This window comes from Opisthocomus hoazin, chromosome 7, assembly GCF_030867145.1.
Source record: "Opisthocomus hoazin isolate bOpiHoa1 chromosome 7, bOpiHoa1.hap1, whole genome shotgun sequence".
NCBI classification, from domain to species: Eukaryota; Metazoa; Chordata; class Aves; order Opisthocomiformes; family Opisthocomidae; genus Opisthocomus; species Opisthocomus hoazin.
Window position 1 is genome coordinate 71,411,284 of NC_134420.1, and position 141,572 is coordinate 71,552,855.

Consider the following 141,572-nt stretch of genomic DNA (forward strand, 5'->3'; position numbering starts at 1 on the left):
CTCTCAGATAAAGGGAAGTCCTTGGGAGGTCCTCATGGTACCTCCCTACCTCCTTCCCAGGGAATTTCCAACAGCACTAACTCTGCAAGAAGGAAACGTGTCTACACATATGGCTATGGCAGTCTTCTGTGAAGGTGCCATGAGAGAAGGATCACAGCATCCACTGCTTTTAGTCTGCATGGAAATTCATACTGCTACATAAATGACACTTCAAAATTAAAGTAACTTTGATTTAAAAGTTCCATATAGACACATACATTCTTCCACGTTTATTCCACTGTAAGGAAACTTTCCTCCTCTGATGGTAAATGGAGTTCACACATTTGGTCTATTTTTTATTTCCTGTAACTCAGTGGTGATGGAACCTGAGTCCCGAGTCATGCCACAAACTTTCAAGTTACTCTGCACCTGTGAGCTCAGAGCTGCACAGTAAAAAGGGGAAAATACTCCTCTTTCAAGTTCAAGGGAGAGAGGTCTGGGTTCTCAACTTCATTCCTGCCAGCCTACCCCAGCAAAGACCTTCCTCACAAAACCAAAGTGCAAGCCACCAGGAAGCATTCAGGAGGGGCTCCAGGCTCTGGAGTTCCCTTCACTTTGCCTTTAATAAACCAGTTTTCAGCCATGTGTCTCCTCCGTAGGTCTCCGAGACGACTGTAACGAAGAACAGTCACATTGCAACTCTCCGTGCTGCGGTTCAGCTCGACGATGAAGAACCACTGGTGCTCCGTCTTTCTGCTTGTTGCCAACGGAGAGACTGTGCACAAGAATGTAGCATCTGCATGTGGAGAGCAGACGTCCACCCCCAGAAACGCACATCAAGAAATGAATCAAATCATCTGCAAGAAGAACATATAAAAAAGGTAAAGAACATTGAAAGAGCTCGTTGTTCATTTGGACAACCTTTCCTTGATCTCAGACAAGGAGCAAAAGGAGGGAGAATCTGAGTAGGATGATGTGGAGAAGGGTGAAGCACTTGTTGAATGAGAAAAGATGGTGAAATCCCTCCGGCTTTGATGGAAATAAGGACAAAAGGTGAGAATCCTATAACATGTGTCTTCAAAGCAACCTACAAGGTAAGTAACATTCCCTTTTTCTTCCCCACCATGGAGAAGAATCTGGGACAGGCTTCACGGAGGGATTACTTTGTGGAGTTCATTAGAAATGCAGAAATTAAGTTAAACAAATGGAGCACGCCCCTGTTGCTAGAGCAATGTGGTCAAATGCCTTAGCTCAGCCTCCTCCCCTGACTTCTTGCTTGCACCTCGTTTATCTCCTCACTTTATCCTCTCTTTCTCCATTCAGAAAGCTAGAACAGGCACGCATAAAGCTCGTGCAGTGGGGACTCCTGAGTGCTAACAAAGTTCTTGGAGCTTTTAGGTTGAAAAGTGCTGCCGATGCATTCGAGCATCCGTGCGCAGTCTTTCCGCAGGATTTTAATGACTCAGGAAAACAACACACCAGCAGTGAACATTTTTAAAAGCTTCACCTACCCTTCCAGCCTGAACTTAACCTGGCCTCTATTTTAACACACTCCATTAACAGGATTCCCCAGCTGAAAGCAGACATAGGCGGTAGGGCACAAACCTATTTTTGGACATACAATGCTGAGCAATACGCAGAAGTCCCCTTGCCGCTGGAGACCGTAGGATGGAGACAAGCAGAGTGTGTAGGAGATGGGGGAATCAGGGAGGATGGAGACAAGCAGAATGTGTTGGAGGCAGGGGAATCGGGGGGGTGGAGACAAGCAGAACATGTAGGAGATGGAGGAATCAGAGAGGATGGAGACAAGCAGAACGTGTAGGAGACAGGGGAATTGGGGAGGATGGAGACAAGCAGAAGGCGTAGGAGATGGGGGAATCAGGGAGGATGGAGACAAGCAGAACATGTAGGAGATGGGGGAATCGGGAGGGATGGAGAGAAGCAGAACGTGTAGGAGATGGGGGAATTGGGGAACACACTCACTGTACCCTGGGTTTTTTTCCACAACAGACAGCAGGACTGTGAGAGGGGGAAGGAGAAGGAGAAGGAGACACACAGACATTTCGGGGTGGGGGCACACGAATGTACGTGACACTCAGCCACCTGGCTGCCTTCCTGCATTCTGACCGTCCACACACACACACACACACAGACACACAGACAGACACAGACAGACAGACACAGACAGACACAGACAGACAGACAGACACAGACACAGACACAGACACAGACACAGACACACAGACACACACAGACACACACACAGACAGACACACACACACACAGAGACAGACACAGACACAGACACACACACACACACACACAGACACACAGACACACACACACACACACACACACACACACTAGCTGCCTCGTGTAGGTGGGGTAACACCCAGCCACCCACCACAGGCCAGCGGAGGCGGTCGGGTGTTTTGGGTAATTCCCATTCAGAGGTGATACCCAGCTGTCTCCTTTTCCCCTGTTCTCCCCTTAGGAAAAAGTGTGTGTGTGTACAAAGCTTGGGTTGGGGGTACAACCAGCGCGCAGCCACATCACCCTGCCAGGCTGCAGGGTGTACATGGCTGGAGGGTGCCGAGCAGCACCCTGACCTGCCAGCTGTCCTCTGTGTGAGTACAGCAGCGGGGACGTTGTACACACGATGTGACAAAGGCGCAGGTATCAGCTCCCTCGCCCTTCGCAGTGTAACTGAGATAGGATTATCACTCGCATACCCTCTCGCCCGCCTCTTCCTCCCCGGGCATGTTGTGAAAAGGAGGGGGTGTCTCACAAATAGGGGACCCCACCCCAGTAAGCCGGGGTGTGTTTCTGGGAGTCTTTCTCTTTCCCACACACCTAACAACCCTCAGCCCATGAGAAAGGACGGGGAGGAGCTGGAGGTGATCCATCACTGCCCCTCACTCAGCCGTAGGGTGTGTGGGGCCGGGGAGTTGTCTCATGCAGGTGTAAAACCCGGGCACCTTCCCCCATCCTTTTTCCTACTACAGGCTGCCAAGTGTTGGATCACACAGATACGCATCTCAACACCCCCTCCTGTTGATTACGAGGTGGGGATGGAGGCGGCTGTTTCTCGCTCACACACACACAAACAAGCAGAACCCCAGCCCCTTTGATTTTGGGGGGCATAGCATTTGAAGGAGTGGGGTGTCTCCAGGCTGTTGACCCCCTGTTAGCCTGCGGAGTGTGTATTATTTGGGGTATGCCTGGCTCGCACACACCCCGACACAACGGAGAAATTCCTGGCTGAAGGGAGAAGGGGTGTCACACCAACAAGCAGAGGTCAAACCTGGCCACCTCTCCCTGCCAGGCTGTGAGGGTGTTGGGCTGGGGGGGACGTCTCCCACACAGCGTCACCCTCTGCACGGCTGTCGGCTGTTAGCCTGTCGGGTGTCCTTGGCTGGCGGGTCGCACGCACACGGGAGGGATCCCTGTTGCAACTCCGGTAGTCACAGGGTGTGACACCCCCAGCACGCATGGAGATGAACAGGTAACCCCCCGTTAGGTGTTGGGGGGTGCCATGAAGGGTTCGCTTTCCCCCTCACACATGAACCCCAGGACTTCGCTGCAGGGTGTTGGCTGGGGTTGCCTCTCTTACACACGTGTGTACCCCACTCGCCCTGTTGTTACCAGGTGTGTGCTGGGCCTGGCACCCACACTCACAGGGCAGATTTCAGTGAATGCCCGGCAGGCTGTAGGGACCAACACACGCACAGACTGACACCAACACTCCCGTCAGGCAGCAGGATGAGTGCCGGGGGTGTCAGGTACCCCCACAAGGCAGCCAGACGTGTGCTGGGGCTGTCAGGTACCCCCACAAGGCAGCAGGACGAGTGCTGGGGGTGTCAGGTACCCCCCCATGGCAGTGGGATGAGTGCTGGGGCTATCAGGTACCCCCCATCAGACAGCGGGATGAGTGCTGGGAGTGTCAGGTACCCCCACAAGGCAGCAGGACGATTTCTGGGGTGTCAGGTACCCCCCATCAGACAGCGGGATGAGTGCTGGGGTGTCAGGTACCCCCATAAGACAGCGGGATGAGTGCTGGGGCTATCAGGTACCCTCCCATGGCAGTGGGATGAGTGCTGGGGCTATCAGGTAGCCCCCATCAGACAGCCGGACGAGTGCTGGCCTGTCAGGTACCACCACACAAGGCAGCAGGATGAGTGCTGGGCTGTCAGGTACCCCCCTCAAGGCAGTGGGATTAGTGCTGGGGTGTCAGGTATCCCCCCAAGGCAGCAGGATAAGTGCTGGGACGTCTCTCCTCCAGACACCAATCCCCCGCGGGGCTGCAGGACATGTGTTCTCTCCCACATGCATACACGAGGGTGCAAGATGTGCTTTGCGAGCGTCTGCCACCCACGTGGGGCCACGGTTTTTGTCCTGAGGGTGCTGGCCGCACTCGGAGGGTTGTTTTAGCAGCGCCTGCCATAAGACACCAAGCCGTAGTTTGTGTTTTGGGGGTGCCAATCACTCGCACGCTGGGCTGCAGGTTGTGCTTCAGGGTGTCTCACACATGCTGGGCCTCCGGTTGTGCTTTAGTGCTCTGTCCGTGTGTCAGGGTGCCTCACCCACGCGGAGGGCAGCAGGCCGTTTGGCAGGTGTCATTCCCGTCCATGGGGCAGCAGGCTGGGCTTCAGGGGTCTCGCACACAGGGTGCAGTTCAAGGTGCTGTCGCACATGGAGCTGGGGGGGTGTCTGAGGGTGTCTCACAGGGCAGCCGGGGCCACAGGCTGTGTCTGAGGGTGTCACACACATGTGGGGCTGCAGGCTGTCTGAGAGAATCACAGAATCACAGCATGTTTGGGGTTGGCAGGGACCTCTGTGGGTCACCCAGCCCAACCCCCTGCCCAAGCAGGGTCACCCAGAGCAGGCTGCACAGCACCGCGTCCAGGCGGGGCTGGAATATCTCCAGAGAAGGAGACTCCACAGCCCCTCTGGGCAGCCTGGGCCAGGGCTCCGTCACCCTCAGAGGGAAGAAGTTCTTCCTCATCTTCAGCTGGAACTTCCTCTGCTTCAGTTTGTGCCCGTTGCCCCTTGTCCTGTCGCTGGGCACCACTGGAAAGAGTCTGGCCCCGTCCTCCTGACACCCACCCTGCAGATATTTAGAGGCATTTCTAAGGTCCCCTCTCAGCCTTCTCTTCTCCAGGCTGAACAAGCCCAGCTCCCTCAGCCTCTCCTCGTAGGGGAGATGCTCCAGTCCCCTCACCATCCTCGCAGCCCTCTGCTGGACTCTCTCCAGTAGCTCCTCATCTTTCTTGAACTGGGGAGCCCAGAACTGGACACAGCACTGCAGATGGGGCCTCACCAGGGCAGAGTAGAGGGGGAGGAGAACCTCCCTCGCCCTGCTGCCCACACTCCTCTTGATGCACCCCAGGATCTCCAGGCTGTGTCTGAGGGTCTCACTCAGGGCTGCAGGCTCTGTCTCTGGGTGTCTCACGCACACACACGCACTGACAGGGCTGCAGGCTGTCTCTGGGGGTCTCTCTCCCTCACACAACCTGACGGGGCTGCAGGCCGTGTCTCTGAGGGGATTTCACCACCCCCCCCCCCAGCGCCTGAGGGCTCCCCTCACGCCCCCCCTCCCTTCCTCCCGCAGGCCGCGTGCCACCTCCCGGCCCCGCCCCCCCGGGCTCGCGTCGCGCCGCGCGTGACGACGCGGCACCGCCCCCGCCCGGACGGAGCCGGCGGCGGCTGCGGCAGCCGCGGGCCGGGCGTGAGGGGAGCGGGGCGGCGCGGGGGCGGGCGGGCGAGGCGGCGCCGGCGGGGCCGGGCGCGCTGCGGCATGGATTACCCCGAGCCCGGCTCGCCGCGGGCCGCCTGGGACCCGCCGGGCGAAGCCAGCGGCTACGGCGGCGGCGGCTGCTCCGAGCGGGCGGCCCGCGGCGAGGAGGGAGCGGCGGAGGAGGAGGAGGAGAGCCGCGGCGTTCAGCATCCCCGAGCCCGGCCGCCCCGCCGCTCCGCGCCGCTCCTCCGCGCCGCGCTCTCCACCTCCTCCTCCGAGGGGGAGCCGGAGCCGGCGGCTGCCGCCCTGCCGCGGGAGCCCAGCCTGAGCGACGAGGCCGGCGGCGGCGGCGATTTCGACTCGGCCGAATCCGGCGCCTCGCTGCGTTACTCGACGGGCACCGGCGGGGAGGGCAGCGAGGGAGCGGGGCTGGCGAGCAGCGAGAGCGGCGGCAGCGGCTTCTCCGTGGCGGCGGAGAGGAGGCGGCCGGGCGGCGGCGGCCGGCCCCGCTATGAGGTGGTGCGGGAGCTGGGCGCCGAGGAGGTGCGCTGGTTTTACCGGGAGGACCGGAAAACCTGGAAACCCTTCATCGGGTACGATTCGCTGCGGATCGAGCTGGCCTACCGCGCCCTCGGCCCCGGCGGCCCGGCCGGGGGGCGGCAGGGAGAGGAGGAGGAGGCGGCGGTGGAGCCGGTGTGCGTGCGGAGCGGGCTCTACGAGGTGGACGTGGCCAGCGCGGAGAGCTACCCCGTCTACTGGAACCGTGAGTCCCTCCCGCGGGGGTGGGGGGGGGTCTCCCCTTCCCCTCCCGTGGGGATGGAGGTGGGGGGGGTGTCCCCTTTATTCTCCCCTGGGGATGGGGGCTGGGGGATGTCCCCTTTCCCCTCCCGCGAGGATTGGGGGGGGTCCCCTTCTCCTTCCCTAGGGATTGGGGAGGGGGGTTTCCTTTCCCCTCCCGTGGGGATGGAAGGGCAGGGGGTCTCCGCTTTCCTTTCCCCTGGGGATGGAAGGGCAGGGGGTCTCCGCTTTCCTTTCCCCTGGGGATGGAAGGGTAGGGGGTCTCCGCTTTCCTTTCCCCTGGGGATGGAAGGGTAGGGGGTCTCCCCTTTCCTTTCCCCTGGGGATGGAAGGGTAAGGGGTCTCCCCTTTCCCCTCCCCTGGGGATGGAGGGAGAGGGTGTCCCCTTCTCTTCCCCCAGGGACCGGAGAGGGGGTGTCCCCTTTCCCCTCCCGAGGGGATGGGGGGGGCGTCTCCCCTACCCCTCTCCTGGGGATTTGGGGGTGGAGGGGGTTTCCCCTACCCCTCCCCTGGGGATTAGGGGGTGGGTGTTACCTTCCCTTCCCTCGGGGAATGGGGTGGGGGGTCCCGGTGTCCTCACACTGACACACAGAGACCCCGCACCGTGTTCCACCCACCGTGGGGACACCGGGCAGCCCTTGCTTGTCCCCCTCCAGCGCCCCCCAGTAGGTAAACTGGGGGGGGTGAGCCCCTCACACCAGCTCATATGAGGGGATGGGGCACCACTTGCTGCCCATGTGCGCCTGGGGGTGAGGGGTAAAACGTTTTCTAGGGAGAGGGGACCCTTGGGTGCCCATCTCTCGCCCATACCCAAGCGGGGAAGGACTGGGAATTCCTCTTCCAAGTCTTAGGCGCGGGGAGGGTGATGCTGGGCATCCCACCCTCCCAGGCACACCAGTAAGGAAGCGGCGTGGGCATCCCGTGGGCACTGGACCCCCCAGCAACACACCTGAAGGACAAAAAGTGCTGGGGAACCCTCGCCCCACATGCAGGGTCCAGGGGGTACCGGGCACCTCTTCGCCCGCTTCCAGATGTGGGGGGAACTGGGCATCTTTCCCTCTCTCACCGCCCCGTGCGTGTGCACCTGGAGGAGCCAGGGGTCTGGGTGTTCGTGCTCTGGACAGGAGGAAGGGGGGTCTGGGCATCTTCTGGTGTGTTGACACATGCAGAAGAAATCAGGAGGGAATGTGACTGAGGACCTTCTTGCTTACGCTTCCCTGTTCCTAAGCAAAAGGGTGAGTGAGGGTGGATATTTGCCTGCAACATGCTCCCCCTCCCCTCAAGATGCCCACCCTTCCTTCAGCAAGAGCAGGGTAGAAACAGCAATTGTTGGTCCACTGCCTCCCTGCCGCACGCACGCTTCTGGTCCCTCTGCTCTAGCAAGGAATGGTGGAAGACAGGGCTGATAGCTGGCTTCTCTGCAACCCTTGTCCTCTCCGCTCGGAAAGTGGTAATATTGTGCTTTGTCTCCTCTTCCCCATCACCTGTGCACTGGGAGGGGGCTTGAAAGGGGTCTTCTCCATTCTGCTGGAGGGGGTGCAACAGGCGTCTCGGATCTGCACACAGTCCTCACCCTTCTGATGGAGGAGAATTTGCTCTACCTCCTCAACTCCAAAATGAGGTGGTGATGTACCCTTCGCCTTGTGTTGGTGTGTCCTTTGCTGGAGGAGAGGGGACCTCGGGGAACAGAGATGAAAGAAGAGCAGGCGCCTCAGCTCTTCTGCCACCTCCTTTGGAGGGAATGGCTCCCAGCATCTCGCTGGACGAGTGGGCATCTGCTCTCCTGGAGCAGACCAGCTGCCATCCCTGAGGACTTGCTTTCCAACGGCATTCCTTCAAGGAGGAGGGAAATGGTGTGGAGTAAAGTGAGAGACGCAGAGTGGCCGAGCGATAGCTGCTGTCCTGGCACGGACTTGGGCGAGTGGCAGACAGGTTTCTGTCTTCTCTGACTATCTTTGAGATTCAGATGGGAGTCGCAGAGGAACAGCAGAACTGTTTCAGATATGAAAACTAAGGCTTTTTTGCTGCTTCCCCTCTTCTTTATCAGCATCTTTACAGGAAGGAGATCCGTAAGTGACAATACCAGGTGGTACAGTTCACTTGTGGTGTGACAATCTGTCTTTCAAGTCGTATCCCCAGCAGACAGACGCTGAGCTCAAGGAGGAAACAGAGACCACGGCCCACATGTGTTTTGAGTTGGAGGAACCTGGGCACAGCTGCTTGAGCAGAAAGTGGAGGTGGTTCTCTCTGTCACAGAATCACAGAATCACAGAATAGTAGGGGTTGGAAGGGACCTCTGTGGGTCATCACCACCCTCCAGCCCCTGCTGCTTGTCCTTGATTCATCTGCCACGGGGTTACTGGAAAGAGATGATGCAGGTCATCCAGGGGATGGGGAAACTGCCGCTGTCCCGTTTGTAACTGTGCCGTAGGGAGCGAGGGGAGCGAGTGAGCAGAGCTGTCGCGTGAGGCGGGATTGCTCCCGGTAATGGGAGCATGAGGCTGTGCTCAGCAGCAGCTTAAAGGTTTAATTTCTTGACACTGTGCCTTGTCTGTTTTGGAAGCTGATTCAGTCCCCGTAAGCCTGAGGAGCAGATGTTTCAAATGACAACACACGCCGTGCGGAGATGATTTCTGATGCTTGGAAGAAGGAATCCCAGAGGTTAGCACAAAAGCGGTGCTAGGAAGGGGAGAAAGAAGCTCGTGGTCCTGAGCAGGCTAATGACGGGGATGTTTTCTACTCCTCAGAAAGCTGATTAAGGAGAGTGCTCAAGTCTTTTCTTATTAGCAAGTCTGCTCCTTCGAGACACTAAGATAAACTTTTGGCGTTTCAAGGGTCTGTCAGTGTCTTCTGGTCTAACTCCTCCTTCGCTTGCACGTTTCCTTGCCTCTTGCCTTTCTCCCATTCTTTCATCCCAACAGCTGCATCCAGACCTGAGAAGACAGCCAGGTCAGATCCCAAGGATTCAGTCTCATCGGTGCTTTTGAAGGCCTCAGCGTGGCCGTTATTCCCAAATTATTCCCGTTTGATGGCGTGCATGTAATTGTGGATCCGAAGGGTAGCTACTAGGTTGGTTCACCGTAGCGTGGGAGGGAGCTGGTGGTGGCAAACCAGATCTCGCACTAGCAAAGCCCGTGAGTAAGAGAGGAGAACCTCGCTCTCTGATCGCACGAGCGTGGAGTGTGATGAGTACAACCGACTTAAAATATGCCAAGGTGCCTGTTGAAGAGTACAGTACTGCTGTCTGGTTCTGCTGATTCACATTTTCAGTTCAGAGCAAAGGTCAAAAGCTTTTATCTTTGTTGTTCTTGCCCGTTTTGTTGTTCTTTTACGCGGGTGTGCTGTACTACGGGGAAGGCTGCTATCTCACAGCTACAATACTGAACGAGCTGACAGTTCTTCAGCTGTTGTGGCGTCTTAATGACAGGGAAATGTTGATTATAGCTTGGCATGTGCTGAAATATTCTTTCACTCCACATCTTCAGACATCACAGGATTCGTTTGCAATATCAGGCTGAGTTACAATTTGAGCAGATTAATTACTGAGAATTTTATCCTTACCTTGTGACCTTGGGGATTTATTTAATTAGTATTGTAGAACTTGCAAAGACGGTGCAAGAGGGCTAAAATTATTAGTGTAGGCTTCCAGATAAGTGTGAAACTTTGAGTTGGGCTGCTGCTTATCTTCTGTGGACATAACAACGAGTGATATTTCATACAAGGGTCTTCTGTTTGAATGTTCTTAAATTATCCAGCCCTTTTCTGGCCTCCCAGCTGAAGAGGGCTGCTTTACAACCGTTTTTCTATAGAGTTACTCAGTCTAGTTTTCAAAGTCCTGAGTAAGTCTGTTCAATCCCCATTTCTACAGTCATTTGGGGAGTCTGTGGAACATGGCCTTTTAGGGAAGGATAAAACGCTCCACTCCCACACACAGGTTTGTTAAGGGGTTTTTTGAGGGTTTTTTTAACATGTATGTTTTCATACCTAATAATCGCAGAAGTCTAGTAATTAGAATACATCTTGTATTTAAAAATAAATTTGTTCACTAGGACCATCTCTGGGTGAAGATGTAAGAGTAACTTCTGCTGTACTGGTATAGAAGATACTTTACTGACCTTAGCCTGGAAATACCTGCGAATACAGAGTGGACCACTGGGTCTTAATTTTAAAATTTGTATGCTTAGGCTGGAATTGGGCAGCTTTAAAAAACTATTTCAGCTGCCTTGAAGCTTGGACTGAAAGCAATATCCAAGACCCCATATTTTCTTTTATGAGCTCTCTGTGAGCTGCTTTGTAAACTGGAAGAAGAGGCAGGCGTGAGCGTCTTGTGAAAAGCCTCTGCAGGTTGAGCGTTTGCAAAATGAGACGTGAATGCTGGGGCAGTGTTTTCTGCCCTCAGAACTTAGAGTCGGTCAAGATTACTAAAAATCTTGGAGTGTAGTGGTTGATGCTTGGCACCGGCTGATTACAAAATGCTATTTTCTTAGCGAATTTTTTATTTTAATAATGTCCTTGTTTTGGTGTAGGGATCAGCAGTAAGTAAGCCTTTGGTACCTTGGCCACTGATGGTTCTTTGAGCTGCACTTCCAAGACTAAAAATCGACATTTCGGAGCCGTGAGGTGCTTCTGCGCTGTCTGCTTTGTGCGGGAGCGCTGGGTGCTCGTACCTTCCCTAGAGCTGGCAGCATCGATGCGCGTGGTGACAGTTTACAGACCGGCAACCCCAAACCCATCTGGAGGCCCCGCTAGACCTCTCGCCTGGCAGCTTTAATCAACGTCTGATAGTTCTTCTGAGGCTGTGTGTTTAGCTTACGGGTTTTGTCTTGTATTCTGAAACAGAAATAGTGTTGAAAGATTCATGAGGCATGATGAAAATTAAGGATTTGGAATCAAGAGTTTTTCAGTATGTTTGTGGCTTGCATGTGGATAGTTAGGGCCTGGCGGTCGGAAGATGTCGTGCTGTACGGAAAGGTAGGCCCCCCCTCCTCTCCTGATAACCAGTAGCGTTTAGCCCATAGGTGTAAGCAGACGGAAGTGACGCTGTAAACCTAAGCTATATAATACTGTGCTACCCGTCAATAAACGCCATTTGCCGTCCACCACATTGGTGTCTGCGAGCTGATGGCCCGAGCGGCCTGGGGTTGGTCGCCGTGCCGTTCCTGAACCAGGTCGCCACGCCAACAAAGGCAACAAGTGGTGCCGAAACCCGGGAAAGACTCGCCTGGAGTCGGGTGAACGGCGGCCGGAGCGGCAGGACCAGCCCGGCGGGGAGGACGCTCCCGGACCAACAAGGAGGATGGAAGCCCTTGTGAAGGTCGTATTGCAATTACATAAGCAGTGGGGAATTGATTGTAAGCCCAAAGATTTTACGCTCGCAGTTGCGAGGCTTTTGCAAATTGGGGTCATTGACCAGCCGGTGGATATTCTCCACCCTGAGGTGTGGGATAAGTGCACTAAAGCGTTAGCCGAGGAAACGATGTCCTCGGGTTGTGGGAAAAAGCTTAAGTCGTGGGGGAAAGTCGTGCAGGCCCTGCAGAAAGCTATACAAGAGCAGGAGACCTGGAAGGCGGCAAAGAACTGTTTGTTAGCTACCCCAAAATTGGGAATCGGGGCAGCTACACAGACTTCGCACCCCCCAGACGATAACGGTTCTGCTGAGCCTAAAAATCAGCAAGAGGGCGACACGTCCCCTCAACTCCCGGACCCCGATCCGCTTACGGAGGGAGAGAAACAAGCTAAATCCTTCTGGGGCGGGTTAGCTGAGGAGGCTAGGGGCGCCGCGAAAGAAACAGAGTCTAATAAAGTCTGGGCCACACCACCGCCCTATGCGCCCCAAGATGGCACCGAGCACAAAGGGGAAAGGCGGGATGAAAATTCCTTTGGTGATAACAGGGAGGAAGCGCTAAAGTTATCAAGCGCACACAAAGGGGAGGCGGAGGAGAACAGGGGGGAGAGGAGCGGTAGGAGCGACCTAGAAGGGGAAAGGGGGGCCAGCGGGGGGCAGAGAGCCAACCGGCGCGTGCATTTCAAAAGATGCGCCTGTGAGGTGGGCACCCCGCCGAGCGGAGGGCGGGGCGGGCCCGGGCGGGGGGAGGAGCGGCCCGCCCATAGGGGAGGGGGCCGGAGCTCGGCAAAAATGTACTGGAGACCGGAAGTAACCAGTCAGTCGAGTTCCGACTCCGATTCAAACACTAGCGGGGATGAGTGGCTCGTAACTAATTTAAGTTTAGAAGAGAAGAAAACAAAGATAAATAAAGTCAAGAGCCAAAATATCCCCATCCAAATTAAAGAGAAACCGCGAGGGGGAGAAATCCCTCTCACGGACTGGAGGAAAATAAAGATTACGTGCGCCGACTGGACCCCATCGGCCGCACTAGCGTTCCCGGTCCGGGTGACGGACAGGGGACAGAGGGTCCACACACCGATAAACCCTAAGGATATACAAGCGATTGTTAAGGCAATCGCAGATAAAGGCCTTAATTCTGCCATGGTCTCCGCCCTCATAGATGGTGTCTTCAGGGGAGACGATATGCTCCCGTTCGATATAAAACAAACTTGTAGATTGATCTTTGACGGGGCAGGGATGATCGTTTTTAAACAAGAATGGGAGGACAACTGTGCGAGGCAATTGGCCCAAGTAACTGGGGCAGACCATCCACTGCATGGCTCCAGCCTGCAGCGGTTAATGGGCACAGATCCCACAATGATTACTCCCCAGGCACAAGCCCAGGGCCTGCGGGCCCATGAAGTCATTACAACTACTCGTGCGGCCAGAGAAGCTATTCGCATAGCCTCTAGAGTCATTGCCAAACCATCGCCATGGTCCACAATTAAGCAAAGTGAAAGTGAGAGTTTCACAACATTTGTGGATCGTCTCCAAGCAGCGGTCGATTCATCAGCCTTGCCTGTGGAGGCAAAAGGCCCGGTCGTAGCAGAATGTTTACATCAGCAGTGTAATTCAACAACCAAAGAAATCCTGCGATCACTATCAGCGGGGTCGAGTATCGCAGACATGATTAAGCATGTCGCGAAGGAAGAGCATCTAACCCCGATCCAGGTGGCTGTTCGCACCATACTAGCCAGAGTAAAACTAATGAAAACTGTGAGTTTTTGTTCACAGGACCGGATCATCGGACACCCCCGTAACCCGTATACCCCGGTGACCAAAGAAGATGACAAGTCAGCAAACGTTCTGTCCAAGCCTGGAAGTTCCTCACTATCAGAAGTTGTGTTACAAAATAGGAGGGGAATGGATATTCTTTTCTTGCGACAGGGAGGCCTCTGCGCTGCATTAGGGGAAGAGTGCTGTTTTTATGCTGATCACACCGGAGTAGTCAGAGATACCATGGCCAAACTTAGAGAAGGTCTAGAAAAAAGAAAAAGAGACAAAGAAGCCCAACAAGGATGGTTTGAGTCGTGGTTTAACCATTCGCCATGGTTAACCACCCTGATATCCACCTTGATAGGGCCGATTGCGATGATCGTAATGACACTAATTTTTGGACCCTGTATACTGAACAAGATCGTGTCATTCGTCAAGAGTCGGCTAGAGAAAGTTAACATCATGTTCGTAGAACACCAACAACTGCTTTAAAAATGTACCTACCCAGTGTTACCCTCAATCGTCCCTAAAAGTTAACTTCTACCTGTTTACTGTGCCTTATGTTTTCTATTCAAGTTTATAGCATATACTTTTTAACACTACTGTACAATATAGAATAAGAATAAGAATAACAATAGAATTTTTAAGATTATATTTTAGCTAATTTACAAATGCATTTGTCTAAGGTACCTTATCTTTGTAATTGTAAGATTTTAATATTTACATTTTTTAAATTGTAGTTAAGGTTAAGTAAGGTTAAGTCTGGCCAGATATTAAGTTTAAGTCTTAAGGTTAAGTATTAACACTTTTATATTTTATATTAACCTATTTAGTTAAGCATAAGGAGGGGGGAAATGTGGATAGTTAGGGCCTGGCGGTCGGAAGATGTCGTGCTGTACGGAAAGGTAGGCCCCCCCTCCTCTCCTGATAACCAGTAGCGTTTAGCCCATAGGTGTAAGCAGACGGAAGTGACGCTGTAAACCTAAGCTATATAATACTGTGCTACCCGTCAATAAACGCCATTTGCCGTCCACCACATTGGTGTCTGCGAGCTGATGGCCCGAGCGGCCTGGGGTTGGTCGCCGTGCCGTTCCTGAACCAGGTCGCCACGCCAACAAAGGCAACACTTGCATGTGTTTTAGTCTGTTCTTAGCAGCAGAACGCATTTTTAGTTGCTTTACAGCATGCTCAGGACATGTGTTGGACAGGCTTTGAACTTGGTTGATGCCATTTCCTTGATGTAAAGGACTTTTTGATCAAAGGTTGAGTTCCTGAATGCTATTTTCTTGCCTTTCTCTCCAGGTATGTGATTCTTTTGCAAATAAAATACCGATAGTTTACATGGCACGGTAAAGCGTAACTTTTGCTACTCAAAATCTTTCCTGGGTTTCACTTTTTTGCTTCTGTTCTTACCATACCATCCTTCCAAAAGTGTTTTGTAGCTTCGTTCTGGCCAGCTCCCTCCTGGCCAGAAGGCCTAACGCACACAAATGAAACCGTTTTTAGATTGCAGTGCTCCATGTATTAAATCACAAGTTTCCTTTGTTCGCATGTATATTCTGTTTATGTTTGTGGTCTCTGGCACCTTTCCTTCTTTCAGTAGAGAGAACTTGCAATGTTTAGGATGCTTTTACTAGAACAGGTGGGAGATGTCAGCACTTTGCTTGGATGTGTCTTTGAGGGCGCGTTTCTTCTGTGTCCTCAGCTTTTATGCTTGATTTACAAGCATTGTTTAAGCAAAACGAATCTGTTGTCTTACTCTTGTAAATGATACCAGAACCACAGAATTGCTCTCCAGCAGATGCTGTCGGCTACAACAAAGTAGCTAAGGATGGGGCCAAGCTCTTTTCAGTGGTGCCCAGTGACAGGACAAGGGGTAATGGGCACAAACTGAGGCACAGGAAGTTCCGTCTGAACATGAGGAGGAACTTCTTCTCTCTGAGGGTGACGGAGCACTGGAACAGGCTGCCCAGGGAGGTTGTGGAGTCTCCTTCTCTGGAGATATTCAAGACCCGCCTGGACAAGGTCCTGTGCAGCCTGCTGTAGGTGACCCTGCTTCGGCGGGGGGGTTGGACTAGATGACCCACAGAGGTCCCTTCCAACCCCTACTATTCTGTGATTCTGTGATTCTGTGATGGAGTCAGCTTAGAAAGCGAGTTGCGTTTGCTCTTCGATGTAGTCCAGCAGTTTTCCTGCTGGATGTGGTCAACAAGGAAGAAGACAAAGGTGCAGGGAAAATTTGGATTATAAGTTATGGGTGACAGGCAGAAGGGTGTTAGCTCCTGTGGCTGAGAAAGCAGAAAGTGTTTGTGGGGTGAGAAGGATCGGGAGTTCTGTTCTGGCTTAATTCAAGCTTTGAATACTGATTCGACTATGCAGATATCAAACAAATAGGATGGGCTGTAACTGGGAGGTGACAGGGCTAGATTAAAAATAAATGACATGTGAATTTCTGCATGTATGTGTGCGAGGGGGAGATGCTGTCAAGGGAAAAAATGATACTGGAGGCAAAGAGAGACCTTGGGCAGAGCTTCTTTTTGCCATGAGAGGAGCACAACAAGCATCTGTAAGACTTGACACTGTCAGTTAGTAAGCAGAAGGACTAGATGGAAGGAAACTTTGCAAAAGAGCAAGAAATTAAAGCAAGAAGCATGAGCAGTTCTGTCAGTGGTGTCTGTAAGGCTGAAAAAAGTGAAGAGCAACCTGGTCTAGTGAAAGGTGTCCCTGCCTGTGGCGGGGAGGTTGGGACTGGATGAGCTTTAAGGTCGCTTCCACCCCAAACCATTCTGTGATTCTAAGATGATGTCGTGGGTTTGGGTGTTGGCCAGAGAAAAGGTCACCAGTGTGGTGTGATCTTTTTGAGTGGGTTGCAAGTAGCTGAAGCTGCACGAGAGTGAGCCTGGTGTGGAACTGAAGAGGAGAAGCTCCAGAGATAGCAGATGTTGTAAGTAGCACGGTTAGCGAGCGCTGGGCTGAAGGGAGTACGAGCTGCAAATGGGGTCCCAGGCAGTGATATTTAAGACGAAAGAAACTAAAATCCTGCTGGTTTTCAAGGGGGAAGAAACTATAGGGTAAAAAAAACTGAAGGAAAAAGTGAACTCTGGGGATGAAAGTGTAGGGGAGTCTGGAGTTGGGGTGGAGCAGACAGAAAAAGGAAGTGAGGCCAGGAGGAGAGCGCAGGAAAAAGAAATCCCTGCAGAGGAGAAGGGAGAAGGAGTTGAGAGCGAAGGTTAGCATGCCCTTGAAGATCTTCATCTTGTTCATTAGGTCTGGGGTACGCACAGGAAAACTCTGGCTCTTCTTTTTCTAAAAGACACTGCTGTATAGGAACCTACTTGCTCGAACTGTCTGTACGTGACCCTTGCAACTCGGTGCTGGCGAGAGCTCGCTAAGAAAGACCAGCTGACGAGCCAGGAGAGCACACACACTTAGAGCTGAGGGTGTGATTGTGCAACAGTCCTGTGACTTTCAGTGGGATTTGAGCATGTGCTTACATTCTGGGAGGTACGTACGTGTTTCTCACATGGCTCAGTCATTCTTTTGTGGGTTGGTTTAGCTTTCAGCTAACACAGTTTCAAAAAACGCAGGTTTCTCTGGGTGAGAAAAGAGCTGATCGGGGACTAGATCCTACAGCGTACTGACTCCGGCAGCAAGCGCTGGTGGTGGAAGCGCTTCACTTCAGTATTGAAATTTGGTAAACTATTTTAATTGATAAGGATTCAATAAAAATAAAGCTCTGAACTTAAGACTGTAGCCCTGTTTCGTGGTTCAGCAATCCGGGGGTGTTTGATGAGCAGTTCCCGCTCGTCATTGACACGGCTAGTAAGGATTTTGACTTGGACTGTTGGGTTCAGGTCTGTGTAAAGAGCAAATGTAGAGATGTGATTTAAACTACTATCTTAAACCAGAAAAATCCTTCTTGCAAAACATGATACACACTATATTTTGGGGTGATAGATAGCAATTGAAATGAGAGATGACTTTGAGGGCGTTCTTCACTTTTTGAGGGGTTCCTTCCATGTTTGACATTTGAACCAGCCCCAAAGATCAGCCTTTTGTTATTGGTTTGGATCGCTCAGTTCGTAGCATAAAGGGATTAAAAGTGGTTCAGGGAAAAACAGTTACAAGCTGTTGCTTATATGTTTTGTGGGGTCTTGGTGAAACGGAGGTGATTTCACGTTTACAGTGGAGCGAAGTGTGCGTTCCTCCCTTGGTGCAGCTAACGTTGAAGCAAACGCGGAGGCTCGCGTGTCTAGCTGCTCTGTAGATCGGAGTCTGGAAAGAAAGTCCCATCTATGTGAATCATAACATGCTCAGTCTCTGTGAAACTCAAAAGTAACTTCCGCCTGTAGTTTCAAAATTGCTTCAATAATGCAATTTAGAATTATTTGATGGACCAGCAGAATAATATCCTTTCCTGCTCGGTGAATGAAGTCTTTTTTCATCTCAGACACTGAATGAAAAATAGAAGTCTGACTCTGTATGGGTGAAGCTTTCTGAGGCCAGGATTTCACCCTTGAACTCCTCTTCAGGCTACGTTGTTACTTTTGAAAGAGCAGACCAGATTGTGCAGTGTTTGTGGTTAAACAAAGGTCACCAGGGCTGCGATTAAACGAGTGGCTCCATTTATTTCAATGTCAGTGACCTGCTCTATTCTGAAAGGATATGTCAGGGAATAGCTAGAAAGCTGTAAACATTAAGCTATTAAAACAAAAGGTCAAAAAGTCTGTTATGTTACCGACCAAACATGAAATAGTAACATTTTAGTTTTGGTCTGTTTTATTATGACATCTGTTAGTTCAGCTGGCATGCACGATCATGTCACTGACAGTAAAACACAGGAATCTGCAATCTCAGGACCCGTTTCTGTAACCGTCTATTCTTATAATAAACCTTTTTCTTTTCTCTTCACGAGACTCTACAAACCCAGCCACGAGGGAACCAAGTAAGAGGACCAGATCTTGTCCTGCAAACTGCACCCTGTCCATTTGCGTCGGCAAAAATAGAACCTGCAAATCATTATCGCTGCGGCGGCCGTAGTGGCTGTGGCTGCTGGGTGGGTGGGATGCACGCTGATGCAGAGGTCGAGCAATACCTGTCCTTACACTTCACAGTGTTTGCACTAGGGAAAAATATTCTGGTTGGTGCGGTAGTTGATATACCCAAAATAGAATTTTAGGCCTGACACAATAAGAATGGATAGGAAATTTTAAGAAATCTTCAACAGGTGATGTTACCCTGGCATACATTTATTTCAGTGGCTCGTGTCACCGTTCAGGTTCTAGTGTGTGTTAGAATTGCTAGGAGTGCTGTGCTCCGAGACCTATGATGTTCAGCGCTTTTAACGGACCTTTATGGGGGGAAGGGAAAAAAAAAAAAGACTGTTTTTGGCCAGATTTTTTTTCCCTTGGTAAATGTGTGGGCACTTCTCGTTATTATTTAAATAGCTGTCAGCTGGAGATGTCACATATGGCAGCCTCACAGGTACCTCCAGTTTGTGCAGATGTTACCCTCACGCACTGCAAATTGTTTGCAACCGCAGCAGTAAGGAAGTCTCATTTAAGGAACAGAAATTACTGTGCTGAAAAGCAGGAATCTGAAATCGCTACACTGGAAAGCGTCATCTTGAGCTGACTGCCTTTTATGAGTTTGTGCTTCTTGTCCAACCTCTTGGCTTTGGGCTTGGAGAGCTGGGAAATTGGGATGGTCAATTCAGCAAAACGCAGGCTTTAATTTAAATTTCTGAGTGTTGTATTAACCTTTTAGGTCTCATTTGTGGGTAAATTATTACAGCTGTCTTGAGACTGAGGAGTGAATACTGCCAGCAGTGCCTTGGCTTTGCCATCAAGCCATCTGAGCAGGACCTCAGCTTTGAAGCAATGAAACAGAAGTTTGCTAAATCTTGCTCTTGTAATTTTACTCTGTTTATCTTCCAGTTTGCGTGCTCGCTGGTGTTGGGATTTTCAAGGCAGACATCCTTTTGGCTGCTGGTTTAAGCTCTGTTTGTTAACCTTTAGTGATTATCTCTGCATCATTTAGTTTTGCAACAGTTTCCCGGTTCTGAACTGAGCAAGGTGGAAGAGGCTTGTATGAGCCATATCTGAGCTGTACGGTCTTGAAAGTGAGGTGTACACCCTTTCAGCCAATGTGGTGGCAGGGAACACATGAAAGTGTTCATGTAGTAGTACAAGAAGAGAAATGGAGGCAAATTCTGCTCAGTTATTACTTTTCATACCGCATTCTGATGGATTAGTTACCTTTTTCGTGCCATTTATATTGGATGTGATCACACAGTGGAAAGATCGTCACAAAAAAGGGGTAGCTGAGGTACAGACATAAGCTGCCACACATGTGTATACTATATGATGCATACATTTTTTAGTGTAACATAATCTTTGTTACGAGGATTTAGATTATTATCATAATGCAAATCGTTTGCCTTCTTATCACATCATTAATTACAGTATTTGTATTCTTTTATTCTTCGGATTTTCAAGAAAAAGAGTCCTTTTTGTGTAAAAATAAATAAATCCTTAGTTGCAGTCTAGATCTCAAACTATTTTCCTCCTGAAAGTGGTAAAATATGTATGACTAATTAGAATAAAGAGCCTTTCATCAACTCGTAATCGCTGCCATTCAGATTTATTGAGAAATTCTTGTGTAAATAAACCATGCAAATGTAGAACTGGCCAAACATATTGGTATCCTTCAGTTTGAAGCACTGCCAACTGCAGATTATATGGCATAAGACTGAAGGGAGTAAAGAAATCAAGGCAAATCCTTTCCTAGCGATCAAGATTGGAGGGACAAAGATAAACAGCAATTCATATTATAGATTTGGAATTCTGTATTGGCAAAAAAAAAAGTTAAATTACAACATGAACATCAGTGGATTTGATTTTCTTGTAAAACAAAAATGACTGAATGTAGTTAAAGTTTTCTAAAATCATCTGAGTATCCAACACACAAGTGGATTTATTGAAGGTGGAGAGGAATGAGTGAAACTGGGTGCTAAAATGGCAATATTGGTTCATCGCTTTTTAATGGTGGTTACTGTAATAGCTTGTGTCAAGTTCTCATAGAATTGTAGAATGGTTTGGTTTGGAAGGGGCCTTATAGATCATCTGGTAAATCACAGAGAAATCTTATAATAACAGCACCTGCCCAAGATGATCCAGGGGAAATGTGTTGATGAAGGTGGGCCTTTACTCTTTCCCGCAGTCCACAGATTATGCTGAAAAATCTCCTCTTGTGTTGCAGACACCTCATTTCCCCACCCAACCCCGAGTATTCAGTGTAATTAGTGCTGATGTACCTCTCTTCATAACTGAACTGCCACTTGCTTTTGGAGCTGGTGACTTGTGGCATCAGTAGATCATCGTCATCATCATCGCAGTTGGAGTTAGACTTTTATCTGGACTGAAATCCGCCAGTACACACTTGTAATGTTATAGCAATCGTTCAGTTTTGGAAACACAACTGTTAATGGGAAGTTGCTTTTTCCCACTTTACCAAGTGTCAGCTGCGATCACAAATTCAATTGTTTCGTTTCTGAAAGGCAGTGTTTGGTTTTCTTCAAACCGAGCCGTGCCTCTGATGGGAGGAAATGTCATTTACTCGCTTCCTCTACCGGGCGCTTTTCTCTTGAGGTTTCCCAGCAGCGTAGTGCTCAAACCTGCCAGCCCGCTGGGGATGTCGGAGAAGGCGAGCTTCTAGTTCAGGGTGCTGGGCTGCACGCTTCGCCTCAATCAGGTGTTAAAGTCCTAGCCTGAAAATAAAGCTCCATAATAATTTGTCTTTGGATCTGAAAGTGATTGATGTTTCCACATAAATGCCCTTTCCAGACCCAGAGCCAGATACATTAGTTTATTCCCAAACTAAACTAGCCCGTAAAGATTTCACAGTAAAACTTTTATTTCGAACATGCCAGTTTTTCCTGGCTGAGCCGTTCTGGAAAAGGCACTGCCCGTCTTATGTTTGAGAGCTGCTCTTGAGTGCTACAGTCTACTCTTGTAAAGAACCACTATGGGAAAGTTTGTCTCCGCCTGAAAATGTTTATTTTAGTGCTTTATGCTTAGAATTTTAGAAATCCGTAGGTGGAAATTCCCATGTGAAAAACTTAAAGCCCTTCAAAACCAAAAGAAGAGATGTCTTGTATTCATTTGGTGTGGAGTACAAAATAGTGTTCATATGATTATTATTTTTATAAAAAATCTTTTTATGGATTCAGTGAATGGAGCCTCCTCAGAATGCTTAGTCAAGAATTAAGGAGTCGCTTACAGATTTTCCCAGTAAGGATTAACATCTGACGTAGTCGTGTCATTGCTTCAGCAACAATGGGATCCTTTATCTACGCTCGCACATTATGTGCATTTCATTTCTTCCTGCAGACAGTGCTTGCTTTGTACGGGCAGCCTCACTGGGTCTGTGTGTATTGGCTCTGCTGAAAAACACGGATATCTGGCAGGTGTAAAACATGGGGGAATACAGCAAAGGGAAAGACAAGTGCGTGGTGAGTTGCTCCTGTGTATGGTGACAGCTAACACTGCCTGTGGTTAACTTTCATTTCATGAAGACTAAGTATTCATGTTTCACACTTCATTGATGGGATGTAGACTCCAAAGTTAGTTTAAATTTTCGTAGACAGTTGAATTTTCTATGGCATTTATAGTGACTATTAACCTCTGCAGTTTGAAGCCACTCAGACCTTTTGTTCTTCTGGTATGTTTGGGATTAATTTTCATTAAATAACCATGCCCTTTGAACACCCCAACCTCTTTATTCATCTGACGGATCATCAACATGCAAAACATTAGAAGTCAGCACGTAACATTTGGCTCCTACGTGGAATAGCTATTTTAGCAGTGCAACCAGAAATTGAATGGCAGAACTGGGTCTTGTGCTGCTTCTGTCTGTGTTTTGGTGAGGCCAGCAAGACCTGAGCCGACTGTGTAGGCAGAGTGGGGAGGCAGGAAGGTGGGAGAGTTTGAACAGGGCTGGGGGGACTGGGGAGGGGAAAACTGGGATCTGTGGGAAGCTGGGGTGGAGAGGCTGGCAGCACTCAGAGCCATTGTTTTGGGAAGTTGAGTGGTAATCTGGGCTTCTTGCGCCACATCATCTGCCTCCAGCATCTGCTTCCCTCCCCACCTCGAGCTCTCCTGCGGTTCGCCTCTCCTTGCCAATTTCTGCAGGACCAGCTGAAGGATGCCATCACCTGCAAGCATGTCCTCCTTCTCTTACAAAGATGGCGTGTTAAGGGCTTATTGTCATTTCTAGTGCTACAGAAACAGTGTTTTCCTGTAAATCTGTGTTGGGAAGGTTTCAAAATTGACTTTGGAAACATTTTGAGTGTTAGTTACCCTGTGGGGAGATGATTGCAAGGAGATTACAGTTTGTAGGTGCAGCGGTCTGAGGGATGAAGCACTCAAAATAGTTTAGAGGTCCAAGTAAGTCATGGAGGTGCTTGCAGTTCTCTGTTACATTCTCATCTGCAAGCGGTTAGTATGAAAAATGCTTCTGGTGTGTACTAGTGTCCACGGGCACAACAAGCACCAGCTGTAACGGAGGGCAGTGCAGGGACTGCTGAACCACCACCGAGCTCAGTGGGCTGGGCCCAGTCCCGCTGTGGGGCTCGGTGAGGGAGATGCTTTCGTGACCCGAGCTAACGGCTGCGCTGCCAGAGTGGTGTAGCTGGGCTAAAGCCACTGTCCCTTGGCTGGGTCCCCTCACCCAGCTGTGTTTGTACCGGTCTGGCGATAGATGGGCATCTCTGCTTTCCCTTCCTTCCCTCTGTGACTCTGACATATTCACACTCTCTGTTGGTTTTTGTTTGGTTGGTTTTTACCTAATTTCACTTCACTGTTCCACAGAAAACATTTATGCTTCTGTTCTAAGCTGTCCTTATCAGCTTTTTCCCCACCTTCCAGGTAGGAACAGATTTTCGAGTAGCAAAGCCTATTTTTCCCCACCTCCATCTCCTTTTTTGAGTCTCTCCTTTTGTGGTTGAGTTCTTCGCTGCTTTGGGGAGCTAAACTTGTGCGGTTAGTACGTACACACATGAGATGTTTGCATTCGGCTGAGTCTTTCTATACATACGCAATATACAGCAGCGCACATCGGCTTGCGCTGGAGGTCAGTGGTCCGTGCTGGTCCCATGAGGCTGGGGTCTTACAGGCTTGTGCAGTGCAGGCACACACACAGTATTTCTCCTTCTTGACTTTCCAGATGTAGGAGGAGAAATTCTGAGCTGAGCTACAATGGATATTATTGTTTCAGCTTTCTTGCAGGGGTAGATGGAAGGGGAGAATACTTGCTCCCTGCAGCCCCAGTAGTTGGTGTGGGCATCAAGCACAGTCTGACGAGGAATAGACACCAGGACACATCTTTGTAGACTTCTCTCTTCTGTCACGTGGACAGCAAATGCTGCGCACCCAGCTTCCTCATTTGGAGTGCTGAAACTGAAACTAGAATGGCAGTGACCGAAAACAGCCCTCGGCGGGAGACTGATTTTAATTAAAAAACCCTTTCCTTTTTAAAAAATCACCCTTATGCTAGCTGACGTGTAAATTGGGTTATTGTAAGTGCAATTTTCAAAGGAAACAAGGCTCTCTGCAGTAAGGGTAAGCATCAGTGGGTTTGTATCTCCTCATTCTGCATCCTCTTGATGACTTTGAACTGGTGATTGTCATCAGTCAAATTTTATATGGGAGCATGAGTCTCACAAAGTTCCTAGTTTTTCGAAAACGTAAGGCACCTGGGCAGAGAGGAGTATATCCCATTGAAGTTGGCCTGTTGCTTGAACTTGACCCTCAATGAATTTTCCAGAATCTGCATCTGCCTGTCCATCTCTCGCATCCTCACACACAGACTGAAAACTTGGCCTCGTTAGCTCAGCTGTTTGTGCATTAACACTACTTTCACTGCTCATTTCAGCCCCGTGGGAAAAGGTGGTGGTGTTTCTCGAGGTATTTGTGGTTACCTTGTTAGGGGTCCCAGCAGTGGAAGTGTAAATTTTTCATCAAAACACCAAAGAGAATTCCCTTTCCCTCTTACCTGCTGCCACTTTGTGATTCATTGCATTGAAAAAAAAAAACACAACCCTCTTATTTGGTTTTCAGAAACAGAAAGGATCCCTGTAATGCGTGGGCAGTGGTTTATTGATGGTACGTGGCAACCTCTGGAAGAGGAGGAAAGTAACCTCATAGAACAGGAGCACCTCAACCGCTTCAAAGGCCAGCAGCTGCAAGAGAGCTTTGACATGGAAGTGTCAAAACCTGTTGACGGGAAGGAGGGTAAGACTGTTTAGATCACTGTTTTTGTAGTATGTTCTCTGGACAGCTGGGGTCTGTTTTTCTGAAGTTTAAGAATGTGGTCTGTGATGGTTTTCCATCCTGCGCAGTGGGGAACGTTGTTATAGGTATCGGTTTGCTCTCCCATTTTTCAGTGCATCTTGATGTTGTAGGATTTCCTGCTGCAGCACATTTGATGAAAGCTGTGAAAATTATATTCATGGATAAATTTCTTGTTCCCATTTTGCTTTGTGTTTTATACCTTTTAATTGTGTTTGAAATCTCACTTCAAACTGTAATCTCTTGATCGGACAAGAAGAGTCAGTGTCTGAATGCAAAGTGGCTGTTAGCTCCCTGGCCAGCATCCCTAATTCTGTCCTAAGGGAGTATCAGTTTTACAGGTCACATTTCATTTTCCCTTCCAGTTCAGCCTGTGGCTTAATTGGAGTAGCTTTCAACTGTAGCAAATCTTGAGCATTCGTTCTGTTATGAAAGTCCTTATATTTTAATAACCAGGCTGAGGGCGTTCAGTTAGTGTTCTTGGGAATCTCAGACAAATGCATTTAACGTTCTTAAGAGTAGCCTTCTGAAATTACTGATCTGTTATTTAATGTACTCAGTTGAGTTGGTTGATCAGGCTAAGTATAGTAGAGCGAAAGTTCAGTATTTTTGGCTTTCACACTTCCCTTCTGTTTGTTAGTTGTCACTTGAACAATCTACAAACCAAGAGCTGCAAGTACAGAGGCCTCACAATATATTTTAGTAGGGTTTTGGTTGTGTTATTCTTTATAATACAACTTTATTTTTAAGCTCTGTAAACTACAACTTTGTACAAAATAGCTACAGAGTGTAGGAATGGCTGTGTTTTGTCCATGAACATGGAGCAGTGTGAACTACATGACCACACAAGTAAAAGCTTGTTAATAAATTGGAAGCAAGGCAGTATTCAGGGTTCTGCTGTGATTACTGTAAGCAAAAACAGAACATCGTTTGTTGACTTAGGGAGATTTTTCAACAGTGCAGAGAGTAGTTAAGTTTCTAACCCCCCTCAAGGCTAGTGAGGACTCTGTCAATATTTTTTTTTCTATTTGTACCACTTTAAAAGATCTTTTCCTCTGGCCAAGCCTTCAGTACAGTCTTCTGCTTTAATAGCTCCATCAGGTAGGTGCATAAAGTGGTGTGACCTCTGAGCCACAGCACTATGCCTGTACAACCGCCCTTCTGAAAGGCACTTTTACCTCTATTTCTGTGTGCCTGTACTGATTTATTGTTCCAGTGTGCTGGTGCAAAGCTCAGCTTTGCTAGTACAGCTGCACACCCACTGTGAATGCAGTGATGTTTGTGGTAGGGTGGTGTGTGTTTACGTGGAAAGCACATCTTTGTGGCTGTCGAGCGCTTCCAGCCTTTGGTAGTTTAACTCCTGATGGAAGGCAGGTAGGCAGGCTTCACCTGTGCTTGGATTCTCCTTAAGGAGTAAGGAAGAGAGTTGTTTTCAGAAAAAGTCTGGTCTGTGGAGCAGAAATTTTCAGATTTGAGGTAGGAGAGATTAAAGAGAGTGATGAGAAAGATACAATCCCTGATATTTATGAAAATATTGAAGATCAGACAAAAAAACTGCAAATTCAGACACCAGTGCCTTTTCTAAAACTAAAGTCTAAAAAAAAAAAAAAAAACCAAAAAAAACCCCCTGAGTTATGTATGCAGTCACTTCAAAATGGAATGTGTGTCAAGTCATCAATAACTTTCAATAGATTTTTTTTTTTGTAGTAATAGGAGACTTGCAGGAAAATGATAGCTAACAGTAAGTCTGAAAAGTGGTTTTGTCATTATAATGTGCCTCTCAATACATGTCTGATCAGCTGGCGTCCATGATTGCCATCTGCACGTGGCACTGGGAAAAGCTTTACAACTGGCATTATCGCTGGTAAAGTAAACATAATTAGGTGGAGAAGTGTTGCATTTAGATGACAAATTTCTTAAATGCTACAGGATGCAATTACAACAAATTGTAGCAACAAATTGTATGAAACGTATTTTAGTCCCATCAAGGTTTACAGGTAGCTGTTATTTAAGACTAGTGAAAGTTAGAATAGATCTATAAATATCATTGGGAAGCAAAGTGGCTATTTACAATGCTATGATAAGGCATTGTAAATGATGAAAAACCAGTCATCTCATCTAATTCCTTGGCAAAATTAAGATGATCTGCTGTAACAGTCTCTTAGTAGAATCACAGAATGGTCAGGGTTGGAAGGGAGCTTAAAGATCATCTCATTCCGACCCCCCTGCCATTAGCAGAGACATATTCCACCAGCCCAGGGTGCTCAGAGCTCCATCCAACCTGGCCTTGAGCACTGCCAGGGAGGGGGCAGCCACAGCTTCTCTGGGCAACCTGGGCCAGGGCCTCACCACCCTCATGGGGAAGAATTTCTTCCTAATCTCTAATCTAAATCTGCCCTCTTTTAGTTCAGAGCTGTTCCCCCTCGTCCTATCCTTACCCACCCTGGTGAAAAGCCCCTCTCCATCCTTCCTGTCGGCCCCTCCAGGCACTGGCAGCTGCTCCAAGGTCACCCCGGAGCCTTCTCTTCTCCAGGCTGAACAGCCCCAGCTCCCTCAGCCTGTCCTCGTAGCAGAGGTGCTCCAGCCCTCGGATCATCTCCGTGGCCTCCTCTGGCCCCGCTCCAACACATCCATGTCCTTCCTATGCTGGGGGCTCCAGAGCTGGAGGCAGGACTCCAGGTGGGGTCTCAGGAGAGTGGAGTAAAGGGGCAGAATCCCCTCCCTCGCCCTGCTGCCCACGCTGCTCTGGATGCAGCCCAGGACACGGTTGGCTTTCCGGGCTGCCAGCGCACATCGCCGGCTCGTGCTGAGCTTCTCATCCAGCAGCACCCCCAGGTCCTTCTCCTCAGGGCTGCTCTCAAGCCGCTCTCTGCCCAGCCTGTACTTGTGTTTGGGATTGCCCCAACCCACGTGCAGGACCCTGCCCTTGCCCTTGTACTGAGACATAATTACTTTCTTGTATCAACATGCCGCTTTGAATCATGAATAATGAAAAACTAGCTTGTCAACAAGCTTTCGGCTCTTGATTTGACCCCAGCCATGCTCTAAATTGTGGCAGTAGGCTGAAAAGTTATGAGCAGGTTCCACTTTGCTGCTTCTGTGCTGGGTAATTTTCTCTTACTCTGCTGGCTAACTTGGGGCAACATGATATCCTGGAACTTAGTATCCAAGACTCAATTGACAATTTATTTGCAATTTAGTCATCTTTATTTATTTTGTTGTCCTCTGAAATCTTTGCATGAAGAAAAGAGAATTGCCAGCAAGTTTACTATGTGTTTCGCGCCCTCAGCTTTTGAGCAGCCTGCTCAGTACATTGCTGGCAATGGAATCACAGAATCACGGAATCGTGGGGCTTGGCAGGGACCTCTGTGGGTCACCCAGCCCAACCCCCTGCCCAAGCAGGGTCACCCAGAGCAGGCTGCACAGCACCGCGTCCAGGCGGGGCTGGAATATCTCCAGAGAAGGAGACTCCACAACCTCCCTGGGCAGCCTGGGCCAGGGCTCCGTCACCCTCAGAGGGAAGAAGTTCTTCCTCATCTTCAGCTGGAACTTCCTCTGCTTCAGGTTGTGCCCATTGCCTCTTGTCCTGTCGCTGGGCACCACTGGAAAGAGTCTGGCCCTGTCGTCCTGACACCCATCCTTCAGATACTTATAAGCATTTCTAAGGTCCCCTCTCAGCCTTCTCTTCTTCAGGCTGAACAAGCCCAGCTCCCTCAGCCTCTCCTCGTAGGAGAGATGCTCCAGTCCCCTCCTCATCCTCGCAGCCCTCTGCTGGACTCTCTCCAGTAGCTCCTCATCTTTCTTGAGCTGGGGAGCCCAGAACTGGACACAACACTGCAGATGGGGCCTTCCTAGGGCAGAGCAGAGAGGGAGGAGAACCTCCCTTGCCCTGCTGGCCACACTCCTCATGATGCACCCCAGGATGCCATTGGCCTTCTTGGCAGCCAGGGCACACTGCTGGCTCATGGTCACCCTGTTGTCCCCCAGCACACTCAGGTCCCTCTCCACAGAGCTGCTCTCCAGCAGGTCCGCCCCAGCCTGTACTGGTGCCTGGGGTTGTTCCTCCCCAGGTGCAGGACCCTGCCCTTGCCCTTGTTGAACCTCATCAGGTTCCTCTCTGCCCAGTTGTCCAGCCTGTCCAGCTCTCACTGAATGGCAGCACAGCCTTCCAGTGTATCCACCACTCCTCCCAGTTTTGTGTCACCCTCTTTAAGCACAGGGCAAGGGATGCTGCTTCCCATCCACCTGTGGAGGGATCTCTACCAATGAGTCCATCTGTGCAAAAACTGATAGCAGGCACTGAGTACATTACCTGTCAAGGGTAGCTGCTCAGCATGCAGTGCCCATCTTTTTTCTTCATATCTTTAGTTTTGGAATACACGATGGGAGAGTACGCTTACATCTAGAAAAACGATTTCCCACTCCAGTGATTTGATATATTAATTCTGCTCCTGGATTGCAGCACATTAACAAGGAACTAACTAAGCTTCATCCAGGGCTTTTGTTGGTGATAGGATGCTGATGAATAAATGCCCCATTATTAAACTCTTAATCCAAGAAAACCTTCCTTCAGAAGTGCAGAGTGTTTCAAAACAGGGGTCTCCAACCTGTGGCCTCTAAGTAACATAATGCCCGTGCTACCTTCCAGTGTGGGAGCACATGAAGCCATAAATGCTGAAGGTAACAGAAAGCTTATGACAGTGTTTAGCTGAATAATTTCTGAAGTTCTGTTTTCCATGGGGCAGCCTGGAGACCACTGCTTCAGCACGAGGTCCCTCTGCTAAGCAAACTGCCTGTAGTGTTACTTTGATTTTCACCCTTGCAAAATGAACTGCGTTTATGGTGCCTGATGTTGCTGACACCTCGTGGCGTCTGATCCTTTTCGGTGATCTGCTGAACTGTTGGGCTCGGCGGTGGCGTGGCTTTCTCAGGTAAATTATTTATTGTGGCAGAATGCAGAAATTGGGCACTTTTGATTTCTTAGGACTGTGCAGGCAGGTTAAAGTGACCTTTAGATCTGCCATATCCAGTTGACCTGGATTTGTCTCCAAGAAGGGTAGGTACCATAGGAGTTCACAGACGTGGCTCCCAGGCACCACAGCTCTATCTGCTGCTTGTGAAAATTAGTCAGATTTCTGAGATTTCTGGAGGGATGTTTGGTTCTGAATGTGTTGGCATCCCTAATGTTTGTAAAAGGCTCTCGACCCTGACCGGCGATCTCTGAAGTCCTGGTGCAAGCAAATGCTGCCAGGGCATCACCCGCCTCCTCCGTAGCTTGGCCGCACTCTGTTTCACATCTCAGCACCCCGGAGCCTGCTTTGATCCTGGCCAAATTCCATATGCTCTTTTCAGCTTAAATAGTTCATTTTGTTGTTGATAGATACAGGAAAGGCTGTTGCTGTTCTGTCTTTTAAGACAGAGTAACCGACCCAGCGACAGGAGGAAACCCCAGTTAGGGTGAGCAAGGAGGGGTCTGGCGCGTTTCGGCTGTGCAGCGGACTGTCTGCAGCCTGGATTTGAGTTAATGCAAATCACGAATACCCACAAATGCAAAGCTGCGTATCGGCAGATTCAGGAAGGCATCTTCTGGCTTGTCATTACATAAACTAATTTTACATAATTTTTCAGAGGAAAATGAGAGTCATCACATTGTCGTTTTATAGTTGTGTTGAGAAGTAAAGCCTGGCGTTTGCCACTTGAGTCTTTGCTAAAAGCAATCGAGTCTGATGACACCTTAAACCCCTAAATGAGATGCTGCACTGCTGTAACAGTATATGTGGGCTTCCAGGTCTGATTTGTAGTTCTGCCACTCTTGATAGGTAGAGAGTGTCAGGGTTTTTTGGGACCCGCAAATTCATTTGTTTGGTACTTAGGTCCTGAAAAAAAAGTTAAAAAGCTTCTCTATTTTTTTTTTTCATCCAGGCAAACTAGGCTTTTTTTGTGTATTGCCTTTGTTTGTCCTTCTTATAGAAGATTCATTCTTCAAACTTAACATATGTAAATTAATATCAACACAAGATGTAAGGTGGCATTTTGATCTAAATTCTTAGGTTCAAAATTTTAAATGATACAAACTTCAACCCTTAAAATACGGAAATATCTGGATTGTTTATTTGATCACACAGAGAACGGTTTATAATTCTGCTTTTGTGTAGAAATACTGACCTTCCTTGTACTTCATATACCCAGTGATTACACTTAAATATATAGCCACTGTAAAATAATTCTATAAATATTTCTGAGAAACACCTAGGTTATAAAACTTGTTCTTTGAAGCAATATGTCAGCTTGAAACCATTTTCATAGAATCATAGGAGTACAAAAAGGCGATCATAATACCTTTCTAGCAGTCAATTAGCTTAAAAAGTACAGAGTAACAGAAGATTTAGAAACTGCTTTTTGTGCATGCTTAGACAGGGAGTTCAGGACCTATCTAAAGTAGCCCATCAAAGGAGCAGCGTTCTCAAGTGATTTCAGTAATAGCAAGGCAATTGTAAGATAAAACAAGAGCATGAACTCAGATCATAGCAGGTTCTTCAGGGTTCTCAGACTAGATATTTTGCTAACAGCGTTTAACTGCAATAAAGCCAGTGATGTTCAAGACCAAGAGCTTCTTGATGGAGGGTCAAAGTCACTACTTCAGTGTTGGTTTTTCTGTCTTGCTCTGCGGCCGGAGCCCTCGTACACCTCACTGTGAGTTCCCCGAGCACCAGGGAGCTGTGAGCAGGCAGTGCCCACTGCTTCAGGCGCAGGGAAGCTGTCAAGGCTGGAGGAGCCACTTGGATCCAGAGGCTCCATCTGTGGGACCCACAGATACCTGGTACACGGTGAAACTGCCGTCTCTCACCTTCTGCGTAGCGGTGATGGTGCTGAAGAGCAGAGCAGGAGCAGCAAGTGCTCAGCATACTCCCAAGGAGTAGCAGCAGGTGATACCTCCCATGGCTTTAGCTTAGCACAAGGGCTAATTCTCATTCTTCCATTCAAAACCACTGAGCAGTGGTTCAAAGGGTACATCACAAACTGGTCCCCAGTATAAATAATATCCTTGAGCAGCCTTAGGGTTTGCTATCTCTGCTTTAAGAATACTTTGTTAGCTGTTAGTATCATAAATATAGTTGAGTACCTATCATCTGTTAGTCCGTCATCTTTTTCAGGTATATTCATTTAATTGGAATGAAGTGAAGCTGAAAGCTTAATATATGTGATAGTAAGGTAGGAATAGACATAGTTCATTGTATTTTGCACAGACAGGTGATCAAAATTCAGCTGGAAATCGCCTGAGCAACCTGATTCTAACTTGAAATTGGATCCAATGTTAAAGTTGATCCTGCTCTGTGTAGAGGATTGGAGCAGACTAACCCCAGCAGTCCCTTTGACAGGAATTATTCTGTGATCAAGTCTATGATTCTGTGATAGAAGATAAGAAATGTAGAAAAAAATCCTGTGAGTCAGAATCAGAACGATTTTTTTTTTAACGCATTGATTTTGAAATTACAGAAGTTTATTTTTTTTTTCTTATGGATTTTCAGCGTGTGGTTAGATGCCACAGAACTATTAAAGTTGCATTTGGAATAGTTGATTTGTTTTGTCTTGGATATCAGATAATATTTTCTCTCTTCATGAAAGTTTTATATGGATTTTTATCACAGCTGGCTACATTAACCTTTAGATGGGAAAGTCATATTCATAGAATCAGAGCTGTGCAGATCAGAAGGGATCTCTGGAGTCCAGCCTCCCTGCCCAAAGCTGCGGAGTCAACGAGAGCAGGTTGCTCAGGATGTTTCCAGTGGGGTTTTGAATATCTCCAGCAATGGAGACTCCACAACCTTTCTGGGCAATCCATACCAGCATTCCATCACACTCACCATAAAAAAAAATTTTTTTTGTTATGCTTTACTTGAATTTCCTGTGTATATTCTTCTTGAGCGTTGTATTGCCAGAGCCAGTAAAATATTCTGCAGATTAAATTATTTTATGAAGTCCCAAGTGCAGTAGCTATGAGCCTAATTTTCCTCCACTGTAGAAAACTGATGTGCAACAGTAATACACTTCTGTATTAAGGGATCTGCGGGCAGAGCTGTTAGCCGCGGGTCTGAAGAGGTGTGATCCTGGACCAGCGTAACGGTGGCAGTCGAAGCCCTTGACGCAAGCGTGGAATGTCACTCACCTGTGCTGGCATTAGTTACTGGATCATCGAGTGTGAACTACTCCTGGTGTTAGCAAGGGGAGGAGTCATTCGGTTGCGTTTCTGCCCGCTCTCCAGCAGGCTAACTGATTTCCGCTAATTGCAGCTTAATGACTTTGTGGATTCAGAAGCCAGGCTGGAGCCTCTTGGTTTCTCATTGGGTGTAAACGCACTCTCTTGACCGTATCAGGTTTTTGCAGCAAAAGCATTTTGAAATTAAGACTGTTTGTATGAGTGAGGGCCCACAGAGCAGTAACACAGAAGATGTAGATCTGTAGGACTTCACTTTCAGCCTTGCTCAGGAACCCCTGAAGAAGAGCAGAAGGTATCCATCGTAGCCGAACCAACAGTGAATACAAATTAAAGTCTGCTTCCATAAAGACACAACACCAATACATAAGTCCCTGAAAAAGAATCTTTTGGGTTGCTGTGCAAGATTTCAATATTGAGGAGTGAAATAAGGCAACAGAAAGTCTAATAAAAGTTATGGACTTGCATAAGCACCGAGGGGAAGCTCAGCGGCGAGGCACGCGTGCGGTGGCATGTCACTGTGTAAGGCAGCTCCTGGAGGGCTGACGGGACAGGGCAGCAGTAGGGCACCTTGGTCTAGCTTTTAATCATCCTCTTATGCTCTGTGGGGAAAGTAATAGAGCTGTGCTTAAAATGGGGTTGGGTATTTTTCCCCGAAATGTTTGGTGTATGCTGAATAAGGGTTACTGTGTTCTACCCTCTACAAATAGACCAGTTGTGCTTTTGTACGTGTGAGTGCCAAGGCGCTCGGTGAGTCTGACTGCACTGTGTCCCAGCTGTCTCTTACGGATGCCTTTAGCTTCGCTGTGATGTCATAACTGGTTATGAAGGGTGAAGAAACTGAATTTGGCTAAAGTGACCTGCCACTTTTGCTATGAAACCTGTTTTTTGAGTGTATATACTTTTTCAGAAAACGTGCCAACTTTTTTTTTCTACTGAAACTGGTAATGCTAATGAAAAAAATGACACCCCTTTTAAAAATTTTACTTTGAAGCTCAGTGTTTTTACTTTTAGTTCTCTACTACCTCCCTCCCTTCTCCCTCCCTTCTTTGTTCAAATGGAGAGGATATAAGGAGAATTCAGATGCTGCATGTCTTAAGCGAAAGCGTTCCCAAGGTACAGTAATTGTAGATTTCTTTTTTTGTAGTACTCCTGGCTTAGGAACCTTTAAATTTTAGTTTGCTTATACCTGTTAAATGTGTTAGATTTATATGCTTCAATTTCTTGAGCTGTATTCATGCCATTTCCTTCAAAAGGGAAGGAAAAAGCGTTATAAATCCTAGCAGAAAAGTAGAAGTGTTGTGAATCTTAGAGAAAATTAGATGCTAACAGTGCCATGAAGTAATCCTTATTATAATTGTTTGTGACTGTGATGAAAACTGTAAACATTTGTTTTTTACACTCTTTATAAATGGTTTAGCTTTTTCAATGAACTAAAAGCAACTTTTTTAGAATCATGGCAGGCCTGGTATAATATAAATGTCAGAGAAGGAATGGAGGGTTTATACTGGATAATGTTTTGTTTGCCACTTTTTTTTTTTTTTTGGTAATGCATGCATCTTTAATTTTATATTGTAAATTATTTTTACTGCAGCTTTTGTATGAGGACTGAAATGAAATGAGACTTTGGACATACAACATAGAAAGCTGTATGGAATATATGATAAAGGCTGCTGTGTTGCAGAAAAAATCTTTGAACTTTGCAGCAGCTCACGTGCAAATTTGTTTCAGAAAGTGGGAGTAGATCTTACAGGAGCCACTAATGATTGCAGAAGGCTCAAAAGTACTTGTCACTGGGTCTTTCTCTGCCACCGTTAAAGCCAGTAGTGATTAAACTTTTACTGACTTCAGTGGAAGTAGACTTCTGAAAACTGCACCCTCTATTTAAAATGTAGATGCACGTGGTAGGTTTAGAGTTATTCTTGTGATACCATATATTCTTTTAGCTCCTGGGGATGTTGTAAAGTATGAGAGGTTATTTTGACATGCATAGATGTTTGCCTTTTGACTTCCTTTAATTATATTTTTCTATAATTGGGTCCAAATGAAAATGCCCGAAATCAAAATGTTTAAGAGTAAACTTTTTCCTCCCTCTTCTCACACGTGGAACTCAAGTCTGTTAAAGGCAAATGGGTGTAACTGCTGTCTTCAGCAATAAGAAAGGACTGCTGCCTTTTTATTTTGTGATTATAATTTTGAAATTATTTTGTATATTTGTTTCTCCAAATCATGTTCAGTTGTGGTAATGAATGTGCTTGAATTAAAAAATCAAAAGCAGGTGCTTATATAACAAATAGTAACATTGATGAATTGAGAAGTGCTGAAGTGTGATATAAAAATGACAGCAATGTGAAACAGCCCTTTTTAATTAAGAGCAATTTTTTTTTAGTGGCTTTGCATTTGTTTTTTAAATAAATAGGAAAAGGTTTTAAAATCCACAGCTGTACCTTAGGTTTACAGGCCAGAACTTCAGAATTGCTTAAGAAAGAACAATAGCGGCCAAATTATGCTCTCGGCTACCAGTATGATGTGCCAGGCTTTTGTGCAGGAACTACTGCTTGCTGATTTCAAAACAGATTAATTTAAAAATCCCAGAAAAAAAGGAGGCAGAAAAGCTTTTCAGGCAATATGTGTCCCTTCTCTAGTCTTTGGCCCTGGCTGGAACGACAGAGCCTTTGTGGAGGAGATGGAGGTCGTATCGGCTCTTCGCACTTCAAAGATGCCTTGAGATTGATTTTAACTTGAGCATAGTCAAACTCTGGTAGGAGAGAATAACCCCATGCTTTGGTCTTGGCAGGTGGATGAAAATAACAAGTGAAAAAACAGGTGCTTACCTTAGAAGGTATTTAATTTTAAACTGCTGGGCCTGTGAAATGCCAGGTTCAAGTGCCTGTCTGTCTGCGCTTCATGCTGGAGGTGTTCGGCTCTTTGAGCCCTGGAGCTGGAAGGATGCTTGCACTAGCAGTGCACGTGCAGTGTGCGCATCCCCAGCTTCTCCATGGGGTTTCCAAAATAGTGAAGGCTTTCTGCTCCTCAGTTATTCTCCAGTTATTTTGTCACAAGACAAGTTTCTGCAGTTGAATTGAGATCAAGTTCTTCAAGGCTCTAGGAATATATATTCTATGTTTAAGGTTTACCTCTTCATTTCTCATACTTAAACTTGTTAGAGGGATTTTTCCCTCTGTGTTCATCTGTTTTGGTGAAACTGAAGGTTTGTGTGATAGTAACTGTTGATTTCTTCAGCTGAAAGAAGGCCTTTCTTGATCCCTCTCACTTCTCCTATGCTTCTCTCCTTGTTTTTGCCTGCCTTGCTTGTCCTGTTGAGCGTCAGGCTGTCTTCCATCTACAGTGGGGTTGTGCCTTCCAGGTACTCATACTCTAGGTGTCTGTCTTGGTTGGTGTTCCTGAAAAATATTTCATTTCTGGCTACAAAGGAAACCAAAATTTGGTCTCACTTCCATGGGCTTGGCCTTCAATCCCAGACTAGAAGACTAAGCAGTGTGCAGAATACCTGGAGTTTTCTACAAATGGGGAAGATGCACCTACGGAGACGCCTACTAAGAAGGCTGTGCATGAGAAGTAGTTCATGTGAAAACAAAGCTGCGAGAGGTCTGGTCCAGAGGGAGATTCCTGTCCCATGGTTTTATGGGAGACCCGTCATCTTCTGTGCCTGACGTTCAGAGATGCATTAGGCACAGGCAGATCTCAGTGAAGCTTGGCAACATCCTAGCCTGATGCCCTGGAGAGAATCCACATACATAGAAAGCATGCTCCTGAAGGACCCAGAAGGCAGAGGAGTGAACGTGAAGAGCGTTTCCCTGTGCTGTACCCACTGCCTAATCTGAATTCTGCAACTTGGCCTCCTCAGCCACAGCACGACATGCCTTGGTGACTGCCTGACACTCTGTGACATCTCTTGGTATGAAAAGCTCCTGAGTTGTCAGTTTGAGCACCTCTGCAGCATGCAAGAGGTTTATAGGACAGCCACCATTTGTTCTGCAAAGAGAATGTCAATCGTGTTATCATCTTCAGGAAAACAGAACTTTCTCTTCCTCATGTTCAGTTTCAAAACAGCGATGGCAGCCCTGGTTATCCCACACCTGGAAAGCACAGTTTGCGTATTTTGATTTTTTTAGGATGCTTATTTTCAGGCTGCTATCAAATCCTCTCCAAAGACACTTTTTATGTTCCCTGCCTCACTAGTAACAGACCCTGGGACTGTCAGCAGCAGAAGCTCCTTTTGGTTGGGCCCTTGAGAGTCTTGAGAACCTCTTCATGGTCGTCGGTGCAGTGTTGGCTCCCATGAAGAGGTACCTTATTGCAGTTTTTTTTACTTAAGGAGTATCTCCTGTGCATAATGACAGAGGACCACTGTCCTTGCCTAGCTGTGCACGCACACGTGGCTTGTGGATCATTTATCCTGACTGATCTCAGCTAGGCAGCTCTTCTCTCAGATGGATTTCTGCCGTACAAATCTGCAAGGGTGTACCATTTTTCTCTCCCCAGACATTGTCATCACTGGGACAGATTGTTATGCAAGGGTAGAGAAAGCACAACCATAGTCATCAGGTGGGGTGTCACTCCTATTTTGAAGGGATATTCTTGACACCAAGAGAGCCTGGACCTCGGAGTGATAGATGTTCCCTTATTAGGGGATTTCTGTTAAATTGGTGGACATCACATCCAGAGTCTCAGGATGAGCAGACATCCCAATGTTTATGTAAGTTAAAAAAGGAGTAACAAAATCTCACCACACCTCAGTAAGTGGGTGGGTTGGTCTGCGGAATGGGTGCATTGATCCTCAGGCAGACTTTTTAAACAATGCATCCCAAAGGATTTCAAGGTGGGGCACCCAACTTAGTTTGTTATGACCCAGGTGACTCTTGTTAACTTTTAAAGGAAAGTGTCTACTCCTGGTTGGTAAGATAGATGCCCAGGAGGTGGTATCCAAACTTCTGTAAAATGCTGCACTGGAGTGCATGGTGCCTTTGAAATGTCCTGCCGGCACTGTTTTTTGATGATTGAGTCTCTCTACTGCTGGTTTGGACTTTGCTCTGGAGCGCGCACATGGACAGGCACACAAAAGCAAAGCAGCGAATGTGTTGGTAAACAAAATTTACTGAGATGGAAAATAAAATGTAAATAGGCCAATTAAAATTGCAAAATCTACTATCTTACTGGCAAATTGGTAGATCCTCTGAAGAGCGTTGTCCATATGCAGGTTCCGAATCCTGCCACTTCCCTAAAAACTCCTGATATTTTGTGGTTGAAGGAAAACTGAGAAGCAAACACTTTTTTTTTTTTTAATTTTGTGTTCTGGGTAGAAAGGAAGGGTGTATAGCCCGAGTGCTGTAAAAAATATGTCTGAGCTTGAATGCAATGTGAATGTTAGCAGCACATCTTGGAGAGGTAAGTCACTCTGTTGTCAAGAGACAAGGAAGTATGGTCCTGCTGGAGCTGACTGGTGATCTCATGTGCTGCTTGTGTTAGCAGTAGACCGAATTTTTCAGGTTCGCTGTTGAAGACATTACTAAATATGCAGAGAAATAGCGTTGGGTATTTCATTTGCAGTTCCTCAGTGCTTGCATGTATTGAAGGACACGTCAAAATCAACATATTTGTTTTTGAAGAACACTGTAAAAGTTAGGAATTTGTTCCTCCCAAGAGAAAATAATTCCTGCACGGTAGGGAAGATCTACTTCATTCTGTATATTCTTTCCAATAGAGAGTATGGACTTGATTCCAGAAAGAGTTTGAGGGTTCCTTCTCCCCAAACTGCTGTTCTTCCAGTGGCAAGAAGTGACTGAGCCACGGGCCTCTCTGTCTCTTCCTCTGCATGCTTCGGACATTGAGCACAACACTCTCTAAAGGCATCAAGCTTCCAGGCCTCCTCTGTCAGCTTCCCCAGGAACATACTCAGAGATGGATTTTACAGAATGCGGGTGGAACAGCTCTTAAAGACCTGCTAGGCAGTGCATAAAAAGTCTACATTGGTCATGGAATTGAGGATGGAGGAGATTGCAGAGACATCTGCAAGGAGGTCCCTTGCCTTTGCCACTGGACTACATGCCTGGCTCTGGGCATCACAGGCTGTGTTGCATTGCCTCCAAGTCTGAAAGAGGAAGTTTTGCTGGGAATTTCCTTTCCTGCTTCAGTTCTAAATTGAGATTTCTGCATATGGATCCATCTCTGCGCCTGCAGGGATGTTTATGAAAAAATCAGTTTGCATGTTCGTTGAGTTCCCCCTAAATTGCTTCTTGCTCTGGCCAGCTGTTATCCTAAGCTGACGAGTCTGCTCTTCAAAGTCAGACTGACTTCCTTTCCTGTCCTTCCTCTGTCAGTGTAAACCAACCATATAGTTCTAGTTATTTTTTTGTGAATCAGTTATTTACTGTAACAGAATGGGTAATACTTTTCTAATCCTCTTGTTGCTTACAGTCTGCGTTTAGTTTTTCATCAGACTCTTATCAGGTCTGTCTGCCTTGGCAAAGAAGCAAAAAGTACTACAGGAGAAAGGTCACGACATCTAGCTTAACGTGGCTGGTTTGTGCTGTAGCAGAGTCAAAATATGTTAGGTTGTTTTTAGAAGAATATAAAAAATTAATTGGAGTGGCTTCAAGTAGAGGACAGGTTAGAGCTCTGCTTGTTATGGAAAAAAAAAAAAATGAAAACAACCCCTCTGGGTGTTTTCCATGACTTTGGACTTTTTAGCAAGACCAATGACAGTTAAATAACACTTTTTTTGTCACAGGGCTGTTGCTGTTGTCAGCTCTCCAAACGTTATCTATCCCACATTAGATGAGACCTAAGCAGCAGATTTCCAAACTTAGGTGAAATCCGAATTCCTGGTAGTACAGTGGTGGTACTGCTTTGCTCAGACAAGCCCTAAGCCTTAGATGAGCAATTCTGACTGGCATTATAACGTGCCTGCTGTGCGTAATCCTGACCATCAGGCAGCGTGTCATGAGGTTGGTCCCAGAGCTCAATCAGTTCCGAATCTGGAAAACACAATAACTGCAGGAAAAAACCACCAGAGCTCTTAGTGGCTTTTGAAAGAGCTACGCTCTGTTCTGTGCCAGAAATCACTCATTCGGGGGCTTTCTCATTGAACTGCGTTTCCAGCTCGTAGATATTTCTGAAAGGATAGAAATGCAATGAAGCCTTCTAGCAATGGAGCCTTGAAAGCCTCGGTGTTACTGCCGTGTACGCTCAAAACCAGGGATCTCGCTCTACGGGCGCAGGAGAGAGAAGATAGGAGTGAAGTTGCTCTTCGGGGCAGCCACCTGCTCATCCCACCAACCTGCCGTATTTCGGGAGGCATTGCCCTGCCTTCCCCGTTGTTTTGTTTTCAGCTAAGGGAATATTTTGGAAACCTACCATCCCAAAATGAGGGCGGGAGGAGAATGGTGGGAAATGTCCTCAGAGGTGGTCTCCAAACTGCTGCTTGTCCTGGTCAGATTAATCCTAAATGTAAAAAGCTTTTCAAGGTAAGGAGTAATATGGATTTAGGTATAATGGAGCTCTAGATTTTAATCTGTGTGTAAATTACCCTTCTCTCTCTCTGTTTGAAGAGGCTTTTTTTCTTCCTCTTACCCATCTAAATTAAATGTTGTTCCTTTTTGCTGCAGCTATTCATAGTCTAAAGTTGAGTCGCAACCATGTGGACTGGCACAGTGTGGATGAAGTGTATCTTTACAGTGATGCAACAACATCTAAAATTGCAAGAACTGTTACACAAAAGTTGGGGTTTTCCAAAGGTAATATTTCTCAGAGTTTGTAAAGAATATTGTAAATGCCAGTATTTTAAGTTTGTTACTTCGATGCTAGGAGGAGATTCCAAGTTTGAAGTTCTAACGTGTGACTAGCCCACTTTGGCCACTGCAGTTTTTACGGATGAGTACATTAGTGCCTCAGGTTGTCGTATATAATTGCAACTAGATGTCAATAGGCTATGACTTGTTTTTGTTACATATTTTATTATTATTTTGGATGCAGCAGTTAGCATTACACATTAAGAATATGAAAACATCCCAGCGGCAGAGTCTAGCAGCTACAATATAAGAATTACAGTTCCCTTTGCAACCTCCATTTTATCGCAGTGTTCTTGCATACTGTGATGCATTCCTTAAATACACGATCATACCTTCCCCTCTCACCTCCTCTTGCCTTTTTTTTCCCATTCATTAAACAGACATATGAACTGAGAGGAGGGGTGAAGCTTTTAGACAGATGTTTCCAGCAGGAATCAGGGTCATTTAAGCCCGAAAGTACCGATTCTAAAGCCAGCAAGGCTGAGATGGTTGGAAGAGAGGATGGTCTCTCTTGAGCAAAAGGCAGATTATTGCCAGCCTGGAAAACTGGAACTTGTCCTTAATGTCATGGTGCTCCTGTGCGCTGCCGGATAACTACAAAAACAAGAGCGTAACACATCTGGTTTGTTCCTTGGTGTCTGAAGAGTCAGGATTGAGTCGTAGGTTTGGCTTTAATTTCTGTGCCTCTGTCCTGTAATTAATGCCCTCTTACCCCACAGGGCTCATGGGTGGATAGCTAATTAACGTTTGCCAAAAATTAATATAATGCAGTGCTTCAGTTCCAGAAGAAATTAAATATTCTGTATTCAGAACATGATTTGAATAGTGTGTAATAAATAAGAAGTAAGATCTGCCCTAAACAATTTGGGGGGAGAAATATCAAATAGAAGCCCACTTGGTAAACAAACCCTATCCTGTGTAAAAACTGCCTTTAGTGGCTTTGTAGTGTTTTTCTCCTTAAAAACAAAACGATTTGCTCTTTTCGACGGTTGAATGATGCTGCCTTCCTCTGCGTGGCCATCTGAAGGGCTTGCTGGGCTGCTGCGGGGCCGTGGTCCTCTCTGTGGGTCTGTCACTAGAGGGGGATGGAGACACGCCGCGCCCGTGGGTTTCTCAAGCCATTAGCACGCTTGTGAGAGAAAACCCAGATTTACCCTGGGTAATTGATTTTTGGTTTGGCCACTGAGCTGGAGAACGAGTGGGGAAATTTGAGGTTGGGTCAGCTTTAAATAAAACATAGGTTTTCCCCGTCAAAATGAAAAATCGTAAAGCTTTTCATCCAGCTCTCTTAACCAGGTCAGAGACAGAATGACAACACTTATCAGTTTGGGGGCCAGATCGCTTCTGTGACCCTTCCATGCTGTGGAGGTAGGGTGGAGATGTGAGGAAATTTAATGATTGAGACACGCAGAAGAAGGGTAGTGTGGTGTATGAGTGGGTGGACAATTAGGCAACTGCTTTCTAAAAAGTTGTTTCTCAAAACATCACTGAAATTAGTAATCTTCACACTGGAAATGGCCTGTTAATACATTGACTAGTACAGTTAATATCACCAAGTTGCTCAAATCTCTCAAGAATTTAAAATTGCAGATATTTAAAAATATATGCTATTCCTTTATGTATAATCTCACCTTCAAAATACTTTAATGTACTGGTCTGAGACAAGTCAGGCTTCTGTCAACGTGTAAGACCATTGCACTGCATGGAATGTAACTGATCTAGGATAATGTTTTTTCTACAGCTTCAAGTAGTGGGACAAGGCTACATAGAGGCTATGTAGAAGAAGCTACGTTAGAAGACAAGCCACCACAAACTAGTCACATTGTGTTTGTTGTGCATGGTATTGGGCAGAAAATGGACCAAGGAAGGATCATCAAAAATACAGCTATGTGAGTGCTTCGTGATATTTGCTGTACCAACTCTAGCCTGAATATAAGGCTGACGTTATAATTGACGGCAGACCTTCGGTTTCAGCTGTACCTCTGTTTCCTTCTCCCCCCCTGAGTCGTTAGCCTTTATACTGTGGGTGCACTGCTTTCTATGTTCGTTGAAGTGTGTGGGCCTGGTGAGAGCAGCTGCAAGCCAGAAGAGCAAAGATATATTCTGTTTTCATCACCAACACTTGCAACTTTCAGGGGACTGGCCTGTGAATTTCTAGCAGCTGTGGTCAGTGACTCTGCTGAACCGGGGGAGATTTTTCATTTAGTCAAAATCAGGTGGAATCCTCATTGTTCCTGCTGGTTGTCAGAGGAGTGGAAGAGGGAAGTGCGTCCTGGTAAGCGAGGGGAAGCGGGGAGCTAGCGGGGACATGGACATTCCGAACAGGACAGGGTTACTTCATACAGCTGGCAGCTGTTGCTGCGAGTCTGCTCATGGAGTTCCGTGCACAGATGCTAGCTGAAAAGTAAAACGTGACTGAAAGCTCACCGGATCTTTTCATTGAATGTCTTTTGTGAAGACCGGCTTTTGCTTTGACACTTGAGCTAACCCAGAAGGCTGCTTAAGGTGCTGGCAAATGGGAAGAGAAACTCCTGAGCTACTGAGAATGCAGGGCCTGAAAAGATTTTTGAATATTATAAGAAATTGTGAAATCGTGATGACAGCATTGCGGGGACAAGGTGGTGTTAAGGAATGCTTCATTAGGTGAAAGAAGAGGCTGAAAAAGTGTGAAGTGCAGATCTGTACTGCGCAGATGGCTTAGTATGTGTGTCCCAGATAGTTCCGCGTTCCATCAAAGCTGACAGAAATAGCGACGTACCCAGCGACTCCTGTGGAAGTGTGCGCGGAGCTGGGGTTGCTGATTTCTTGGTAAGAACTTTGTGAACCTCCCTTTACATCCAGAATGCCAATGTAGGTCGGTGCGTACGTGCCGTCGCTGCGTACGTGCCGTCGCTGCGGTGTGTACCGTCATGTCGGCAGGCTCGTGCGTTCCTTCAGCTCGTCGTTCAGTGTCCTCTGGCGTGGTGGAGCAAACCTCTTGATTTCCCTGCTGTGTCATTTGTCATCTCGAAGCAACAGCCTGCTACTCCCTACGCCCCTTATTCTGGTGCTTCACTGTGCTTTTATTCACGTTATTCAAGAGCAAGCTGTCAAAACCAAAGAGGAAAGGATCCACAGGCCTTGATAGAAAGCTGAACTCAGTCACCAAAATAAATGTAAAAACTTAAATGTTTGTAAGATGCAATCACTCTGGAAATGCAAATACCCAAAATACAAGTTTTGACAGCGACAGGAAGTAAAACTTCCACCTTGGAATCATTGCGGTTTTCTGCTTTTTCTTTCTCCCTACCCCGTTTTCCACTGAAGATACATGCAGGGGTTGTATGGGTGGATTAATTTCAGCTCAGGACACAGTGCGTAGGCGTTCATTCCATAAGAAGTCCTGCTTTAATTGGCAGCCCGTTGTGTGAGATCTTTTATCTGAAAGGGATACAAGACTTTTTGTGCTTCAGTAAATCTCGCTCGTATCCTCAAGAGATATCAGACAGTATTGCGTAGCCTTTTAACATGCTAATTATTGGCATAAATTGTGTATTCTGTAAAAATTCTCCAAATGAAAGCATCGTTTTAGATTGAAGTCTCTCTTTTTTTTTTTTTTTTTTTAAATAGCTTTAAACTTATTGGTGAGGAAGATCCCATATGTTCTAGGAAGAGATTTGAGAAGAAATGTCTGCCAGGCCAGCACAATGGCAGCTCCCACAAGCTGTCCTAGCACCTTCTCTTAGCACATTCATCCATGATATATGTGTGGTTTGTTTGGGTTTTGCGGGTTTTTTTCACATTCTTTTGCATTAGCGACACAGGGAGTCAAACGTTGCCGTTTGAAAAAGGATTTCACACTTTAAAGGAGAAGCTAAGGAGAAAAGACATCAATGTGTTTTTGCTTTTAAATGTATGTTCTTTAGTAGGAAACCTGTAGCTGCAGCCATGCGAAACCTGTGACTTAAGCCATAGGTGTGCCCATCGGTGTCACCACTCCTTTCTTCCCTCGCCGGTAGCTGGGTACCACCAGCAGACGTAGAAGGCACTGTCAGCCCTCGGAGCTCCTTAGTGCCTTGGGCTGCGTGCAGCTTTGAAGGACTTGGACACTGCTTGTGAGATACGTGTGCTGGTGTGGAAACCTTGGGATAGGTGGCGTGGGTGTCCCGTAGAACTAGAAAGTCGATTTTTTTGTTTAGATCCCAGAACATCTGGCAGGACAAGTTCCTCTGAAGAGTGCCACCAGTCCTCTCTGTGGGCTCTGGACATGGACGGGGAGAGAGCAGGGACGAGGCAAACTCCATGACACCTTGCATTTTTTTGCTGTGGTTCTTGGAGGGGCTCTGGGATCTCCAGAAGGAAATACTTGCTCAGGTGCCTTCACTTTCTGCCATCAACAAAAAACAGTCTTGTGCATTTTGTCTTTGCCAGGTACATTTATTGTTGCTTCTTGGGGGGTTCAATTGACCCCGGGATAAAACTTTTGTATGTATTTCAACCTGTGTGAGAGCAGCACTCCAGTTCATAGCACAAAACCAAAGCCTCACTTGTACAAGTGGTCCTAAAAGAAAAAAAAAAAAGTGCACAAATACAGTTTATAACCTAGACATGGAATACTGTGTAACCCAGGCTGGTGAGAGACCCTGCCAGAGCTCGTTCCATATGCTCTGTCCTCAGGTTTCAAGAAGAAATTGGTGCAGCTCATGTGATGCATCTGCATCATTAGGCAGATCCTGTTGGTTACAGAGGTGAAAACAGAACTCTGCTTCCAGGGTAATTTAAAATTATATGTGGTAATTTCATCAAGGAAGGGAGTTCAATCTAATCATTAATGCAGTTAGACGCTATGGTTGCAGGGTGTCCTGTAAGGAGGTAAATGGAAAAGATGCATTTTATGGATGCTTGAATGAACAGGTCTTTGGTAGATGTGACGTGATTTTGTTTCTTCACAGCGTAGTTAAACACATTTATTATCTAAATGTAGCACGGCAGCTGGTACAACAAGCTGCTCCCGTCAGCGCTGATATTAACTGCAGAACTTGCCTGGGAAGAGCCAGTACCTCCTCCAGGTTGGGACAGCAATTCAGCTGACCTAACGTGAACAGAGTAACATGCTGTGAGCCGCTTTGGTGGCAGAGGGATGATTATTTAAGGAATAACATAGTATATTCTCTATTTCTGTGTAAGATAAACTAAGGTATTATGGCATAATGCACGTAACTGGAGGGGTGTTTTATTTGCCATCAGGTGCAGTATTCTGGCATTACTAGGTTTCTGATAAGGAAACAGGTTAACTTTAAAAAAAAATCATGTTGGGTTATCCTTTTATTTTACTGTACACGCTTTCATATTGTTATTTGGAATATTTTCTTACTGAAACCTAATCTCCAATTTTGTTGAACTTGTACTTCTAGATTGGAGGGGGCGGGCAGGTGTCCTTATACATATTAAATAGAATTTAGGAATGTTGCTCTCCGTGTTTCCAACCTCCTTTAAAAAACTCCTGTTGTTTTACCTGACTTAGGTAAATGTCAGACCTTTAGGCTCTAAATTTCATCGGCTCCTGTGCTTGAAAATTGAATGAAATAACTGTTCTGTGTATTTCCGTAATGGCTGTAAAGTCGTGACGCTTCTTGGCTGCTCTTACCCCAAAGCTGTTATCTGTCTGCCTCTGTCTGAATCCCCCAGTTGGATTCAAAAATTGTATTTGCCTGTGCTGCTGCTCGTAGCCCAAAAATGGCTGTCTGCACAAGCAGCATCATCTTGGCGTTCCATAATCACCAATTACAATTTTATGGCACGTCCCATTAGAAAGCATTTTAATTGTGGATTATCATTACAATAATGGCTTCAGAATAGCTATTTTGGTAAATTTCCAGTGGTGTGCAAGCCCTTACAGGGTGCAGAGCCTCTCGGAGGCCGTTCAGTGCAGTAAATATGCGCTGCTGGAATCCGAAATCAAATTTCCTGTAGAATCTTTCCTATAACATTTAGCTTTTCAGATATTTGCTAATTTTGCTTGTTTTTTTATTTAAATGCTTATGTTGAATTAAATACATATTAAATGCTTGTTTTCCATTCTTCAGTGCTGGTAATAATTGAATTGTCTTTGGAAATGAAGTATCCAAATGGTAAAAACTGTCTTACAGGTTTCAACTTGTCTTGCAAGTTAAATAGAAGTTCAGCCCAAGAGGTGAAGGGTAATAGTTAGGGCATTAAATACTCTCGTAAGAACTTGTTTTCTGTACATTTATTAATTATCTAACACATGACAGCATAGTAGATGAAAGCTGTAAGAGCCTGTTTAGGACTTCGATGTCTCTTTAGATCTGTTCTTGTTCCCGTCCTCCCCCAGCCCTCATCTCTGCCTCGTGCTGCCCTTTCCCTGCCCACACCAGCACGACCTCATGGTCCTGTTGTAAGCTGGATCGCTGCAGTTGGTCCGGAAAACTGGAACCCCATCTGGAAGATGGGAGTGAGTGGCAACGAGGCAGGGGATAACAACGGGAACAGGGAATGCCTAATCTGCTTTACACCAAAGCCAGCATCTCCCCGAAGGGCAAGCTTGCTTCTGTTTGGAAAGCGGGGCTGGGGAAGGAGATGTTCACGCTTGGAGCACTTGGATCTCCTCAGCCTTGTCTCGGGGATCCCCTAATCAGCTAACCAAGGAGCTTAAGTTCCTCTGATCCTGTGGAGTCCGGTTCTTCTTGAAAAGGACAAAGTGTGAGTCATGGTCACGCTTACTTGGGTTGCACGCTGGAATTTCCATCTTGCTTCCAAAGTGAAAATGAGTCTGCATATGTCCTAGAGCAGCAGTCTTCAAGTGTCTGGTCTGAGAGCTGATGAATCCCTGAAGAACAGTGGCAGAAGATGCCTTGTGTCTTGCAGTTGCTCTTTGAAACCTGCCTGGAGTAAGACTTGTTTGCATTTCTGCGGTGCAGCTCAGCTTTTGAAACCACCCTCCCTTTCGTTTCCTCTGGCATGAGCAGATCTCAATTTTTACTACTCATGCCCGCTACTCTCACTTCGATTTACCAAATTTAGCTCACGCCACCCTGAGTTTCCTCAGTAACTCGTGGTATTATTTCCTCAAAGAGGCAGCGAGTGCTGCCCTCCATCTGAAGGCACTCTGGGGTGGTGGAAGCAGTTGGGGAGTGCTTTAGAGCATGATTTACCGGGTGTGGGACCAGAACCCGGGAATGGATCCACACGGTTTTGCAGGGAGTAGTGAGAGTTTAGCGGGTTTTATGGGATATCCCATTGCCCTGTCTCTGAAATCAAGAGTTCAGAGTAAGAAGTTGACTGGCAGCATGTTTTGTAAATTAAAAACCATTCCCTTTTTCTTGGCCATGGATCATCTGACTGAAGAGAGTCTGCAAAGATAACTTGGGAATAAAATGAGTAACATCTTCAAGCCTTCAGGCTTTTTGCTCTGTTACCAGCTATCAAGGTCATTTTATAAAACTGGTGAACTAGCTGAAGCTAACTTGTTTGTAGCTCTCCAGTTTTTAATGCAGTATTTGTGAATGCTCCACAAGAGTAAAATTAGCAGCATAACACAGCAATAATCATAAATACATTAATATATTTTTGGAATATACTTGCTTAAGCAAGGATGTATACCAGTGAAAGTATGGGTTTATTATTTTAATCAGAGAAAGGCAGCCAAGCACATTTTATTTATTTATGGTGAGTCTCAAAGTATCTATTTTCAGGCCATTACTTCTAGCATGGAAAATAGCAGTATGTCAAAATGCTTTCTCTAAGGTATGCGTTGCATCTGCACCTGAGTGATTTGTTTTCTTAGAAAAATCATAAATTTTAGTTGTTACCATGTGTTTCAGTGTATAGATTTAAGTAATTGTTGCTCTGGGGTCAATATTTCAACATCCATTTGTATTGGAAAGGAGAAGAATTCTCTGCCTGTTTAAATGAGGATTTATTACTTCAGTCGGTGTTAATTTAGCAAGTGAGTAGAGGAACTTGCCAGCTCAAAATATTTATTTTAAAAAAGTCAAAAGAAGGAAAAAAAAAACCACTTTATAGCAGAACAGATAAGCATGTGTACAGCAAGTATGTATGCTGGGGTTTTTCATGTGAGCGTAGCCGCGTGGCTTGGCAATTGCACCACAATTTTCTTTAGAATTTATAACATCAAACTATTGATCAAATCAGTGGGAGAGCTGTGTAGTGCCCTTCGCTGTAAATGAGCTCTGTTGCACTGGGAATTATTCTGCTGGTGTGCTTTAATGCCTACATGATTCTTGTGCTCGGGAGATCAGTGTGACATTGCTGCTGTAAAATAATGAAGGAGAGAATAATTGCACCTCTGACAGTGTTTGGCTGGTAGCAGTGAACTGCATTGCCTCAAAGTTTAGTGGAAAGCAGAAAAAAAAAAAAGAAAAAAAATGTTTTCGTAACCTTGTAGTTTATAATCTGCAAAACTTCAGTCAGTAGTTTGTAGTATTAATTATCTCTCCTGTAACCAAGAGGGCTGGAGTTACTCCCTGCTTTTTGGGCAGTCTGCTTTCTCTTGAATGGCCTCAAGTTGTGGACCAGGCTGCCCAGGGAAGTGGAGGAGTCCCCATGCCTGGAGGGATTCAAAGAACATGTAGGTATTGCAATTCAGGATATGATTTAGCAGGCACGGTGGTGTTGGGTTGACAGTTGGACTTGACAATCTTTGGGGTCTTTTCCAACCTTAATGATTCTGTGATTCGTCAGGTTAGCGCGCAACGCAGTGTGTCGTAGTGGAGGAGCACGCTTGAATCCTGGGCAATGCAGGTGCTCCATACTTGGTTTGACATTGGTGAGGTGGTGGTCAACAAAAACTTGTTGAAACAGAGCTTCTGTGCACTTCTACCAGAATGTGTTTTGCAAGGCATCAGGAAGATGCACGCAGGGTCGGGTTTTGGCTTCCTAACATACTCGAGTGCTTTTCAATGTTGGTCCGTAATCCCTTCCAGCAGACGTTTGGGACCATTCTGCCAGAGGCTGGACCGTGTCTGGACAACCTCAGCTGACGTGGGGGGAACCCTCCAGATCCGAATAAAATTACATTTTGCATTTCACACAATTTTGGATAAGGTGCGACGTTTAGGAGGGGAGACTCAAAGCTTGTCCCGAAAGCTCTGGAGGAATTGCTGGGCTGCAGCGGTTTTTGTGAACTACCTTTAAAAAGGAGACTTTTAGTTAAAAAACCCTCTGTGTCAGTTTGCCCATGAGTGGCCTTAGTAAAGACCCGGACCCTTTCGAAGAGGACGAAACCCAGTAGCTGTCGTGGTTGAAGGAGGAGATGTCAATAGCTCTAGTAGCTATTTTTCATAATATTTACAGCTGTTACTGATGCGTGAGTAGTGTGGATGTTTTTTTCCTGCACTATTAGGACCAGGCTATTTACTGGTTCTTTCACTTAAAGTAATTGTTGCTGTGTAGGGATCCGTGCTTTATTCATATGATGTTTCTGTGCTTTTACTGCTTTTAAACCTAGCAGGTTTAGGTTGCTGCTTGGCTGGTTTCCTGCTAAACTTACTGGTTCTGAATCCATCTTAGCTGGCCACCATCCTCCTTCATGCAGGGAAAATTAAGCTGACTTGGCAATACCAAAGAATTGTTAGCGTTTCCCAAGAAGATTCATTTAGATTTTAGGTTCCTACGTTTCCTTGTGCTGGTTATCATCTGATTTTGTTCAGACAGGTGTGTTTTTCTCTTTTGTTTTGGTTACTCAGGGCCTCCAGGAATGTTAATGTATTTACTGAATTTTTATCCTCTTGATAATCTAGAGATTCTGTGCGGCTAAAGCCGGGCTCTCAGGCAGTTGTGTCCTGAGAGGGTGCTGTGTGGGGTGCTGGTGGGAGGGCTGTTTCCTGCTTTGCAAGGCTAGGTCAGTCCGGGCCTTGAATCAAGCCCGATTTAAGCCGATCCTCTTGCTGATTTCCCCCTCCGTCATGGGAAGGACATTCTGCTTTACTTAAACCTTTGCCATCTCCTTGGGCTGGAGATTAGGAGTGCAACCAAACCAGGCTTTAAAAACAGAGATGCTGATTCGTTGCATTTCTTGGCTGTTGGGTCAGGCCGTCAGGAACCACTTTGGAAGAAAGCGTGGAAAGGATGCTCCCCTTTCCCCCTTTCTTTCTTCCTTTCCCCCTTTCTTTCTTCCTTTCCCCCTTTCTTTCTTCCTATCCCCCTTTCCCTTCCCCAGAAAGTAGGTGTCACTTATGGAGAAGTGTTTTGACAGCGTGCTTCAAAAATTTGGTAGATTGTTGATGGGCTTTTTTAGCAGCATAATGGGCTTTTCCTTTTTCTGCGAAAAACATGATAAAGAATGAATTATCTTGTAGCAGGGCCTGTTGTGACAGGACAGGGGGTGATGGTTTTTAACTAAAAGAGAGTAGATTCAGACTGGATATAAGGAAGGAATTTTTAACCATGAGGTTGGTGAAACCCTGACACAGGTTGCCCAGAGAGGTGGTCGATGCCCCATCCCTGGAAACATTCCAGGCCAGGTTGGACAGGGCTCTGAGCACCCTGACCCAGGTGAAGATGGCCCTGCTCACTGCAGGGGGGTTGGATTAGATGGGCTTTAAAGGTCCCTCCCAACCCAACCCATTCTGTGATTCTGTGCGACCTTTGTAGAAAATGTTTTTGCAAGGCATTCGCTTTCATACCCCTTCCTCAGCGAAGTGTGTTTCTCTCTTGTTGTGCAGCTGATAAGGCTGAAGTAAAAACGCAGAAGGCGTTTTGCCCAAAGCCACCATGGCATACCTCTGCAGCCCTGAGGAGCTGCAGAAATTCATCTCTGTCTGTGTTTCAGCTGCCTCCAGCTCTCCCGCACAGCCTAAAACTCGCCAGCGAGCTGCCTCTGGACGGGGCGACAGCTACACCGGGAGATGAAGAACAAATTCTGCCAATGCTTTTTCCTTTTTATCTGTATTGTCACCTCCGGTGGCAACGTCATGGAGGAGATTTGGGCAGCTCCTGTCTTCATCTTGTAGCTCCCTGCTGTGTCCTGCTGCCTGGGTCTTAAAGGGGGCTGAAACTCAAGGCAGAATTACAGAATTGCAGAATGTTCGGGGTTGGCAGGGACCTCTCTGGGTCACCCAGTCCAACCCCCTGCCCAAGCAGGGTCACCCAGAGCAGGCTGCACAGCACCACGTCCAGGCGGGTCTGGAATATCTCCAGAGAAGGAGACTCCACAGCCTCCCTGGGCAGCCTGGGCCAGGGCTCCGTCACCCTCACAGGGAAGAAGTTCTTCCTCATGTTCAGATGGAACTTCCTCTGCTTCAGTTTGTGCCCGTTGCCCCTTGTCCTGTCGCTGGGCACCACTGAAAAGAGTCTGGCCCCATCCTCCTGACACCCACCCTTGAGATATTTACAGGCATTTCTAAGGTCCCCTCTCAGCCTTCTCTTCTCCAGGCTGAACAAGCCCAGCTCCCTCAGCCTTTCCTCGTGGGAAAGATGCTCCAGTCCCCTCCTCATCCTCGTAGCCCTCCGCTGGACTCTCTCCAGTAGCTCCTCATCTTTCTTGAACTGGGGAGCCCAGCACTGGACACAGCACTGCAGATGGGGCCTCACCAGGGCAGAGTAGAGGGGAAGGAGAACCTCCCTCGCCCTGCTGCCCACACTCCTCTTGATGCACCCCAGGATCCCATTGGCCTTCTTGGCAGCCAGGGCACACTGCTGGCTCATGGTCAACTTGTGATTAACTTGCCTATAGGGGCTCTCCATCGGTGCAGACAGTGTTTTGCTCATCGAATGGTACAGCTTAAGCAATTACTTTCTCAGATGTTGGTAGTGATTTAGGCTAAACTGTCTCATTTCTATCAAAGGAGAATGTAGGAGCATTAATATATTCACGGAAAGTGTCTTAGCTAGGGGGTTAAACTTACTAAACCACACTTGGACTGGTAGAAATCCAGATGGGAGATTTATGTCATTGTGTCTGTGGTTGTTGCAATCGTTAAAAGGGGTTTGCTTTGAAAATAGGGAAAAAAAAAACCACGTTGAAACTCTGGGCTTTGCCTCAGAGATAAAAAAAACCCTCTGATGCTTGGAACTGGGAACCAGCTGCTGGAACCCCAGCACTGCTGCCCCGTGGTCACATTTAGTTTGTCATGCTCATCTTCAGAAATGCTAATGCCTTTGAGAGCCAAGATGTGTATAAAGGAAAGAAAAGAAAATATAATGCTTCCTGGGTTTGGTTGCTGAATGTTTTTAATAGAACTCATGGATATTTTACTATCTTGTATGATTTCACGCTGGTTTTCCTCTTTTACTGGTGGGTCTTTCAGACAACAGAAGTAAAGTAGCATTTTTAAAAGAATGTAACATACTGTTATTCCCCTTCTCCCCCAAACAACAGAGAGGGTCAGATATACTTTGGCTTTTAGGTATTTTAAGTTGCTTGCATCCCTTGGGAGAGGTGCATCAATGTGTTCAGATATGCTTTAAAAATGAGAAGTCTTTCCAAAAGGCAGGTAGCCTGTCCATCTGCAACTGCAAGTTGAAATGCTAATGAATGGTCCTGCTTCTCACTCGGAGAGCTCGCAAGCTTCCAATTTGATATGCAAAATTAAAATAAAATTCTGACTTTTCAAGCACCATTTTTAATGGTTTTCTCTGTGTTTTAAAAGCACTGAATCGTCTTCCTTACATACTGGGCTAACTGGTTGGTTTCAGGGGACTCATGATTTCAAGGCAGTGGTAAAATTCGTAATTTTCAGATCACATTCTAACCCAAACCCACCAGAGTTAACAGAAATATTTCCATTAAATTTAGGTGCTTTATGTTAAGCGTGTAGTGTAATACATCTGAAGTTTTTTAATCTCTGTTTTTTTAACATGTAATGTGCAAAATTTTTCATTATATGAGAATTTAAGTACTTTATAACAAAAGCATGAAGTGAGGTAACTACCTGTGTTAGGAAGCATGCATTGCCGTACTTGAACAGGAGAAATGTGAGAAATGTGGTGTTCCTGGACACATTCGCTTTATTTGATAAGAGCACTAATAGCAGTCTTTACAAGAACATGTTCTGTTTTCTTTTTTATAGGATGCGAGATACTGCAAGAAAAATAGAAGAAAAGTATTTTTCCAATCTTGCAACGCATGTTGAATTTCTCCCGGTTGAATGGAGATCAAAACTTACCCTCGATGGAGGTACGTTGATTAATTGCTGGTTCTTTTGCTGTTCCAGTAGCTGCAGTTTGCAAAATTGTCCCCAGAAGTTTCATGCCATGTTCTCTGCGCATGGCTTCTTTGGATTTCATCATTCTCCTGCATGTAACTTGAGTCTTTTTTTTTTTCCAGACACTGTGGACTCCATTACTCCAGATAAAGTACGAGGTTTAAGGGATATGCTGAACAGCAGCGCGATGGATATCATGTATTATACAAGCCCTCTTTACAGAGATGAAGTAAGTTTGGTTTTATGTGAGTTTTACTAGAGCAGGGCAGAGAGGCTGAAACAAACTGGACTTAGGAATGCAAGAGGAGTTTCCTTCGGAGAGACCCAGCATTCAGAATACTAACACTTTGCAAGTGTGTGATGGTCATCCATAGTAATCAAAATACAGAGAGGAGTAGAGAAACAGCAAAAAGTACAATCGGTCTAATTTGTATAGAGCAGAAGTGGCTGTCTAAAATGGGTCTGTAGCAGCAGCTTAGGAAAGGGAATGTTTTTTACGGTGTTTTCGTGCATCTGCATATTCAGAGCAATGGGGAGTCCACAGAGCAGACGTTCTCCTTACCTCTTGCAAAAGCTGTGGACATTTGTCATTTGATTTGTGTCAGATGGGGCGGCAGCATAGAGTCATAGAATGGTTTGGGTTGGAAGGGACCTTAAAGCTTATCTGGTTCCAACCCCCCTGCCATGAGCAGGGACATCTTCCACCAGCCCAGGTTGCTCAGAGCTCCATCCAACCTGGCCTTGAACCCTGCCAGGGAGGGGGCAGCCACAGCTTCTCTGGGCAACCTGGGCCAGGGTTTCCCCGCCCTCCTGGGGAAGAATTTCTCCCTAATATCTCATCTAAATCTGCCCTCTTTTAGTTTAGAGCCATTCCCCCTTGTCCTGTCACTGCACACCCTTGTGAAAAGCCCCTCTCCGTCCTTCCTGTCGGCCCCTCCAGGCACTGGCAGCTGCTCTAAGGTCACCCCGCAGCCTTTTCTTCTCCAGGCTGAACAGCCCCAGCTCCCTCAGCCTGTCCTCGTAGCAGAGGTGCTCCAGCCCTCGGATCATCTCCGTGGCCTCATCTGGCCCCACTCCAACACATCCCTGTCCTTCCTATGCTGGGGGCTCCAGAGCTGGACCCGGGACTCCAGGTGGGGTCTGACGAGAGCGGAGTAAAGGGGCAGAATCCCCTCCCTCGCCCTGCTGCCCACGCTTCTCGATGCAGCCCAGGATACGGTTGGATTTCTGGGCTGCCGGCGCACGTTGCCGGCTCATGTTGAGCTGTGTAAACATACCCAAGCCAGTTTTAATGTCTTTGTGCACACTTGCCTTGCAGGAAAAGCAAGACGGCCCGCAGTCACCTGTTTGTTAGGGGACTGTTGATGAACTGGAAGCTCCCATCTTGCCGTCCCGCATCTGTGTAGGCACGTATGTGTAGCTATAGAGTGACCCTGTTAATGAGAGGGGAAAAGCCTTGAGTGAGTGGTGAAGGAGCCTGTAAAATACGTACGGTGCATCACCCCAGTAGCATCCTTTCTGTGTCACGCTTACTGGAAAACCCCTGTGGGGATGTTTTAGGATTACTTTCTATAGGAATTCTAGGGGTTTTTTTTCAGTATTGGCTACATTATGTATGGAGCAATAGTAATCTTTTCGCAGCCTTGGTGCTCTGTGCATGGTTAGGCTGGGGAGGGCAGAGACTTTAAAAGCTTACCTGTGGATTTGATGCTACCTTTCATTAAAATTAGATATATTTAACTCCTTTGGACTGGCAACATAACTTTAAAACCGAAACCACCTAATAATACTACTTTTCCTGATAGAAGCAATCGTGGTGAGATCGCTATGAGCCTGTTCAGCTTCCAGCACTAGGTGTACCGAAAGCTGTACCTCTCCTGTTGCTCAGTGGTGCAGAGTTCGTCATTCAGGGCTTCTGGGTTCTCCGCTGCGTGTCAGGTTTCTCCGTCTGTCGTGGAACTGAGGCCAGCGTGAACTTCTGTGGCAAGCGGTGAAAACTTCTTTGCAGCTTTAAAATAGGGTTTTTTCAAGCTGCGTTAGGGGCTTGGCATGTCTGGGGGCATCATACGGGAAATGGATTAGCGAGTAAAGTTCAGGTAAGCCGGCCAGCAATGAAAAATTTAAATTTAAATGAAAAATTTAATTCATTGCTCAGTAGAACTGTAGTTTTGCAGGTGTATCCCCATCTCTCAAGTACAAGAATTGACGACGAGTGTGCTGTGGCTGTGCTTAGATCTGATTACAAAAGACTAAGTTGTTTTTATCACTGTGAATTAAGTGAATTTTCTGCAAAAGGCTGCAACAAGTTGATCGTTACCTCGTCATAGTCAAACTGCATTGATAAATCTTACAACTTTCTCAAAGCAAAGTTGTACAATTTGAGTTGCAACTGTTTGTCCAGAAAGGAAAGTGCTATTATGAATGAAATGTTAAAACCTCGAAGAACAGGTTTCTGAAATGTGTCTGTGGTGTCTCGGCCAAAGTGTTTGGGAAGCGGGTTTTCTGGTTGGTCGTTCAGCTACAGAATTCGTGTTCTGCCAGTGAGCTGTCAGGGACGTTACTGCTTGATTCTGCTTTTTTGGTTAGGAGCTGTGTAAAGCTCATAGTCATTTGATTTTTTTTTTTAGCATATTTTTTCACCTTTTATTTTGCCTTTACCTACAGAGAGGAGACTTGTTTGGGGTTTATTTTGTGGGGTTTTTGGTGGTTACTTATCCCAGTTCATTTTCTGTCACCGAACTTTGCAGAGTTTAAACACAGTATTACCAAGTTGAGCATTCTCCTGGAAAAAGTTGGGTTTCTTCCCGTGTTTGGTGTGGAGCCACTTTGTGGCACTTTGTTCCGAGAGCTCGTTCCAGCTCAGAGAGCAGCCTTGACTCCAGGTATTCCTGTGGTCACCCGTTGTGCAGAATTAGCATTCCCGCTCGGCACTTCCGAACGCTGCCCCGGTTCTTTGCATACCGTGGGCACTCTTGGTGCTTGCCATCCAGAAATCCGAGAAGTATCTCAAAAGGAGCTAAGTAAGCTTTGCTGTGCCCCTGTGGAATACATCGAGGAGTTCAGCCTCGAGAAGAGTGAAGTTCACCTGACAACACTCAGCAATACTTTGCTATGAATTTTCTTTCTGCTTCCAGGGATTTTCCCCACATCTAGCAGCAATGTAACTGCTTCTTTAAAGCTTTTGACCACTCTTTAAACAACACGTTAAGGGATTTGCAAGTGGGTAGCCACTGTCTTTCAGGGGGATGAAGCCTTGTCCTACCAGCTTTCAGGTGAGATAGCAGAGAGCTGTTTTGGAGGCAGCTGGATTGCTCTGCTACGCGTTACGTGGTGGGTAACCCCCTCTCTGATTTCACATATTGTTTCTTCTGCAGCCTGGTAGGAGAATATCCAAAAGGTGCCTCTGACTTCTGACGCGTAATGTGACATGAGACCGGTATTAATAATTCAGTACAGCCCTATGACCATCTCAGAGAGTCTGGGCTCAGAGTTCTCTCTGGAAGATGTTTGCAGCCAACAGATCCAGCTGTGGCATTAGCGTGTGGCTGTCAGTGAATCGTGCTGTGCAGGTCCTCAGCTATACAGCAGTCCACGATGAGTAAAACAGAATCCCTTTTTAAACATTACACAGATAAAAAGGAATAAGAAAATTGATATTTTGATGCACGCATGCCTATTTCTAAATGAACAATCATTTCATGTTTTAATTCTGACCTTGCTAGTGCCATCTATGGTAATGTAATCTTGGGCTTTAGTGTCTTCAGTGGGTGACACTGCTTCACATCTGTGTCATTGTAACTTCATACTTCTTTACTAATAAGTGGCTGTAACAGAGATTAAAGAGACTAATTGATGCATAGTAAATTTAGTATTGTCACCTTCATTATATTTGTTAAGTGCTTATTTTACAGATCTTCACTGTACTTGCAGGCTAATTGTAATTCTGTAAATTATTGATATATGTCTTGGCAGAAAATGCATGTAGTACAGGATAAATATTATTTACATCCGTCATCCCAGGATCTCTAGAGATTTAGTGCAAATACTGCAGTAGCCTCAGAAGATTAGTAGGAGATGTTTATGGATTACTTCTGCCCCAGCTGAAGAGCAGGGAAACGCAGTAGGTACTGAATGTTTCTCACCAGCTGAGGAGAGGAGACGAAGAAGCCTGGGTCTGGGACGTGGTGGCTGCAGGCTTGGTGTTGGAGGTGCGTTACGGGCTGTAGGAGGCTGGGGAAATGCAGTGTAATGCAGCCAACCTAGCACTGCTCCCCTGGGCAGACTTCACTGTCCACCTTGAAGTGGCTTGATGGTTTGCTATGATGCATGTATTAAAAAGGAGAATTAATGACTATATACTTGAAATTTGGGGCGAGTAATAACTTCTAGCAGGGCTTTCATCCCTCTCTGACGCAAGGTTTTGCAATGGAAATGTCCTTCTCTTATGCACTGCTTTCAGCAATGAAAGGCAATTGTTTCATGTGTGTTTGAAAACAAGAGGGATGTGAAGCAGGGAATTTTTGACTGAGACTATTTCAGCACTGGTTTTGCTTATTCTGTTGAACCTAATAGTCAAGGAGCTGCTTGGCTTCCATGGCTTGCTTAATTCGTTTGGTTGTCCTTGAATGAGTTCTCAACTTCATAAAGTGATCAGTTACTGGATCTGCCTGAACCTAAACTTATTCTTGAAGACAGTGGCTTCGTTAGAAATGGGTTAGACTCTGCTTTTCAACAGAAGGAGAGGTCCTGAGAGAGAGACTTGGGTCTGGGTAGATCTGCAGCTCCTTTTTCTGGAACCTCACAAAGACACGCAGCCATTCCTGTCTGTTCGCACAGCTAAGTCTCCTTCTGGCCTCTCATCTGTTGTTGTGACACTCTTCTGGCATCCATCGGCGATGCTGTCGGGCAGCGTGACAACTGTTGTGTTCTGGAGGGTCAGTAGTCTCCCCATCTCCGCGTCGTGTGCTGGCACATTCTTCTGGTTCACATGAAGCAAACACTCCGTGTCTTTGCTTTCATGGTCCTTTACAATCCATTCTTGAGCTGCAGATCTTTTCGTTGGCTGTTAAGGACCACCTTCTACCTCTGGTTGGCTCGCACACCTTTTTATTACCTGGTTGCTGAATTTCAAACGCTTTTGCACTTTCTCCTGAAGTTCTCTTGACATTTGGAGGGAGCTGCTTGCAAAACTCACCATTCCTGAGATCTCCTTAAAATTCCTTTCCCGTGAAGCCTACAAAAACAGTTGTGCTATTCAAGCCGGAGGGGTGCAGAGGTCAGGTTTCCTGCACTCCCTTTTCATATGTAGCTATCTTATTTTTCTTCTCTTGGGCTTCAAGCTGTTTGTGTGAGAAGATTGTCCAGTGGGTGAGGGTCCTGTGGAGACGGCAGAGAGAAAGGACCTCTGAAAGTTACAGCAGCGGGGTGCTCAGAGCTGAGAGCAGTCTCGGAAGAGGACAATCACCCAAGAGGAGAGCAAGTGTTCTTGTTGGCTTTGGCAGATCAAAGAGGTTGGGACTGGAGTGCTATATCCCAGTTTTGGCAGCAACCAAGTCACTGAGGATTTGAGCAAGAGCAGAGCAAGATCTGCGATACTTCCGTGCTCAGGATGCCAGCCCAGGGGTTTTGTATTCCTTATGTTCTTGGAAAAAAAGCCTCATTTACTGGATATTGAGGGGGAAATGTAACTTTCTACCCTGGAACTTGTGGTGTGCACTGAAAAGCCCTTTTGACCCCAGCAATCTGTCCGCTGAGATGGGCAGGAGGTGAAGTTCTCCCCCCTGCCTGGATCTCCGTGGTGGGGGGCCAGGAGGTGTTTGTCCATCACGCACACAGCCGACGACTTCTGCTTTGCAAGCAACAGGCGTCCTTATTTATGCTGGTGTCTCGCAAGGCTTCTTTTGCGTCAGAGGAGGAATGAACAGCTGTTTTCGATGCTGGTGCCGGGGATTTAGAGGTTTGGTTTTTTCCAGCTCGGCACAGGATGCTGTTAATGCTCTGCACAAAAGGCTTTCAGCTGAGACAGGCAGCAACTCTGGGTGTTTCGCTGCTTACATGGTTTCTTGCTCCCCATCGTGATCCAGCAGTTCAGGCTTACCCAGTACCCAAGAGGTGATTAGAGACATGATCCTTCTGCTCTTGTTACCAGCCTTGCCACAGCTCCTGCTGTCTGAGATGACAGTGGTGTGTCTCATCTGACTCAAACTCCAATCTTGTTTTTATAAAACACATGCCCTTGCCACCAGCATTCCTGAATGGGTGGAATGGGCTGTTATTTTTTGACTTTTTGAAAGCCGTATGCCAAGCAGGCACATAACTGGAAAGCAGAGAGGGGGTTTCTGGACTGATCAGGTCCAGCAACCCGTTCCTTGGTCGATAGTCTGGTTTTTGGCTTCCCCTCGGATTGCACGGCTGTGACGCTGGCTCTCCATGGATGTGTGTAAAGACCATTCCTTACTCTGCCTTTAATTTGGTTTGTGAAGGGCACAGATCGTTTAACCTCAGTTTGTCAGAATATAAAAGCTGAGGACTTCTGAGCAACTCGATCCCACGGGCTCGAGTTTCCTGCACGGAAGATTTATTGGCAAAACTTCAGCTGATAAAGGGAGCTTCAGGCATCGAATAATCAATCTTCTTTTCATGAAGCAAAAATGAAACACATTCCCAGAAGAGCTTCACAGGGGCACAGCACCGTGCCACATCTGCTCAGTTGTCCAGTGGTGTTTTTTCCTCTGTTCAGCCGGTTTTGCTGAGATCTTTGACTGCTGGAAATCAAGTCTCTCCCTCGTCCTTTCAGACCAGACTGGAACATGTAGGAAACACATCCATTTCTTCGATGCTGCTCTGTCGAACTATGTCAAAGGCTGTGTCTCGAGTGTCTGAGCTTCTGCTGGTATTGAGCAGCTCTGAAAATTTAATAGTACGTAAGGGCTCTCTCCCCAGCCTGAGGACTGTGGAGTGCTTCATCTGCCTGATTGTGACTTGCCATAAAATCTGTCTCGGAAATCTCTCAGGGTTCAGGCATTGTAAAGTCCTGCTTTATTTGTGTTTCATTTTCTCTGGGTATCTGTGAGTGTTTGCAGTGGTACAATCTCCAGGGCTTATAACGTTTTAATCCCCCACTAAACTTTTGTACCGAAAAAATTGGTCTTGAAAAGGTGCGTAGGAAGTTTTTCCCTAAAATTTAGAACAGGGAGAAAGGGCTCTCCTGGGGAAGAAAACAGGAACACTGGAAGATTTTCTGTATCTTTCTTTGAAATACTGTAGTGTCCTCAGGCTGATGCTAGACGAATGCTGGGGTAGAAAGCTCAGCTGGGAGGAAGGGATTTGATATGACTATTTTGTGAAGAAAGAGGAGGTGTTCCCTTTGTTATGGTGCTGTGATCTGTTCGGTAACAGACACATAAGCTGGCTGCATTTCGCCGGTCCTCCTGGAAGAGCTGAGGGTAACGGAGCAGAGCCGAGCAACCAGCACATCAGTGGTCAGAGCAGCGTTTATAGGAGCAGCTGCACCGGAAAAAATACATCGACTCAATCGACTGCTGCCACATTTATTCTTTTGTGAGATATTTGAGCTTGCTTAGTCTGTGGGAGAAGCCTTAGGAGATGGTAATACGGGTTGGGCAGCAGCTCGAGGAAACTCTAGGCTTTTTGTGGGGAAAGCCCTACTGAAAGCCCTGCTGGGGGGCTGCCAAAGAATAGCCCTGCTGTGGGGGCTGCAGAAAGGCTCTTTGGGGATGTCCGGTCCCACTGGTCCCCAACATAAGGTGGGAACTGGGAGGGAGGAGGCAAGAGGGGAGGTGGAAAAAGAGAAGAGGGGTCTGGTCATGCTGCATTCCACTATTCCACTTTTTTTTAATTATTATTTTTCTGGATGATTCCCACTTTCCTATTTTCAGGCAGAAACAGCAGGTGCTTCCTAAGCACGCAATAGAACCCATGGACCGGCAGGCAGTGAGGCTTGGGGTTGGCAGAAGCACCAGGGAAACCAGTGGGCAAAGGGCTCCCTTAATTGGGAAGCCGTTGGATGTAGGTGCAGTGAGAGCAGGAGAAGCTCTTGGCAAGCTCTGGGGGAGCAAAAAGGCAAGCTGTGGGTAAAAAAAAAAATATCAGCTCTTAAAAAATTGGGTTTAATGACATTGATGCTGTTTAGGAGAGAAGATTTGACAGGTAGTTACGTTTTTCATGTTGAATTCCAATGAAAAAGTCCCTGATTTTAATGAATATAAAGATGATTGGTGTTTATAGATTTTTTTCTATGGAGTGTTAGGATATATATCAGGCTTTAGCTACAAAAGAGTTCTGAAAGCACTTCATGTTATACTTGCTGGACTAAACCCCTTTTCAAACCAAGCTTTTCTTTTACAAGTTAGAATATCATATGCTTTTTAAGACTAAGAAAGCCAGTCACGATGAAATGTTATCTTAAGTTCATATACTGCTTAACCAAATAAATTTTTAGCTGGGACTTCAATATGCTTTTTCCTTTCCTTTTTTTTTTTTTTACTACATACCATAAGGTTCAGTTACTAATCTGGGTAGTGATACAGAACTGCTGGCAAGACGCAAACATCCATGAGCACTCACTGCAGCTGGAGGGCTTCTGGTATTGCCGTAGCAGCAAAGCAGACCACTCAGTTCCTGAAGGTCTGGAGGCTTTGCTGCAGCAGACCTGCTCTACGACTGAGTTAGGTCACCAGTGAGCTGGAGTTTAGAAACAATCTCCATCAGATGACCATCTGATGATGTTGAATCTCCTCCACAAACTTCCAAATATGCAGTTATTTGGAAATCCATGCGCAGTTTCTTAGTTGCTGGTCATGTTTTGGCCCAGCTGCTCAGTAACAGCTTGTTTTTAAGGAGCAGGACAGTTAAAAGCAGGGTTGGACTTGGTATCCAACGAGGACTTTCCAAGAATGTGCTGTCTTATGCCCCCAAATTGCAAGAGGACAGGACCTTTGTCTTGAATCTTTGCCAGAAGATTGCTTGCTCGCTGTGTGCCTAGGGGCTGTGGGGGAGACTGGCATAACATCCTTCTTCCTGGAAGGTATCTGCTTTTCCAGGGAAATAGGCTGTGCAGGAACAGGGTACGGGAGAGTAGGGTACAGGGCTATTGAGCAAGTTGGGCAGGACACTGGGAGCGATAGCTTCTATGCAACGAGAAACCAAGGGAAGCAGCTGAGTTGCTGTACACCTTACTTTTCCCACCAGAGGAGAAATTTGGGGACACCGAGATATATTAATACAGCTTATTTAGGATTTTTTGAACACAAGATGGCATTACTAATTTCCAAGCTAGCTTGCTTGGCGTTTTTTACACTGCCGACTCTGAAACCTGAAGCCAGCGCTCCCTCTGGAGTGTCTGCTGCGTGGCTAGGGCTCCTGGGCTCCCTGCTGAGGTCCCCGACGGCAGAACCATGTGTGTTGGCTCCCTTGGAGGGTACCTCAGCAGCCAGGCACGCAAACTGCTGGACCCTCAGCGTTCCCTCATTTCGCTGAGCTCCTGGCAGGAAGCCCAAAGCGCTTTGGTTTCAACAGATCTCTGCTATTTTGTTCTGGGGTTTAATTAAAACCTTTTTAAATGGAGAAAATGCCAGCCAGTCAAAGCTAGCCCTGATTTCTGTTTTCAGCTCCAACTCTTGCTAAAAGCTCTCCCTGTTTGTTCATGTGTGAATGTAGTGCCCAAAGTCTGTATCGAGCCAAACGCAAGAATAGGCAGCGTCACGGTCAAAAATACTTGAAAATAGCTATTATGGTGCTTATTTTTCCAAGCTGTTGCAGAGCTTTGTTAATCATTTCACAGTGCTTTAGGCATAGGGTTTGATGTGTGGATTCTCGCTCAGTAAAATGTGTATCAAACACTGACAGTCATAGTGCCATTCATATTTATATCCAGTAATGATTCAGGCACTTGAAAAATCGTGTTCAAATTACATGTTCTATAGCTTTAATATCCTGTTGCTAACAAGGGAACGATTTGCAATTTCTTGCTTGTCCTCCTCTATGCCATAGCCTGGAAGCATCGCTCGGTTACCATGCTGCGTTTCACAAGCAAAGCTGCCTCTTTTGGATTGTCTAGTTCCTAAATCTCATGGCTTTCAACATTTCTCTCTAAAAAATACTTTCTATGAATCTGCCCATTTTTATGCAGGTGTCCCCTAGTGTAGGATTCGAAGCAGGTAAGCCTCTGGGAGACTCAGTTAACATAGGGCCGATACATATTTATTGCAGTAGTACTGCAGGATTGGCCTGTGATCCTTGAGAACCACGTTGCATTCCTGGTTTTCCCCCGAAAACCCTCCTAGAAACCTATAACCAGAAAACTGTTTTTCTTAGCATTTTGTTTGTATCAGTGTTCAGATTCTGGCCTGTCACATTTGTGGTTTTTCTCCTCCCATATCTTCCTTTTGCCTGAGATGAGGCTTTTTATTCTTTCACAGTGTCATTTCATTCTGATTCCTTTGGAAGGAATTACAGTAGGTGTGGTGTGATAGGAGGTAGGACAGAAAGCTGCATCTCCTGGGCAGCGGGCAGAATAATGAAAGACTTGATGAGTTCCATATGCTTTATGAAGATCCAAAAACAATTTGAGGCTGTTTTCCCAGAACCCATTTAGGCTGTCACTGTAGGATCTGAGAATATCCATTTTAGTGGATTTATCTTCCAGTGCCCTGCAATAAGGTAGGAATGCTGTTGCTCACTTTGATAAATGGAGAAGAGAGACTATGACTTGTCTAGGGTTATGTGCCAGGCTTGTGCCAGAGAGCTGAGTTGATTTTAGATCGTGTGTGGCTGAGGCTCCTTCCAGCCTCCTTGGGTTACAAAGGGAGGTGAACCCCTGACGCAGGAGAAACCTCAGAGGATGCTATTAAGTACTTTAAGCACAGCTGTCATTTGTTTAAGGGTTTATCTCAATTTAATGCTTTGGACAGCGTAGTGTAGACGTTGTAGGATCACCACGTGTCCTGTGTGGTGGTTGCCACTGGGTCTGGAGGGAGAGGTGGACCACTGGAGCCAGTGGCAGTCAACCAAAATGTTGCCACTGACCGTAAGATTTTGCTCATTTTCCCAGCCTAAGTAAGCAGACCATCATGCTCATCCTAGATGCACACTCAAGAAGCTGGTCAGCGTAGTACGTGAGCAGGAATGATAAAATGTTGATATTAAACTTTCTTTCCTTACCTTTTTGAAACAGCTGGTCAAAGGGCTGCAGCAGGAGCTGAACCGGCTATACACGCTTTTCTGCTCCCGGAATCCGGAGTTTGAGGAGAAAGGAGGGAAAGTCTCGATCGTGTCCCACTCGCTGGGCTGCGTCATCACCTACGACATCATGACTGGCTGGAATCCGGTCAGGCTTTACGAACAATTGCTGCAGAAGGAGGAGGAAGAGCTTGAAGACCGTTGGATGAGCTACGAGGAGCAACGTTTACTTGAAGAACTTTACATAACTAAGCAACGGTAATGCATCCACTTCTGATTGCTGAAGGAGAAAACCACATCCCTAGGTGATGCCCGTTGAGCGTTTCCAGAACCCACCATGGCTGTTATCTTTTGTGGCTGATGGTCTTCTGCTGGTGATGAAAGGCAGTGGTCAATGCTAAGCACAGGACTGAGCAGGCACAGGGAGCTGGCACTGCTAAACGGAGCTCCGAATCCACATCCTACAGGCTGTACCAGCACCAAGCAACTAGCTGCTGCTCACTGACCAGATGCACTGGGAGCAGATCATAGCCAGGGAGAAAGGGGAAGGCCATTACCCCTCCAGATACTTGAGGAGAAACACAACAAAGTAGCTTGCAGGTGGGCAGTGAGCTGTAATGCTGAGCAGAACCTGAGCACTTAAATTCCTAAGTTTCTAGAGGAAATCGAGAAGCTTTCTCCTAGGCTCAGCTTGGAAATTGAACTCTCCCAGCTGCGTACAGATGTTGTAATTGCTGTGATTAGGTTTATGGGGTTACTGCTCCGCTGCGGATCATTTACCAGATTCTTCCTGCTGCCATCTAGAAATGTTCACGCTGTCGGGAGTGTGAAGCAGCACTGCCTGCTGTGACTAACAGGGTCTGGGTTCCAGCACCTTGCAAATGTTGGTAGGGAGCCTTAGTCTTAGCAGACCTTTCAGATCATCGTGATGTCTCCGCAGCGTTAAGGTGACTTCCCTGTTCTAACCTGGTTTTCGAGGTGCTGTGGGACACCTGTAAATGGAAAATCTAATAACAGTAGCCTGAGCTTTAATCTTTCCAGTGGTAGGTGAGGATAAATGATGATTGCAGTTCTTTTTTGTTCCTTCTTGAAACCTCTTAGTGTTGGCGGTACTTTGGAAACTTTAATATAGTACCAGATCTCCTGCAGTGCTTGAAATCAGTATGTGTGTAATTAGAGATTGGTACGGGACATCTCTGTCAGCTGCAAGGCTGGATGAAGTGCAATCTTTCTGAGAGAAGGGAAGTAAGAAGCCTAATGAAGTTGTGCTGTGATAAGATCACCCTTCAGACGTATCACTAGATCAGGGAAAAATTACCATTTTCACACTCACACTTCAGCTCCTTAGGCATCCTCTGAAGTACTTCGGGTTACCTCCACAGTAATCCAAGTATCATTTGGCAGTGGCACTTCTGTATAGCTGGAGTGGCTCTCCATTTCATGAGCCCTCTTAGTGCAATTCAGTCTGAAATAACAGATAAATATACCACTGACATCCTATAACTTCTGGACTCCTAGTGCTTCAGGGATGGCAAACACGTAGTGGATTTCTGGAAATGCTCATGCCCGAGTAGGGTGTGTCGTAGCATGTGTAAGTGTTCCACATTATACAATAACATACATACAGCGTGTGAGGTTGTGCCTTGGAACCCTTTAACAACAGGTCACAAGAGTCAAGAATTCTGCATGCCTTCTTATTTTAAGGCTGAATCATGCTCATTAAAGCATCCAGAATTTTTTTAATGTACTGCTCTTTGGGAATTTTCAGCTCCAGACTGGCTTCTTTCTAACCAGGATGGCAGAGGTTAAGCTTAATGTATTTGTTACCATAATGCTTGTATGGAAATTGAGGAGATGGTGTTTTCCTGCTCTGAAGAGGGCATAAGGCTCTAGCGCTGGGGCTGGACGGTTTTACCAGTCTGTATGAGGTGCTTTATATTGTACCTGCGTTTTAAATTCAGGCTGACTAGAAGAACAGGTGAGCAACCTTTTTAATGATAGTTGAAAGGGTGGGACACTGTCCTCCAGATATTCCACCATAATATAGAACTCCATAATGCTTCAGCCATGGAATTTCCTGTGGCTTTGATTTTGTTGAAAAAACCAAACCGGGTGATTTGGTTGCTAAAACACCAAAGCAGTGGGATGTGAGTCACCTAGTCCTGAGGAAGGAGGGTGGGCAGATGCTTGGGGTGATGAACTCAAGGAAGATGTCATGTCTTGATGGATTCCTTCTGTGAGAGGAACAGAATTTCACATACATTGATTCTTAGTCAGTTGGACTGCCTCTGAGAAATACTGACGCCATCACTCTCTCTTCCCAGCAGACAAAACTGTTGGACCCCACAGGAATGCCTGTTTGGATCAGAGAGGTTAAGGCTGCGTTTTTTATTGGATCTCAGAAAGATCTCTATTTTCTAGGTTGAGAGAGATAGAAGAGAGGTTACATGGGTTAAAGGCATCCACCGTATCAAAACCACCTGTCTTAAAATTTAAGGTATGTATGTTCGAGAGGTTTTTACTAAGCGTTCTATTTGCTGTAAAAATACACCTGCAACATGAGTTATTCTGCTTACTTTTTTTTTCGCCATGGCCCTAGACATGAAGTTGGTAGAATAATATTGATGTATTGGTTGTAGTGTGTGTACGTCTGTATAAACTTGTTACTGTATTCATATATTGCTGTTTATTACAAATATATATGCTTATCTGTAAATATGTAGCCCGTATATAGATTTTTAATATATTACACACACACACAAGCAACTATGTGGGAAGGTAAAAGCCGTTTGACGAATTACATTAACGATGCATCTTAAACAATTTCCTTTCTACTTTGCTGACTAATCCATTTTTCTTGGGGACTGCTTCTAGCATGTCACATCTCTGAGCAAATTGGTTTGAATTTCCTCCAGCAGTGGATTTTCCTTCCACGTTACACTAGTTTGACAGTTTGCACAAGTTACTTTTAGTCTCGTTAAACAGATTGCTTGCTAATCAGCTGTATATGTTGCTACAATTTCATATCATTGGGAAAAGGCATTTTCTAGCTTCTTGGTGGGATGTGCAACACTTTCTTGTTGCTCAACTATATCCTGAGATATTAAACCATAAAAATATGACATGATAGATGAGAAGAAAATAGATTATTGTTTCTTAACTTGCCATTTTTCTTTCCTTCTGAGTTCAGAGGAAGTCCTAGAAGCCAAGGTCAATCCTGGGCCATAAAAAAGAGGAAACTAACCATAAATCAATTTATCATAGCCTTCTCCTTTTCATCACTGCTTAAAAGCGTGTATCATACTATTATCTCTACCATCAAGGAAGCTGGAGGCAGGCTGATACTCCTCCAGCTCTGTGAAAGATTATTCTTCACTGAGTTGTGTTTAAACTGAAGACTTTTTGAACAGATGCTTTTTAGAGGGTGCAGGGAAGGAGGGGAAAAGAAAGGGGAAAGAAGAGAGGACTGGATCAAGCCAAGTTACTGCTAGGCAATTTTCCACTGCAGTACGTCCTTTTTCTTACCCTCACTAAAAGGAAGATGTTTTGTTTCTGTGAAGCTTTACAGTAGTGACTTCCTTGCTTGAAACCGTGCTTGAGACAGAGCTCCAGAAAGAGAGTGGCTTTCCATGAGTGTGATGGCAAAGTGCTTTTGCAAGAGAGGATTTCAGCAAGATGTCACTGAAAGATGATTGCTCATCAGCAAGCCAGACCACCTTACTGAGGGTGACCAGCTTGTTGAAAGAGAGCTAACTGCTTTGTAGGTACCAACTACCAGCACTTTGGGTCTTTGTGGCAGACCAGAGCTCTGGTTCAATGATGAGTTGCGGTTAACTACAAGTGCTTGATCCACAAATTGCTTTGGTTTGTGCGATGCAGGAGAGTGGAGTCTTTGGCCACTGATCTCCTTAGGCTGTATCACACGACGATACAGGCACATACAGCTGTAATGAAAAAGGCTAGTCATGTCAATGTGTTGCCTATCTTGCATACTGAAACAAATTAAGCTTCCCAAGATGAGAGAAAGTCATTAGTCCTACATTAAGCACAGTTAAGCTTGCTTGATGTTGAGCAAGCACAAAGATAGCTTTTGGCAAGATAAGTGCAAGAATAAATACAGCAGCCAACTTGGCTGGTATTTAATATTAGGGGATATGATCTGTGTTTAACTGACCCTTTGGGGAGGACAAAAAACCTTGAAGGTGTGGAGAGTCTTGTACTCCAATAATATCTTGGATGAGCCACCAGAATGAAAACTTGAGGGTGAGGTATCTTTATGTCTTTCGCTCCTCTGCTTCTCCTCAGATGACACAATTGAATAAAAACTGCTAAATAATTAGGACCTGCATGGGTTAAAAGCAAAGCCAACACCCCACTATAAATGTAAAGCAGAGAAGTGCATCCTTCTCCCTGCCAGCTACGTAAGAGGAATCGGAGTTAAAGGCTAAAAGGGGCTGAAGAACTTGAAAGCACGGGGAGTGGTGCAATACCTACCTCTTTATGTGGTGCGTGAAAATAACTGTGTTGTAGGAGGATTTTCAGCCATAGTACAGAAGAGAGGGGCAGGACGTACCTCAGTTGCTCCCTAGTATCGAGATGGAAATTCACTTAAATCTGGACTTCTCCATGTGGTGGCACAGAGTGCTTCAGGGTTCCTTAGCACTTCTCATTCACCCAGGGTTACATCCTCTGAAAGAAGCTCCAGCTTGTACTTGACCTTGTGGTTTCTATGTGGCATCATCCGACAGCGATGTCAATGTTGATAACAACTATCTCAAATTATTGCTAAGATACTAGTGATTTACCACATGTACAAGAAATATGAGAGCGTAACGGGATGCTGACATGCAGCCTTATCTGAGAGGAGGAAGCCTTTCAACTGAATGCAGAAATGTGCTGCAGTGGTTCAACACACAACTCCCCAGTTCAATTCCCCATGTAATACTGGTGTAAGTCTCCGTTCCCTTTGTCTGCTAAGGCTGCAGAACGCTCCTGGGGGCAGGAACGGGTAGAGGCTGCTGCAGAGGTCTGTAATTCCTCGCTCTGGGAGGATATTTGGGATCCTCTGGGCTGAAGGACAGCACAGAAACATAAATTGGAATCGTCTTCTGTGGCTTCTGTTGGAACATCACCACTAAACACATTCATTTGTCCCCCATGTTCACCTATGCACAAAAGAGCTGCCCTGCCTCACTTCTGTTGGGTCATTCAGCTTTTTTTGTTTTTTGATTCTGAAAATACTGCTGTCTTCAGTTGAGTGGATGACTATTTGGCTCAGCTTCTGCTTTAAATACAAATAAATTCATTAAGTCTTCTGTTTATGAATCATACCCAGGAGAAAAGTGCTACCCTGAAAGGTCACGTTCTTAAATGTGTCTTCTCTGTCGTAAACATTCACAGGAATATATGTGGAGTGCCCCACTCCTGCTTCTAGGAGAAATACCAAAATTAATAAGTGTTTTCTGGAAAGATTTTAGTCCTCTATTCCCAGCAGGTTTCATGGCATGGCTGTCTTCTCTTCAGCCACTTTGCAACAGCTCTGAGAGTCTAATGGCTCCAGTTTAAAGGATTTTCTTTTCGGAAGGCTTACTTCTGATTTTTAGTGTTCACCACTTTGGTGTTGGTCTGGTGCCACCCGTTAAGGTACCCACTAATTGGTACTGTGTCTTTGTAAGCATTTCCAAAGCTGGAAGACCATGTTGAAAGACTTGTAAGAAAATACATAGCAAAGAACAGTGCCCTCCAAGAAGAAAGCATCTGTCTGTGGACACTGTTAATCCTGTGTTTATCAATAGAGACAACGGAAAAAAAGCCATGCACCGTGTGACCACTGAAACTATTTACCTCTGAAGAGTTTTGCCTAGTCTGTAGTGGCCTAAGGTGAATTCCTGAAAACATCTTTTAAGCATCTGCTAGCAAGTGTAAGCTGGCCGTCACTTTCTGATTCCTTTCTGAAGCAGAAAGACTGTAATCGTGTACTCCAGGCGCTCGACACAGGAATATCAGATGGACAGGGTTAAAGGTTACTTATTCGGTTTGAAGGCTTGCGCTGTGAATATGTTTCTGTTGTATTTGAAGATGAGAAAGCTTTTTGTCCAAACTGCAAAAATGTAGGGCTCTCTGTAAAGCCTGATTATAAGAAAGCAGAGCAGCTTTGCGCTAGGCTAGAGTGACAACACAGACGACAGAGCCGTGCTTTGCAGCGTAGGACATTGAATAGCTTTGCTGAAGAACCAGATTTTTTTTTTTTCCATGGAATTGAGACTTGCACATGTCTTTGAAGGGAAGATTTGGGGTACCAGTGCCAAGTCAGAGGAGGAGGAATGTTTTGTGCAGTGCTGGAATCTGATAGATGAAACGGACCATTATTTCTCCACCCTCGCTCCATGCGCTGACATATAGCGAAGGCACATGGGAATCCAAGCGTCCTCCACACGCACTTAGCAAGAATGCAGCAATTTCTCTTGCTGGTTAGGTAGCAGCACACTAGGAGTTGCTCACTTGTAGTGCCCTGCAAACCAAGCAGTACCATTGGGAAAGTTGCAGTGAAGGTCTGATAAGGGTAAAATCAATTTTTTGTGGAAGAAAATAAGGGTTAAAAAGTAATTTTGGCGTATGAAAATATTTTTGACTACAGACTTTTACATTTGATGTTTCTAGGAGATGATGTCTGAGTATTGGTAATGGGATACGAAGCCATTCACCTCTAGGTCACTGTTGAATCCCGGCCCAGGTCGGTAGTGACCAAAAGTGGTTGCCACTGATGCGTGTCCAGTGACCTTTGTCAGACGGGTTAGCAGTTGCAGTTGAGGCTTACTCAACTGCGTCTCGGTGTCAGAGGCAGTCCTTTCAGAGCAAAGTCACGGTGGTTTTGGACGGCGTGAGAGCAGCCTGCAGAGTCGCTCAGCGTGCTGGACCTGTCCTGGGGAGTGGGTCCTAATGTGTGACGTGGTGGCACTTTTGGCAAGCACTGTTTTGTTCCCTTAACACTAGGTGGTTTGGAGAGGCTGTACATAACGCCAGCCTGTTGTCTTCAATACTCAGCGTAGCTTGCCTTTCTACCTCATCAGTGGGCTTGTGTAGTAAAACGAGTCATGAAGTACGTGGTTAGGGTAGGATTAGGGAGCTGTGATAAGCTTTGGGAAGTTTTCTGAGAAATCGGACTTCAGTCTTGTGAAACTCATCACATTTCATTAGTGTCTTCCAACTGCTTCTCATTCCAGCCTTTCCAGTGTTGGTAGACCTCTTTCAGTTCAAATATCCAGCTTGTTTTCCAGTTTTCCAACTATGTAGCATCACAGCCTGTAGCTCTCTTCTCACAGCAAAGGGAAACGGGATACTTCACCTTCGTGTTATAATATGTATGTGATAGTGGTCTTCCCCATTTTGACTTACTAATAACTATACGAGTGCCTCAGTTGAAACTGAGAAATCGGTTGAAAGAGAGAAATCAAATCCATATTAGAAAGCGTTATTTCCATCCTTATTAACACGGGTGAAATCTCTCCTTAGGTTGAGAATTTCTTCTGTATGGGATCTCCATTAGCAGTGTTTTTGGCATTGCGTGGCATCCGTCCAGGAAACAGCGGTAGTCAAGACCATATTCTGCCCAGAACAATTTGTAACCGCTTACTAAATATTTTTCATCCAACAGATCCAGTGGTGAGTTTTAATTGCAGTTGCAAGCTTTTACCTTGACTATTTTTAAGCATCAGCTGTGTGATAATGTGTGATCTTCCAAGTGTGCGAGTCAACGCAAGTATGTTCCAGCACAGGACTATTTGTTGATGGTTATTGTACAACGTCTTGGGTTTTGTAGCTGTAGATTAACAGTTTCTACAAATAATCGCATTAAATACCATATACTTTGCTTCTCTTTTCATATTAATAAGCATGAGATTCGAGATTTTTTTTTTTCAGAGACATGAGCAATAATCCTTCTCAGTCAAGTTCCAACTTGGGTTTAACTTGCTGACTTCCATTAAACACCATCTGTCCAAAGATACTACCTCTTAGAAAAGAGGCTTCACAAGCAGTTTACAAGATATTGTAGAAAAAGAAAGACACTGGTTTTTTTTTCCCAAGGGGTCCAGTGTAACAGATTGTTAGAGGGTGGGATAGGACTTGGGAGGGCAGTTTTGGTATAGCTTTGCCCTCTCCTTATGCACTCCCATAGGCAGCCAGCGTTCACCGTTATCAAAGGCAGGACGCTGGAACTTTGGTCTGCATCACCTCGGCAACTTCTCTGATGCAAGCTTGATTTGGGATTTCATGCTTACTGTAGAATAGTAATTAGAGGGTACTTTTGTGTTAAAACTCTACCTGATTTTGAGTATATTCAGACTTCAATACAAACATGCTGGTTCTGCTCATCTCAAGGTCTTGCTCAGCTCCAGCTGCTCCAAAACCAGAATTTTCCTGGGATATCTAGGGCGATAGGTCAGGCTGCAGGCTGTGGTCCCACTCTGCAAATAGTAACTTGACTTAGTTTTAAGATAAAGAAGTGCAGGATGCTTTTCTACATCTAAGTAAACAAAGAAAAATTAAGAATCAATAGAAACTGATTTCTTTTAATAAGCACACGGGTTCATGGTTTGCACAGGGATCAAGGAAGGGTCGTTAAACAAAATGTTTACATAGCCAGTTCCTCCCTCTCTGTTGTGTTGTGTGGAATCACCTTACCTGTATATAGAGTTTGCTCTGTCAATGCATAATAACCAACATCTGTTAATCATAACTTGTGTGTTCATGACAATGTGTAGTAGAGGTGTTGCAGAGAAACGTGCCAAAGTGAACGCACAAGCAACTGGGCAGCTAACACATCTTCCAGGCTGTGAAAATAAAGATGAACCAGAACATAACACCACTGTTCTGTCACTTTCTAGGCTTCACTCATTACAGATACTTTGGATTTGAGGTTGGAGAGGACTCTCTATGGGAAGGGAATGTCATTTTTCAGTCGTGACGCTCAGGATTTTCTTCTCTGAATTCCTCTCGCAGGCCTATAGGTTAGAACCTTTAATTCTGAAACACTACAGCAACATCTCACCTGTCCAGATCCACTGGTACAACACTGCAAACCCTCTACCTTACGAGCATATGAAGCCAAGTTTTCTCAACCCAACAAAAGAACCTACCTCAGTTACTGACAGCGAAAGCGTTTCGACTGTACCGAGCCCAACCACCTCGCCAGTCATGGTTCGACGCCACTACGGGGAGTCTATAACAAATATAGGCAAAGCGAGTATATTAGGTAATGGTTCTTTATGTCTTTTTTTTTTTTTAAGATAGGACATTCTCGTAGAGCTTCGCTGCTTGAGGTGCAACCGTAAGCAAGCTGTTCCTGGCAGTTTCAGTTTGTTCTATATGGGTGTATGGCTTTGTTTTAATCCCAGCTGACCATTGCTTTGAAGAAATGACTGTTTACGTACATGGGAGTCAAGGCTTGTGGGGAGAGGATGTGGGTCAGGCAGTTTATGCTATTGCTGCCTTATTGTTGTCTGCCTTAATGAAGTAACATCCTGATGATTTAATAGTTTCCACTGTACTTCATGGAAAAAAAAAATGTAAAGCTTGCGCTGTGACTATGTTTTCTGGTATTGGCAAATAGGAGAAAAATCACTCTACGTAAGCTATTACAGTTCCATTTAACTTATGGTTTTACACTAGGAACTTCAGGCTGGTTTAATATGAAGTCTGTTCCTTTCTGGCTTTCTGATTCAAAATAAGCCCTGGTTTCACTGAGCTTAAATTCGCTTTCACTGGAGCTTAGATTTAAGCCTGCACTTGCAGTTTTTGTTGACTCAAGGCTTTTCTTCAGCGCTCTCTGTGGCATTTGGAAGAAGGCTAATGTGACCTAGTGCCAGGAATCTTCCCGGTCAAAGAAGTAAAGTATATAAAAACAGTTTAGTCCTGAAGTGGAGACAGGCGGTATTGGGAAGCCCGGTTGCTTCTGGCCGTGTTGCTATAGTAATTTTAATGTCATGTCCATAAGGTGGCAGCAAAGTCGGGAGAAAACATCACAGATCTGTTCTTAATTTTTGCCCCCCTCTTCCTGAGCGACCTAAGTAGTCCTTTGAGAGGATGGTACGGCAGTCCTAGAGGTCTGTAAGGGCAATGCCAACGTAAAGACCCTTGAGCTGAGGAGTGTCCTAGATGTCTTGATGGGATTCTCATGTGCAGAAGATACCAACATTGTTCTAAAGCATTTTTATCTTAGTTATAGACTTTTTATGAGAGAGGAATTACAACATATCTGTAAAAGCACCAGATTTCTTGCTGCAGAATTGTTCTCATGTATTTTTGTTCCCGTAACTGCAGTTTCCAAATTATAGCCTTTGCATGTACACTAGATCAGTCTGACGATAAACAGTGTACGCTGAAGTCAGATAAGCTGTTCCCACCCTAGAAAAGCATGAACAGTGTTTTCCTTCGTCTGTCACTCAACTCTAATTGATGGGTGCTTCAGTGACTTTAATTTATGGTTTGGTTTAGCTGCCCTTGTGCTTGGTTTTTTTTTGCCCCCTCCGTGCTGGATGCAGGAGCCGCGAGTATCGGGAAGGGCCTCGGCGGGATGCTGTTTTCGAGATTCGGCCGATCTAGTACCACCACACCCCAGACACTCGAGATGGGAAAAGATGGAGCCGAAGGGGACGACAAGAAGGCCGCGACTGTTGGGACACCACCTTTCCCGCACAGCAGCTCGGGCTTCCTCGAACCCGCAGGTTAGCGGCGAGTCCGCCTTCCCAGCCTGGTGGGAACAGACCTTTGGTGGGCTCCATCGGTCTGCTGGGGGAGGCTGGAAACACCGTCACGACGTACGCCGCTGTTTAACTGTGTTGGTTTGCGCTAAAGGGATAAAAATTTAATCCGTTCCTGCTTTTTGAGTCAGTTAAGGCTGTTCAAGGACTGACTTTTTCTTCTCCTTTTTATCCTTTTTTCTCTTAAAGGAAGTTTATCTGTGTATGTGTTTGTACATGCATGTACACTGCATGCACATATGAGTTTTGGCTAATGAGATCTGCATATCAGTAGTTCCCAGGCTCTCACTAGGAAAAGCAATATAATTGCTGCGGAGCATCTCACCCACCATTTAGCATAAAATGGATTTATTTCAACTTCCCCATCCATTTGCAGTTCTGAAGCAATCTGGATTTAAAGGCACATACGACTGGAAACAGAAGCTGCCGTTGTCCTGATCTGAACTGCCCAGAACAGAAAGTGCAATTTTAGCAGCTGGTTTTTTTGGAAAAGCATAGGTACTTCCTTTGCAGAAGTTTATGCTTGATTTTTAGTTCTAAACTTCTCTTTGGCACTGTTGCAAGGCAGGGTTTTTGCAATCTAAAGAGTCACAAGTATGTTGTATCTTGTGATAGCGTTCACATGATACATTGCTGTCAGTTCATCACTGCTAATTTCAACAGATAACCTGTCTGAGTCAGTATCTGAGGACAGAAACTTTGTTTTAAACTTGAGGAAAATAGAATGGCCTGACAGCGACAACCATGGAGCTGTCGATGAGGTCCTTTCCAGGGCAGGGTGGCACGTCAAGGGCCTTCTGCACAGTTCCCTCATCCCCCTCTGCTGAAAGCCCGTCCCTGCTCCGTAGAAGGAGAACACGGAGCAGAGGCCAGCGAGGCTGAATGATGCAATCCGTCGCCAAAGTATTTGCTTCTGAGAAGGCGGCCGCTCGGCTTGTGGTGGGGTTTGGCCGCCTCCCAAGCTCCAGTACCGGCCTCTCGGCAGAGGGAGACGGAGTCGGTCGGGGCGTCCTTCCTGCAGGGAGACTGGGGCTTTGAACAGATGCTCTTAGTGGAAATGACTGCGGTTGTCTCCTGGTATTCGAAGGCTCCATCTCCTTCTCCTTGCCACCTTTCGATGCTCCTGGGAAGACCCGAAGAAAGCGCATCCCTGCCCGGGGGCCGCTGTGCCATGCGACGCTCCCTTTACGTGCTCTTTGAGCCAAGAATTAAAATTCCTTGAAACTGCTTTGGATAAATGGCTGCATTTTTTACTCAATATGGGGTTTTGGCTTTTGTAGCTAAGCGGGCTTTTAGTTTTGTCCTTTTTATTCTATTGCTCCTTGTAGAGATTTTTCTAACCGCTGAAGTGCCTTAACAATAGCTTAGCCATTGGCCCAGTTAAACATGCAGTGAAAATTGCTTTGAATGTGGTATTAATCAAAGCAGCCATTGAAATGAAAGGAGAACTGCTGAAATAGATTTGGAATAATCTGGAAATTAAAAGGGCTAGTGCTGTGTAGGGACGGCTGTTTTTCAGAAAGGGCTTGTAATATTGGGTGTAGTCTCCTTGCATAGCCACAAGAAGTCCATTTGTTTCAGAAAGTTCTGAGCATCCACCTTCTGAAAGTCCGTGTTTCCTAATGGGGCCTCAACACTGGCAGGATACTTCTGTGTATTTATCATAAGGAGCATAAAGAAATGCATTTATATAATTAATTTAAGGAAAACAGCTGCTTAAAAAAATGCCAGCTTTTTGTAAGCGTTAGGTTTAGTTTCTTTTTTTTTTCCCCCTGAACTAAGCACCACTCTTAGGTCAGGTCTGTGCTAAATCCACGTGCATAAAAATCTATGTACGCATTATTAAAAATTACAGTTGACTTAGGCGAGTGTACTGTTAAATGTAAACCCAGAGATGTTGTGTGCATGGTATATACAGCAGGGAGAATCAGAACCCGAAGCTGATGGAAAAACATGCCGGTGTTTTTTCTTCTGCTGACGTACAAGTCTAACGACGTTTCTATTTCTTATTCAATTTCTAGTGGAACTGGAGCACAGGATTGATTTCGAGCTCAGGGAAGGTCTTGTGGAGAGCAGATACTGGTCAGCGGTAACATCCCACACTGCCTACTGGTCATCTCTGGATATTGCTCTTTTCCTTCTAACCTTCATGTGCAAACACGACCAGGAAGAGCCTGACAAATCCAATTTAGACGCTATTTGAGTTTTTGACTGGGGATGGGGCGGGGTGGGAAAGGACATTTTAAAACAAATGGCACAGAACTGATGTTTTACTGTTGGGCTGCAGTCGAGATGGCATGGAGGTTTCAGGTTTATGTGCATGTTTGGATTTTTTTTTTCCTATTTCTAAAGAGCAAAAATGATTTGTATTTAAAAGCACTTTATAGTTTTAAACATTTTGCAGTGCTTAATTAGACCTGAAATGATTCCAAATTCTTGTTGACTTTGACTGTACAAAAAGCCAGTACAACGTGTAGCATCCCGTAAGCACGGTTGTGCAGTGTGCTTGGGTGACATACTTGTTGATGACCATGATTGCTGTTTAGTTCATTAAAGTACAGAAGATCAGTTGATTAAAAAAATGAAAAAAACTAAATTAATTTCCATTAACCAAAATACATGTTAGATACAAACCTAAAACTGCCATGTTCTGATGTTTTATGTATCCGTAAATAACAAACGATGGTGTCAGTTTTCTAGGACTTTATTCAGCTCCACATCCTCGTATCCACAGTACCACTGAAAGACCATTCTGACTGCTGCCTTCTGAGGGCGTAGTAAACATGACACATTTAGAAACTAATGCTGAAAAAAGCATGAAGCAAATATTTGAAATACTGTAATTATAATTTATTATTATCTCTAATTGTTTCATTTTATTCCAGTGTATAAAACATTACTTTTTTACTGGTTTCTTTTGACATAATTTAAGAACCACATTTATTTTCTACAGTGTTAAGACTTTTTCTCAGAAATACATATCTTTGTACTACTATTCAAATGAATATATGGACACTGTGGCACACTTTAAGTATTTTTTCATTAAAAATAAATATTTGTGGTTTCACACAAATGACATCAGTCACATTCTTCTCAAAGGTAAGGAACTGCCTTTGCTTTTTAGGTCCCAAGTGTTTTGTGGGCGCGGGAAGGTTTTGACCTCACGTGATAATTGGTTTGCAGAGGATCCAGCTGTCTTTTGCTTACCATTATGAAATGTATATATATGTGTGTGTGCATTTGTATAAAAATGGATGTCTGTGTATTTATGCCCAAGGAACCTATCAAGAGGCAATAGAGCAGCATATAATAAACTTGGTGAGGCCTGAGAATAGGAGAGCTTAGATCAGGTTTGTATCTGAACCTGATTCAGGAGGAGTCAAGAGAGAAGTGCTGTGATGAAGGGGAATAATCTCCAAATGAAACACTAAAAGGTCATTGCCGAGGTTATAAAACATCGTGGAAGGCTCGGGAGTAGAAGTGTCAGATATATGGCCTCTGGCAGAGGTATTTACGATCTGTACGGCACATGTAGAAGCTGCAGAATCTAAACTTTTGTTTAAAAGAAAAATAATCAGGCTGCGGTGCTGGTGAATGGCGGTGTTCTCAGCGTTAACAGATGTGGCAGCATCAGCCCAAGCCAGCAGCCAGCCTCAGCCAGCGGCTCGGAGATGTGGAAACCACCCAGGCATCCCCTCCTGAAATCCCGGGGGGAGAGAGAAGGTTGTTCTCCCGGATAACAGCGCTCGGGCTGTTTCTTGGTTCTCCAGTCCGTGGTGCAACGGGGAAGGAACTGGGAGCTGGGCTTGTATGTTGGGGTTGTGGGTTTAGGAATCATTATGGAGGGGGAAAAACAACGTGAATAAAAAGGGAAGGAGGAGTGGAGGGGAATGGGAAGGGAGGATGATGACAGGAGCAGCGCTACTATAAACGCAGTGAGCCCATACCCAGCAAAGATGTTCAGGCGGTGTAAAAGGCCAGGCTTCAGCGTGGATCCCTGGAAAAATCCATCTAGCCTCAGCGGGTTGTAACTCTCCTGCCTGACATGTTTACCTTGGTTGATGAACAATCATAAATAATTAAAATAGCCCTTTAACAGAGAGAAGCTTGACATGTCTGCTCCAGAAAACAGGCTTTTGTTTACGTTACTGCCTTTCCAGATAAGTTGTTTAATCAGCTCTTCCTAATTAGGAGAACTTGAACATAAAAGGAGAATCTCCTTTTATATTTACAACGTGCAAAACGTTTCCAAATGTGCGTGGTTTGTGTTTCGGGACTTGGAGCTGGATCCTGCCCCTGCAGCGTTCTGCCCTTACACTACTGGATCTACACTAGATCTCTGCTTAAACGCTGTAAACAAAAGGGAGTTAATTCCTACAATTCTTGTGGTCTCTGTAAACTCCGCTGCTGTCCAGAACACGTTTCAGATTTATGGAATCGCTGTTCCCCTCGCATCGGAACACGCTGGTACTTGCTGACTGCTCTCCATGTAAGGGATGAGATCCTACTTTTATGTACGTACCCCTGGGTAAACCAGGGACGAGACAGAGCTGAGAAGTAAACCATATTGCTGGCAGGAGAAGGGATACTAAGGACCAATACCTGTTCATCCCTTAGCATTTTTCCCAAGTTAATGGACGTGTGTATGATTCTGCTCTAATTTGTGACTTCATGGAGCATCCACTAATCTCTGAGCTGAACTACAAAGGTAAAACATACCTTGAAAGAAGAAATGGAGATTTATTCTGAAGTGTATGCGAAGATGTTAAGCATGCTGTGGGCAGACTTTCATCTTTTTAATCCGCAGAAAGTGTCTCTCATCCTCCTGCAAAGATGAAATAGTATTTGAAAATTAAATTTTGAAGTTGTTAGAAAAAGGGTTGCCCTGTTTCTAGCCTGCAGTGGAACGAAGATTCAAGTAGGGTCACGTCTCTGCATGCTAAAGTCTGAATTTCACGCTTAAAACTTTCTGGTCAGATGGTCCGTGGCATAATATAGAGCTGGAATGTCCTGGCTTCCAGTTACCGTCTTGTTTTCATCTGCAAGAGCGATGTTTAGCTTTCCAAGCTGTGTTGACTGGTGGTTTCTTTTGAGAAACCAAGATAAGGGAAATGCACTGCGCAGTTGTCAGTCTTCTGGCCGATACTGAGCTGCTTTCTGAAACTTGCCCTTGAGTACTTTGTCCACATTTCATGCTTACAGTTTTTTTGCTGCGAGGTCATTTTTGCAGATAATCAGCTTTAATTTTTTTTTTTTCTAATGAATTCCATCCCTTTGCTTTAATTACTCTGCCATGGTTTTACCACAACCTCCCTTCCCCTGTATACGCTCTCTCTGCCGTTATTGCCTGTGTTTCTGGAGTCAGAGGCCCTTTGCTTTATTTTACCATGATGGTCTAGCTGGCCAACTTTGATTATTTTATCTCCTTTCCTAATTAGTATCATTAGGCTGAACTGAAACATGATTCACATTCTCACGTATATATTACGCGTGGCTGCCGCCTCTTCCTCCTTCATGGCGTTCAGTTGACCTGGTGCTGGTTCCCCATGCCGCTTCTCAGTCGGGCTGACTCTGCCCGTAGCTCCATCGCTGGGGATTGATTTCTTTTTTTTCCAGTTGAGTTCATGAATCACGAAGTCAACTGTTTGCAGTTAGGTAGTTAACGTATATTTGTGCGCCCTCTGCCCAGCAAGTTTATTAAAGATCCATTGTTCCCCATTTTTCTGTGATTAGCTTGGAGATGAGGTTTCTGCCTCCGCACATCATTTTTCTGCTGAAGTCGGGCTGCAGGTGGTTGACCCGTGGTGTTGTACAGGGTCACAGAATCCCAGCATGGCAGGGGTTGGAAGGGACCTCTGTGGGTCACCCAGCTCAACCCCCTGCCAAAGCAGGGTCACCCAGAGCAGGCTGCACAGCACCGCGTCCAGGTGGGTCTGGAATATCTCCAGAGAAGGAGACTCCACAGCCTCCCTGGGCAGCCTGTTCCAGGGCTCCGTCACCCTCAGAGGGAAGAAGTTCTTCCTCATGTTCAGCTGGAACTTCCTCTGCTTCAGTTTGTGCCCGTTGCCCCTTGTCCTGTCGCTGGGCACCACTGGAAAGAGTCTGGCCCCATCCTCCTGACTCCCACCCTGCAGATATTTATAAACATTTCTAAGGTCCCCTCTCAGCCTTCTCTTCTCCAGGCTGAACAAGCCCAGCTCCCTCAGCCTCTCCTCGTAGGAGAGATGCTCCAGTCCCCTCCTCATCCTCGTAGCCCTCCGCTGGACTCTCTCCAGTAGCTCCTCATCTTTCTTGAACTGGGGAGCCCAGAACTGGACACAGCACTGCAGATGGGGCCTCACCAGGGCAGTGTAGAGGGGAAGGAGAACCTCCCTCGCCCTGCTGGCCACACTCCTCTTGATACACCCCAGGATGCCATTGGCCTTCTTGGCAGCCAGGGCACACTGCGGGCTCATGGTCAGCTTGTCATCCACTAGGACACCCAGGTCTCTCTCCACAGAGCTGCTCTGCAGCAGGTCCGCCCCAAGCCTGTACTGGTCGTCTCCCCATTCCCCACCATACATCCCCAGTGGGTGTCCGGGGTTCAGTAAGCTTCCAGTAACAGACTGCCACGTACAGTGAGTTACTGTCACTTTTCCAACCATTATCTCACTGGTTGCTCTCCATTCGCCAGTGTAGTGACCACTTTTCATCGCTCCCCCAGAGTCTGTGCCTATTGTCTTTGCTGAGCTTGCGAAAAGTTTTCGAATCTTTCTTTAAAATGTCACCCATGTGACAATCCCATTTTCTGGTTTATCTGATGGGCTTCAGCCTGGCGTTTTTCTGGCATTCCATGTTTGATCTGCATTTAATAATATTTTCCACAAAAAGCAGACTTTCTCTGGGTTTACCTTTTCCCTCCCTCTTCTGTAGATATTTTTTATCTTTTTTTTTATCTTTTACGCTTTGCTCTCGAGCCTTTTCTGAAGCGTTTGGTTTTCATTTCTGCTTTGTTTTCTGTCCCCTGGAATTAAAGCTTCCTTCGTGAATGTTTGAGCGTGGCCTGTGTGTCCTCAAGGCTTAAAGTGGAATCTTGGAAACCCACTTGAAACCCTTCTGATCCCGGAGACTTCTCCTGAAAGCTCCGCGTCAGCAAAGCCCAGCTGGATGCATTTAGCTTCCAGGATGGGTTTGCATGTCCTCTTCGCTGCGTTTGTGTCTTCTATCAGTCAGCTTAACTCTCAGACTGACAAAGCACTTTCTTGTCTCTGTCGATGAATTTTGGCTTCTTGGCGAGAGTGGATCTGGGCTGGCCTCTCTCAAGACTGGTTCCTTGCTCTTTGGGTGTCTCCTCCCTCCCTGGAGGCCCATTTGACCCCTACTTCGCTACGGATGTCACAATGGTCTGTGTTTCTCTGCATGCCATTGCAGAAGCACTTAAAACTCACACAGCTCCCAGTATGTTGACACTGTCTAAGAGGAGAAGTCCTAATCCGTGGAGAGAAATGCCTGGCTATCAAAGTTTCGGATCGCCCTAGAGGTCAGCGCTCTCTGGTCCCATGAGAAAGCAAATTCCAACATGAGCCTTTTCCCCCGAAAATGCCCTATGTCCCCAGCTGCAAGTTGCAGCAGCTCTTGGCTAGCAGACCTTGGCCAATCATTTCCCTTCAAGAGTGAAAAGTCAATGAGTCTTCTGCAGACATGAGATGTCCCAGGAGCAATCTCTTGTGGTTTTGGAATCCTCAGTGATTTATATAGAGTGAGGGTTTTCATTTGACAGTTCTGTGGGCATCTGCCACAGAGTAATTTCTCTCTTTGTTTCTTAAATAAAATACCATTTCTTGCAGCTACTCTGCCCATTCCCTGGTGCCTCATCGATTGTAAGCACGGACATGGGAGAGGTGAAGTGCGAACTTCCCTACAGACTGCAGCCCTGACCAGGCGCTCGAGCTCTAAGGACCCCACGTCCAATTTGTTCTTACTGGTTTTATGGCACTTTCAAGATGTCCTTGAAAGCCAGCATCTCATCTCAGAGAGATCCCATATTTTGTACTTGAAGAGCAGCTACTTAAAGAGTCTTACGATTTCATCATACCCCTTGATAAAGAAGATCCTTGATTTCCAATTTAAAACATGATTTTCAAGCATGTTTGTGCCAAAGCATCTCAGGTTTGGGGGGTTTACTATGTTCTGCAATTTATAAGAAGGCTCCTTTAGCTTGGGTTTTGGACTCATAGTAGCTGTTTCACGTAGAAATTAATCTTACCCAGTGCCTTATGAATTTGGGTTTTTTCCTTTCTGATGCGAAAGCGCTGGTAATACCTCGGACCACCTCAAGCTACCAATGTGGTCCTCCTTATGCTACTTCTCTAACATCCGGATGCCAACCCTGCTGAAACAAAGCTCTTCCCTTGGCTTCGGTGAGTGTTGCATCCCGTTCTGCGTGCCTCTAATGCTTGTTACTCTTCCTACCTTTTCTGTATAATAAGGATTAGATGGGGGAATAAAAGGCTCTGGCATTTAGGTTGCCAGCTGGTGAGCAGTGAACCCCTGAATGTCTCGATTGAAGAGATACCCCGCGATCTGCGTTGGCCTCCACGTGCTGTCGCACGCTTGTATTGCACCCAACAGCCTCTCAGCAAGCAGAGGCTTGAAGCCTGGTTTTCTGTTCACATTCTTCTGCCCGCAAAGCCCAGACTGGTTGGAAACCTCTGCTGGTTTTGAATCTGTGACATCTCTCCGTGTACTGCTGTCTCTCACACCTACCCAAAATGAAACGAGTTTGTGCCACCACCGGAAAAAGGCTGCCGGACCACATCGTCTCTGGTGTATTTTCACAGCTTGTGTTTTCAGAACTGAGTCACCGACGCGTGCTGGGGTTTTTGGACTCCAAATATTCACGTTTTGCAGGGTAAGGACGCAGCAGGCTGGGGATGGAGACAACTTTGATTACCTTTGACAGTGGGAAAGGGGATTGAGAATGATGGAGCGAAGGTGGGTGAGCTGGGGTAAATGGCCGTGGTCCCAGGGCGGTGGTGCTTGTGAAACCTGGGTGCTGAGTTGGCCGGTGCTGCAAAAGCCGGCGTGCGAGGAGGGTGCGGGGCCTCCCCCTCGGCGCAGTTTGCCGTGGGGCTGCCGCAAGCCCTGCACTTGACAGACTCCCCACCAGCTCCCGGGGCGGGTGCTTCCCGGTGTGAATCGGCGTGGAAAACGCAAAATGGCAAAAATCTCTGCAAGGTGAGAAGAGCCCTCCGAAACGTGCACAAGTGTTTGGTCTTCCCAGCTTTCCACCCCACTCCCGTCCTGTTGAGCTGAAGGGCCAAATGAGGAGCATGCCTGGTGTTAGTCTAAAAATGCCAATGTCCTCCCCCAGTAACTTTCCAGAATGTTTGATACTGCAGGATTTGTCAGAAATTTTCACATCCATAATTGCTTTTAAGTAACCAATGCTTCAGTTTAAAAATAACGATCTACTTTCAGCATTGCTAGGTGTGCTTTCGGTAAGGAAATGGTTAGGTCTGTTTGCAGAGAAGGACAGACGCTTCCAAACCAAACACCGTTTATCTGCCTGCTGGTCTCTCACAGGAGTGCGTTCCAGCCAGGCCACCACTACGTTCCACCACTGTTTCCCCAACTAGCTACAAGCAGGACACTGAGGGGCTGGAGCGCGTCCAGAGAAGGGCAGCGAGGCTGGGGAGGGGTCTGGAGAACAAGTCTGATGAGGAGTGGCTGAGGGACCTGGGGCTGTTCAGTCTGGAGAACAGGAGGCTGAGGGGGGACCTTCTCGCTCTCTACAACTGCCTGAAAGGAGGTTGGAGTGAGGTGGGGGTTGGTCTCTTCTCCCAGGTAACCAGCGATAGGACGAGAGGCAATGGCCTCAAGTTGCGTCAGGGGAGGTTCAGATTGGATATTGGGAACAATTTCTTTACTGAAAGAGCGGTCAGGCATTGGACCAGGCTGCCCAGGGCCGTGGTGGAGTCCCCACCCCTGGAGGGGTTCAAAAGCCGTGTGGATGTGGCACTTGGGGACATGGTTTAGCAGGCACGCTGGTGTTGGGTTGACAGTTGGACTTGATGATCTCAGAGGTCTTTTCCAACCTTAATGATTCTACGATTCCATGATTCTATGACTAGTTTTACAGCTGCTGGACTGTGAAGGGTCCTTCACTTCATCTCTGTGCTCTGTATAAGGTGCTGTGCTGTTGGAAAAGGGATCTTTAAGCAGCTCGGATGTGGCACTGGTGTTCAGCCTTGTGTGCTTCGCAGGAAAGGCTTCTACTGCAGCAGCAGCTGAGTGCTCTGTGTTTACAAAGCGCGATGTTCGGATGGGACAGCTACGTCTCTTGGCACGCTCCTCGGGGTTTCTCCTTTACGCTTATCAGACTGTCCCTTGCATGCAATAGGGTGAGAGGTTTTTAAATTCTCGCATAAACTCGAGTATTAAAAATCAGCAGGGGGAAGGGCGGGAGGCGAGGTTGCTTTGTGGTGGTGGCAGAAAAGGGAAGAGGGGAGCAATGTTCCTTCCAACGACGCGTGCTCCGCAGAAACCTGCGATCTCCTTCGTGCCGGAGAGACCACAGAGAGACCACATCTGCGTTTGGGGGGGGGGGGGGGGAAGAATGAAAAAGAAAACCCCAGGCTGATTAAATCAAGGCAAAGTTTGGCAGCGCTGTGGAACAGCCTGATGCATATCGGCCAGCACGTGTTCAACACATGTCGTAGCTTGATGATCCCATCAGGAGACGCGGGCGCGGGGCGGATGGCAGCGAGCAGGGCGAGAGCCACGGCCCTTTCCTGCCGGGAAGGGCTCGGTCCTGGCACCCTCCGACTCCGCAGCGATCCCTTCCCGCTCCCCGCGAGCACACCAGGGCTGAGGGGCTGCTCCTCACCCAAAACCTCACTGCCCCAAGGCTTCTCCTGGTGGCACTGAATCGCTCCGGTGACCACGCTCAGCCCGGGGACAGCCCTGCAAGTCACCCTGTGTCCTGCCCACCTAGGTGGGACCTCCTGGAGCTGGGAGAGGGAGCCCACGGCTGCACGGGTGTCCCCGGGGAACTGAAACCCATTGCTGAGCCTGGCCCGACCCCGGGCGTTATCTGGTGCGCAGTCTCCAGCCCAGGAGAAGCTGGCCTGAAGTTCCATGCAGGATGCCGAAACTCGGACATGGATGGATGCCTCAAGTCCAAGGCGTCTTCTCTGACCTCCTGCAGGCGATGGCTTCCCACCCAGCATCGCCGGGCTGCTTTCTAGGGATTCTCCACGTTCTTTCCCAAGTCGCTGGGCTGACCGAGCGTTACAGCTTTGACATCTGCGACCACAAAGTCTCGGGGAAAAGAAAAAACAACGCCGAGCGCTGGTTGCTTTAGGCTGCCTCTCCCTGCAGTGAATTTCGATGCTGAATAACCTGAGCAAGCGGCAGTGCCTGAAAACCTCTGCAGACCGCGTTGGTCCTGCATTCTGCAATGCGTCCTATTCTTTTGTTCTAGCTCCCCAAAGAAAATCAGAGTGGTTTTGCCAATTCCCAGTGATATTTCATAATCGCGATGGCATTCTTGGCCTCCTCGGGTTTATGATTTATGGTGACGTATTCTCAGCCTTCTGGGGGAAGCAGCAGCTCTGGCTGCAAGCTGTTTCTGTGTAAGCATTCACGTTCTCCTGAGTTTATTCTATGCTGTCTGGAGAAACCATGTGTCTACGCAAGCATGGATGGCCATGTTCTGCGCATTACGTGTGCCTGCAGAGTGCACTTGTTTCTCCACCGTCTAAGCTGTGTTGAAATCAGGGTTTTAAAATGACCCTAAAAGCTGCCGCAAAATAATTTTACCCTCTCCAAACAATTTACTTAATTAACCGGCGGAATCAGTTCTTGCTGACTCTCCCTGAAGATCCCCCTCCTGAACAAGATTTTTTTTTCTTTAGATTTGGATGAAATGCAACTGTTGAGTCATGAGTTTTCTTTCTGGCTCGGTGGGGAATGTTGTTCACAATACTGGCTGTTGCCATATGCTTTTTTCATCAAGTAAAAGGGTGCAACTTTTTTTTTGCTTCCCCCTCCGCTGACTCACTCCCCAAATATGTTTCTGGTTAGGATGCCTTGCGACTTCTTCCTGACATAAGGTTTTCTAGTTTGCAGCTCGCTTTGCGAATCGCCCCTGCGAGCCCTAAACCATCCCAGCTCCTGGGAGGAGAGGACGGCTGTCCCGGAGAGCGGAGGGAGCCCGAAGCTGCTCACCTGGTTCTTGGGTGCTTTGTGCTTTTGGTAGCTCTCCCGCCCCAGAACTGGTTTGCCAGAGGCCGGGCAGCCCTGCTCCGATGCCCGCTGGTGCCCTTCGCACCCTGGCTGTGGATTTTTGCGCCTGGGCAGTCCAGGAAAAGCCCAAGGGAATCTCACAGAGATCTCCCTTCTGGAGTAGGTGAACTTGGCATTTGAGCTGTTTGCAAAACGATGCTTTTAGAATCGTGATAAATTAAGGAAGGGAGACGCTGGCTGCAATATAGCTTAGAGGAACAGACAGACAGACACGTCCCTTTCTGACTTCTTTTAAGACATTGCCTTCAGGCCTCCCTTTTGCTGTCCCCCAGAGCTCTCAGTGCAGCAATCTGCACCGCTGATGCCAAATTTCCTCGGAGAGGGCAAGTTAGGAGCACGGGGCAGAGCCAGCCCCATGCTCCCAGCATCCTGCCCTTAGCAGCGGGTAGCTTCCAGCACTTGGCCAGCAGAAGGAAACAGCTCCCCAAAAAAAGCGGACGATAAATCATTCAAACGACGCTTCCTGGACCTGACCTGGCAGAAAACAGGCTTGCACCTGTGAGCGTGGGACTGGATTGCTGAAAACCAGCGCTCATCGCACCCTGCTCGTCAGAGCTTGCTGCGGCGGGGGCCATGGGTGCGCGCCCCATCCTCACCCCCAAAGTCCAAGCAGCCAGGGAGATGCCAGAGGCCGGGAAGAGCGGCTCTCCTCTTTTCCAGCTAAAGGAGCAGAGATGCTGAGGGTTAAGCGGCTGGCCCAAAGCCAGGGTGCTTGGAAACGAGCCCATATCTCCCTCGTATTAGCTGGGACATGATGGCGTAGCATGCCTTGCCCTCCTGGAAATGTCACCCATGATCTCTGGAGCAGCCATCCTGCAAAGAAGCATCTCCTCCTTTTTTTTTCCCACCCTCAACTTGCTCTGCCTCGCAGGACAATCCCCATCTGTTTGATCTTCTGCGATGCAGGAGAGCCGCAAGGCGCCAGCCTTCGCAGCCTCCCTTGCAGTGCTTCTCATTTCCTACAGCTTTGCCTGGAAAGTTATCTCCGGGCTTACTCGTGCTGGGAATTTTCCCAGTGGCCGCTCCACTGGCGCGATGATGTGGGGAAAGTTATCCCAGCTGAGCGGCTCTCCAGAAGCGCGTCCCTGGGTGTTGGGTGGATGGCCGAAGACACGTCAGGGCACCGAGAGCCGGCACCGCAGGCTGGCCCTGCCTGACCCTGGCACCTCTCCCAGGGAAAGAACGCTGGGAATCAGATCCTCCCTGCCCCTCCTCAAAGCCTGAGAGTTGCTCTTCCCCGTGCTGCTTGGGACATCACGCTGAGATGACTCGCCATGACCCCAAGGCATTTGGGTACAGAAGGTGGCAATCGTCATGTGCTAAAGCCACCTGAGATGGAAGCTCTGCTCCCAGGACGCGGGCTTTCGTACGAAGGGGTTCGCCCCGCTAGACAGCAGGTCCCGCGTTCACGTTGGGGTCCCTTCTGGCACGGACACATCATTTATAACCAACCCTCCACGGGGCCTCGGTAACCTCACCTCTGAGATCCAGGAGAGACTCCTGCAAGACGATGCCTAATTTCCATGCAATTTGATAGAACTTTGATGTTCTTTGCTGTTTTGTTTTGTTTTTTCTTCTTTCTTCTTCTTTCCAGTGCTGCTGCCACTGCTTTTTCCTGGCCTGGCGCTGTCATCGTCCGGTGTCATCACTCAGGAGATGGAGGGGGAGGTGTTTCCTTGCAAGGAACAGACGTTGGAATAACCCATCTTTGCTCATCTGGCAGCACCTCCAGTGCCTGAAACACGCTGGAGAGATGTAAGCAAAGCCTGGCCACACCACGGCCTGGCAGAGAGGGACAGGTGACTCGGTTCTTGGAAAAAATACTCTCAACAAGTACAATCTCCTGGAGTCTGCCTTTAAAAAACAGAAATCTCCCAAAGGAGCTGATGGAGCCCAACGTTCGTGTTATTTAAAACGGAGCAAAATACCTGGGGAGGAACAACCCCAGGCACCAGTACAGGCTGGGGCTGACCTGCTGGAGAGCAGCTCTGCGGAGAGGGACTGGGAGTGCTGGGGGACGACAGGGTGACCATGAGCCAGCAGCGTGCCCTGGCTGCCAAGAAGGCCAATGGGATCCTGGGGTGCATCAAGAGGAGTGTGGCCAGCAGGTCGAGGGAGGTTCTCCTGCCCATCTACACTGATCTGGTGAGGCCTCATCTGCAGTGCTGTGTCCAGTTCTGGGCTCCTCAGTTCAAGAAAGATGAGGAGCTACTGGAGAGAGTGCAGCAGAGGGCTACGAGGATGATGAGGGGACTGGAGCATCTCTCCTATGAGGAAAGGCTGAGGGAGCTGGGCTTGTTCAGCCTGGAGAAGAGAAGACTGAGAGGGGACCTTAGAAATGCTTCTAAATATCTGCAGGGTGGGTGTCAGGAGGACGGGGCCAGACTCTTTCCAGCGGTGCCCAGCGACAGGACAAGGGGCAACGGGCACAAACTGAGGCACAGGAAGTTCCAGCTGAAGATGAGGAAGAACTTCTTCCCTCTGAGGGTGACGGAGCCCTGGCCCAGGCTGCCCAGGGAGGCTGTGGAGTCTCCTTCTCTGGAGATATTCCAGACCCGCCTGGACGCGGTGCTGTGCAGCCTGCTCTGGGTGACCCTGCTTGGGCAGGGGGTTGGGCTGGGTGACCCACAGAGGTCCCTGCCAAACCCCGAACATTCTGTGATTCTGTTGAAAATTTGTGTTATTTAAAATGGAGCAAGAGCTGGAGGCTCAGAGCTCAGTATAAACATTTCCACGTTTCCGTGTAGTTGGGAAAACGAGTGAGGTCTTGGGAATATCTTTTCACTGGCCGTGCATTCATACACGCAGTCAAGATACTTTCCTGTACCACCTCCCCCCCTCTGGTGCCCTGCCAAGGAGAAGCTTTCAGGTCTTGCTCTTCCCCATCTGCACGGCCGCCAGCGTCAGGGACGGTGCTGGATGCAGGGCTCTGGCCGGTGCCGTGTCAGGATTTGGGCTGTTGGATGGGGATGGGGTTTCCCAAAAGCAGCCGGTCCTCAGTGCAGAGAGCTTTGGGGAGCCAAACGAGGTGATAAATGCTCTCCTGTGCTCCTCCGTGCCGCGTGAGCGTGGCATCTCTGCATAGAGGGGCTCATGGCAAACCCCAGGTCTGCACGCTCTGGCCCTGTTCATCACTTCACAAGTCAAGGTGGGAGGGCGGAGGGGGCCTGGGTTGGGGTCCCAAACCTGTCCGGTGCCCCTGTCCATCCCTTAGAGGTGGCATTAAAACCCCCTCTGGCTCATCGGTTCAGTTCACCCTCCCCTGGGCTCTCCCTCTGTTTGTCCCGCCCATGGAGCAGCGGTTCCAGCTGAAGCCATGATGTCCATCATGGCAAATAGCCACCACCCCGTCTTGATAGGACAAGGGTTGATGGTTTTAAACCAAGACAGGGTGATTCAGACTAGATTTAAGGAAGAAATTTTTTACAACGAGGGCGGTGAAATACTGGCAGAGCTCGCCCAGAGAGGTGGTCAATGCCCCATCCCTGGAAACACTCAAGACCAGGTTGGACGGGGCTCTGAGCACCCTGACCCAGGTGAAGATGTCCCTGCTCACTGCAGGGGATTTGGACCAGATGGCCTTGGAAGGTCCCTTCCAACCCAACCCATTCTGTGATTCTATGATCCCTCTGCCATGGAGACCTTCTCTCACTTGAGGCTTCTCCCCCTGCGCCGGTCTCCTTCCCAGGAGCTTCCCGCTGGCCTGTCAAGCCACTTCAGACCATTGACCTGATTTTCTCCTCTTCTCCCTGTGTCTCCAGGCTGTTTCCTATCACGCTGCCGTGGGGCTTGGCTTCTCCTCCCACCCTCCCACGGCTGTGCGCAGCGGCAGCTTGTCGTGCATTCCTCTGCATCGTAAGCTCCGGCTTGCTATCTAAGGAGTTGAAGGATATTTCCAGCTCAAGGCTGCCAGAAAATACTGGCACCCACCTCCAGCTACCTTCCCCTCGTACACACATCCAGCTCCTCCAGCGCTCTGATACTCTGCCATGTTTAAAACAACCGTCGCCTACAGTCAGCTCTCACTGCGGCGGGTGATTTTCTGGCTGGTTTTTTTAATTTTTTTCTTCTTTTCCAAGCCCCAGCTGGTTTCTGCAGTTTCTTGCCCCGGTGACTGGGCTTGACTCTGCTGTGCCTGCTGCACGAGAGCGGCAGCTTGAACCGGGCTGCAAAATATGCAGCACAACCTCGTCGTAGCCTTTCCATTCCCTGGGGAGCAGCAGGTCCAAGATGTGACCGACCTGCCATCATTGCTGATCCCATGAGCACCATCCTGCTGTGCCTCTGGAGCAATCCCAGCCCAGCTTCCCACGGCATTGGCCGGCAGCAGGGATGAAGGGTCCTGGCCCACCCAGCGCTTGCCACCTCTCTGCTCCCACCCGGGCTGCGTCGCTTCCATTTTTGTTGGCCCAAGGGAAGGTATAGCAGTGATGTGTTCTCCATCCTGAGGTCTTAGCCACACGCAGCTGCAAGGACACGAGTGGACGGCCATCCTTCTAGCGCTTTGTGGGTTCGGGGCATCCTCAGTGCCAGATTCAGCACAGAGTGGAGTGCAGAGATTGCCTGCAAGTGGGGACTGGACCAAGTCTGTGCATGGCACTGATTTCAAGCCCATCTTTGGAGAGAATGAAGCTGCTGCTCTCTAGATCAGGTGGCAGCTCCAGCATCCTCCTGTTTAAGCAACGAGCCACCAAAAGCTTTTCCTGATCGGAGAAGGTGGGATAGCCCCACAGGCATAGAGCAAGCACATAGACCAACTGGGATGCGTGTTTTATGGCTCAGCTTTAAAAAGCTCTGACAACGGTGATTCCCCTCCCGCTGCAGCCCTTCACTCCCTGACATCTAAACAGTCTCCCAGGAAAGCTAACCTGACCCTTTCTTTAGCTGATTTGCCCATTGCTTTTTGCCTATTCATTATGGAAACAGGGAACAGAGCATTGCTCCCTCTTCCATCCTTCCCTCTTCAGATAAACCCTCTTTCATTGACCTGAAAATGTTATCAGCTGGCTTTCTTTCTCTAGGGTAAACAGCCCGAATTCTTACAGCCTTTCCTCATCGGGCACCATCCCATCTCGTCACAAACCACTGATGAACTGGGAGCAGGGGTCCCCAGAGGGGACCTCCTCGAGCTGACCTGTCCCCAGGTTGCAAGGGGCACAGGGCTGCACCAGAAACTGCAGGTGCACGACAGCACCCTTGGCTCCAGACCCCTGTGTGTCTTCTAGGAGCTCGCAAGTCACTCCAATTTCATGCTTCAGTGGGGTTTTAGGGATTCCCAAAATCCCCCCACACTGCCTGTTCCTGGCTGGCTGACAGCCCACCTCTCCTTCCTACAGGAGCTGCCCATTGCTCAGACCGCTCTGCTCGGAGGCCAAGTTCATCCCAGCCAGCTGATTCAATAACATCTACCTTATTAAGCCACTCCACTCTGCTCTGTCTCTGTTTTTCCAGCGCTAACTGCATTACCATCCCGCTTGCATCTGACCTTTCTGGTGAAGACTGAAGCCAAAAAAGCACAAAACCATCCAGCTGTCTGGGCGTCATCCGTCTCCAGCTTCCCCCGTCCTAGAGGGAAGTAAAAGGTATCATCAGCTCCCTCACCCTTTATTAGATGCGTTAGTTTTCTGCTTGATGTTCCCCAAATCCCTTTATTCAGCTCAGAAAACGTCAGCACAGCACTGAGAGCCGAAGTGATCCGCAGCAGACAGACACGGACGTGGGTGGGAAATCTGAGCCCAGCGTCTGCTGCTGCACTAACCCTCTGGTTTCTCTGCAGCCTCCCGGCATTATTTTCACTGCAAAAGTGTGCATTTTGAGGTTATTTTTGACCCCAACCTGCACACAGGGGCTGTTTTTCTTTTCCACCATACCGAACCACACCAGCCATCCCAAGCAGCAAGATCCCGGCTCCAGCGGTGAGCTGCATCGTCAGTGGCTGTAAGTCACTGCCGTGCATCAGGCCTCGGCATCTCCATCTGTAAAATGGGGACAAAATCACTGCAGTCTCCTTGGCTGCAGCTGTTTGTACCTGGATCTAACCAAGGAATTCCAGAGAACAGCCCAAACCCAGCAAGAGGAGCTGGGGTATGCTTGTGTTCCGGTTAAAAACAAGACAGGAGAGCAGTCTGGGGGGCTCTGGGGATCCCCACGGATGCCCAGTTGAAGTGGTTGTAGGGGTTGTTGGGCAGAGAGGAACATGATGAGGTTCAACAAGGGCAAGGGCAGGGTCCTGCACCTGGGGAGGAACAACCCCAGGCACCAGTACAGGCTGGGGCTGACCTGCTGGAGAGCAGCTCTGTGGAGAGGGACCTGGGAGTGCTGGGGGACGACAGGGTGACCATGAGCCAGCAGCGTGCCCTGGCTGCCAAGAAGGCCAATGGGATCCTGGGGTGCATCAAGAGGAGTGTGGCCAGCAGGGTGAGGGAGGTTCTCCTTCCCCTCTGCTCTGCCCTGGTGAGGCCCCATCTGCAGTGCTGTGTCCAGCTCTGGGCTCCACAGTTCAAGAAAAATGAGGAGCTACTGGAGAGAGTCAAGCGGAGGGCTACGAGGATGAGGAGGGGACTGGAACATCTCTCCTACGAGGAAAGGCTGAGGGAGCTGGGCTTGTTCAGCCTGGAGAAGAGAAGGCTGAGAGGGGACCTTAGAAATGCCTCTAAATATCTGCAGGGTGGGTGTCAGGAGGACGGGGACAGACTCTTTCCAGTGGTGCCCAGCGACAGGACAAGGGGCAATGGGCACAAACTGAAGCAGAGGAAGTTCCAGCTGAAGATGAGGAAGAACTTCTTCCCTCTGAGGGTGACGGAGCCCTGGCCCAGGCTGCCCAGGGAGGTTTTGGAGTCTCCTTCTCTGGAGATATTCAAGACCCGCCTGGACAAGGTCCTCTACAGCCTACTGTAGGTGACCCTGCTTCGGCAGGAGGGTTGGACTAGATGACCCACAGAGGTCCCTTCCAACCCTTACCATTCTGTGATTCTGTGATTCTGTGATTCTGTGATTCTGTGACTCTGTGACGATGCTGGGTCGCTCTCCCTGCACCCACAGCCTGGGGTCCGGGGCAAATTTGGGTGATACACAGGGCGAAAGTGCCCTGCACGACGGCTCTGTCAGGGCTGTGCCAAAGCCAATGCCCCCCTGGGGCACTCGCGCTCCTGGTGCCCGCATCGCGTCGGCTCCTTTGCTCGGGTGCCTGTTATCAGCCCGGCTTTCGCAGGGCTCTGACGTGCGTTTCGATAAAAACCCTCGTTCGGAGCTTTTTGTTCTCCAGCAGAGCATGAGCAAAGGCGGCAAAACCCTTGCGGCTCCGTCCTCGGTGCCCTCCTCCTCCTCCTCCTCCTCCTCCTCCAGCTCTCGCATCTTGCCGCAGCAGGGATGGGATTTATTGGGAGGGTGTGACTTATAGGACAAAAGTGATTTATGGGGCTGCTGCTATTCTGGTTTGGCCTTTGGGGCTTTGCAGCCTTGGGGAACTCCCTGCTTCCTGCGCCGGCACGGCTCCCTCTGAGTCCCTGATTCCCGAGGCTTTGAATGCTTTTGGGATCGGGCGATGGGAATGAAGCGGTGGCTTTTCCAGGGGGCTGTTGCTGCCGGCTTCTCCTTCCTTCTGGCTGGGCCTGGGGGCATTGGGCAGCTCCCCCCGGGAGCTTGGGGCCACATGGCTCCTTCTCACGACGCCAGACGAAGGGGAGGCACGGGGTTTGGGGGGGCTAATTGGTCCATGAGGGTGTCCCAGCTGCCCGCTGGTGTTTGCTCCCTGCATCGTGGGAGGGTCTGGGTTTCTCCATTCACCTCCTGAGCTGCTGCTGTCATACCCCTGGTCGTGGGAGATGAAGAATAAAGCCATCTCCAGGGCATCCTTCTGGGGCTGCAGGGTGGGGACCGGGACACCGGCACCAAGCGGGTCAGTGGTGCAGCCAGCACGGAGCATCCCAGTGCTGGCCAGAGGGGACTGGTGGCCCACGCTGGGGTTTCTGGGGTTCCCACAGTGGGAAAGTCATCCCAGTCCCTCCCCATCCTGATGTCCCTTGGTCCCCAGGGCTGGGTTTGCTACTCTGTCTCACAATTTGGGGACAAACAATGCCCTGGGGACCTCATCTTACATCGAGAAAAATTTTTCACAGTGTGGGGGGATTCAAGCAACGCTTGCAAAGAAGAACTGGTGCGGTGAAACCTCAGGCCTGGACACGGATCTGCCCTCGCTGGGCTTTGTCTGTGACCCCAACAGGGCTTGAATTGATCTTGACCCCACTCCAGAGCGCGTCCATCCAGGTGGGAATGCTCCAGCATGTCTGAAGGGGTGCCCCACACCTCCGCAGCCCTCGGGTCCCCTAATGAAGCGTGACGGACGAGCTTCGCCTCGCTGCTCCCTGAGCTGATAGAGCGAAAACCCATGGGCTGGGAGTCAGTTTCCCCCGACCGTTGGGGAGGGGAGAGCTGGGGCCGGAGAGATAACGGGGAGCGTCAGTGCCAGGGCTTGGGGTGGGGCGGGGGTTGGAGGCTGTAGCACTCGGTGATGCCAGCTGTGGGGCTGCCGCTTTGCAAACAGCCAGGACGGGGCTACGCCGGGTGCTGGGGGCAGTTTTCCTCCCCTCCTTCACGACCCGAGCAGATCTACAGGGTGCTGGGTGCCGGCGCAGGGTGCTTTCCCGCAGCTCCGTTTCCCATCAGCCAGCTGCCCTGAAAAAGCCTGAACAGCAGCTATGAATAATTGATGGTGTGATATGGAGATTCTTTTTTTTTTTTTTTCCCCACTGCTTCCCAGTAAATCAATTCTAAATAGACGCTTTCTACTGTCTGGCCAGCTCTGCAGATGGTGGTGTCGGAGCCATCAGATGAATTATTTGCGATTTCTGTTTTTTCTTCTTGCTGGCCAGCAGCGGACAAATGACGCCGGGTGTTTCTTCTAACACCCCAGAGTCACCAGCTCCAGGGATGGTGATGGAGCGTTGCGTGACATTTGGGGGTTTTTGAGTCCCAGCTCCATGGGAGAAATTCAGCCTTCCAGCCTCTACTTTGTATTTTTGAAGGCAAATGAATGGGAGGCCTTCTGGAGGTGGAAAAGAGCCAGGACGGTGGTGGCAAAGGCTCAAAAAAAATCTGATGGACAACAGAAAGTGGTTTATTATGTTATATATTACGGGGGGGGGGGGGGGGGGCGGGGTGAGATATTTGAACTTTTGGGCTGGAATTACCCCCTTTCTCTTGGGAAGAGCAAATCAGCAGTGCGGTGAAGTACCCTTCAAAGTCACTTTTAGCCAACCAAGACACAAAGTTCAAGGACCCTTCTGACCCCGGGGACAACTGAAGAACGCTTCGGGGCACGTTTGCCCCTGTCAGGGCCAAGACAAGAGTCACACTCGTTGGAGGTCACTCCTGGCAGCTGGAAACATCGGAAGGACACGACCACGACCGCATGATAGAAAAAGGATAAAAGATAAACGACGGCACAGGGATTAATGTCAACAGGAAACTAGTGCCTGACACACGCCGAGTCAGGAGAGCCAGCGGAGTTATTTGTTAGGAAGAGCTGACTGCGGAGGAGGAGGCTGGGAAACAAACCTCCAGGCCTGAGGCTTCTGGAGCTTAATTGATCCCAATTCCTGGAAAGAAGGTGAAGAGGGGACAGAGAAGAGCCCTGCAGCGGGGTTTGTCCTGCGGCGCAAGCCTAGCAGGCTCCGGTGCGCCGCGGCTGATGTCAGGCACATGCAGAATGGAAATGAGATGTGATTTTGTAGCTGTAGGGCAACGAAACCTTGGCTTGACTTCTCAAGGGAGGAGGTAGCTCACTGGTTCTGAGTCTCTTATCTGAGCGTAGCTATCTCTCACAAGCCACGATATATTCCAGCTACAGGGATGTATTTTGTAAACTTTGGGCACAAAGGACCAAGCTGGATGGTCGTGATAGCTTCAAATCTTGGTCCTTGGCTTCATCCCATGTGCCCTTGGCCATCAGGAGGAAAGAGCTGGCCACATGGCCCTCCTAAGGTCAATGATTCTCGTTTTAGGTAAGGATACTCATCTTGGCACCAGTACTCCTTGCCCAGAGCACCCAGCTGCATCTCCACATCAGGCTGCCTGAACTTCCCTTGGGGTAACTGGGACAAACATCACATCCTGAAGTCACAAGTACTCGAGTCCACAGACCTACAAGTCCTTGCTGGCCCTCAAACTCTGTGAAGATAGGCAGTCTTGCCTTGTGTGTTCAGCTCTGGGCTCCACATACCCCTCCAGCTCTGATACTGGCCGTCGTCTCCATTCTCCCCCACAGCTGGTGGGAAAAGGCAAAGACACCACACCAGCTATGAACCCACCCAGAAAAGGGTGCTGAGGCTCCATTACGGATGGGCCCAAAGATGAGACAAAATCCTGGGAATTCTTCTGACATCGTTCTTCAGGAGCAAACATCCAGCTGAGATGATGAGCCTGGAGGAAAGCAATGCATGAGCAAAGCTGTGGGATTGCATCGCTGGACGTGCATCCTAAGGGCCATACACAAATACCATTTTACTGCTGGGCAGTGAGGTATGGAGATGCTAAATAATCTTTGCAAGATGACAGCAGGGAGTTACTACAACCCAGAAAGACTAAACCTCCACATCTCAAGTGCTTCTTCAAGACCTTCATGCCAAATATTGTGCATCCTTCCATTACGAGGACACTGAACAACTCTGTGCATATCCCACAGAATCACAGAATGGTGGGGGTTGGCAGGGACCTCTGTGGGTCACCCAGCCCAACCCCCTGCCCAAGCAGGGTCACCCAGAGCAGGCTGCACAGCACCGCGCCCAGGCGGGGCTGGAATATCTCCAGAGAAGGAGACTCCACAGCCTCCCTGGGCAGCCTGGGCCAGGGCTCCGTCACCCTCAGAGGGAAGAAGTTCTTCCTCATCTTCAGCTGGAGCTTCCTCTGCTTCAGTTTGTGCCCATTGCCCCTTGTCCTGTCGCTGGGCACCACTGAAAAGAGTCTGGCCCCATCCTCCTGACCCCCACCCTGCAGATATTTAGAGGCATTTCTAAGGTCCCCTCTCAGCCTTCTCTTCTCCAGGCTGAACAAGCCCAGCTCCCTCAGCCTCTCCTCGTAGGAGAGATGCTCCTCTCCCCTCGCCATCCTTGTAGCCCTTCGCTGGACTCTCTTCAGTAGCTCCTCATCTTTCTTGAACTGGGGAGCCAGAACTGGACAGAGTACTCCAGATATCCCAGGTGACTGCACATTTGTACAACATGTAGCCGTGACAGCTTCATTACTCTGCATATACATTCAGAAAAATGAAGAAGACAGGTTACGTGGACATTTCCGAAGGGACAAAATCAGGGAAGAACGAACGCGGCCGGGAATAAACAAGGAAGCGGAGTTACCCGGCAAGCTTCCTTTGCCGGCAGCATGACCTTCTCTCTGCTAGGAAATGGTCATTTGTGAAAAATGAACCTTGGCTACGTCCAAAAGACGCTTGGAGGTGGAAGGAGCTGAAGAGACACATGGAGAAAGCCACCCAGGTGGTTTGAACCTCTCTCACCCGCTGTCGCACAGTGCCAGAGACGCAGGAGCAGGCGAGAAGCGGTTTGTGCTGCTCTTCAGCCGCTGCCCAAGCTCATTTTTAGGGGTACATTTTTTCTGAGGGACTCAAGTAACCCTCCAAGTCCCCCATCCCTTGAGGGAACGGCTGTAAAGAGCTTGGAGTAAAGCTCAGGGAGGTGTAAAGATCTTGCAAACCCGGTGTGAAGCGGAGCGGTACCAGCGGCAGTGGGTTGTAAGGGAGCACGCAGGCAGGGATGCGTTGGACACAAACAGCACCGGGGAAAAACAGGCATCTGCACTTCTCTTTTTTCGAGTTTTCTTTTGAAACTTTGCCCTCGTTAAGGAAGAAGCTGCAGACGGGGAATATCGAGACCCGGGTGAACCGGCGGGGTGATGGGGGCTGCCCGCCGCCGGGTCAGAGCACACCGAGGCACTGGAGGAAACTGAGCTTTGGTTTAAAAGCAGGTTTGGGGAATTTCTCTGCCTGCGTGCGTGGAGACGGGCCGGGCAGAGCTCTGTGGTGCTGCTTTTCCTGCTCCGGTCACCCAGCCGAGGCACCCAAAGGCGCAGGGCAGGTTCCCGAGGCCGGTCACCCTGGGAAGAGCCCGTCCGACCGGCTCGCCCGGAGAAGCCGGGCAGGAGAGCCAGCTGGGTTCAACAACAGGGAAACAGTTTAAAAACTAAAAAAAAAAACCAAAAAAAAAAAATCACAAATTTAAAAAGGCACAAAATGTGATGAATAAACGCGTGGCAGGGAAGGAGCCGCTCAGCTTCACCGCTGAATTCCCGAAGACGCCCGTCGAGCCGCTTCATCGGAAAAGCAGCCCGGGTTCCGCGGAGCGGAGGCGGAAGGAGCGTCGGGCCCGGGAGCCGCGCTGCCGGCAGATCTGGTAGGTATCATCCCTGTCCCGATGGAAGCGGCCGTGCGTTTCGGCACCTTATTTGGCTATTGCTGCTCATACGGCGCGAGGACTGCTCGCAAACAGCGGGAAGAGCTCCGGGGATGCTTGGCTGCCTCTGACGCAAGAGCCTCGCCGGTGCATTTTTGACCTTGCTTTGCGTCTGGGCTGAGCGTTGGGGATGACGCTGCCCGCCTCCCCGCACACCCACCCGGCCCCGGCCGGGACGGAGAGGGCAGAGAGAGCGGCTTTCGCCGTCCTCGGGGAGAGAGAAGCTCCGCAAACGGTTTGAAGGGCGCGAGGAAGCAGCAGGCTCTACCCCACGGCGTGCAATCAGCTGCACTAAAACCTAACGAGCTTCGGCGGGGCCGCATTGAATCGCATCAGCTGGGAACCTCGTCCAGCGCCGTCGGGTTGCGAGTAACCCTCCCTATTTATCTCCCGGCTGTTTCACGCTGGAAGAACACCGAGATACGATCTGTGGAAGCTTTCCCCTGCCCTCCCAAGCCGTCACCCGGGAAATTAATGCTCCAGCTTCCAAGTTTGGGGGGATGAAATGGGGGCTACAGTGATGGGCATTAAGGCCCCGGGGGGAATTTGGTGGGGGAGGTCATCTGCTGCCCGTCCTGCCACCGTTCAGGGCAGCGTTACCCAATTTATCCTCCGGCAGCATCAGCCACTTAGCTCAAATCCTCCACACTGTTTGGGTGTGAAACTGGGCTTACCCTGCCCAAAGCCAGCTCGAGAAGCTTTTATTAATGCGAATGGGAAAAGAGAGGGGCAGCCCTTTATAAATATCTCCATTGTAAGAGCAAAAGTGAAAAGGTGGCAAGACTTTACCATCTCCATGAAGTTTTGGTTGCCTTCACGACGGCAAAGCCGTATACAGCACGGGATGTGGGAACAGTGCTGGTGGAGAAGGCTCTGGGCTGGTGCAGCCACCCCTGAGGATGCCGGGGAGGACACAGCTTTTATAGAATCATAGAAATCATTAAGGTTGGAAAAGACCTCTGAGATCATCAAGTCCCACCATCACCCCAACACCCCCATGCCTGCTAAACCATGTCCCAAAGTGCCACATCTACATGGCTTTTGAACCCCTCCAGGGATGGGGACTCCACCACTGCCCTGGGCAGCCTGGTCCAACGCCTGACCGCTCTTCCAGTAAAGAAATTGTTCCCAATATCCAGTCTGAACCTCCCCTGATACAACTTGAGGCCACTTTTACGGGATGTGGATTCCCACCGCCTGGCACAGGACGCATCCTGCCCTTTGCCACTGACCACTGCGCCGGACCTCGACCCACAGCTCCTTCCATGGGACAGTTTTTCAGGAAGCCGGGTTGCCTCGGCGGGATGTGTGTATCACTGGGTGGAGAGCTACAGGAAGCGGAGAATATGGGGTTTGGGCTTGGTTTTTTTTGTGTTTCACAGAATCACTAAATGTTGGGGCTCGGAAGGGACCTGTGTGGGTCACCCAGCCCAACCCCCTGCCCAAGCAGGGTCACCCAGAGCAGGCTGCACAGCACCGCGTCCAGGCGGGGCTGGAATATCTCCAGAGAAGGAGACTCCACAGCCTCCCTGGGCAGCCTGGGCCAGGGCTCCGTCACCCTCAGAGGGAAGAAGTTCTTCTTCATCTTCAGCTGGAACTTCCTCTGCTTCAGTTTGTGCCCGTTGCCCCTTGTCCTGTCGCTGGGCACCACTGGAAAGAGTCTGGCCCCGTCCTCCTGACACCCACCCTGCAGATATTCAGAGGCATTTCTAAGGTCCCCTCTCAGCCTTCTCTTCTCCAGGCTGAACAAGCCCAGCTCCCTCAGCCTCTCCTCGTAGGAGAGATGCTCCAGTCCCCTCCTCATCCTCGTAGCCCTTCCCTGGACTCTCTCCAGTAGCTCCTCATCTTTCTTGAACTGGGGAGCCCAGAACTGGACACAGCACTGCAGATGGGGCCTCACCAGGGCAGAGCAGAGGGGGAGGAGAACCTCCCTCGACCTGCTGGCCACACTCCCCTTAATGCACCCCAGGATGCCATTGGCCTTCTTGGCAACCATTTTTCTCCCTTTGTGCCGGTTCCGACTCTTTATTTAAAGGCGGTTCCCATCTCCTGGGTGCACAGATGATGAGGATGGAGGGAACCAGCACATTGGCGCGGGCCACGGACTGCGACGCTCAGGGTGAGCATCGCGAGAGAAGGGTTTTCCTCGTGGATCTGGGGCTTTTAACTGGCCGGGGTTAAAAAAATAAACCAGAAATAAACAGAAAACCAACAGCCTTGAAGGCAGCAGGGTGGGGAAGCTCAGAGCATCCCCGCGTGTTCGGGACGCGGGTTTTCCACCGGCCCCGCAGGACGCTCCGAGATGGAGGAGTGCGGGGGGGTCCCCTGGCTGTCCCCCACCTCGGGATGGGGGGGAGGGGAGGAGAGGGGGGGATGGGGGTCGGCTCCCCGGCTCCCCCCCCCCCTCCGCGCTGCCCGGGCCGCCCCCCGGCGAGTCCCGGATGTTGGAGCGGCCCCGCTCGCTCCGTCCTGCGCTTCCATAAAAGGCCAGAGGGGCTCGGCGGCGCGGGCCGCGTTTTTCCTTTAATTATTTTCTCCCTCCTCCTCCTCCTCCTCCCTCCCTCCTCCTTCTCCTCCTCCTCCTCCTCCTCCTCCTCCTCCTCCCCCCCGCCCCTTCTCCTCCCGCGGCGGCCCCGCAGGCAGCGGCTGGGGGGCGGCGGGGCAGCGCTGCAACCGCCCCCCCCCCCCCCCCCCCGCCCCGATCCCGCCCCACCGCGCCCCCCCCCGGCCCGCACACCCCCCCCCCGCCCCGCACACCCCGCCCCCGGGAGCCGAGCCGAGCCGTGCGGAGCCGAGCCCGGCGGCGCGGGAGGCCGGGGCCATGGCGCTGGACGGGATCCGCATGCCGGACGGCTGTTACGCCGACGGGACGTGGGAGCTGAGCGTCCATGTCACCGACCTGGGCCGGGATGTCACGCTGCGGGTCACCGGGGAGATCCACATCGGCGGCGTCATGCTGCGGCTCGTCGAGAAGCTCGGTGAGGCCCCGGTACCCCCCCCCGCCCCGACGGCCCGGCACCCTGCCCGGCCGTCCTCCCGGCAGCCTGCCCCGGGGCTGTGCCCCAGCACCCGGGGCTGTGCTTGAGCCCCCGGGACCCTGCCCCAGTGCTGTGCTTGAGCCCCCAGGACCCAGGACCCTGCCCCAGTGCTGTGCTTGAGCCCCCAGGACCCAGGACCCTGCCCCAGTGCTGTGCTTGAGCCCCCAGGACCCAGGACCCTGCCCCAGTGCTGTGCTTGAGCCCCCAGCACCCTGCCCCAGCACCCAGGACCCTGCCCCAGTGCTGTGCTTGAGCACCCAGGACCCTGTCCCAGTGCTGTGCTTGAACCCCCAGGACCCTGCCCCAGTGCTGTGCTTGAGACCCCAGCACCCTGTTCCAACACACAGGACCCTGTCCCAGTGCTGTGCTTGAGCCCCCAGCCCCCAGGACCCTGCCCCAGTGCTATGCTTGAGCCCCCAGCACCCTGTTCCAACACACAGGACCCTGTCCCAGTGCTGTGCTTGAGCCCCCAGCACCCTGTTCCAGCACCCAGCACCCTGCCCCAGCACCCAAGACCCAATGCCAGTGCTGTGCTTGAGCCCCCAGCACCCAGGACCCTGCCCTGGTGCTGTGCTTGAGCTCCCAGCACCCAGGACGCTGCCCCAGTAGTGTGCTTGAACCCACAGCACCCTGTCCCAGCACCCTGGACCCTGTCCCAGTGCTGTGCTTGAGCCCCCAGCCCCCGGTACCCTGCCCCAGTGCTGTGCTTGAGCCCCCGGGACCCTGCCCCAGTGCTGTGCTTGATCTCCCAGCACCCAGGACCCTGCCCCAGTGCTGTGCTTGAGCCCCCAGCACCCAGGACCCTGCCCCGGTGCTGTGTTTGAGCCCCCAGCATGCTACCCCAGCACCCAGGACCCTGCCCCGGTGCTGTGCTTGAGCCTCCAGTGCCCTGCTCCAGCCCCCAGCACCCTGCCCCAGCATCCAGGACCCGGTGCCAGCACCCTGCCTGTCCTTGCACCCTGCCCTAGGACCCTTCCCCAGCACCCCAGCCCGGGCTGCCCCTCTCCCCCCTGCACCCCTCCACGCTCCAGCCAGCAGCCCCCACTCCCCGGGCCTGGCAGCCCCCATGCTCCCAGCCCCCCCAGCACCCTGCGCTGCCACCGCCTCGCCCCAAAACCCCAAACCAGCCAAACTTTGACACCCCGGGGGCCGGTTTGCCCATGGCGGGGGCTCAGCCCCCATCCGCCGGCTGCTGCGCACGTGGGATTTCACACAGAGCCGGGAAACATCTGCATTTATGGGCTGGGGAGAGGGGGGATTTTTATGGGTGCTCCCCAGTTTACAGAAAAATTGAATTCTGGAATTGGGGCTGCTTTGGACGAGGAAGGCACCTCTGAGGGCCCTTTGCTGGCACGGGGGGATTAATGGGGTGGTGTGAGCCCAGGGTGGGACTCGGGCTTGGGACCGGGGACACCACGGTGTCCGGTGGCTTTGGCTGCGCACCTGGACAAAGGGTCCGTTTGTCCGGGACGGGTGGGAACGCGCGGCCGAAGCCGCCGGGATGGCTCGGTGACGGAGGACGCCGGCCGAAAGCCCGGAGCCGCCGGCCGCGGGGAGCCCTGTCCCGCCGAACCACCCTCCCTTCTCTTTTTATCAGCTCTTTATGGCTCGGGCGTGTTGACTTAACGGTATAGTCCGGGCTGATGACTGTAATTGCACAAATAAAATATTAATTGCGAGGTCCCCGCGCGTGCCGGCGGCTGTGGGAGTAGCGGAGCTGTCAGCTGCGGGTCCCGGCGCGGCACGAAGCCCTCGCGCGGCTTTAAAAATGCCGTCTGCCACCACGCTTAGGTTTTGATTTATTAATTAGCTGAAGTTAAAGGAAGGAAGAGACGGATATAAATACGCTTGTTTCGAAAGGAAGCAAGCGCTCGCAGCAAAGGATCTTGTGCTGGAGATAGCCTTGACTCTCCAAAATCGTGATTTTTATTTTTTTTTTTTCTGTGTGTGTTATTTTTACGCTGGAGCCGCAGAAAGATTTGCTGGAGTTGAGCGCTCGGTGGCGAGGGAGAAAAAAATAACAGCTTTCCAGAAATGGTGATGAAAAAAAAAAAAACCCCAACCCCATCCCGTCGATGGGGAATGAATAAGCCGTGCTCCCCCCGGTTCCGAGCTGCGCTGGGAGATGCCGAAGCGGAGCCGGGGCCGACTCGTGCGCCGAAAACCGGCCGCGCGCGCGGGGACGCAGCCCGGCGAGGACCTAAATTAGCGCCTGACGTAATGCGCTCCCCCCCCTGAAATGTCTTTGCCCGGATCCTCTCCACTTGTTAAATTAGGGATTGGATGAGAGGGAAGGAATGCGGCGGCCGCAACGGGGGAGCGGGGATGCTGCTCCCCGGGGTCTCAGCCCCGACGCCCCCCTCCCCGGGACCGCCAAGACCCGCGGATATCGCCGGCTGCTGCCTTCCCTTTCCCCTCGGCTTTTGTCGCCGAGCCAAGCTCTACGTATTCAGTTCCCTTTTAATCTTCCTGCGTGTCAGCTCTTCCAGCCCTCTCATTATTTTTATGGCTCTTCTCTGAGCTCCTGCCAGTTTATCGGGGTCGGGTTTAGCCGGGCGGGGTGGGACGGGGCTGGTTCCTCGCCCTCGTGTGCCTCCTTCAATGCCGTCCTTCATCCAGCCTCGGCCGCTGCTTCGTCTCCAAATATATTCAGTTTGCAATTTTTTTCCCCGCTGAAACCCTTTCCGTGCATTTTTAACCCGTCTCTCTCCGTCGGTCCAACATCCCTGCCGGTTGTTTGTTCCCAGCGTTAAAAAAAATCCATTCACCTTTTGCAAAGCGGATTTATTGCCGTGAGTTTTAAGGAAAAATGGCTTAAAAATGAAGTTTCCTCGCAGCTCTGGGATCCCCTACGGACCCTCCCGCTTGCGTGCTCGGGGGGGAGTTGTGACTTCAGCAGGCGTTGGCCGGCTCCATCCTTTGGGACAAAGCTCCCCGCCGGGCTTCGTGCTGCCGGGGGGACAGGGAAAGCGGATTTTGGTGGCCTGCCCAGAGTTTCGCTGAAGTTGAGGGCATGGCTGGGAATTCGCAGGAGAGCGGCCCAGCTCTGGCTGGGGGATGCTCGTAGGAGCCCTTCAACCGTTAGCGAGTGGGAAGGGGGGGGAAATGCCTTCCCTCCTCCCAGCGGTGAGGGGAGCTGGGCAAAGGGAAAAATCTGGATTTACGGGAGTATTTTCTGATGTTTGTAGGAAAAAACGATCCCAGTAAGGACTGGGGTGTACAGGGATGCGTGTTGGGGTGCCGTGCTCGGAGCGGGAACGCCGGGAAGCCTCTCCTCCCTAACCACGAGGCTGCGGGTATCGGTAAATCTCGTCGGCTCGGTCCTTGCCTGCGCGGAGCGGCTGCGGTCGGACCGTTTGGGAAGAGGCAATTAAAACCTGTCGCTAATGCAGGCAGGGATTGGAAGGAGCCCAGGCGGCGGATGGGGATTCTGGTTACTCAAGCGAATTGCAACGACCCGCTCGCTCCCCTGTTATTTATCGCCCCGCTGGATTAAGCCACTTCGTTAATTGAGCCGTGCCGTGCGCTCGGCTGAAAAACGGGCAAAGAAACTGCTGAGGTTTGAAGAGCAGCGGTGCGCAGCTGGTCCGCGCGGGCTGGGGTCCGGAGTGGAAACTCCCGGCGCTCACCCGGAGGTTTTTAGGAATTTTGCCACTGTTGACTTACAAACAACGAAAAAAAAATGAGGCTTAAAATCACTGGGAGCGGAGGAAGGAAGGAAGGAAGTGAACGCGGGTTATTGTTGTTGTCAACCTCAGGCTGTTTTAAACACATGCAAGGGGAAAAAAAAAAAAGAAAACAAAAACCCAACCCAAACCCACCCTGATTTTTTGCGATGTGCTGGGGTGAGCTTGGTGGGATGCGTGGCTCGGGGGATGCTCCACGCGGTCGTGGGAGTGAAAGAATGGCTGGCAGGAACGGGGAGGGGGAGGCGAAGGGTGGCTGGCAGAGGGGCGGCTTGAGACGGGTGACCTAGATGTGCACTGAGCAGATTCAGAAGCTCCCTGGATAGAAGTTTTGCGGTGGAAATGCAGATTTTTCCCTAGATTTCTTATATAGGCAGTGTATGCAAGTTAGCTGGCTCCAGCTGTGGGAGCTCACTGGGAGCACTGGGGGGGTCTGAGCACCTTTGGGGGTTTGTTCCTGGAGAAAATAGATAAGTGAATGGGGAAAATAAACCCACAGCTGTGTTTGGAATGACGATAGTCCTTCGGGATTGAAAGGTGTTAGCGCTTGCTGCATCGTGGAGCTGGGGTGGGGGTGGCTCGAGGTGCTGCCCGCGGCTGGTGACGTCCCCATTTGGTGGAGCCAGGGTGGGGATAAATGTCAAAGCAAGCCCCCTGCCCTGGTAGAGAGCGGCTGATAACGGCCAGCGGTGACGACATCTTCGAAGGCCTTGGGGTTTTTTTGTGAATCACGGCTTCGATAAGGGTTTGGGCGGCTGGGTTAAACTCCATTGTTCCCCTTGGCAGCTCCTCCGCTATCTCCTTGCCATCACTTGGGAGAGGGCGGGATGGCACCTGAGGACTGGCCCAGCAGCTGTCACGTGCAGGCTGGTTTGGTTCAGGTGACACAGGACACCTGGAGTACTGCATCCAGTTCTGGGCTCCGCAGTTCAAGAAAGGTGAGGAGCTACTGGAGAGAGTCCAGCGCAGGGCTACGAGGATGCTGAGGGGACTGGAGCATCTCTCCTGTGAGGAGAGGCTGAGGGAGCTGGGCTTGTTCAGCCTGGAGAAGAGAAGGCTCCAAGGGGACCTTAGAAATGCCTCTGAATATCTGCAGGGTGGGTGTCAGGAGGACGGATCCAGACTCTTTCCAGTGGTGCCCAGCAACAGGACAAGGGGCAACGGGCACAAACTGAAGCAGAGGAAGCTCCAGCTGAAGATGAGGAAGAACTTCTTCCCTCTGAGGGTGACGGAGCCCTGGCCCAGGCTGCCCAGGGAGGCTGTGGAGTCTCCTTCTCTGGAGATATTCCAGACCTGCCTGGACGCGGTGCTGTGCAGCCTGCTCTGGGTGACCCTGCTTGGGCAGGGGGTTGGACTGGGTGACCCACAGAGGTCCCTTCCAACCCCGAACATCCTGTGATTCTGTGACACCAAGCTCTTCCTTTCGCTGGTTTTAGCCTGCAAACGTGTCTGGGATTCACCCAAGGTGCTCTGTTCGCCATCGAATGGCCTCTGCCCATCTTATCTTGCCAATGGCTTCAGCCGTACTCTTTGCAAGATCGATTGAAACTATCAGTGTCCTCCCTGTGAAGTCTCTTTTTCTTAATGGACCCCTTAAAGGGTTATGAATAAAACACCGAGAAAGCGCAGCGTCATTGATTTCCCCAGCTTTGTGTTGGAAGTTTTGCAGCACTTAGAAATACTCCCAGCCATCCCGAGACTTGCTGAGGAAATTCTTTGCCTCGAAACCAGAATGAACCCTTTGAAACAGCTTAAGGCTGTGTAAAAGAAGTGCAGGGTCCTTGCCCCAGCCCATCTCTATTGCAAACATGAGGCAGGAGGAGTCTGCAGTGCTGTCTTCACAGAATCACAGAATCACAGAATGTTTGGGGTTGGAAGGGACCTCTGTGGGTCACCCAGCCCAACCCCCTGCCGAAGCAGGGTCACCTACAGCAGGCTGCACAGGACCGTGTCCAGGTGAGTCTTCAGTATCTCCAGATTGGTCTTCTCCAAGGAGATTTGGGCAGGGGCTCCCTGGGCGACCACGCGTGCTTTGCTGTCAGAGGAGGCAAGACAAATGGTTGGAAGCTGAAGAGCAATAAAGGAAGGGTTTTTATTGTAGCCACACTTTCCAAAAATACTTATCGGAGTGTCAGTGCTTGGTGCCTGGAGCGTGGCCGGGGCGCGTCTCTGGTCCGTGCCTCTAGGATGACGGCTGACCAGCTTCATTTGCAAGATCTGCAGATACTCACAGAATCAAAGAATGTTCGGGGCTGGAAGGGACCTCTGTGCGTCATCTAGTCCAACCCCCTGCCGAAGCAGGGTCACCTACAGCAGGCTGCAGAGGACCTTGTCCAGGCGGGGCTGGAATATCTCCAGAGAAGGAGACTCCACAGCCTTCCTGGGCAGACTGGGCCAGGGCTCCGTCACCCTCAGAGTGAAGAAGTTCTTTCTCATCTTCAGCTGGAACTTCCTCTGCTTCAGTTTGTGCCCATTGCCCCTTGCCCAGCACCAGTCGAGGCGCGAAGGATGTTTTGCTTCAAAATCAGGACGTGGTCACTCCTCAGCATTGCTTCTCAAGCACACGGCGTTCACCAGAGTACCCTGAGTGCCATTTAATACGCCGGGAGGCTTGCGAGGAGCTGGCTGTATTCCCGGTGAGGCGGGGTGGTGAGGGGCTGTCTCCAGGAACGGGATAAATGGTGCTGGTGCTTACTGCTGAGGGCAGCTCGGGCTGCTGTGGTTTGGGCAGGCGGGAAATGGCCTTGAGTTGCGTCAGGGCAGGTTCAGATTGGATATTGGGAACAATTTCTTCCCTGAAAGAGCAGTCAGGTGCTGGACCAGGCTGCCCGGGGCAGTGGTGGAGTCCCCATCCCTGGAGGTGTTCAAAAACCGTGTAGATGTGGCACTTGGGGACATGGTTTAGCAGGCATGGGGGTGTTGGGGTGATGGTGGGACTTGATGATCTTAGAGGTCTTTTCCAGCCAAAACAGTTCTATGATTCTGTGATTCCTCCAACACTGCGCTGACCCTGCTCCCGATTTCCCCGGGAATCCTCATCCCAGGCTTTTAAACAGCAAAACCTGCACAGGTGGGATGGTGAGCACAGAGGCTGGAGGGGATCTGGCGTGCCACCGAGCACAGAAGTCCCCTTGCTTCAGCAACAGGCAGTGATTTGGGGCCATTTTGAGGCCAAAGTGGTACCCGGGAGGCTGCCGGACGCTGCCCAGCAGTGATGCTCCAGGCAGAGATGTTGCTACCTCAGCAACTCCTTCAAGGAGACAACGGAGCTGCCAATGCACCCTGCATTTACATATTGCTGCTTGATTAATATCTTTGCTAGTGACCCATGCTGAATCCTTGTCCCCTGAATAACACAGTTTTAATTACATTTAAGTGAGAATATGCAAGTGCCTGTTAACACCGACACTCCCCAGCCATGCGCATTGACCTGGGGCTGGCTCTTTCCTTGACATCCAGCTCTCGACTCCAGGGAGCTTCCACGTAGGCCCACGCCAAATGGCGGGATCATGGCTCAGATAATGTTCTCTTTGTTAGCCCAAGTGGAATATTCAGCTGAACTGCCGATGACCAGAGGAATTCGGGGTGGGGGTAGGTAAAAGCCGTATGCAGCCAGCTCCAAGCTGCGGTCACGGCAATTAATATTTCTACCCAGAACGGCGATGACTCTTTGGAAGCCAAAAAAATTTGAAATTTTTTAATTTTATTTTTATTTATTCTTATTTTTTTAAATTTTTTTTACTACGAGCCATCCACCTGGGCTCGATAGAACCTGGGCTCGATAGAACCTGGCCAATGACAGAGATCCCAGCCGGAGGGGGAAGAGAGCGGGGCGGGCGGCGGCGGCGGCGGTGTTCCCGTGAATACCAGACCCTGGGTTTGTCGTACCACAGACAGGAAATTGTTGGGTTTGCTGCTCCCACCCAGCCCAAATCAGTCGTTTCCTCTTCCAGCTCCTTCAGGTTTCGATTTGACGCAGGGCGCGCCGGGGAAGCCGGCGTGGGGACCCGCGTTCGCCACACTCACGTCACTCCGAGGGAGGTAAAATGATAGAAATCATCACATTCACACACTTCCCCTTTCTTTTTTTTTTTCCTTCCCTTTCTTTTTTTTCCCCCATAGCCATCCCTTTCCCCACCCTTCTCCATCAGGGCTTGCGTCTCACCCAGGCATCTGGCTGAGTCTCTCCCGACCGTATAAAAACCCAAACAAATCATACTCAAAATAGTTTAATATTTCTATGCAGAAGCCAAATGCCTCCGGGTGTTCCCTGGCAGGGATTTCCAAACCCTCGTTCTGTGCTGTCACGTGTGCAATGGTTGCGTTCACAGCAGGCACCGTCCTCCTCTGCGTACTGGGTAAAACCGTGCCCCACCTCTGATATTTTTTTTTTTTTATTTAAAGAAATGGCATTTGGCAGTTGTCAGTCCGCAGCTTGCAGACCACTGCAGGCTTCGGAGCAACTTCTTGCAGCCCCGCTACGGGCCGTTATAAAAAGCAAACCAGGAACCTGAGCTTTAACCCTTGGTCCCTGGTTATGGAGGGGAGGAAAAAAGGCTCGTGGATAACTGCGTGAAGCTGTGGCTGTGGGGAGTGTTTGCCGAGTTGGGAAAGAGCAGCGGGAGTGTTTGCGCTGCAGACTGCAGTCGTTTCGACATCAGCAGTGACACCGCCACCGCGAGCTCCCGTGTTGGGTGTTTGGGGGATGTTCTTTTTTCTTTTTTTGGTGGTGGTTTTTCGACCAGGCAAGGGGAAGGAAGGAGATTGATGGTGCTCATAGAGCTTGTGGCACACTGACTTCAGCCTGGCATGCAGTCCCGGGGTGCATTAAGGGGAGTGTGGCCAGCAGGGCGAGGGGGGTTCTCCTCCCCCTCTACTCTGCTCTGGTGAGGCCCCATCTGCAGTGCTGTGTCCAGTTCTGGGCTCCCCAGTTCAAGAAAGATGAGGAGCTACTGGAGAGAGTCCAGCGGAGGGCTACGAGGATGATGAGGGGACTGGAGCATCTCTCCTACGAGGAGAGGCTGAGGGAGCTGGGCTTGTTCAGCCTGGAGAAGAGAAGGCTGAGAGGGGACCTAATAAATGCTTACAAATATCTGAAGGGTGGGTGTCAGGAGGATGGGGCCAAACTCTTTCCAGTGGTGCCCAGCGACAGGACAAGGGGCAATGGGCACAAAGTGATGCAGAGGAAGTTCCAGCTGAAGATGAGGAAGAACTTCTTCCCTCTGAGGGTGATGGAGCCCTGGCCCAGGCTGCCCAGGGAGGCTGTGGAGTCTCCTTCTCTGGAGATATTCCAGCCCTTCCTGGACGCGGTGCTGTGCAGCCTGCTCTGGGTGACCCTGCTTGGGCAGGGGGTTGGACTGGGTGACCCACAGAGGTCCCTGCCAACCCCTGCCGTGCTGTCGTTCTATATGCTTGCAGGAGGAATAAGTCTCATAGTGTTAAAACATCTTGAAGACGCATTTCTTTGTTCTTGTTCTGAAGTGTGAATGAACCCATAGCTTAGAATCACAGAATCATTAAGGGTGGAAAAGACCTCTAAGATCATCAAGTCCAACCGTCAACCCATCACCACCATGCTTGCTAAAAAAAAAGAAAGAGGCAGAGAAACAAAACCGAACGAAACTTCTCAGCTGGTGGGATTCATTTCTGAATGTTCCTGGTGGCTTTCAGGGTTTTGCAAGTGTTGTAACTCAGAAAAATACTGAGATGTCCAAATTCCTGCTGGATGGAGAAATAAGGAGTTTGAGCAGAACTGCTGTGACTTAGTTTTCTTGCCCAGGTTTGCTTTTGCGCATTGCTCTGGTTTCAGTGGTCCGGGCTGGAGCTGCCACCAGGTAGAAGTGATGGGGTAGGGGAAGAGAAGAGCTCAGCAAACCAGAGGGGAAAGCTTTTTTCTGTTCTTTTTTATTTTTGGAGGACTGTGCTCCTGGGCTTTCCTTGAGCTCGCCCGTTTCCCAGCAAGTTTGCAGCAGCTCTGGGTGCAGCTCGCACTCGGTGGCCGTTCAGATACCGGGACCTCGGTCGGGAGCTGTGTGCACGGCGTGCCCACGAGCCAGCGCTGGTCCCTCTCTTGCAGACCAGGTGGGATCCTGGAGACCTCCAATTTTGGGTAAAATGTGGCTGAATTTGGACAAGAGGTGGCAGGGCATGCGCAGAGGTGAATAGACACACCAGCAGCTGCATAAACATTCCCCTTTATGACCTCGGCTGGTTTTGAGCTTGCAAAACAGCTAGACAGCAACTAAAAATTCATCTTGCCAATTATTACATTTTAAAATCTCTTACCAGCCCATTAAACATGTTTGTTTGGTGGTTGTTACCCTTTTTATTTCCCCCCTCCCTCCCTGCAGGGATATGTACTTGTGGAAGGGTGAATTGCCAAAACTCAAAATTCAATTACAAAGTCTGCATTTTATGGAATGGCCTGGAAGGAGCTGCATCGCTGTCTCGCTGAGCTGCCCTTCCTCGCTGAGGATGCGCAGAGCTTTGCTCGACACGCCGTCCGACCCGAGAGCCGGCTGCAGCGGGAATCGTCCTGGCTGCGTCTCCTGCCCTGCGGCTCTTCTGCCTGAGCTTGCTGGTGGGGTGGGTGAGGAGGACCCAAGCTCCAGGGCAGAGGTCTTCAAGCCCTGGAAAAGTGCGTTGCGTGCATCAGTGGGCTTGGGCTAACGTCCAGAAATAAGTAAGGAAAATGGTGGGGGTTTCTCCCTCCCCATGGCTCTGCAAAGGACCTGGGGCAGAGACCGGTGACACATCCCGGATCTTGCTTTGCCCCGGGAGCTCATCCCGAAATGCTGGCAGCATGCCGAGCTCTTCTGGCTGCTGTCACTGTTGGCAAGGGATGAGGCTCCTTTCCCAGGGCAGTGCACCTTGGGTGAAACCTTCTAGGTTTGGTGTCCCTCTCCTGCAGACCTGGATCCCACCAGTCTGCAGGAGAGGGATGAGGCTGGCTCACAGGTTCAGTGTGGGGCTGCAGACCTCACATTTCTGGGGGCTGAGCTTTTCTGGGAGAAGAACCATCGTTAAGGCATGCTTGGGGAATTGCTTGGCGAGACTGAAGCTTCAGGTGAGAAGCTGGGAATCCAGGTTGCCCGTTTGGTCTTCCTTCATCTGCCCTACCCATCCATCCTGCCATGAAGCTTCAGATGAGGAGTTGGGAATCCAGGTTGCCCATTCGGTCTTCCTTCATCTGTTGTACCCATCCATTCTGCCATGAAGCTTCAGATGAGAGGTTGGGAGTCCAGGTTGCCCATTCGGTCTTCCTTCATCTGTTGTACCCATCCATTCTGCCATGAAGCTTCAGATGAGAGGTTGGGAGTCCAGGTTGCCCATTCGGTCTTCCTTCATCTGTTGTACCCATCCATCCTGCCAAACGTCCTCTGGCTCCATTATCGGGTATGATGTCTTCTTGGCAGGACCCGGCTCCCTGACGCCCTGCACGCTGGGTGGGGATGAGTCAGGATTGCAGACTCCTGGCCCCGTCACCCTCGGGCGCTTTTCCATTTTGGCGAGGGAAGGGTGGTGTGGGACGCGGGGTGAGGGAGCGCCCGGGCTGGGAGTCAAGGCACTGGAGTGCTCCCTGGAGAAGTGGTTTTTCCTTCCTTCCTTCCTCTGCTGCTGCGTTTCTGTCCGATGCTTCGCTGTTCTGTGCTGGATGAATCATGGAAACCACGCTCCTTAATTGAGTTTTCTGCCATTTCTGGTGATTCCGTGGGAGGCAGGGAGCAGCAGCCAGCGAGAGCCTCCGCTGGAGGGGTGCATGGTGGGTGGGGGGAAACGCTCAGCAAAGTCAGGCTGTGAAGATCCTGGATTTTTTTAAAAAATAAAAAATTAAAAAATAATAATCCAGCCTTGCTTTCCTTTATTCCCAGCTATAGAAAAGTGAGCAAGCCAAACTGCTCTGGGGTGCTGGTGATTTAAAGCAAGTCTGCCTGCTGCTTGCCAACACCTTCCCGAACCCATCAGTGCTTTTTAGCGTGGGGATTTGGGGGGGGGGGGTGTCAAGGGGTCCCCGGCTGTCGGCTCCTCCGGTTTCCTGACGTTTCACCCCGGTTCAGCATCGCTGCCAGCCTGCTCTCCCTGCTCAGGGGTTGAAGCAGGGTCGGGTACGGCTGCGCTTCGCAGCTCGGAGAAACCCGCACACCTCCTGCTGCTGTAGATGCTGAGAAATAAATCGGATTTTGTTATCTATATGTACGTATAACGAATTTAGGCATAAAACCCTAAGCATGTGGGTAGGGCAAACACCGTGTGCTGGGTTCGCGGCTTGTGGTGCAGATTGCCTGTTGCGTTGGTGGGGTAGCAGCAGGGGTGTAAAGTGAATTTAAAGGGGGTTTTGCTGCTCTTTCCACGGGTGAGCGGCATCCTCACAAGGCAAAGCTGCTCGTCGGTGTGGCCGGCACAGGAGACGGCGTTTCAGCCCTGGCAGGAGGAGGTATTTGTGTTTCAGCACTAGCAGTGCAAGTAGTAGGTACCGCCGTGGCATCGTAATGAATTAGATTTCCAAGTGCTAGCTGAGTAATCCTATTGACACTGACAGAGCTTCCTTCCGAGGGTTTACTTTTAAAAAAAAAAAAAGTAACTTTCAGGCTTGTCGGGATTTCCTCTTCTCCCACAGCCCGCGTCCGGACCTGGCTCCGGCAGAGATGCTTGCAGGCTCAGCATCCCGCGGCTCGAGCGCGGAGGAGAGAAGCGTTTCGGGGGTCATTGGGGTTCGAGGCATCAGCCTTGTGCTTGTCGATGGCGTGGGCTCGTGCAGCCTCGCTGCTCTGCGTGTGGGTTGTGGAACAACGCCGAGGATTTCGAAACTGAGCTCTCTACAGCTACCTGAGAGGAGGTTGGAGTGAGGCGGGGGTTGGTCTCTTCTCCCAGGTAACCAGCGATAGGACGAGAGGCAATGGCCTCAAGTTGCATCAGGGGAGGTTCAGATTGGATATCAGGAACAATTTCTTTCCTGAAAGAGCAGTCAGAGGTTGGCCCAGGCTGCCCAGGGCAGTGGCGGAGTCCCCACCCCTGGAGGGGTTCAAAAACCCTGTGGATGTGGCACTTGGGGACATGGTTTAGCAGGCATGGGGGTGTTGGGGTGACGGCTGGACTTGATGATCTCAGAGGTCTTTTCCAACCTTAATGATAGTAAGGCAGTGTATGTGGTGGGCTCCTCAGGAGGAGGGTTTGGTTTTGAGCAACAAAAAAATTGACCGCTGCGGTTTTTTGTCACCTCTTCAGTGCTTCGGTTACCATCCCTGCCCTGTTGAGACATGGGCTTACCATGGTAAAACTCACTTAGAAACCCAAAGGACACTTCTACTTCCAGCAGCATAGCAGCGCGTTCCCTCACTAGCAGAAGACGCTCCATAATTTTTCTGAGCAAGGACACATTCACCGTCTGCATTGAGCGTTGCGTCCTGATGCGCTTGGTGTCCTCCACAGGCTTTTTTCTTTTTTACCCCCTCGTCCTCTTTTTTTCCTTGCTCTTGAATAAGCTCTCTGCGGCTAAACGGCGTGCTTTGACGTCAGGATTTTGCAGCGATGGACCATGCATGTCCCCTGGCACGGTTGGACTAGATGACCCACAGAGGTCCCTTCCAACCCCGAACATTCTGTGATTCTGTGAGAAGGAGGTCTCCAGCGCTCGGTCGCGCTCGCGGGAATCCCAGCGGTGGGAACAAGGCTGCTTTTGTCCGTATTTTTTATTTATTTATTTTTTAACAAGTCAAACTATTTTTCATGGAAGAAATGTTCTTAGATTTAAATTCCAGCACAGGTCCGCCCTGTTTTGGACGCCTCTGTGGGGGCGTGTAGATGTTCTCCTGAGCATTCGCTCTCCTGAAAACAAAGTACGATAAAATAGCGGCGGTGGTTGCCTGTGGTGGTAGATAGGGGAGGATTCAAGGTACCACTTTGCATCCACCAGCGAGTAGAAGGCCTTCTGCAGGTGGTTCACAGAATCACAGAATGTTTGGGGTTGGAAGGGACCTCTGTGGGTCACCCAGCCCAACCCCCTGCCCAAGCAGGGTCACCCAGAGCAGGCTGCACAGCACCGCGTCCAGGCAGGGCTTTAAGATCTCCAGAGAAGGAGAATCCACAGCCTCCCTGGGCAGCCTGGGCCAGGGCTCCGTCACCCTCAGAGGGAAGAAGTTCTTCCTCATCTTCAGCTGGAGCTTCCTCTGCTTCAGTTTTTGCCCGTTGCCCCTTGTCCTGTCGCTGGGCACCACTGGAAAGAGTCTGGCCCCGTCCTCCTGACCCCCACCCTGCAGATATTTGTAGGCATTTCTAAGGTCCCCTCTCAGCCTTCTCTTCTCCAGGCTGAACAAGCCCAGCTCCCTCAGCCTCTCCTCGTAGGAGAGACGCTCCAGTCGGAGCTGCAGAGTGGCTGCTGTACACTGTATTTTTCATAGCCTGTGTCAAACACATCTGGATATTAAATTAAAAACCCCTCTTAAATCTCGTTAGCACCAAGAACATCGGATTGTTGTGGCCACAGTTTTATTACAGCAGTTTGATAATAATTTTATAGGGTGTTTATCTCCTTGTTTCAAAGTATAATTTTTCAAGTGTCGTGACCAGAGGCTGGAAGGATTTTTGTTGCATTCTGAACTTTGCTCTGCAATTAAATCCCCGCTGGGGGTGGAGGGGAGTCTACTCCGGTGCGCACGATGCCCCAGAGACTCCAACCCGCACTAAAAACCAGATTCTGCCCCAAGACGGTGACCGTGTCACCCAGCAAAACACATCAGCGTTTCTGTTGGACTCAAGATAAATGAAAACAGCTCCATTTAAAATTTTTTTGTTCCATAATTGTGCTAGAAGGAGTGGCTTTGGCATGTTTAAAGGAATCTGGTTTTAAAGAGGTCAGGATGAGCGGCGAGGAGGCGATGTCCTGTCCCTCCCCACAGGGAGCAATGGGTTCAGCTACACAGACACACATGTGTGTGTATATGTGCACACATCCCCATAAAATATGGGTACAGCTCTGTGTATGTAAGTGTACACACATAGCTGTACTCGTATTTTGACATATATATGTATATATATACATACATATTCTGATGTGGCACTTCAGGACATGGTTTAGCAGGCATGGTGGTGTTGGGTTGACAGCTGGACTTCGTGATCTTAGAGGTCTTTTCCAACCTGAATGATTCTATGATTCTATAAATATGTGTTTGTATTTATGCATATTTATAAATATATAAACATATAAAAATATGAATATAAATGAATATCTATTTAATATGTAAAGAAATATTTAGGTAATTGTGGCCAGCAGGGCGAGGGAGGGGATTCTGCCCCTTTACTCTGCTCTGGTGAGACCCCACCTGGAGTCCTGCGTCCAGCTCTGGAGCCCCCAGCATAGGAAGGACATGGATGTGTTGGAGCGGGGCCAGAGGAGGCCACGGAGATGATCCGAGGGCTGGAGCACCTCTCCTACGAGGACAGGCTGAGGGAGCTGGGGCTGTTCAGCCTGGAGAAGAGAAGGCTGCGGGGTGACCTTAGAGCAGCTGCCAGTGCCTGGAGGGGCCGACAGGAAGGATGGAGAGGGGCTTTTCACAAGGGGGTGCAGTGACAGGACAAGGGGGACCGGCTCTAAACTAAAAGAGGGCAGATTTAGATGAGATATTGGGAAGAAATTCTTCCCCATGAGGGTGGTGAGGCCCTGGCCCAGGCTGCCCAGAGAAGCTGTGGCTGCCCCCTCCCTGGCAGTGCTCAAGGCCAGGTTGGATGGAGCTCTGAGCACCCTGGTCTGGTGGAAGATGTCCCTGCTCATGGCAGGGGGCTTGGAACCAGATGAGCTTTAAGGTCCCTTCCAACCCAAACCATTCTAGGATTCTGTGAAATATATATATATATATATTTTAATTTATATATATATATATATGTAAACATTCTGGCTCGCTTTTTTTTCTGTATTTTTGACAGCAGCGACGTTAGCCCAGAATGAGCTGGTCAGGTTTCTGGCGTTGTCGAGTCGCAGAGGTTCCGCGGGCCAGCGTTGCAGCCTGGGCACATCTCCCTCCCGAGATCCCAGTCCCTGCCCCGGTTGGGAGGGCTTTGCAACAGCGAGCGATGCTCTTGCAGCCGTCCCCAAAACGGCGGGGGTCTGGATCCCACCCACTGATGCAGGAGCCGATCCCTGCACCAGGGTCCGCAGGTGGGGGAAGGAAACGCAGCGGTGTTTAATGGCTGTATCAGTCGTTTCTGAAAAGTAAATAGTATTAATGACCACGAGAGCAGGCGCTGGCTGGAGCGGGACCTTCAGCAGCGCTTTTGGCCGTAAAACATTTCTTTCTTTATTTTTGCCCTACCGCAGCGCCTCTGTGCTGCTCCGTGCACCGGATTTGCCTTTTTTTGGTGCTTCTGAACGTCTCGGGAACATTTGCAATATTTTCTGATTTTTTTTTTTGCAATGTGAAGATGTGTCTTCAGTCCTCGTTGACGCGCACCCCTTGATAGCACGTGGAAAAGGAAAACCTACCAAAGCCACCGCGTGAGGTTATGCACGATGACTTGTGATGGTTTGGGTTGTTGGATTATTTTCTCTTTTTTTTTTTTACTTGCAGTCTTAAATTGCTCTCCTTTTCGTGTTTTTAAATACTTCTGCCCTGCTTTCCGTGCAGGAACGTTTGCAATATTGTCTGATTTTTTTTTCGCAATGTGAAGATGTTACCAGTCCTTGTTGACGCGCACCCCTTGATAGCACGTGGAAAAGGAGATCCTACCAAAGCCACCGCGTGAGGTTATGCGCGATGACTTTTGATGGTTTGGGTTGTTGGATTATTTTCTCTTTTTTTTTTTTTTTACTTGCAGTCTTAAATTTCTCTCCTTTTCGTGTTTTTAAATACTTCTGCCCTGCTTTCCGTGCAGGGTGGCCAGGCAGTGCATCCCGACGGGGCAGGAGGGCGGAGGGAAGGGCTCATCCCCTCCTGGCGAGCTCACCCGGGACACGCCAGGCGCTCCCCAGCTATTTATTGCTGGAGGTCTCTGTTTTCTTCCTTTGAAGGAGTGTTCCTTCCCCGTCAGCTTCCCAAGAGGGGTGTGTAACCAGCCAACACCCAGCCTCCGGCTTGGAGAGCCCCTGGCTGCTCCTCGGGGCTTGCGAGCGCTGGATTAATGCCTTATCAGCAGGTATTTGAGCTTAAAGGTACTTTAATCTCCCAGCTGCCTCTCGAGCTGTCTGCCGCCTGCAGTCGGGGTTTAAATGTGCTGTCCACGTCTGTATTTTTTGCAGTAAAATAAGCATTGCATATTAGTTTTTTTTAAAACACAACCCACTGGTTTTTTTTCTTCCATCCTTGTAAAAACCCTTCACTGATTTCGGCCAATTTGCACCAAACTCATTGAAAAGCTGGAAAGGTTGTGGTTTTTTTTTCCTTTTGGTAGATTACCAAGTACAAAAACCACTTTTTGCAAGAGGAAATGCTCGGCTTGTGAGTTGGTTTCTGTCCTTGCACCGTATCTTATATATATAGCATTTATATATATGTGTGTGTATAAATATGTGTGTATATGACATATATGTGTATATATATTCTATATATGCATGTATTTTATGTGTGAGTATATATATTATATATGCATATATTATATATGTGTATATATATGATTTAAGTGTGTATATGTGTACATTTCTATGCATTATATAGAGGAGAGGCTGAGGGAGCTGGGCTTGTTCAGCCTGAAGAAGAGAAGGCTGAGAGGGGACATTAGAAATATCTTCAGGGTGGGTGTCAGGAGGATGGGGCCAGACTCTTTCCAGTGGTGCCCAGCGACAGGACAAGGGGCAATGGGCACAAACTGAAGCAGAGGAAGTTCCAGCTGAAGATGAGGAAGAACTTCTTCCCTCTGAGGGTGACGGAGCCCTGGCCCAGGCTGCCCAGGGAGGCTGTGGAGTCTCCTTCTCTGGAGATATTCCAGCCCCGCCTGGCCGCGGTGCTGTGCAGCCTGCTCTGGGTGACCCTGCTTGGGCAGGGGGTTGGGCTGGGTGACCCACAGAGGTCCCTGCCAACCCCTGGGATTCTGTGAGGCATTCGTAGGCTCTTTGCTGTCTGATGGATTTAAGCAGGGATGCAGGTGTGAGAGGGGATCTGGTGCTACCCCGCAGGAGCCTTTCCCAGCCGTGGAGACCCCGCTGCTGGAGGTTCCTGCTGTCCAAACACCCATCTAACAGCACTTAACCATGTGCCAGGGCGGTGGGATAAAACGAGGTTTATTCGGTTGTATCGTGGCTCTTTTGTTCTGAGCGGTGCACGGAAGGAGGGCCCATCTGCAAGAGGGGATATCCCGAAATAACAAGGCAAAATACGGTGTTTATGTAACGCCGGAGACTTGTATACTATTGCTAGTAAGCCCTAAGCTCACACAGAGAGCCTGCCAAGTGACAGTAAGGCTTCTGGAGAAGGGAGGTTCAATAGCTGCTGCAGAAAAGGAGGAGAAAAGGGGTTTTTTAAATCCACGGATCGGCAGAGGGAAGGCGTTTGGAGCCGCTGGCTCCTGGAATAAATGGGATAAATGGGATGGACGGGCTGTCAGTGCCCCCATCTTCTTTGCACTTCCCCAAAATTCAGCTTTGTTGCTGCAGTGGTGACGGCGTGCGTGTGTATCTGTGCAGCAGCGAGCCCAGAATTAAAATACACTTCGTACGCAGCTCACTTATGACTCGTTTTCTGGTACTTGAATTCTAGATGTGAATTTAGCGGTAGCTGTGGGAATAAAAATCTGCAGCTGGAATGGTGCTGGACAAGCTGGCGCGACGTGACTGCGGTGAGGCACCGGCGTGAGTTGGAAGCTAAGGATGCCGAAGGTTTTAAACACTTAATTGAGCAGCTCTTCGTCTCTTCTCGTAATGTTGTGTCCTCGCAGAGGTCTCTGCGGGCGTCTGGGTGAATTAAGATGCCTCTTGCGTTCGCAGGACTGTCCGAACGGCTTCTCAAGGCGGACAGCAAGCTTGCTCCAGGGGTTTTGCTGTACAAAATGTCCTCAGCATCACCCGTGCCGCGTCGCTGCCCCTTGGCACGGTTTCACGAGGCAAATACAAAACCAGGTTCTTCCTCCAAAAAAAATAAAACCTCACAGCCAGGGTCCCCCAGCCCTCCCAGGCAGCCGAGGTTTCGGTTCAGGCCGTGCGGGGAGGTGGAGGGAGAGGGGATTATTTTTGATGCCGGGAAGGAAGCGCCGTGCTTCCCTTTCCCGCTGGGCTCCTGGAGCTCCGTGTCCCCTCCGCCCCCGGCCGTCTCCGCAGCCTCCCCGAAAGCCGCGCAGCCTTTGCCTGGCAGGTTCCTTCCCGGGGAAGGCGAGCGTCGGTGGCAACGATTTGCTGCGACCCGAGCAAACGTGTGCAGCTCGTTTCCAGGGATCCCTCTGTGCTCTCCTTTGCCCAAGGTGACCGTGGCGAGGGGATGCTTTTTCATTGCCCTGAGGACACCTAAATCCCGGTGGCCTTGGCGTTCTTCTCCCCCCGCTGTGCCATAGCCGGGAATCAGCCTGATTCAGACTAATATCACAGAATTACAGAATCCCAGCATGGCAGGGGTTGGAAGGGACCTCTGTGGGTCACCCAGTCCAACCCCCTGCCCAAGCAGGGTCACCCAGAGCAGGCTGTGCAGGACCTTGTCTTGGTGGGTCTTGAATATCTCCAGAGAAGGAGACTCCACAGCCTCCCTGGGCAGCCTGGGCCAGGGCTCCGTCACCCTCAGAGGGAAGAAGTTCTTCCTCATCTTCAGCTGGAGCTTCCTCTGCTTCAGTTTGTGCCCGTTGCCCCTTGTCCTGTCGCTGGGCACCACTGGAAAGAGTCTGGCCCCGTCCTGCTGACCCCCACCCTGCAGATATTTGTAGGCGTTTCTAAGGTCCCCTCTCAGCCTTCTCTTCTCCAGGCTGAACAAGCCCGGCTCCCTCAGCCTTTCCTCGTAGGAGAGATGCTCCAGTCCCCTCCTCATCCTCGTAGCCCTGCGCTGGACTCTCTCCAATAGCTCCTCATCTTTCTTGAACTGGGGAGCCCAGCACTGGACACAGCACTGCAGATGGGGCCTCACCAGGGCAGTGTAGAGGGGAAAGAGAACCTCACTCGACCTGCTGGCCACACTCCTCCTAATGCACCTCAGAATGGATGGATTTTTCCATCCCACTGAACAATTCTGTTTCTTTTCCAATTTTCTTTGGTGGAGATGCTGACGAACACTTGGTGGCTCTGGCCATCTCTGCTTCTTTCCACGGCAGCGTTGCCGTCAGGCTGGTACGCTTCGTGGCTGGAAATAGCCGCTCAGGGATGTGCAAGGAGCATTTAGCAGCTTGGAGGAGCTTCTGGATCTGTGAACACCTCCAATGAGATTTCCAGCATGGCTTTGGACCCGTAGCAACCTTTGGAGTTCAAGGTTTGGGATCTCTCAGATGAATTTGCGGTGCTCGGAGACTCCCCTGGGCTCTCAGCTTGCTTTCCCTAAATACAAAGGGCTCAGTCCTGCAACCGATAGTAGCGAATGGGAAAAGACCGAGTAGAAAGAATAACCCTTGTCGTAAAGCCGTAACCCTGAGGAATCAGTAACTCGTGAGCTGGGACCCTGGTGAAGATCTGTAGACCTTTGCTCAGATTTAACCCAGCAGTTGGCATTCCCCGGTGTGCAGGGGTTGCTCCAAGCCCTGGGCTGCCGCCGCTGCCTGGCGAGGCACCGAAGGTTTCTCGTCAGCGTGTTGGTGTTAAACCCAACCCCCCCAAGCCAGCTGCTAAACATTTGCCAAGCTCTGTTATGTGTAACTACCCCGTGGGGCAGCCGCAGACCTTCACCTTGCTGGGCATAGCCAGCATCTCGCTGTTAATTCGAAGTTTTAATTACTCTCAGGCCATAAAACGATGCTGTGCGTATTCGTGCCGTGGCCTGAAAGGTTAATCTGCAGCGGAAACCCAAATCCCCTCTGTCAGGCAGAAGTGTTACCGATTCAGAATGTCTTTTTTTTTTTTTCCCCCCTCCCCCCAGACTTTTGGTGCCGATTTGTTCAGCTCTCAGTAGGGCAGAAGTTGGACTTCGTTACCAAAGTCCATCGTAATGATTTCTCAGATTTTTTTTTTTGAGGGTAGCCAAGGCTTGTGCAAGTTCGCATGCTTTTCTATATTTAGTTTTGTTTAATTTGATTGTACAAAGCTGTTGAAAAGTCTAGCTGAACAGTTCCACTCTCTGGCTGCAGGGTTATGCTGTTACACCGGGAGTTCAAAGGGAAAAAAAAAGCTTTTGCTGGGATTTCTCAGTCACCCTGAGCTAAAGATCCCGTTTTCAGATAGGGACAGAGAAAGTTTGTTTGTCACGTTGCAGTCATCTCGATGAAGCCCAGACGTGGCTCGTGGGGAGAGTCACAGAATCCCAGAATGTTCGGGGTTGGCAGGGACCTCTGTGGGTCACCCAGCCCAACCCCCCTGCCGAAGCAGGGTCACCCAGAGCAGGCTGCACAGCACCGCGTCCAGGCGGGGCTGGAATATCTCCAGAGAAGGAGACTCCACAGCCTCCCTGGGCAGCCTGGGCCAGGGCTCCGTCACCCTCAGAGGGAAGAAGTTCTTCCTCATCTTCAGCTGGAACTTCCTGTGCTTCAGTTTGTGCCCGTTGCCCCTTGTCCTGTCACTGGGCACCACCGAAAAGAGTCTGGCCCTGTCCTCCTGACACCCACCCTGCAGATATTTAGAGGCATTTCTAAGGTCCCCTCTCAGCCTTCTCTTCTCCAGGCTGAACAAGCCCAGCTCCCTCAGCCTCTCCTCGTAGGAGAGATGCTCCAGTCCCCTCCTCATCCTCGTAGCCCTCCGCTGGACTCTGTCCCATAGCTCCTCGTGATATCTGTGCTGGGGCGCGTTCCTCGGTCCCTTCGGCCGGGTTGGGGGTGGTCTGCTGGGGTGAAGCCCCCCGGCTTGGCTGGCTTTGCCCCGACCTTCAGGCTGGTGCCCCGCCGTGCACGAGCGTCGCTGCCGAAGAATGGAGGAAGGGGCTGTGGTGACAAACGTCAGCTGGCGGTTGTGATTTGGGTTAGACTGGTGTTTCAGGTTGGGAATCTGGGATCCGAGGAGGAGCCGGAGCTGGAAACTGAGTTATTTTATTACCGATGCCTTAACCTGGAAAATGCCTTGCTTTCAATCTTCTTTTATTGTTACGAAAATTAAAATAATCCTCATACGAAGTCCACAAGCTCAAAACTTACTGGTAACTATCATTTGCAATACCGAGTGCAGAAGTGTCCCTGCAACATGTTCTGCAGCCTCTTGAGGTTCTCGTGTGCTTGCCCAGATGACATCCTGCGGAAACGTTCAGCTTTTCCTTTGAAACCAGAGCTTTGGGTGTCCGCACCGCTGTTGCCATCGATGCCGACGCACCCCCGGGGTCGGTATTTTTGGAGGTGGAGGGTTTAGGCTGAGCAGAGCTTTGCAAAAGGCAACCACAGCACCTGGATCGTTGCATTCGCCTCTCCGGCGTGGTGGGGGGACATGGCACCGTCAACGCCGGTCGGTGGTTGTGGGACAGGAAGATGCTCTGCAGGAATGGCAGGGGGCTGCCAGGAGAGCAGGGCAGGTGTGAGCCAAAAATATTCCACGTCGTAGGGAAGATACTGCACAGTGACTGTCTTTTGGAGTTACGGCCATGCTTTGGTTCTCCAAATGCTTCCCAACTTGGACGTGACCTTCAGACACCCCATGGTTACGTCCCTGCTGGAAGGAGATGTGGCTGTTGGGTTTTGTATTGTTGTGGAAGATACTGCACAGTGGCTGTCTTTTGGAGTTACGGCCATGCTTTGGTTCCCCAAACGCTTCCTAACTTGGACGTGACCTTCAGACACCCCGTGGTTACGTCCCTGCTGGAAGGAGACGTGGCTGTTGGGTTTTGTACTGTTGTTTCAGCAGGAAAGACCTTTTAGTTTCATGTGGGAATCTTCCACTTTTGTTTGTAGAAACTGAAAGACCCGGAGAAGACATGGTGTTACTGTTTATTTCTTCTTGCAGACCTCCTTCTAGTTCGGCTTGCTGTGGGTGCCCAGGTGGCTGGACTTACCTTCAGCTGGCGCAGGTGTCCTGCATGGTGGGGATGAGGGAACCCAAGAATGGATAGTTAACCTAAAAAGCTGACAAAATCCCTCCCGGGGAAGGTGTCGGGTCATTCAAGACCCCTTGGCTTCATGCTCCAGGCTGAGTGATCCACAGACACGTCATGTCTCATCCTTATTCCTCTTGGGTGCTTTCCTACTTTTATCTCCATCTTCTGGACGCTGTTGAGTCCAAGCAATTACTCGTATCGGAAAAGGGCTGCCGGCGTTTTTCAATCGATAGTCGCTTCTCGGTGAAACGCATTTAAACTTCTGCTTTTGTCTTTTGAAGGCAAATTCTGGTTCCGGTTTTAACTGGTAAAATGGTGTCTTTGTTCTAGATGTCAAGAAGGACTGGTCGGATCACGCACTGTGGTGGGAAAAGAAGAAAACTTGGCTCCTTAAAACGCACTGGACGTTGGACAAATACGGGATACAGGCTGATGCCAAGCTCCAGTTCACACCTCAGCACAAGCTGCTTCGCCTCCAGCTGCCCAACATGAAGTACGTCAAGGTGAAAGTCAACTTCTCGGACAGGGTCTTCAAGGCGGTTTCGGACATCTGCAAAACGTTCAGTAAGTAGCCAGTGCCGAAAGCCACCGGTTGGCGTTTGGTTTGGCTCCTGCCTCTCCTTCGCTGCACGTGCTCATCTCGTAAATTCACTAAATTGCTGGTATTTTCCAGCTTTGAACACCCAACAGACACTTGGGCATCAAGTAGCATGGGTGTGCGCTCTTTTCCCCTTGCAAATCACAGAATGACAGAATGGTGGGGGTTGGAAGGGACCTCTGTGGGTCACCCAGTCCAACCCCCTGCCCAAGCAGGGTCACCCAGAGCAGGGGGCACAGCACCGCGTCCAGGCGGGTCTGGAATATCTCCAGAGAAGGAGACTCCACAGCCTCCCTGGGCAGCCTGGGCCAGGGCTCCGTCACCCTCAGAGGGAAGAAGTTCAAATTTAGCCTTTTATGTGCAAATACTTTTAATAACAGAACCAATTGTACTGGCAACGTAAAAAGAAATACATTTTCTGTGCTGAACTCTGTTGCGTGGCAAGGCCGTTCTCCGTTTGGTCTTGGGTGAGGCGGTAGCAGCCCTGCTTTGTGTTAAAGCTGCTGGTGTCGGGTCATAATTTTTTCTTCCTGCAAATTTATGTGCTAGATGAAAAACGAACCCTGAAATAGGAAACCTGCCAGCTCCGTGGGTTTTCTTGCAGTGGAAAATCATGTTAGAGATTAAGTGATGATGCTTCGCTGTAAAACTGTCTGGTGGAGGGAAGGAATCAAGTCTCCCTCTCTCCTCCCGAACTGCTCTTCGTGCTGCTTCCCCTTGCTGAGAAGAAGCCCCAGCAGAAAGGGTGGATCTTTTCCCACCAGGTACACAGAGCTTGTCCCGGGCTGCTGCTTTTGTGCATCACTTTTTACCCATCTTCACACTTTTCTTACCCCAGAATCACAGAATCACAGAATGGTCGGGGTTGGCAGGGACCTCTGTGGGTCACCCAGCCCAACCCCCTGCCGAAGCAGCGTCACCCAGAGCAGGCTGCACAGCACCGCGTCCAGGCGGGGCTGGAATATCTCCAGAGAAGGAGACTCCACAGCCTCCCTGGGCAGTCTGGGCCAGGGCTCCGTCACCCTCAGAGGGAAGAAGTTCTTCCTCATCTTCAGCTGGAGCTTCCTCTGCTTCAGTTTGTGCCCGTTGCCCCTTGTCCTGTCGCTGGGCACCACTGGAAAGAGTCTGGCCCCATCCTCCTGACACCCACCCTGCAGATATTTAGAGGCATTTCTAAGGTTCCCTCTCAGCCTTCTCTTCTCCAGGCTGAACAAGCCCAGCTCCCTCAGCCTCTCCTCATAGGAGAGATGCCCCAGCCTCCTCCTCATCCTCGTAGCCCTCCGCTGGACTCTCTCCAGTAGCTCCTCAAAGCTACAAAGAAGCCGGTGCTTCTTTCTCCCCCCTTACATGAGTCCTTACATGAGTTCCTCGGCGTGGGCTCCGTACCAGCGTCCTTCCTGCTCGCTCCCCTCCGAAAGGAGCCTGCAACCCGACCGGGGCCGTAGTAAATCTATTTCTGCTCTCAGAAAGCAGCTAAGGTTACTCTTGGCTGACCCAGTTATTGCGTGCAGCGGGAAGAGCGCAGCCGTACGCGCGGTGTTGCGGCGTGGTTGCGTCTGTGGTTAGGTCGGTGTAAGTATAGCTGAGTACCAAGCTTTGCTATTTCTTTCCTGTTTTGTTTTTTTTTTCAATATAAATATTGGGCAATGTCTCCTTAGAATAGAAAAGGCTTAGCCAGCATTATTCCCCAGTCGATTTTGCTTCCCCCGCCGTCTCCCGCTGCCATTTTTAATGTCGTGCTAGACAGAGAGATCGCGGGCGCGCGCTTGGTTGCTGATGAATCTCGCTAGCAGTGAGTCACGTCAGGAAATTCTGATACGGTTAATCACGTCACGAGAGATCTGTCGGTGACGCCGCAGAGCGGTCAGAACCTTACATGGGCCTGAAGCAGCTGTCTGTTCAGCTCCAGGGCTCTCGGCGTCTTTATGAAGAAACCAGCAGGATAATGCTAATATTTAAAGATGCGGATGGGGAGAAAGCCGCTCGGGTAACCGCAGGGTGGCTGTGGTAGGAGCTCTCCGCAGCAGGCGGGGAGGACGCGTCTGTCGAGGGGGGTTCTGACTTTCCTCCTATAGCATCCATCTATATACATACTCCCAGTTTTGGGAAAAGCAGGATTTTTGCTGGAAACCTCACTCCCCGTTTAGGGACTCTTCCCAGCCCGAGCTGCTTGAGCATGGGTGGAAACCACGTGTCCGAATAGAGCGATTAAATCTTGTTTAGCCCTTGTCTTTGTGCTTACCGGGAGCCAGATGTTCAGCAGAGCTGCGGGGAAGATGGCCACATCGGCGGGAGGGAAGAGGGGGTCGGGATGCGGGGAGGTGGCGGGGCTGGAGCTGGAGGGGCTGGGAAGCTCTTCCCTGGACCGCAGAGCTATTTGGACACCTATATAATACACAGGTGTCTGCTATAGAGGTGCCCAAATACCACTATGTTTGTGTATATATATAAAAAATATAGTATCTAATGTATTTTAACTTAGTTATATTTAATATATAATATACAAGTATATATTATATTATATATATACACAAAAATGTGTTGAAATACTGCTATTTTTAATATATATATATTAAAAACATAGTTGTCTTCCCTGGTCCACAGAGGTATTTGGACACCTATATAATATACAGATATATACACCTATCTAATGTACACAGGTGTGTATTGTATAGGTGTCCAAATAATGCTATTTTTTTGTATATATATAAAAGTAATATCTACGGTATTTTAACTTATTTATATTTAATATATCATATACAGGCATATATTTTATATATATACAAAAAAAGTGTCCAAATACTGCGATTTCATATATATATATATTAAAAATACAGGTGTCCAAAAGGCTCTGTGGTCCAGCGAAGAGCTTCCCCGTGGGAAGACATCTCTAGATATGGTTTGGTGTTTGCCCCAGGGAGGTCTTGGTTCATGTGTATATGAGATCCACCAGCTCCGTGGGGCAGAGACCAAACGACTCACAGAATCATGGAATGGCAGGGGCTGGAAGGGCCCTCTGTGGGTCACCCAGCCCAACCCCCTGCCCAAGCAGGGTCACCCAGAGCAGGCTGCACAGCACCGCGTCCAGGCGGGACTGGAATATCTCCAGAGAAGGAGACTCCACAACCTCCCTGGGCAGCCTGGGCCAGGGCTCCATCACCCTCAGAGGGAAGAAGTTCTTCCTCGTGTTCAGGTGGAACTTCCTATGCTCCATGCAAATCCCGGTCAGTGTCCGTCCTTTCTCCCTCTGTGTGTGACCCTGGTGCTGTGCCGTGGGTCAGACACGTTCTCAAGCGCCGGGACCCGGAGCCGAGCACTGATGGAGACCGGAGTTTGTCTCAGCCGGGAGGTCACGCGCTGGCCGGGCAAGGGGAGCTGCTGCTTTCAGCCGTGCAAAATCATCCCGGGGCTGTCGTGCTGAATTTGCGTGGGGCATTTCGTTCCTGGAAGGGGTGGGATGTATCTGCCCGCACCTTGCTGCCCGCCGCGGCTTGACGAAAATTAGAGCGGCTGGAGAGTGGTGGGGTCATCCCGGCTCCCTGCGGCAGCCCAGGGAGCTTGCCTTTTCCTTTTCCTCCAGCACAACCCTCTCTTGGGGTCTTGCAGACCACGCTAGGACATTTTCCCAACCCGCCTGTTTCCCTGTTTCCCCGCCTTGATTATTATCGTTGCTGCCCCATTTTTCTCCGTTACCTTCTCCTGCCCTCCGCAGCGTCTCTGGACGGGTTCGCTGCACTCGTGCCCAGTAGTAATCAGGCTAATTGTCTCCCCAGGGAAAACTGAGTAGATATTTCAAGGTGGAAGGGGAAAGTAGTCACCCCTGCTTTAATAGTTCTTCTCTCTGGAAATCCCTGGATTTCTAAAGTTGGGGTCCGCTGTGGCCTGGACCGATGTCCAGCAGAGAGAACTCTGCTTGTGAGTTGCTCATATTTTGGCCGTAACCATTTGCTGTCTTTGCCTCCGGAGCGTTTAATTACACGCTTCAGTAATTTTCGCATATGGCATGATTAATGAGTAATTGAAGTAGTCCTTCATGTTGCTGGGCCTCTAGCTGGTTGTGTTTATAAAATCCTCTTTACACAAGCGGGAGCACACTCGGGTGAAGTATTTAGGGTTGTGACTTTTCTTATATTCTCTTTAAATCGTAGCCGGAGGTGTCACCGTTGCGGAACGTGGTTGCTTTTTAAAGAAAAACCTCAGTTCTTCTGCAGAGTGGGGTTACTGCAAAGGGCAGCTCCCGCCGCCGGCCGGGCTGCGGCTCCCGGGGGAGAGCCCGGAGGTGGCTCTGGGAAGACGCCGGAGCCCCTCGCACATCCCTCGCTTTCTCGGAGGTCGTGCGAAGCCGGAAAAAACCCCGATCTCATTCCCAGCCGTCGCTGGATTGCGGCCCCTCGATTCCCACAGCAGCCGGGCGGGAGGTTAACGGCACGGACTGACCCTGCCTGCGGCAGGAGCGGGCAGGGGGAGAGGAGAGGTGGGGGGAATGGGCAGCCCTCACCCAAGGGCTGGCCTGGAAGCCGGCCCGGGAGCAGCTGCTGGCAGGCAGCGCCGGCCTGAAGGGCCAGCTTTGATCTGCAATTAAAGACCGGAGAAAGAGAAAGTAAAACTTCACTTTTGTTATTTTTTGGAGCGGCAAGGGGTTTGTGCTGCCTGCCTGCCCGGAGCTTGGGATGGGGCTCCCGCATGTCCCCCCCTCCTCTCCTCGTCCCGCTGGGGAGAGATTTCTGCCCAGCAGACAGCCCGTCAAATACACCAGTGCAATTTGGTGGGGCTGCAAGCAACATTTTAATCAACAGCTGCCCCTTTACTCCGCTCTCGTCAGACCCCACCAGGAGTCCTGCGTCCACCTCTGGAGCCCCCAACACAGGAAGGACATGGATGTGTTGGAGCGGGGCCAGAGGAGGCCAAGGAGATGATCCGAGGGCTGGAGCCCCTCTGCTGTGAGGACAGGCTGAGGGAGCTGGGGCTGTTCAGCCTGGAGAAGAGAAGGCTCCAGGGTGACCTTAGAGCAGCTGCCAGTGCCTGGAGGGGCCGACAGGAAGGATAGAGAGGGGCTTTTCACAAGGGGGTGCAGTGACAGGACAAGGGGGAACGGCTCTAAACTAAAAGAGGGCAGATTTAAATGAGATATTGGGAAGAAATTCTTCCCCATGAGGGTGGTGAGGCCCTGGCCCAGGTTGCCCAGAGAAGCTGTGGCTGCCCCCTCCCTGGCAGTGCTCAAGGCCAGGTTGGATGGAGCTCTGAGCATCCTGGGCTGGTGGAAGATGTCCCTGCTCATGGCAGGGGGCTGGAACCAGATGAGCTTCAAGGTCCCTTCCAACCCTGACCATTCTATGATTCTATGATTTTATTGACGTGGGTGGAAATATCCTCATTGGAAGGTGGGATTTGGGGAGTTGGGAGATGTGGCTCCATTGCGAAGCTCCCACTAACCCAGCATCCTACATGACAACGAACAGAAAATTCCCGTTTTCCTCCACATTTGATGGGCTCCATTTGATTCCAGGATGCCTTGCGTCTGCTCGTGCCCTTAAGCTGCCTCTTTACACCATCCCCTTTCTCCTCCTTCTGCCTGTATTTTTTTTCCATGTGTCCTGGGAGCAGCGAGGGACTCCAGGCAGGATCCGCTGCTGCCGCGTGAGCACGTGGGAGAGGAAAAGCAAACAGCGAGATGCGAGCGCGAAGGTTTTTTCCCATGCCTCGGCGTTTCCTGCCCTGGCGATGCTGCTTCACGTAGGGCGAGGGGAGATGCTGTGACGGGGTAAACGCTTGCATCCTCCTCCTCTTCTTCTGGCTGCGAAGATTTGGGACTTACGCTGCCCTCCAGCCTGAGCAGAGGAGCGGGGATCATTCATAGAATCATAGAATCATAGAATGGTTTCAGTTGGAAGGGATCTTAAAGCTCATCTGGTTCCAACCCCCCTGCCATCAGCAGGGACATCTTCCACCAGCCCAGGGTGCTCAGAGCTCCATCCAACCTGGCCTTGAGCACTGCCAGGGAGGGGGCAGCCACAGCTTCTCTGGGCAACCTGGGCCAGGGCCTCACCACCCTCATGGGGAAGAATTTCTTCCTAATATCTAATCTAGATCTGCCCTCTTTTAGTTTAGAGCCATTCCCCCTTGTCCTGTCACTGCACCCCCTTGTGAAAAGCCCCTCTCCATCCTTCCTATCGGCCCCTCCAGGCACTGGCAGCTGCTCTAAGGTCACCTCGCAGCCTTCTCTTCTCCAGGCTGAACAGCCCCAACTCCCTCAGCCTGTCCTCGTAGCAGAGGTGCTCCAGCCCTCGGATCATCTCCGTGGCCTCCTCTGGCCCCACTCCAACACATCCATGTCCTTCCTATGTTGGGGGCTCCAGAGCTGGACGCAGGACTCCAGGTGGGATCTCAAGAGAGCAGAGTAAAGGGGCAGAATCAAAGTTGAAAATGATTCCAGTTGATGCTGGTGGGAGCTGGAAGCACTGGGAGGGGGACGTAGTGTTGGAGCTGGGAGGAGACAGCTCTGGGAGGAAGCTCTCCAAAATCCATGACTGCTCCTTCCCTCACCCACCCCGACGAGATGAAGACATTTCCTTCAGGTCTTGGATGGTTTGTTTTTTTCCCCAGAGGCTGGTAGGGCATCACACCCAGCTCCTGCCTCGTAATCCTCAAAGAGCTGCGTGTGAATTAATCATCTGTTTTGGAAAACGAAGTCTGCGGAGCATCCTGTATCGGGCAGTGGTGGGTTCCGTGCCCGCGTCCCGACTCACTCCGGTCCCCAGCTCCCCGGGGGCGAGGGACACCGGGAAATTGGGACCCCTCTTGCATGGGGTGAGGGTGGTCCCGTCCCGGGGAGCTTGTGGGGCCGAGGGAGGAGGGATGGGGTGCGGAGAGTCCTGCGCAGGCGATGGGTTGCTTCCCCTTGCCTCTCCCTGCCCCAAAGCAACGAGGTGCCCAAGGCTTCAGCCTCCGGCCGCCCAGCGCAACCCGAGAGGAGGTGACGGTGGCATTTGGGAGCGGCGTGATGCAAGCCCGGCCCGAGCAAGGTGACACCGTCCCTCAGTCTAGATGCCGAATATGACCCTACCTTTTTTTTTTTTTTTTTTAATCTTTATAAATGGTCTCCGCTCCAGTACAGAACGTCCTCTGACTTCTGAAGTATTTGTAATATTTCCACGCCCTCCGTTGCCAAAAAACCTTCTATAAAAAGCTGCTTTTTTTTTTTTTCTTTTTTCTTTTTTGCTTTTGCAAAAGTGAAGCCCTCTGGTACTCCGAGATGCGCAGCGTCCCAGGGCTCTGCCCGTGCCAGTTAGCACGCGGAGCCGCAGCCCCAGCGCGGTCGCTTTCCAGGAGGCGAAGCTCTCCGGAGTTGCTCCTCGCCATTGCAAACCCCAATGCAAACCTCTTTAAATCATTTTCCCTGCCTTCGCGCCCCGCTGGAAAATAAAGTAGCATTTTTTCTGAAATAGTAGGGGTGGAACGGAGCCCGGGTAGGTGCGTGTGAGCATCTCGGGGGGTGTTTGGGGGGTGACGCCAGCATCTCGCGATACAGCCGCCGGGTGCTCGGTAGCACCGCGAGGATGCTCGGAGACGGCGTCGGCGTGCCGGCGCGGAGACGGACCCGGCGAAACGAGCAGAGAGGTTTGGCAGTAGCGCAGCTATTTCTAAATCTGTCTAGGGGATGGGTGGGGAAGGAAATCTCACCATTGAGAGAGGCGGCCAAATTGCAACGTACTCAGCTTTTGAAATGGCGAGGCCCAAGCGTACCGCTGCCAACTTCTGCATTTCGCTTTTTCCCTCGTTTTATTGCTTGCCTGTATTGGTCTGCAGCCGCTGTGCGGGATCCAGACGCGCGCCAGAAACCGGGCTGTAAGGGGAAGAACGAGATTTAATTGCAAGGTGACTGAAATGGAAAAAAAAAATATATATCCTTTTCTGCCCCCTCCGCACCCCGGTCCCTGTTCTGCCTCTCGAGCAGCATCAGGTTCTGTGTCACCGCGTGAGTCAGTGAATTTTTTCATCCTTACTCTGCTGCTGACAGAGGCCCTTTAAATAGACTTTCGTCTTGAAGACATCAGGAGATGCTGGCAAGCCCGCTGCCACCGCCTTCCTGGAGATTGTTCTGATTGCTCTTTACGCTCCGATGCGGAGGGTGGAAGTGGATTTTTTTTCTCTTGTTTGTGGCGCTTAACGTAATTGAGTTTACTCTGACTTTAGCTGCAGTTCAGACGCTTCAGGGCCAAGGCTCAAAGTGCTGTCTGTGCTCGGAGAGGCATCCGGATAACTGGAGTCGGGGGATTTCATCCCACTTGTGGAAAAAAAACCCGTCCAAACATTCAGCGTTTGTTGATTCTGTCTCCGACGGCCCTTTTTATTAACCTTGCAAGAACGCTTGGCTCCATCGCCATCTCCTCCTCCTCCTCCTCCTCCTCCCTGGTGCCTGCTGGTCGATGGTGCCTGATGTCAGCTCTGGGTACCACTGGCACAGGGGACGTTTGCAAGCAGCGATTGCATCGCTGCAAACCCCACTGACCTCGGTTTTCGGGTGGTTTCGCAGATTGCCACCGCGGCAGCAAGTCAAGAAGTCAACGGGCACTTGGGTTTTCCACGCTGGATTTGGGAAGGCTCCGGCAAAGCCCCGGCCAGGGTGAGCCCCAGTTTAAGTGCTGTGCCCTTGGCACTCGTTGGGCATCTCAGGAGGCTTTGCGGGATGTCCTGACATAGCTGCACGGCCCAGGGCAGCACGTGGAGAACGTGGCTCTTACCCAAATAAATATTTAAGCAGCCAGGCAGCTGAAGAACCCATAATAAAATGTTCTGAATGTAGGCGGGTGTACAAACCTGGTCAGCTGTGCTAAGGGGGTGAGGACCTGCTCCACCATCAGATACTGCCCGGCGTCCGGTACAACCACGGTCTTATCTCCACGCACTTCAGAAGTTACATAAGAATTTTTGTGGTTTTTGTTTTGTTTTGTTTTGTTTTATTTTGTTTTTTTTTCCTCTGGTCTGTTTCGCAAAACTTTATCTCGGGTGAATTTATGTTGAAGAGAAGTCATATGATTAATTCTGTAAACTCAGGTATTCTGTAAATTCAGGAAACACAATCTACAGAAGTCACTCATTCCAATGAAAAACACGGATTTTTTTTAAGTCTGAAATAGGAGAGAAATGGGGTTTGAGGTCTCATTTTTCTAAGAATCATCGTGGCGATGCGCAAAGGCTGTGATTTTTATGAGTCGTTGCTTCGAGACAGCAGTGATCCAGTGCAGAAATATCCCACTTCACAAGACATTTCCTAACAGAGGGCGACTGGATCGGCATTAAAGAGAGGATTTCCCCTAAGTGCCGTCTGTGCTACAAGTAAAATTGTGGTGTTTTTATGCTTCAAGGGCGAACCAGCTCTTTGGCCTTTTAAGGGAGCCAGAAATCGGGTGGAAAAATGGATGCTAAGAGCTCCTTTGAAGAATTAATTTTTGTTAAGTATCAAAATTGAGTAGTGAAACTAGGGTCATTTCCCATAATTGTAAATTTTGGGGAAGCCGGTGCGTACTCAGACAGCGCTTCCAGTTGATGATGCCGTGTTGAGTGTGTAGGCGATGCCAGAAACCCACGGATCTGATTTCTCATGGCAGTGAGGGCCCATCCCTAGGACCTCCAAAATCGTCACTGCATGTCCCCCAACCCCTTGGCGTGCTGCTCGGCGGGGTCTGCAGACCTCCACAGCTTGGATGGGGACTACACACCAAAATCGCCCATTTTTTCCCTCCAGACGCGTGGATTTCGGTTCCATCTCTGACCACAGATGCTTTCCCATCGCGATACACCTTGGTGGTTAACGGTGCAGCAGCCAGGAGATTTACGTGGTGGGTTCAATGCAGAAGAGCATGAACTGTGAGTCTGACACCCTGCAAGGTGGAGATTTTCCATTAAGGCAGTTTTCTAGGGGTAGTTGGTGCAGTTGGAGGAAGGAGGGTTTCATCCCAGCTCTGCTGTTCGCCTCTGGGTGGGAGGTGAATGGGCACAGCTGAGCTGGGTGAGCTGGGCAGGGGCTGGAGGAGAAATGAGGGGCTACATGGGGAAAAAAAGGCTGTGGATTTGGCTTCAGCAGGAGACAGCATGGGCACAAGTAGGCTCATGCCGGCAGAGGGAAAAGAAGATGCTGTAGGGAGTGAAATGACTTCATCCAACAGTTGGAATAATTTTTCCTGGAGGTTGAAAGCCACCTTCCCGGTCGTACCTTTGAAATGCCACCGATGAAATGCATATACGTGTGCTCCTCTCGCCAAGGGGCATTTCCCTCACTCGATAAAATCATGGAATCGCAGAATGCTTTGGGTTGGAAGGGACCTTTCAAGGCCATCTGGTCCAACCCTCTGCCATGAGCAGGGACATCTTCAGCTAGATCAGGTTGCTCAGAGACCCGTCCAACCTGACCCTCAGTGTTTCCAGGGATGGGGCATCCACCACCTCTGTGGGCTACAAATGTCCTAAGTTTCATAGAGTCGTAGAATACCAGGTTGGAAGGAACCTCAGGGATCATCTGGTCCAACCTTTCTTGACAAGTTTGACGAAGCCCTTCTGATAGGACATGGACATGGAGCTGCAGTGGTGCTAGGGCTCAGCCGCAGCTGCAGCTGGTCCAGCGTGGGCTGGAGGAGATGTCAAAGTCCAAAGTTTCCCTGCTCGAATCCAGCTGGAAAATGGTTTTGGACCAGATTTTGGTCGGTGCTCTCCCCTCCGTACAGAGCACACCACATATTGTCGCAGATGGTTTCTGCTTGCAGCTGCCACCAGCGCTGCCAGGGACGCTCGGTAAGAGGCTGGGTAGCTGGGTTTTCAAGCGCTTAGACGAGAAATAGAAAAAAAATGCTAAAAGGATCATTTACAGAAATTTCTTATAGACGTTGCCAGTGCCATCTGTCTTGTGTGTACAGACAAGGAGTATCTTCTAAAGCAAACACAGCCCCGACCAACGCGTCAATTGAAGAGTCAACACATTAGCCTTGCACTTCTCCTCGTCCGCCCACGTTTCGCTGACCCTTTTTCCTTCGAAGTGACCTTTGGCGGGAGCAGCTTGGCTTCAGCTGGAAAACGTGGATGAAATAGTTAACGGAGGGTTTCGAGTGGGAATCTGGGGCTGAAGTCAAACCCTGGGGAGATGTTTTACCCCAGGTGAGCAACTCCAGCAAATGGGCTCCTCCAGGTGCAGCAGGACCTAGTAAAAATCCCAAACCTATATGAAGGACTTGAATTTTTTTTGCGCCACTTGGATTGTTTTGCTCTTATGGCCAGAAAACTGGGGCTGGGGCTCTGGAGCGGTTCCTTGTCCTCGTTCCCAGTTAACTGGAGTCCTACCATCTGCAAGCCCTTACACCCTGGGATAGGCTCTGCTTTAGCTGCAGTAACTAAACACCACGTCTGCCAAGCCCGGCTCTGTTCAAAACACACTTTAAGACCCTTCGTACACTTATTAATCATAAGCAGCAGCAAACATTTTTTTCACCAGCAGTTTACAGAATCCCAGCATGGCAGGGGTTGGAAGGGACCTCTGTGGGTCACCCAGCCCAACCCCCTGCCCAAGCAGGGTCACCCAGAGCAGGCTGCACAGCACCGCGTCCAGGCAGGGCTTGAATATCTCCAGAGAGGGAGACTCCACAGCCTCCCTGGGCAGCCTGGGCCAGGGCTCCGTCACCCTCACAGGGAAGAAGTTCTTCCTCATCTTCAGCTGGAACTTCCTCTGCTTCAGTTTGTGCCCGTTGCCCCTTGTCCTGTCGCTGGGCACCACTGGAAAGAGTCTGGCCCCGTCCTCCTGACACCCACCCTGCAGATATTTGTAGGCATTTCTGAGGTCCCCTCTCAGCCTTCTCTTCTCCAGGCTGAACAAGCCCAGCTCCCTCAGCCTTTCCTCGTAGGAGAGATGCTCCAGTCCCCTCCTCATCCTCGTAGCCCTCCACTGGACTCTCTCCAGTAGCTCCTCATCTTTCTTGAACTGGGGAGCCCAGAACTGGACACAGTACTGCAGGTGGGGCCTCACCAGGGCAGAGTAGAGGGGGAGGAGAACCTCCCTTGAGCTGCTGGCCACACTCCTCTTGATGCACCCCGGGATCCCATTGGCCTTCTTGGTAGCCAGGGCACACTGCTGGCTCATGGTCAACCTGTCGTCCCCCAGCACAGCCAGGTCCCTCTCCACAGAGCTGCTCTCCAGCAGGTCAGCCCCAGCCTGTACTGGTGCCTGGGGTTGTTCCTCCCCAGGTGCAGGACCCTGCCCTTGCCCTTGTTGAGCCTCATCAAGTTCTTCTCTGCCCAACTCTCCAGCTTGTCCAGGTCTCGCTGGATGGCAGCACAGCCTGGCGGTGTATCAGCCACTCCTCCCAGTTTTGTGTCATCAGCAAACTTGCTGAGGGTACGCTCTAACTCTTCATCCAGGTAGTGTGCCAAGTTGCTTCTCGCTTCTTCTCTGATTCTGGGGTGGGAAATAAAACCAGCGTTGCTGTCTTGTTGCTTTGCTGCTTGGGCTTTACTTTGCATTTCCGTTGCGACCCTCAGTTGGCTTTGGTGGGTTTGTAAAGCCTCAGAGATGATGGTGCATCCAGCAGGCCGCTGCTCGGGAGGAATGTGCAGCTTATGGGTGGGAAACAGAATCACAGAATGTTCAGGGTTGGAAGGGACCTCTGTGGGTCACCCAGCCCAACCCCCTGCCCAAGCAGGGTCACCCAGAGCAGGCTGCACAGCACCGCGTCCAGGCGGGGCTGGAATATCTCCAGAGAAGGAGACTCCACAGCCTCCCTGGGCAGCCTGGGCCAGGGCTCCGTCACCCTCAGAGTGAAGAAGTTCTTCCTCATCTTCAGCTGGAACTTCCTCTGCTTCAGTTTGTGCCCATTGAACGTGCTGGGCTGCAGGGGAGCGGGGATGCTCCGGCGTGGCGAGGACGCCGCTGCCTTCGCCGTGCCCCGCGGCCGCGCACCCTTGCGAAGCGGCTGCCGAAAACTCGCCCGTATCCTTTGTAATCCGACGATGGCGTCATGAGCAACGGAGGGGCTATAAAAAGTCGCTTTGATATCAGACGGTCAAGCTTTGGGCCGTCTCCAACAGATTGCTTTCAGGAGCCGAGCTTGGCCCGGAGCCCTTCTCTTGGCCTCTCTGAGTGGTTTCAGCTGAGAGGCTGCATCAGTTGCTAATGCACCAGAAATAAACAGCGGAGTATAAACCTTGTTTGCAAAAATACCAGGGGAACTCCTCGTTTTAGGCTGTGCTGCCTCTTGTCCCTTGCGCGTGAGCCGGGTTGTCCCAGCAGATTTTTTTCTTGGTGAGGTGAGCTGGCTGCGACAAACGGGAATGCGCGTAGCTGCCTGGATTCGCGGTGGAGTCCCCATACCCGGAGGTGTTCAAAAAATGTATAGATTGTGGTACCTGGGGACATGGTTTAGCAGGCACGGTGGTGTTGGGATGATGGTTGGACTTGATAATCTTAGAGGTCTCTTCCAACATTAATCAACCTATGATTCTATGTAAATAAAAACAAAGCTTAAATTAAAGCTGTGCCAGGCGATGGTTCAGGCTGGGAGAGCCATGATATGAGAGATGGCTAAATCCAGAAGAGCCCAGCTTCTGGATTCAGGAATGCCGGGGCTAGCGGGATCCATCCCTGGCAGTCACCTAAAAACAAATCCCCCAGATGTGACAGGCACGGCAGGGGGGGTTGGGGGTGGTGCACAGGCTGTTATTACAGAATCACAGAATCCCAGCATGGCAGGGGTTGGCAGGGACCTCTGTGGGTCACCCAGTCCAACCCCCTGCCCAAGCAGGGTCACCCAGAGCAGGCTGCACAGCACCGCGTCCAGGCGGGGCTGGAATATCTCCAGAGAAGGAGACTCCACAGCCTCCCTGGGCAGCCTGGGCCAGGGCTCCGTCACCCTCAGAGGGAAGAAGTTCTTCCTCATCTTCAGCTGGAGCTTCCTCTGCTTCGGTTTGTGCCCGTTGCCCCTTGTCCTGTCGCTGGGCTCCACTGGAAAGAGGCTGGTCACATCCTCCTGACCCCCACCCTGCAGATATTTGTAGGCATTTCTAAGGTCCCCTCTCAGCCTTCTCTTCTCCAGGCTGAACAAGCCCAGCTCCCTCAGCCTCTCCTCGTAGGAGAGATGCTCCAGTCCCCTCATCATCCTCGTAGCCCTCCACTGGACTCTCTCCAGTAGCTCCTCATCTTTCTTGAACTGGGGAGCCCCAATAGCAGAGAGAAAAAAAAGGGAAAAGCACGGGTTATTATTTAAAACAGCATCGCAGGGAGGCTGTTGCAGTGTCCTCCCCGGGAGGGGACAGCTCCTGTGCCAGCCCCGTGATGCTCACCGTGTCTGC

General features: G+C 49.5%; 2 protein-coding genes across 6 annotated transcripts in view; both read left to right on the plus strand.

The window, feature by feature from the left end:
- Nucleotides 1–5,776: 5,776 nt before the first annotated feature.
- Nucleotides 5,777–78,340, plus strand: DDHD1 (DDHD domain containing 1). Of its 2 annotated transcripts, XM_075427177.1 has the most exons (13): nucleotides 5,777–6,479; nucleotides 24,734–24,907; nucleotides 34,194–34,295; nucleotides 40,808–40,936; nucleotides 42,732–42,879; nucleotides 54,022–54,128; nucleotides 54,279–54,385; nucleotides 65,351–65,613; nucleotides 67,777–67,852; nucleotides 72,868–73,017; nucleotides 74,356–74,608; nucleotides 75,897–76,079; nucleotides 78,137–78,340. In XM_075427177.1, the coding sequence occupies exons 1-13, from the start codon at nucleotides 5,777–5,779 to the stop codon at nucleotides 78,316–78,318; spliced, it is 2,577 nt and encodes an 858-aa protein (XP_075283292.1). In that variant the 3' UTR covers nucleotides 78,319–78,340. The 2 variants fall into 2 exon arrangements, with proteins under 2 accessions (XP_075283292.1, XP_075283293.1); XM_075427178.1 differs by lacking the exon at nucleotides 34,194–34,295.
- Nucleotides 78,341–103,607: 25,267 nt separating this feature from the next.
- FERMT2 (FERM domain containing kindlin 2) overlaps nucleotides 103,608–141,572 on the plus strand; it is a 65,018-nt gene continuing 27,053 nt past the window's right edge. For all 4 annotated transcript variants that reach the window (XM_075427179.1, XM_075427180.1, XM_075427181.1 and 1 more), the window contains exons 1-2: nucleotides 103,608–103,842; nucleotides 126,977–127,210. In XM_075427179.1, the coding sequence (XP_075283294.1) occupies nucleotides 103,686–103,842; nucleotides 126,977–127,210 (391 nt within the window). In that variant the 5' untranslated portion in view covers nucleotides 103,608–103,685. The remainder of the gene's footprint in view (nucleotides 103,843–126,976; nucleotides 127,211–141,572) is intronic.

What these genes read in the sequence shown, in the direction of transcription:
- DDHD1 (XM_075427177.1), top strand. Translation starts at nt 5,777, where the DNA reads ATGGATTACCCCGAGCCCGGCTCGCCGCGGGCCGCCTGGGACCCGCCG. An exon ending in CACCTGTCTTAAAATTTAAG is followed by an intron (nt 67,853 to 72,867) that starts GTATGTATGTTC and finishes ATCTCTCCTTAG; the next exon opens with GTTGAGAATTTCTTCTGTAT. An exon ending in GGGCTTCCTCGAACCCGCAG is followed by an intron (nt 76,080 to 78,136) that starts GTTAGCGGCGAG and finishes TTCAATTTCTAG; the next exon opens with TGGAACTGGAGCACAGGATT.